Source organism: Salvelinus sp. IW2-2015, linkage group LG7, assembly GCF_002910315.2.
Source record: "Salvelinus sp. IW2-2015 linkage group LG7, ASM291031v2, whole genome shotgun sequence".
Taxonomy (NCBI): domain Eukaryota; kingdom Metazoa; phylum Chordata; class Actinopteri; order Salmoniformes; family Salmonidae; genus Salvelinus; species Salvelinus sp. IW2-2015.
In genome coordinates, this window is record NC_036847.1 from 18,507,737 (window position 1) to 18,651,915 (window position 144,179).

At 41.5% G+C, this 144,179-nt stretch overlaps 3 protein-coding genes and 1 long non-coding RNA gene across 8 annotated transcripts in view; 2 read left to right on the forward strand and 2 right to left on the reverse strand.

Moving 5' to 3' along the window:
- The window catches only part of LOC111966549 (uncharacterized), a 13,295-nt gene extending 2,028 nt beyond the window's left edge, over positions 1-11,267 (forward strand). The window contains exons 3-9 of one of the 2 annotated variants that reach the window (XM_023991287.2): positions 62-233; positions 473-621; positions 875-1,051; positions 3,130-3,246; positions 3,475-3,561; positions 3,668-3,815; positions 11,180-11,267. In XM_023991287.2, the coding sequence (XP_023847055.1) occupies positions 62-233; positions 473-621; positions 875-1,051; positions 3,130-3,246; positions 3,475-3,561; positions 3,668-3,815; positions 11,180-11,184 (855 nt within the window). In that variant the 3' untranslated portion in view covers positions 11,185-11,267. Of the gene's footprint in view, positions 1-61; positions 234-472; positions 622-874; positions 1,052-3,129; positions 3,247-3,474; positions 3,562-3,667; positions 3,816-6,023; positions 6,356-11,179 lie in introns of those variants that run through there. The other variant, XM_023991286.2, reaches the window with a different exon arrangement.
- On the reverse strand, positions 10,564-22,441 carry LOC111966548 (NAD kinase-like). 2 transcript variants are annotated; one of them, XM_023991285.2, is made up of 10 exons: positions 21,991-22,441; positions 17,243-17,372; positions 15,003-15,108; positions 14,361-14,446; positions 14,106-14,208; positions 13,786-13,922; positions 13,129-13,228; positions 12,133-12,290; positions 11,734-11,816; positions 10,564-11,272 (listed from the first exon to the last, which is right to left on the reverse strand). In XM_023991285.2, exons 1-10 carry the CDS (start codon positions 22,065-22,067, stop codon positions 11,125-11,127), a joined length of 1,128 nt encoding a protein of 375 aa, XP_023847053.1. In that variant the 5' UTR covers positions 22,068-22,441; the 3' UTR covers positions 10,564-11,124. The 2 variants fall into 2 exon arrangements, 1 of the variants encoding a protein (XP_023847053.1); XR_002877658.2 differs by having other exon boundaries at positions 11,009-11,272; positions 11,607-11,816.
- A 25,706-nt stretch (positions 22,442-48,147) lies between these two features.
- On the reverse strand, positions 48,148-96,925 carry LOC111966550 (guanine nucleotide-binding protein G(I)/G(S)/G(T) subunit beta-1). 3 transcript variants are annotated; one of them, XM_023991289.2, is made up of 11 exons: positions 96,555-96,925; positions 61,585-61,691; positions 60,874-60,912; positions 60,307-60,413; positions 56,581-56,644; positions 56,181-56,343; positions 55,678-55,744; positions 55,227-55,428; positions 53,730-53,946; positions 52,374-52,489; positions 48,148-48,566 (listed from the first exon to the last, which is right to left on the reverse strand). In XM_023991289.2, exons 2-10 carry the CDS (start codon positions 61,639-61,641, stop codon positions 52,383-52,385), a joined length of 1,023 nt encoding a protein of 340 aa, XP_023847057.1. In that variant the 5' UTR covers positions 61,642-61,691; positions 96,555-96,925; the 3' UTR covers positions 48,148-48,566; positions 52,374-52,382. The 3 variants fall into 3 exon arrangements, with proteins under 3 accessions (XP_023847057.1, XP_023847058.1, XP_023847059.1); XM_023991290.3 differs by lacking the exon at positions 96,555-96,925 and adding an exon at positions 63,465-63,533; XM_023991291.2 differs by lacking the exon at positions 96,555-96,925 and adding an exon at positions 62,569-62,753.
- Positions 96,926-113,875: 16,950 nt separating this feature from the next.
- On the forward strand, positions 113,876-122,795 carry LOC139028007 (uncharacterized). The gene is made up of 3 exons (XR_011480141.1): positions 113,876-114,024; positions 120,955-121,102; positions 121,284-122,795. It is a non-coding gene; the product is annotated as an uncharacterized lncRNA (long non-coding RNA).
- The last annotated feature ends 21,384 nt before the right edge of the window (positions 122,796-144,179 follow it).

The window sequence follows — 144,179 nt, forward strand, 5'->3', positions numbered from 1 at the left end:
GAATAGGGCCCTAGGTGTCTGTGTAAAGAAAGGTTATATGCTTGGTTTCTCCTCCCCACAGATAAAGCCTTGGTCAGAGCTGTCATGCTTGGTGAAGCTTTACTTCTGCTTCACCATCGCCTCTCTACTGGCACTATTGGCCCTCACACTGACAAACATCTACAGGCAAAGCATGGCAACGTACAGCTATGAGGACGACTTCACTGTATCTCTCATCCAACTGGTTGGAATTTGTAAGTGGCATGTCTTACATTAGTGGCAATAGCAACAGATTGTTAACTAATGATGTAATCAACAGAGAGCCAACTCCTTACTGTGTCCAGACATGAACACATTATGAAAAGTTCAGAGAAAAGAAATGTAATCCCCAATTCTGATCACCCCATGTCAGCATTGTGTTCTATGGTTAAATCCTGATTATGCCGCCTACACCAATACTGTATCACACACAGTCTTCTTTATGTTTCTCCAGTGTTCTGCATATACTACATCACCAGGGGCATCCTGCAGGAGAACAGGCAGGAGTTGATAGTGTTTGTCCTCAGTGTGTTGGTGGTCATGATGCGCTCTGTGGTCAACTTCATGGTGCTCCCTGTCCAGGATAGAAAGGACTTGCTTCTGGTACGCTGCATGTGGACCGACAAAATTAAACCAACTCCTATGTCTAATCCAGGGTCATGTTCAGTACGGTATACCATAGCAAAGTGTTTTGCAACAGAAAACAACAATCTGTGTTCTCATTGGACATGTTCAGGTACTACCTCCCCGTTTAAAAACATATTCTCCCTACGGAACATGATTGTGCATGTGCTTATGTCACAGGTGCTGTTTGAGTAGCTGCAGTAGTGAATCAGTGTGTGTGCTTGTGTGGTAGGTGCGGTTTGTGTGCATCCTGTGTGTGGGCGTGGTCCATGTCCTGTGCGCCACTCTGCTCATCCAAAGGCCCAACATGATGGCCTTCCGGGTGGGCGGAGCTCTGGAGAGCTTCCAGGAGCAGTACTTCCTGATCAACCTGTGCTTCTCCATGGTCACCTTTGACCTACAGGCCCAGGTACCGCCACATTCCACATGTGTCATAATACATGACTGACACACGACAACCATTTTCTTCCGACAGATGGCGTCATTCTAACACGTTGTGTTGCCTTGACATTGAGCATCTTTGGTGCAGATATGTATGATTGCCTTCAGGGTATTTTTTTTGTATTTATAAGGATCTTTATTAGCTGCTGCCAAGGCAGCAGCTCCTATTCCTGGGGTCCAAACAAATTAAGGCTAAAATATAACAGTACATATAACATAATTACACCAGTACATATCTACAATACATTTCTAATATCACCATACAAGCGTGTGTGTAGAGTGAGTTCGTGTTTTAAACCTGAAACCTTGCATGTTACTTGATGTGGAATAGAGTTCCATTTAGTCATGGCTCTGTGTAGTACTGTGCGTTTTCCAGAGTCTGTTCTGGACTTGGGGACTGTGAGGAGACCTCTRGTGGCATGTCTTGTGGGGTATGCATGGGTGTCTGAGCTGTGTGCTAGTAGTTTAAACAGACAGCTTGCTGCTTTCAACATGTACATACCTCTCACAAAGACAAGTAGTGATGCAGTCACTCTCCTCTACTTCGAGCCAGGAGAGATTGACATGCATGTCATTGATGTTAGCTCTCTGTGTACATTTAAGGGCCGGCCATGCTGCTTTGTGCTGGGCCAACTGTAATTTGCCTTTGTCCCTCTTTGTGGCGCTTGACGATATGGCTGGGCAGTAGTCCAGGTTCAACCACTCGAGCCTGTAAGACTTGTTTTGTAGATAGGGAGAAAGCACTGCTCTGCTTTCTTGACATTGCTATCTTAGCTACCATTACATCAGTATGTTTTGACCATGAAAGTTTACAATCCAGGGTTACACCAAGCAGTTTACTCTGCTCAACTTGCTCAATTTCCACATTCTTCATTACACAATTTAGTTTAGGTTTTAGTGAATGATTTGTCCCGAATATATTGCTTTTAATTTTAGAAATATTTAGGACTAGCTTATTACTTGTCACCCATTCTAAAACCGACTGCAGGTCTTTGTTAAGTGTTGCAGTGATTTTACTTGCTGTGGTAGCTGACGTGCATAACGTTGAGTCATCAGCATACATAGACACACAGGCTTTACTCAGTGCCAGGTCAGTAGGAAAGACTGAAAAAAGTCAAGCGCCTAAACAGCTACCCTGGGGAATGCCCGACTCTACATTGATTGTTGGAGGCTTCCATTAAAAATCACCCTCTGTTTTCTGTTAGACAGAACTCTCGATCACAATATAGCAGGGGATGTAAAGTCATAACAAAAAGGTTTTCAACAGCAGATTATGATCGACAATGTCAAAAGCTGCACTGAAGTCTAACAAAACAGCTCCAACAATCTTATTATCAATTTCTTTCAGCCAATCATCAGTCATTTGTGTAGATCCTGTACATGTTGAGTGCCGTTCCCTATAAGCATACTAAAAATCAGTTGTTAATTTGTTTACTATGATATAGCATTGTATCTGGTCAAACAATTTTTCCCGAAAGTTTACTAAGGGTTCGCAACCGGTTGATTGGTCAGCTGTTTGAGCCAGTAAAGGGTGCCTTGCTGTTCTTGGGTAGCGGAATTACTTTTGCTTCCGTCCAGGTCTGAGGGCTTAGATTGAAGAGGTGGCAATATAGTCCGCTATCATCCTCCATCATTTTCCATCCAAGTTGTCAGACCCAATAGCTTGTCATTGTTGATAGACCATTTTTTTCTCCTCGCCCTCACTAACTTTACAGAATTCAAAATTATAATGCTTCTTTCATAATTTGGTCAGTTATGCATTGATGTGTTGGTTCAGAATTTGTTGTTTGCATGTCATGCCTAAGTTTGCTAATCTTACAAATTAAAAAAATAATTAAAGTAGTTGACAATATCAGTGGGTTTTGTTATGAATGAGCCATTTGATTCAATGAATGATGCAGCAGAGTTTGCCTGAAATTGAATTTAAGGTGCTCTAAAGGTGGTCCTTTATATCAGGGCCATTCATACATCAGGGTCTTTGAGATGGAGCTGTACTAGATTTATAGTTGGTATAATCTGTGGCTGGTTTTTCTGTTTCTCTGTCAGCTGTGCCTTTGCATACTGATTATGACGTCAGGTACAACCATGTCCTTCACAAACAGCATCATCCTGGGCTTTGGAGTGGTCTGGGCCTGCCTTACCGCAGCCATGGGGGCTATCGCAGTGAGTAACAAGTATCAAGAGAATAAAATATGTAATTTAATAATTAGTGTGCACTGCACATGTGCATAAACAGTATGTAAAGAATAGAACATAAATCACAATGAAATACTACACGCATAAAGTATGTGAACTTAATTGAATGAAGGATGGTGGAAATAATTTTTAGCCTGTAAGCACCTATGAAGCGCATACATCATGTAAAACAGGTTTATCTGTCCTTTGTTCCAGGTTTTAAAAGAAGCCAAGCTGCTGGTTTGGGTCTTTGTCCTTCTGAATGTGCCGGAGGTGGCCTACTTCGTGTACCTGATGTACAGGGTGAGCTGTGAAAGCTAGTGGTTGAACTGATCTCAAATCAGATCTTTAGGGAAAGTATGGTGAATGGTTGCTCTGAGATGGACTTCATGTGGTCTTCTGATTTCAGATCAGTGTACACTGGGGGCAGGACAAGACGTATACACTGGAGGCTGCTGCTGTGACTGGAGCGGGGATCTCAGTGCTGATCAAAGGCGTGCTTTTCTGGTCTCTCTTCCGATTGGCGCGCAGCTTCGGCCAGGGCCTGAGAGAGAGGAGTGAGTAGATTACTACCTGTATTTTTCCTTCACCTGTTCCACCGTATGTTTACCAGGAGTCAATATACTCAGGCTAGACTAGAACAAGGCTCATAGACGACACAAACATTCAAAAAAATGTTTTGACACATTGAAGGAGCATTTGTATTAACACATTTTTGTTATGGGCACAGTAAAACAGTCATTCCAAGAATTTCTGACTGAAATCATGAAACAGACCTTCAACTACAGTTGAAGTCGGAAGTTTACATACACCTTTGCCAAATACATTTAAACTCAGTTTTTCCACTATTCCTGACATTTAATCCTAGTAAAAAATTCCCTGTCTTAGGTCAGTTAGGATCACCACTTTATTTTAAGAATGTGAAATGTCAGAATAATAGTAGAGAATGATTTCATTCATCTTTTATTTCTTTCATCACATTCCCACCCCGCCACACTGGCAACACTTTAAGGGGCATTGCACTAATAATTGGGCTGACTAGGGAAACGCTCCCGCTGTTCTGTTGCTAGTGCCCGTCTGCACGTTCAAACTAAAACATTGTAACTAATAATGGCATCTTTATGCTTTCAATTATAAAAATACTCTTTCAAAATGCCGACGTTTATTTAGTTATGGATCCATAACGAATTACTATGGGAATAAATATCAGAAATGTCCTCTATATGTAATTATTGGCGGAGAGTCACGTCATACTGTAGGCCTACCGTATGCGACATGAGTCTCCACTAGTGTTGAGTAATGTGCTGTTAAAAGTTGTGTAGGTCTTATTTAAAGAGCGTATTGAAGTTAGAAGCAATAGGATTTGAAGCAATAGCCTACAACTATTTTAGCACAGTTTTGCACTGCTCTGAGACAAGCATGGGGACTGGTCTTAATAAATCAATGAGACTTTTATTTTCACTGAATCTCCGTTTGGGTATTGGTTAGACTATAATTAGAAAATTAGGGTGTAGAAATGTTATGCTCTTAGTGTAACCTTTATTTTAACTAGGCAAGTCAGTTAAGAACAAATTCTTATTTACAAGGACAGCCTACTCCTTCCTCCCCATCGGGGAATTGAACCCCGGGCCCCCGCGTGCCCTGCCCGCACGACACGGGGATTCTTTAGCTAAATAGCCCAGGACTGTACTCCTGACTGTCACATTGTACAGCGCCATATTTTCCGTTCCATCCTAACAGAAACCCAGAGGGTTTTTTGTTTTTCTTGGAATAGAAACACCATAATATTAAGCAAGTACCAGTCAAAAGTTTGGACACACCTACTCATTCAAGGGTTTTTCTGTATTTTTACTATTTTCTACATTGTAGAGTAATAGTGAAGGCATCACAACTATGAAATAACACATATGGAATCAGTTAAGAACAAACTCTTATTTACAAGGAGAGCCTACTCCTTCCTCCCCGTCGGGGAATTGAACCCCGATCTCCCTCGTGCCCGCATTCCCTAGGACAGCCATTATTGAAGTCTATCAAATGCTTCTCAAAGATAGCACTAACTAGCATTAATGGTAACAGTGGTTCACACTTAAATAATGTGCCATAGAATACTGCAACTTTTAAAGGAGGAACCACTGTAAAGCTAATTTATGCTTGCTCTAGTGATGCGATCCGGAGGCTCTGTACAGAGGGCGTGATGCAACTGCAGAGCCCCCGTAGCCTTGCAGAGGCCAAATCGAGCTCATACCGGATTACGGTGCGCTTCCCAAATGTTTTAACAATGCGGAGGACTCCGTATAGCTCCGGCATTGACATGATTGGTTGACTGTAGGTGGGGCGGGAGGTCCTGAATAAAACAAACTTCCTTAACAACAGCTCTGCGAAGCATGAATGCCCTGACTTCTGCAGAGGCTGTATCACCGTAAATGCTGCACAGCCAATGCAGATGTCGGCTTGACCATGCAGTGTTAATGAACAAAATAACTATAGAGTTTATGTGCATGGCACAGCCATGTAGCCTATAGGCTATCCAGACCAGTAACATAATTAAACTCTAAATATGCCATTCTATTATTTGTAAAATACATTTTATTAGTCTTATGTTTCTTAGTCCCATTTATTTATTTTAGGCATGTCCTATGTGAATTAGGTTCTAAAAAACATTGCCTGATACATTTTTTAGAAGGCAACATACCGTAAATCTGTCTGTAAAGGGTATGAGACTAGCTAACCAGGGTACTTTAATGTCTCTCTCTCTCGCTCTCCAGTGTTTTCATCGGACAAGCAGTAAAGTGCCGTCATGAGAAGGAAGTGGCTACGGTTACACAGGATGGATAAGCAACAATTTCAAAATGTTGTAACAACTCTCTGGTTCTGACCAATGTTTGAAGTTAGGAAATAGAGGGAAATGCACTCAAATGGGCATTGGACCGGTCTGTTTTTATGAAGATGATTTCACTGCAAGTGACAGACATACAGTGCCTTCGGAAAGTATTCAGACCCCTTTACTTTTTCCACATTTTGTTATGTTACAGCCTTATTCTAAAATGGGTTAAATAAAAAAATAAAAATCCTCAGCAATCTACACACAATACCCCATAATGACAAAGCGTAACAGGTTTTTAGAAATGTTTGCTAATTTATAAAAAAATAAACACCTTATTTACATAATTATTCAGACCCTTTGCTATAAGACTCGAAATTGAGCAACCTTGATGTTTCTACAACTAGATTGGAGTCCACATGTGGTAAATTTGGATTTGGAAAGGCACACGCCTGTCTAGATAAGGTCCCACAGTTGACAGTGCATGTCAGAGCAAAAACCAAGCCATGAGGTCGAAGGAATTGTCTGTACAGCTCCGAGACAGGATTGTGTCGAGACACAGATCTGGGGAAGGGTACCAAAAAATGTCTGCAGCCTTGAAGGTCCCCAAGAACACACTGGCCATCATTCTTAAATGGAAGAAGTTGGCTGACCGGCCAAAATGAGCAATCGGGGAGAAGGGCCTTGGTCAGGGAGGTGACCAAGAACACGATGCTCACTCTGACAGAGCTCTAGAGTTCCTCTGTGGAAATGGGAGAACCTTCCAGAAGGACAACCAGCTCTGCAGCACTCTACCAATCAGGCCTTTATGGTAGAGGGGCCAGACGGAAGCCATTCCTCAGAAAAAGGCACATGACAGCCTGCTTGGAATTTGCCAAAAGGCACATAAAAACTCTCAGATCATGAAAAACAAGATTATCTGGTCTGATGAAACGAAGATTGAACTCTTTGGCCTGAATGCCAAGCATCACTTCTGGAAGAAACCTGACACCATGTTGTTTTTCAGTGGCAGGGAGTGGGAGACTAGTCAGGATGAAGGCAAAGATGAACGGAGCAAAGTACAGAGAGATCCTTGATGAAAACCTGCTCCAGAGTGCTCAGTACCTCAGACTGGGGTGAAGGTTCACCTTCCAACAGGACAACGACCCTAAGCACACAGCCAGGACAACGCAGGAGTGGCTTCAGGACAACTCTGAATGTCCTTGAGTGGCCCAGCCAGAGCCCGGACTTGAACCCGATCTAACATCTCTGCCGGAACCTGAAAATAGCTGTGCAGCGTCGCTCCCCATCCAACCTGACAGAGCTTGAGAGGATCTGCAGAGAGGAATGGGAGAAACTCCCCAAATACAAGTGTGCCAAGAAGACTCGAGGCTGTAATTGCTGCCAAAGGTGGTTCAACAAAATACTGAGTAAAGAGTCTGAATATTTATGTAAATGTTACATTTCAATTAAAAAAATWAAATWAAATTTTACCTGTTTTTCCCTTATCATTATAGGGTATTGTGTGTAGATTGAGGAGGGGGGAGACATTTAATCAAGTTTAGAACAAGGCTGTAACATAACAAAATGTGGAAAAAGTCAAGGGGTCTGAATACTTTCCGAAGGCACTATAAGTTGCAAAACACTGTAAACTAATTATTTTATAATAGCTGATGAGCACCACTGATTAATTTATGTGAGTCTGTTACGTTTATCACATTTTGCCTACTTCTAGAGGATTCATCTCAGTAAGTTGGATAATGCTTACCCTTTAATGTGCCTACAACACGTACAGTGAGATGTTAAGTTCTTTGGAGTCTGGAGAACCAGTTTACAAGGCCAAATGCACAATCTAACTTCTGAAACAGCTACTGTATGTAAATCAATGCAGATATTCTGTACAACAATTATCTTTTTAGGGTCACTTTGCTTTTACCATAATCATTAATGGATTATAACTTTTACCTTATTATTTAAAGTTTAAAAAAAAGTAGAAAAAGTAGTAAAATAAATTGAAGACAATATTCAGTGGTATTCTAATACATCCATTGGAAATTGTGCCCTGTCTATGAAATGGTTTATTTGAGAGGTTTTATACTGCTAACTTTAGATTTCTGTTTTGGTGAACAATATTTATAATTTCATATACAGTAGTATATTCCTATGTATTAACTACTATTGATATGTCCATTGTCTATGCACTACACAAAATATCTTAGTTTGAAATCATTTTTAATCTATCATTAATCGTTGTTGAAAGACAGTGAACATTATCTTTATAGGTTTTCGCTGCACTTTTGATTTGTTGACAACCCATTATCGTGTTTTTGTAAACTGCAGGTTCTCAATAAAATATCGAAATAAGTGTTGCAGTAAACTCCTTAATTATAATTTAGGAAGAGAAGTGAACTGCTGGGAAAGACCATACTTCCTCAAATATTCAATAAGTAATAAAGAGGGGTCAAATTAATCTGGCCTCGACATGCATGAAAAACAATAACGCAGCATTTTAATATTTCAACAAGGTATCACCAAACAAAAAAATGAACACAACAATTAATTGGCTCATTGATATATTACTATGTATTAACTACTCGACATTTCCATTTTAAATGTACTGTTAGAAATGTAATAGTCTTTATATTGATTAAAAGTTGCTGAAAGCCAGTTAACACATGATTATCTATTTGGTAATTGCAGTAAACTCCTTTGTTGCTTAAAAAAAAAAAAAAAAATGCAGGAAGAGAAGTGCACTGCTGTGAAAGATATTACTTCCTCAAATTGTGGGTTCCATTTTTCTTTGTTCCTGGACACACATAAAAGGGGTAAAATTCATTGGATGACCAAAATACAGCATATTAATGTTTCAACAAGGATCACTAAATAATACCAAATCAATTGAAAATGAACACGTACTGACAATAGATTGTCTCTCTTTGTTTATTAAAGTGCTCTGGAAAAATATAATTTCAGAAACAATATTTAAAAAGTGATAGGCTCTCAGTTATAGAATTCTACAAAGTAAAGTTAAGTGAGAAGCACTTAGAGAATAACTGACATAGAAAGAACAATAGGAATAAGGTCCTTCATCCAAAAGGTCCCACAAAGATATCACATTGGGGGAAGTTTATATGATTTGCATGATTTCAGTGTAACTGGTTTGTAAGGCAAAGTTCACAACTGCCTTTACTTCAGGAGAGAATACACTGTACTCTCTGAAAAATAAAGTATAGTAGCATACAAAGACAAATGGATTTCTTCCAGATGTTTCCAAACTATATCTCCCTAACAACTGAAGGGACTGCCATTAACTTGAAAAGACTCCACTCCAAATTCCATTGAAAGAGGACATTTGTTTTTCTACTTTGAGAAAATAGATAATATAGTGAAACTGACTTACTGTACTAATCATATACATATCAATATACAAAAATGTACCAGAGATTTATATTTCAGCAATGATAGTGTAAACTGGTTAATAAATATATCAAGCATCATTAGAAAATAAGGAATGATTAATTGACTAGAGTTACCTGGTCCTCTTGCAGAGTGTGGTGCGCTGGTATCCACAGTGCTCAGACCAGTTTTTCCATCAGGGGAAATTTCACTTGCCCATCCAACACACAATGTACGTAGTAAACTCATACACTATAATTTGTCTGTAAGATAGAAGAAAAACCCTCAAACCATATTTTATCAAGTCGGTATTTCAGAGCTTGTCAATAAGCGGGGTGAGTGTTGCAGTCTCATTTGGTAAGGCAGGCAACTACCTCGTAGAATCTGAATGCCTTCAATCTCTCAGCATACTGCAATAAGTCAGACACCATAGGTCAGGGGTTGACAACCCTGGTCCTGGAGTGGCACGGCAGGGTTTAGGTCCATCCAGACACTACACAAGAATCTACTCATTACCTCACCAACTGAGCTAATTATTCAATATCATTGATGGGCTAAATTCCACCTACCTGGCCTCCCATGTCTAAAGCAAAAAAAATATATAAAAAAAATAACTCAAAAACCTGGGGTGTTAAAAACCCTGTAGACTCACAATCACTTTGATTGTAAACAATGGAATCACCTTAAGCATCCCACTTGACTCTGAAACGAATGACATAGTAGAGCTATGGCTTTATAGTGAAAGGCTATGAAGACATCAGGTTGTGGTCTCATCTCACCTGGAATGGACTTCAGTTCTTAATGTTTGTGCCATACTCTTGACATTACACACGGTCAGACACCACAGCGTTGTTGTTGTAGACAGAGTAGTTAAGATACGCAACATTAATGTAAGATTAACATTTGTACAAGCCATTTGAGAAGCTTGAATATGAGGAATACTGAAGATATGGTTATGTTACACCTGCACTAAGATGTAAATCCGATTTAAGAAAATGAAAGTTATGTAAACCTTAATTGATTATGATAATATAATATTTACCAGTTTAAGGCACAATCTATACATTTAGTTCATTATTGCAGAGTAGAAGCAATTATTCTGCTATTCCTGAAGTAGTAATAATACATTTTATTTTAGGGATTGTATCAAAACGTCAATCATTACTATAAAATACAATTTCAACTCCATATCCCCAAGAACATTGGTTCTTGATAAACGTCCCCACTGACAACAGTCATTATATCTGTGTTATATGTTGAGGAGCTTGGGGTTGATCCGTAGCTCAGTATTACTTTGTCTCACAGGTTAACTTTAACCTGGATTGTTTTCAGTCAGACATGAGACAATCTGGTTGTTGGCATAAAAAGACCATTTCAACAATCTTTTTAAAAGGGTGTGAAATTCTTAACAGTAAGGGATGATCTAGAACCAAAACAAATTCATCTCTGGAGGATGTTGGTTGCAAATTGGCCTGATGGAATCCAACTGAAGTCAAAGGGTGCTTTCCAGATATAGGATCGCTATATCAGTTTGCCGTGGTATGTTAAACACTTGTCCAGGTATTGTAAAGATCAGATTTGATTTTTGAAGAACTGCGCAGAATCTGTGCATCTGGAACGCACCCAAAATGGTGTACTATGAGAATGGTGTCACGGTGAGGTTGTTGGCGTCAGAACACGTCCTCCTTGGAGCTAAGGTAGTTCTGCTTTTTTCTCACATTCCAGTGTAAACATTGTGCCAGGCTCTCGAACCAGTCGTTCACGGGATCCCGGAAACAGATGGAGGGAACGGGGAAGCAGGAAGTAGTGATGGTAATGCTTGAGATAAAAAGAGAGAGAAAGACAAAAGAGCAAACGTCACAGTCAATCAGGTATGAGTGGGAGGCATGCAAGGTATTCGCAATCCCCCCCAAACAATGATGAAAGAGACACTTGAAACTGGCTGACTAACTTCCTAAAAGGAGTCCTCTGTTACTGGTATATCAATGGGCTGCCAGCATTTCAGCGACAAGGAAGATAATTATCTCTGGCTGCATAAAGGAAACATCATGTGATCATCTACAGAACATCATGTGATGTGACATTTTTGTCTCGAGTACATGAAACTGGTCAATATAATTATATAACTGGTACTGTCTGTGTATTCAGGCACCTTGCGGGAGTTAGATGAGCTTTGGGTTGAGTTCATCAGGCTATCTTCCATGTTTATCAGCTTTTGTTTGGTGGTATTTTGACTAGGGGGGAGGTTGCGATGACTGAGTGGTCAAAAGGTCACGCACTTGTCTCCATGGCAGATCTCTTGTCTCTTCCTCCCATCGAATGACACCCAGGCCGTATTCCTGGAGTCACGTGACAGCATGATCTGAGCGTGACAGACGGAGCAGAAGATAGGAATCCAGATGAACGACCAGTCAAAGACAACAAAAGTCTAGCAGTAAATGTGAGTGTGTGTATTATAAGCAATGTCCTCATTGCCATGCATCACCAGTGACTGAAAGAGTATGCATTGTGCTAGCTGTGTGTCAGACTGGTCATTGGTTACCTTTGTGTACTGTTCAATACAAATTTTCTGGAGAGGAGAAGTAAATGCTAATGTCTTGTGGAGAGGAGCAGTAAATGGATAATGACAGTATGGTGAACGCATGTGTGTGTATGAATGTGCATTTGTGTGTGTTTACCTTGAGTTCCACCCCAGCAGGCACCACTATGGGTCTGAAGGACAGTGAGTGGGGGCATATAGGGGTGATCATGATGGCCGACACGTTGGGGTGGATCATGGAGGCTCCGGCTGCTACCGCGTATGCAGTGCTGCCGGTGGGAGTCGAGACGATCACACCTGACACAACACAAACACACAGTCTGAGACAGACACTACTTTGACCGCTACACCACCAACACCCAAGCCTAAAAACACCAACAACAAGCTAAAAGAAGTTCCAAAACACAGTAAACCATCCCCATGACAATGGAAATACTTCTGACATTTTGAGAGGTTTCCAGAAAGGGAGTTATAGGAAGTAGTGAAGGACAGATAGCAAAGACTAAACTTTGCCATCTCAGCCAAATCTACCAACAAGGCGAGCTGCAACAGTATGCACCACTAATAGAACATCAGTACCATGTTTGTATTTGAACAGATTTATCCCTCGTGTCTTGTACACAAGCAGTAAGCAGTCGTATAAACATCACAGTATAACGAYCAGTTACAGCATCTAAACTAGAGGTCGACCGATTATGATTTTTCAACACCGATACTTGGAGGACCAAAAAAAGCCGATACCGATTAATCGGACGATTTTTATATATATTTGTAATAAATGACAATTACAACAATACTGAATGAACAATGAACACTTATTTTAACTTAATATAACACATACATAAAATCAATTTAGTCTCAAATAAATAATGAAACATGTTCAATTTGGTTTAAATAATGCAAAAACAGTGTTGGAGAAGAAAGTAGAAGTGCGGGTGGGAACAGGTGGGAACCCTAAGTCTAAATATTACCTGACATGAATTCTCCTCGTGGATTACAATATAATCGGCGTCCAAAAAGGCCGATTACCGATTGTTATAAAATGTTGAAGTCAGCCCTAATTAATCGGCCATACCGATGGGGTAAAACATGTCCTTTAACCCAGTAGCAGCAGGTTGAGGGGTTTACTACTCACCGTCTCCCTGTACCGTGGTGATGAGGTGTCCGTCTAAGAAGAGGTCCACGTTGGAAAGGTAGGAGGACGGGCCTCTGTCCACCACCACCTCATTCAGCACCTGTTGGACCAGGAAACCCAGAGTCATGTTAACCAGAGATACTCCACTAGCCATGTTGGTAGTTACTTTGGGAATACTTTTTGAACCCAGCCCTATGTTATGACTTGTTAATGCCCACTCAGTAGGAAGCAGGGACTGTGTGTATGATGACAATGCAGAAGGAACTACGATCAAAACTCAAACACCCCACATAGCCCACATACATCAACCCTATGATAGATGATAGCACCAGGCCAAAATAGAAGCACATAGGGTGCATTGCTAGAACTACAGAAAAGCAGTGAAACAAATCCATGTAAGGAGGAAGTGAAACTAGACCTGAAGGATTGCTGCCACCCTACAATCCCCAAAACAGGTTGTACATTTAGACCTTTCTGGTATTTTATCATGCCGCTGGGATCTGAGGTCAGGCCTGTGACAGTGGGAACATTACCAGAATAAAGACAATGAGTCCTTTGACTGAGATGTTCCACGTCATCATGATGCTAGGAGCCTATTGTGGTACTAACCATAATACTGGGGTAACATACCAGTCCGGTGTACTGTGTAGCGCTCACCTGGTACTGCATGGCTTTGCGGCTGCCCTCGCTGTCTCCGTTTGTCATGATGATGCCCTTCTCGTCCACCCGGGCCTTCTTCTCTCGGCTCTCCTTCACCACTCGCAGGCGACTGCGCAGGATGATGGTGGCGTTACCTGCTCAGCAGACACACAAACTTTTGTTTAACTAAGAGTAGCATGTAAAATGTAAATGTGAACCTAGCAGCTAGAAATGCTAACTGTAGCACAACGTGTGCCGTGTAAACAGCCACCAGCATACAGATAAGAGAGTAAGGCTTCTGTTGTTGAAATTGGGTAAGGCCAAGCCTAAAGACGTACCCTCAATGATTTGGGTGATCTGAGACTGGTATGTGTCAAAGTTGAAAGGCGTGAGGAAGCCCAGAGAACCCAGGTGGAAGGCCATAACAGGTGGAACACTCTTCTGAAAAAACACATCAGCACATACACACACAAGCAAGCTATGGAAACAAGCACAATCAATATTTATTTTACTACAATTCACAGTATATTCAAAAACTGACAAATGAGTATGTTTACTTTACTTGGAGAAGTGAATGAATAGTAAATGTATACCTGGAAGAGTGATGATGCGTAAAGTAAGGTCCCATCTCCACCAAGACAGATGATGAAGTCTACTCGATTGGAAATGTCATCGAGATCTGCGGTGTGCATACAAACACATTAGGTTCAAGTCCATAAGAGAAAGCTATACTACTTCAAGTGAGAGTTTCATAGACATTCATAGACAATCCTGACATTGACACAACAGTCACTTTTGTTGCTGAGAATTTTCCTGCAAAGCAGAAAATGCAAACTTGTAATGCATTTGAGTTTTAAAAAGGCTTCTAAAATCTCTCATTTCCAATTTCAGACTTGATTTTCCCTAACAAAAATGTATTAACCCCTACAAAATAATAAATTAATTATAATCCACATAATAATTCACAGTTCCTGTTGCTGCAGGATTATTTTCCCGCTGTAGCATACTGGCTCAAATTAAGATCCTACATCACTAGCTACATAGATTCAATCAGATCAATCTATCATCCTTCAGGATTGTATTCACTAGGCACCAAATGGAAGAAAACGGACAAAAAAAATGTAGGGACTACCTAAACTTCTCCCATAAGATAATGCATTTTAGTTTTTTTGTTGAAAAAAAGGGCTACTTTGTGCACTAATGAATACGACCCAGTCCTCTAATGGTCTCCTCACCTTCTCTGAAGGTGCAGAACTTCTGGATGACGGCCGCAAAGCTCTCATCGGCCTGGATGGCTAGGTCCGCCAGAACCTTCCTCTCCACGTAAACAATCATGTTTTTCTGGTAGGACAACGCACAAGTATAAACATATGCATTAGCAACATGCACATGTAATGCAGGGTTTGTACAGATTGTAATGCAAGTCAAATTTTGGGGCTCCCGAGTGGCGCAGCGGTCTAAGGCACTGCATCGCAGTGCTAGAGGCATCACTAAAGACCCTGGTTTTATCCCGGGCTGTATCACAACTGGCCGTGATCGGGAGTCCCATGGGGCGGTGCACAATTGGCCCAGCGTCGTCCAGGTCAGGGGAGGGTTTGGCCGGGGTAGGTCGTAATTGTAAATAAGAATTTGTTCTTAACTGACTTGCCTAGTTAAATAAAAGGTAAAACAATAAATGTTTAAAAATTTAAGGACCTTCAAGTGCTTTTTCAAGCACAAATATTTATTTTCAAGGACAATCAATTTATAATAGTTCCTATTATGCAATTGTTTCTAGTTGCCACCAGATGGCAGTATATCACCACAACCTCATGAAAAAAACACTAACTTACTATTCATCAATACCTTACAAGTTCTACTCAAATAATATGTGTTTCACTACTTATTTACATGAGGACTGATGGTGTTGACTGATTTCCTTATATGAACTGTAACTAAGTAAAATCGTTGAAATTGTTGCATTTTGTGTTCATATTTTTGTTCAGTATACATAATATTAAATTGTCTTTATATTTAAATTGTCTTTAAATTTCACAAAATGTTAGGTCCCACAGGCCAGCCCATAATGAAAGTGAATTCTGACAGTGTAAAAGGCCCTTAGTTGACTCTAAAATTGTGTATTCTATACCCATTTGAAGATAAACAAGTTCTTAATGAGTTTGATAAGATTAATGACTCTCTCAGGGGACCCTATTTAAACATGGGTCCCGGACCYAAAGTTTGGGAACCACTGTACTACTAACGTCATCTTTATAGCTAGCTACAGTACCTGGCTAATAGCCAGAGCCCTTGAGCAACCTAGCTAGCTAGACTTCTGACTGAAATATCAGTGACTATTTACCAGTTGTACACTCATTCTCCGAGAGTCAGGGTGGGTTTGTGTGGGGTTTGTCTGTTGACACGGCAGGAGTCGAGGGATGTTAAAAGAATTCCCACTGTCAGCGGCATCTCTCTGCTATTTGCCGCTGTAGATCTGGGCTGAGGTAGTTTGTTTCACCTCTCGGCCTATGTCGTGGGCGGAGTTTCCCATTGGAAAGAGTGGTGAATGAATGAATGCGCTGCTAACATGGACAATTCGGGGGAGCAGGAGAACATAACGAGCATACATGAATCATTCATGATTCCACTCGTTCGCAGAGTAATGCGTGATTTGAACTCAGATCAAGAAGCCTTCTGAGCGTTCATCAATGCTGGGAATGCAATAATAAGTGGGTAAACGATAATTAACCAAATAAAAAGGTTGAGTAAACGCAAATTCACAAATAAAACCGTGCATAAACAGCATTTACCCTCCACTACATCCCTTGTTGGGTTTGGTAAACCCATTTTTAAAAATTCTACATTTGCCCAGCATTCTAGCTATTGATGTGACGTTTGGCGGCGCCTAATCAGTCAGTTCTGTACCTGCCTGGCTGAGTGGCAGTGTGGATGAAATTAGCGAGCTCGCCAGGCAACCAGAACGCAAAACACGTGAGGAAATTAAACTTGGTAGTCTGCCTGGAAATTAATTTGCAAGACCAATAACATATTTCATAATTTTCTGTTCTCCTCATTTTAATTCAAGTACTTTTCAAGTACCAACATGAGAAAATGTCTGATTTTCAAGTTATTCCAGTATTTGAATATCAGAGTGCCAAATTCAAGTACTTTAACCACCTCAAGCACCTTGTACGAACCCTGGTAATGCTAATACTTTCATATTACCCTTTAGAAGACTAATAGGTCGAAAGAATATTCAGACTGTACAGTTTACAAGCAGCTTTACTTTCTTGTAAGGTGTAAGTATACAATTATTCATTTTTTAAAATATATTCTCAGTCACTAATATTTCTGTTTTTAGGGACTTAATGGCAGACTTTCTAATGAAACTGAACTACACACACCCATCAAGGCCGCTAAGGTGCATGTAGCTATAATTTGAGACTAGAGAGCCTCTGCACACTGTGGGTCACTGCAAAAAGTACAAATGTCCTACCTCTGTGAGAAACACACAGAGCTCTTTGAAAGGCTGCAGTAGACTGGCATCCTGGATCTTCTTAATGACAAGGACACTTTTGGGAGGCTTGTTCCACGTCAGTCTCTGGCTGGCTGGGTCCTGAATGTGCCTGAGTGGTGAGAAAGAAAGACCACAKGTAATCAATACCTTTTTTAAGAGTAATAATGAATTGTACATTTTAATCACTCATCATTTGATCAAAGGGATTGCAGCAACAAAGAGCTGTTTTTCCGTAATAAAAAAATAATTCAATTTTGATGGAGCACCATTTGTAAACCTACAGCGAAGAACTGTAGTTTTACACGAGTCATAGTCCTTCTTGACATTTTGAGGTGAATAAACATAGTTGTAATTCTCCCATGGTTTCTCACTACTGTAGCCTGTAAACTTTGCGGCTATTGAACATTTCTGGTTTGGGCATGGTGAGCTCTCAGTAGCCATGTTTTGAGCTCTTGTGGTTGTTGGCTCAGTGTTCCTTCATACTGTTTGTTTTTACCAGTTTGATAAGATGCAAAGCTGCTTAATACCTATCCTATTATTGACTGGGGCTTAGTCTAGTAACACTGGCAGCCTCAGAATTCAGCAGGGTCAAGAAGGGACCATACATTTATATAAACACATCACAGTGACCTCACATTCCAACCAAGGTGCAGGAATAACACCCTGATGAAGGCGACACGTTGAAACGCTCTGGTGTCATAAGTATTTTTCTTGTCAACTTCCACTGTTGTACTTGTTTCAAATTTCCATTAGGGCTGTGACGATACCAGTATCACAATATTTTTTCCATGGCAAAAATTAAAACATGAAGCAGACCGAACTCTTTAGTCCTTTAAAAAAACGGCTCTATATAAAATATTGTGTGCTAAAGCTTGGAAAATAAATTAATGTGACACTGGATGTCAACATAATTATGTTTGTTCCCAACATTCTGGCTGTTTTCCCAAAGAAGTTAACTCCGCTCGTGTATTGTTTCCTTGCCACGATTCTAACGAGTATCGCGCTACAAGTATCGTCCAGACGTAATCTCCAGTGTCATGTACATTTTCGAGGGGTTTGTGGAATAGTGTTAGTTGACAGAGCATACAGATACAGTGGTAGAATGTAAATTTTGTCATCATTCATTAAAAGTAAGGCTACTTGTAATTTTTTACATAATGCATGCGATTAGCTCTAGCAGTCCTTGTCGACTTTGTGAGCTGGTTACACGTGACCTTAACTTGAAACTCAAATGGTCGTTTAAAACAAAAACTAATCTGTAGGCCTTCATACAAAGTAGCCTAATTGAGGGAAAACCAGAGTTGGGCTGTAGTTTGTAGTCCTTGTACAATATCAAATTGTTATTTTGAGATACTGTTAAGGATGAGATACTCTGTCTGTTGAAACAGAGGTTTGTTTTACATACAAAATGTGTTAAAACAGTAATACAACAGTACAAATACAAGAGATGGACCACACATGATAACACCAGTTTACTAGATTACACACTACACTGCTTAATCTATTATTGTTTGGCTTCTGGTACCATAAGACTGACACTGTAAAAGAGACATAGTTCCCGTGTGGCTCAGTTGGTAGAGCTTGCCGCTTGCAACGCCAGGGTTGTGGATTTGATTCCCACAGGGACGAAAAAGTAAAACAATTTGTGACTCGTTTCAGGAAACTAGGCATATGTCGTGCGTCACTACTTCACAGGAGAGCCATTTGAACGTAAACTTTTAAAAAAAAAATCTAAATGCGTTTTTTGGCAGGAATGCCTTCTGGAACATGTGAACTTTTATGTGCCTTAATAACAAACTTGTATGCCATCTGTAAATATGAATACAATTGTAAAATTACGAGCCTAGTTAGTTTAGCCACAGAAAAGACAGCAACCTTCCAGCTAGCCATGATTGGCTGAGAAAACGAGTGGGCTGGACATGCCGAGATGAGTTCGGATTGGTCTGACATGTAGCACGAGTCGGTCTATTTGAGCTGGTCAGTATGTGTAGGTAATCCTGTCTGACGCGGCTTTTTTTTAAAGATATATCGCATAGTAGAACTGCATAAGTGTTGCTCTCCACTTGGAGGACCGAGTTTTGAAACAGTGGAGTTAGAGTATGATAGCTAAGGAGATGGAGAAAACCCCTGTCTCTGGATTACATCTTCAAACTAAGGGCAACCATGGCATCCGTGAGAGAGGGAGAAGCGTACATCCATGTATACATTTTCAGATATTACACGTTTGTCAGAAAGTCATTTTCATTTCAAGATAAAGTGTACTGTTAGCTAGCTAGCTAACGTTAGCTGTCTGGTTTGCTAGCTAATGTTACGTGTATAATCTGTGTAGTAATATTATTCGTATCGCAGAGCCATTTGCTTTGCAAGTTATAGCCTAATGTTAGCAAGCTAACATTGAACCTGTTTGGTTAGTTAGCTGCAGATTCATGTAGGGCAGTAATGTCATGAGTTGCGATTATGGTTCATTGTTTAGCTAGCTAGCTACATGTAGTAACAAAATACTCCACTATGCAAGTAACCATTTCAATAGACTGTTAATGATGTCACTGCGACAACAGTTGATAGACATAGCTGGTAAATTCACTCTCGCTATCTACTCGGATTTCAGAGCACTTTCGTCTGAGTATGCCAGTGCGCAGAATAACTGATGAATTTACGAACACTCAACACCCGTTGAATATGGCCGGTGTCAGTAAACGTTGGCAAAAAAGCGTAAATTGTTGCCAGCAGCACAGTTGCAGTCATCAACGCTCTGGATAACATAAAAACAGCCTAACCAGCTCTGCTAGGGCGAGTAAAATGGTCAGAGTGAGCTGTTCTCTCATTTGTGTCTGGAAGTAGCTAGCAAGCTAGCAAACATTAGCCAGTTAGCTTGGGTGCTTGACTGCTGCTGTTAGGACAGAATGCTCGGATCAACCCTTAAAGAGATGGGTGGGGCTAAAGCTTAAGAGGGTGTGAATGATGCTGAATGGGTATAGACAAAGAAGAGGTCTGCAGTAGGTGTACCAAAACATACAAAGGCCATTTTCTCAAAAGTGAGGTTACAAGTTTACAACTTTCAAAACATAATTACTTTCCCATTGTTCCTCAACTTTAGTGTATGATATACCATTTTCTAGCTAACTTTCTACTTTGTAAAAAGTAAAATGTAAAAAACACAATTTCAAAAGTTGCTACATAAGACCGAATCGAGCCGGTCGGTCACATTTATGCACTCACTACTTACTGTAAGTCACTCTGGATAAGAGCGTCTGCTAAATGACAAATGTAAATAACCTAAACTTGGATTTCCATATTCTTGAAATAAGTCTACTGTATGTAAAACACTGACATGTCAACTTGGGTTGCCAGATAAGTGCAAGATTGACATTACATCAACTTGGGTTGCCAGATCTATAAATTCTTCGGAGAGAAACAACATTTTCATATTCCCCATCATCTCTTTTGGGGTATGGTAGTACGCAAATGTACAATCTGGCAATATTTTGAGGATGTTGGGGCGGCAGGTAGCCTAGTGGTTAGAGCGTTGGACTAGTAACCGAAAGGTTGCAAAACCGAATCCCCGAGCTGACAAGGTAAAAATCTGTGGTTCTGCCCCTGAACAAGGCAGCTAACCCACTGTTCCTAGGCTGTCATTGAAAATAAGAATTTGTTCTTAACTGACTTGCCTAGTTAAATAAAGGTAAAATAAATTATTAATCTCTTGTGGATTTGAGTAGTTTACGTGAGATTCTTTGTTGCTGAGATTAGTGGTAGTGTGTACTTGGAGGATCATCTTTCATTATAAATCAAGGTTTCAATATGTTGTATCTGACTTTCTAAATGTGTATCTGTTTATTGTCAACAACTGAGTCCTCTGTGTTAGCCAGAGAGGGTGTGTGCAGTGCACCACAGTCATTACTGCTCATGGGGTGAGGTGGGGGCTTGTGTCAAACCATTACAGACCGAAGACACAACCCAACTCATGACACAACCCAACTCTGAATGTACCTCTATTCACGAAAGGCCACAAATTACAATTCCATACAGGAATAGGCTACAATTGGAACAAAATAAAAAAAGATGCTAAAGTTTGGATACATGAGAAAACATCTTTACAAAACGTAACATTGGGCTTTACGAAAGGTACTTTGTAAAAACATGTAATTTGTTTGTGTGACATATGTGAGCAGTGAGCACACAATTAGCCTATGTTATAAGCCAATATCAGAACAGGCAAACCCTCACCCACACCCCTGCCCCCATTGGAGAAAGTCTGGCTAAACAGGTAGGCAAAACCCTCGTCCCTGTTTCATTACAAAGACCAAATATGGACAATGTCACAATGTGCCTGTGTTTTGTCAGCGGTATGGTTCTTTTAGTTACAAATAGCAGTCACTCATAATAACCTCAACCTACAGCCAGCCATCTAGGAATAGTACTTCTCATTTTAAATTCCACTGTTTACAAATGAGAGTAAAATCATGCCCATATGACCATATATACTCTACAGATGGATACTATCTGTACATACCATAGATACTAGTACACAGGTATAAGTCTTTCAGGTCCTAATGTCACCTAATGACAAACCAAAAGCAAAAGGAAAAAAACACATTCACTATGCTAACAATACAGGACGATGCAGGTTAGTACTTCACTCATCAAACATTACTGGTAAAGCCATGTTCCTATTGAGAAAGCCTGTCAGCCGAAGAGAAAGAAAGACAGAGCGAGAATATTCTCACCATTTCCACACTTTGTTGTCGCTGTTCTCCGGAGCTTGCGGTTGCACACACTGGTTGAATTTCATGGCTGTCTGCATGTGATGCTTCTTCAAGCAGAGATGGGTGGAGAGAGCACTGACTGACTGTGCTTGGTTATGCCTAGCTACCTGCTCTTCAGTCTATCTAAAGCAATCMTATCTTCATATCTAAAGCAAAACAACTCATTTTGCTCTGTACGGTCTCTGTGTGCCTAAAGCATTCTTTAAAAAATCCAGTGGTTAATTCAAGTTCTATTTAACCACCTAATGCAGATCTCACCACTGAAGTTCAATTCTGTTGATAGTCTTCCCATAAGCTGCCTTCAATATCTATCCTTCATCAAACCACCAGAAAAGCCACAGTTGTCACTACTTCTTCCTGGATTGCCTTGTGTAAATATTAACTCTAAATCTCTACTCTGCATTCTGACGATGACCCAAACCTCTCACTCATCTTAAAACAGACCTGATAGAATGACATCATCGCCAGCCCCGCCTACAACAATTACAGACCTTCCCCTTTAAGGGAAGACAACTCTCTCATTGGCTGGCTGTGTTAAGATGTTATAGAACAATGTTCAAGTGGACTTTCCCGGGTTAGTCCTACCTAAAAGTAGTTAATCTGAGAACATTACATACATAGGACCATTACAGATGGATTACACTTCCTTGATATGAGGAATAAGTACTATGAATTGTTTGTTATATATTATTCAATGAGTATTATAACATTTTTGCTAGGGCATATACAGTAAAAAAAAATGTAACTACCTCATACTGCTTTGTCGAATAAAAAAACGTCCATGAATGTATTAAAAGAGACACATTTTAGAAGAGTTTTACAATGAAACAAATTGGAAACAAATCTTTTGCTACATAACAGAAAAGGACATCCTAAAATGAGTGCCTGTCAAATCAAATCAAATTTTATTTGTCACATACACATGGTTAGCAGATGTTAATGCGAATGTAGCGAAATGCTTGTGCTTCTAGTTCCGACAATGCAGTAATAACCAACGAGTAATCTAACCTAACAATTTCACAACAGCTACCTTATACACAGTGTAAAGGGATGAAGAATATGTACATAAAGATATATGAATGAGTGATGGTACAGAACGGCATAGGCAAGATGCAGTAGATGGTATCGAGTACAGTATATACATATGAGATTAGTAATGTAGGGTATGTAAACATTATATTAAGTGGCATTGTTTAAAGTGGCTAGTGATACATTTTTCACATGTATGGCAGCAGCCACTCAATGTTAGTGGTGGCTGTTTAACAGTCTGATGGCCTTGAGATAGAAGCTGTTTTTCAGTCTCTCGGTCCCTGCTTTGATGCACCTGTAAAGACTGCTCTTCATTAGGATGACAGATACACTACACTGAGTGTCCAAAACATTAAGGACACCTGCTCTTTCCATGACATAGACTGACCAGGTGAATCCAGGTGAAAGCTATGATTCCTCATTGATGTCACTTGTTAAATCCACTTCAAATCAGTGTAGATAAAGGGGAGGAGACAGGTTAAAGAAGGATTGTTAAACCTTGAGACATGGATTATATATGTATGCGATTCAGAGGGTGAATGGGAAAGACAAAATACTTAAGTATCTTTGAACAGGTTATGGTAGTAGGTGCCAGACGCACTGGTTTTTGTCAAGAACTGCAACAAGAACAGCCAACTTGACATAACTATGGGAAGCATTGGAGTCAAAATGGGACACCATGCCCAACAAATTGAGGGGGGGTGAATTCTTCACCAATGACTGGAGATGAGTTGGACAGAAGGTGGAATTTATTTTTTAGAGATGAATCACACGACACAAGTGTGTGTATGTGTGTAAGAAAGGGGGGAGGGGTTGTCTGTGTGTGTGATTGTCAGTGTGGACGTTGGCCACACTTTCAAGGCTAAAACATGTCACTGCCTGCAGATCAAGCAACTTTCTCTTGCCCACATCAGTCAAATCAGCACAGCAGACATCTCCACATTATATAACGGGAAACAAATATCCACTAATGCAGGGTTCTTTCTGCATAGGAAATGCTTGGGCTGGCCGAAAATGTATATGGGATGGGAAAACATATTCAGATAGAAAATGAAGTAGAATATACACTGCTCAAAAAAATAAAGGGAACACTAAAATAACACATCCTAGATCTGAATGAATGAAATATTCTTATTAAATACTTTTCTCTTTACATAGTTGAATGTGCTGACAACAAAATCACACAAAAATTATCAATGGAAATCAAATTTATCAACCCATGGAGGTCTGGATTTGGAGTCACACTCAAAATTAAAGTGGAAAACCACACTACAGGCTGATCCAACTTTGATGTAATGTCCTTAAAACAAGTCAAAATGAGGCTCAGTAGTGTGTGTGGCCTCCACGTGCCTGTATGACCTCCCTACAACGCCTGGGCATGCTCCTGATGAGTGGCGGATGGTCTCCTGAGGGATCTCCCAGACCTGGACTAAAGCATCCGCCAACTCCTGGACAGTCTGTGGTGCAACGTGGCGTTGGTGGATGGAGCGAGACATGATGTCCCAGATGTGCTCAATTGGATTCAGGTCTGGGGACGGGCGGGCCAGTCCATAGCATCAATGCCTTCCTCTTGCAGGAACTGCTGACACACTCCAGCCACATGAGGTCTAGCATTGTCTCTGCATTAGGAGGAACCCAGGGCCAACCGCACCAGCATATGGTCTCACAAGGGGTCTGAGGATCTCATCTCGGTACCTAATGGCAGTCAGGCTACCTCTGGCGAGCACATGGAGGGCTGTGTGGCCACCCAAAGAAATGCCACCCCACACCATGACTGACCCACCGCCAAACCGGTCATGCTGGAGGATGTTGCAGGCAGCAGAACATTCTCCACGGCGTCTCCAGACTCTGTCACGTCTGTCACATGTGCTCAGTGTGAACCTGCTTTCATCTGTGAAGAGCACAGTGGCGAATTTGCCAATCTTGGTGTCTCTGGCAAAATGCCAAACGTCCTGCACGGTGTTGGCTGTAAGCACAACCCCCACCTGTGGACGTCGGGCCCTCATACCACCTCATGGAGTCTGTTTCTGACCGTTTGAGCAGACACATGCACATTTGTAGCCTGCTGGAGTCATTTTGCAGGGCTCTGGCAGTGCTCCACCTGCCTCCTTGCACAAAGGCGGAGGTAGCGGTCCTGCTGCTGGGTGTTGCTCTCCTACGGCCTCCTCCACGTCTCCTGATGTACTGACTGGCCTGTCTCCTGGTAGCGCCTCCATGCTCTGGACACTACGCTGACCACACAGCAAACCTTCTTGCCACAGCTCGCATTGATGTGCCATCCTGGATGAGCTGCACTACCTGAGCCACTTGTGTGGGTTGTAGACTCTGTCTCATGCTACCACTAGAGTGAAAGCACCACCAGCATTCAAAGTGACCAAACATCAGCCAGGAAGCATAGGAACTGAGAAGTGGTCTGTGGTCACCACCTGCAGAACCACTCCTTTATTGGGGGTGTCTTGCTAATTGCCTATAATTTCCACCTTTTGTCTATTCCATTTGCACAACAGCATGTGAAATTTATTGTCAATCAGTGTTGCTTCCTAAGTGGACAGTTTGATTTCACAGAAGTGTGATTGACTTGGAGTTACATTGTGTTGTTTAAGTGTTCCCTTTATTTTTTTGAGCAGTGTATTTAGCAGGGAGTACCGGTAGGCAGGCTGTATCATAGTCTATAAAACTATCTTTGCTACTTATGGACAGCCGAGAGGCTTTGCACCTGACTGAGGATGCTAATCCATCTATTATTTCTGCTTAAAGCAGACAAGTTACATGACGGCCCGAGTCAAGTGCCAAGGAAGGCTCTGGCCAATCTCTAAGAAAAGAGACAGTCAAATTGCTTTGGTAAGAGTCTTTCATAACTGTACGCCGACTGTCCCACAATGTGTGACATGCAGTGTTGGGGAGTAGTGATCTACAGTACATGTAGTTCAAATAGTAATTAAACTACATTTTGCAGTAGCTTGGTGGTAGTTGGACTAAATTCAAATATTGTTTTCAGTAGTTAATCACTTTTCTTAATGTAGTGGTGTAGCTAACTACTGGAACTATACACAGAAAATCCAAAATATGGGTGAAGTAGGCAAGAATTTCCTTTCTTTTTCGGCATCAAACCTGCCAAACTCTGACTTTCAGTTTGATCCCATCAGTCCAAAGACCCCAGCAAAAATCGGCTTTTCATTAATCTGACCTTCATTTACAGTGCCTTGAGAAAGTATTCATACCCCTTGGCTTATTCTACATTTTGTAGTGTTACAGCCTGAATTCAAAATTGACTAAATATTATTATTTTTTATCTCACCCATCTACACACAATACCCCATAACGACAAAGTGAAAATATGTTTTTATAAATTTTCACACATTTATTRAAAATTAAATACAGAAAAATCTAATTTACATAAGTGTTCACACCCGAGTCAATAGATGTTAGAATCACCTTGGCAGCGATTACAGTCTTTCTGGGCAAATCTCTAAGAGCTGTGCACTCCTGGATTGTACAAAAAAATTTTTTTTATCTTCAACCTCTGTCAAGTTGGTTGTTGATCGTTGCTAGAGAGCCATTTTCAAGTCTTGCCACAGATTTTCAAGCCGATTTAAGTCAAAACTGTAACTAGGCCACTAAAGAACACTCAATGTTCTCCATTTTTATATTTATTTTTTAGGGGGTGGATCAGCTTTAATATTGCAGATAGATTGTTGCTTCAATCAATGTAATTGTCTGCATAATTTCCAATCCCCCAAATATGTTTTGGGGTAAATATATCTATACACACACACACACACACACACACACACACATACACACACTACCGTTCAAAAGTTTGGGGTCACTTATAAATGTCCTTGTTTTTGAAAGAAAAGCACATTTTTTGTCCATTAAAATAAAATAAAATTGATCAGAAATACAACGTAGACATTGTTAATGTTGTAAATGACTATTGTAACTGGAAACTGCAGATTTTTTTATGGAATATCTACTTAGGCGTAAAGAGGCCCATTATCAGGAACCATCACTCTGTGTTCCAATGGTATGTTGTGTTAGCTAATCCAAGTTTATAATTTTAAAAGGCTAATTGATCATTAGAAAACCCTTTTGCAATTATGTTTTGGATTTCTATTTGCCATATATTTTTCAACTGTGCTGTGATGCTTCACAAAAATACTGAACCTTTCTATTCTCATAGTTTCTACAGATTATCTTTAATTTACAAACATTTTTGCTAAAATAATTATTATGTTATTGATCGATTGACTATGACTTTTCAAATCACCCAGTATTGCTATCTGCAGCGTTAGCTCTAGGTACATGTTGCAATTCTTCAGCCATTCCTGGACCTGTGACCAAAAACGAGCTACATATGGACAGTACCAAAATAAATGATCTTGTGACACTGCCTCCTTGCAGCAAAATCTGCAGAGCTGGGAAGATTGTATCCCCCATATATATAACATTCTATTGGTTGCAAGAATTTTGTATAATAATTGGAATTGAAAAAATTCTAAGTATTGAATCTGGTGTCGTTTTGCATGTCAATTCATAAACCACGTGCCATGGAATCGGTACATCGAAAAATCTCTTCCCAACTATTTTGCAATTTATATGGCACAGGTCCTTCAATTAAATGTTGTCTTGGTAAACAACTCCAGTGTATATTTTGTCTTGTGTTTTAGGTTACTGTCCTGCTGAAAGGTGAATTTGTCTCCCAGGGTCTGTTGGAAAGCAGACTGAACCAGGTTTTCATCTATGATTTTGCCTGTGCTTAGCTCTATTCCACTTCTTTTTATCTTAAAAAACTCCCTAGTCCTTGCCGATGACAAGCATACACATAACATGATGCAGCCACCACCATGCTTGAAAATATGAAGAGTGGTACTCAGTGATGTGTTGTGTTGGATTTGCCCCAACATAACGCTTTGTATTCAAATATAAGATTATTTCTTCGTTACATTTTTTCCAGTTTTACTTTAGTGATTATTGCAGTACTTATTGCAAAAAGGATGCATGTTTTGGAATATTTTTATTCTGTACAGGCGTCCTTGTTTTCACTCTGTCAATTAGGTTAGTATTGTGGAGTAACTAGAATGTTGTTGATCGATCCTCAGTTTTCTATCACAGCCATTAAACCCTGTAACTGTTTTAAAGTCACCATTGGCCTCATGGTGAAATTCCCTGAGCGGTTTGCTTCCTCTCTGGCAACTGAGTTAGGAAGGACGTATATTTGTACTGACTGGGTGTATTGATACACCATCCAAAGTGTAATTAATAACTTCACTCAAAGGGATATTCAATGTCTGCTCTTTTTTATTTTTTACCCATCTACCAATAGGTGCTCTTCTTTGCAAGGCTTTGGAAAACCTTCCTGGTCTTTGTGGTTGAATCTGTGTTAGAAAGTCACTGCTCAACTGAGGGACCTTACAGATAATTGTATGTGTGGGGTACAGAGATGAGGTAGTCATTCAAAAATCATGTTAAACACAATTATTGCACACAGAGTGAGTCCATGCAACTTATTGTGTGACATTTTTACTCCTGAACTTATTTAGGCTTGCCATAACAAAAGGGTTGGATACTTATTGACTCACAATTTTTTTTTACTTTTGTGAACTAACACTCGCACTTGACCCCCCTTTACTAGCCCTGACTTTACTGATAGCTACTTTATTTAGGAATAATTAACTTACTATGACTGTGATATATAGTTGTCCCACCGAGCTCTCTTAAGATGACTGCACTAACTGTAAGTCACTCCGGTTAAGAGCGTTTGCTAAATGACAAATAAATAAAAAATAAATCACAAAAAAAAAGCCCAATGCAGTTGTTTTTATATCAATTTGAAATAATTTCTTGGTAATAATTAAGTACCTTAATGCAATAGATGTTCAAAACAAATGCGCAAAAATGGCTTTTAACACTATCATTCCACTATTAGCGCCAGGTATATTATGGACATTTTCTAAAATGACAATGCAGAAATTCAAAAAAATCTTGTGTAGCACCTTTAAGTTAACTTTTTTTCTTCTTAAAAGGGGCAATCTGCAGTTGCTAAATCCATTTTTGTACTTATAACCAAATTATATGTACCCACTGATTCTTGAACAATATAACTTAGAAATGCCTCATGACCTTAGTTAAAATGTTGTACTCCATCAGAACCCAAAATATAAACATTACAAATCTTTTCCGAGATGGGAGATAATTAACTTGCCATCTGTAGTATCGTATAGCTTAGGATTTGTGACATTACGTACTTTTGAGGATAATAGGCACGTTTCTCGACATATACACTGACTTTGAGAAGGGATTGCGTGACGATTAGTTTAGCATGACAACATGAATGCGTCTGGTCGACAGTCTGCTGGGTGGGGTGTTATACATTCCTTCCTTCATTGGATTCCTATCTCCTTTCTATAATATTCTGGCAACGGCATCATGCAATGCACCCTGCACATCATGCTATTACACATTTCGAGGTAGGAACATCGCAAAAATATATGATTAATAGCGCATTCGAGAGAAGACATCCTTCCAAGTTATGACAACGGCAAGTATTGAAATAGTGATCTAAAAGTCGTATTCCTATTAACTTCCAGTGTAGTGAGAGCGACTTTATCCCAGTGCCACGTCAATAGAACGCCAATAACTCAGATACACATGAAAACATGAAATGACCCAGGGAATCAATAGAACATCACTCAGAGATGCACAAAAACAATATAACATTCAAAATGGGTGAACCTTTCCTTTAAGAGTTACCAGCAGTTGTCTTAGAAAAGGGCAGTAAGTCAGCAGTTCCCACGCCATAGACAGTTCCCGCACCAATTTGGAGGTGTTGAAAGAATGTTTTGATATTTCTGTAGGATCCATCCATAAATAATATAAGCTTACATGCAACATTATCGGGGTCATTCTGCAAAATGAGTCCCTTTTGAGTCCCTTTGGTATTTTATATAGAAATTGTGCACCAATGTTGAATTTAAAAAAATGAAGTGCCCTTTAATATAGACCACATGGAAAATTCTATACATTTTTTGTATAAATAAAAAATTGCTAAATTGCAAAAAAAATTGCATTTTGACATGTCCCCCTGTCAGAGGTGGCAGCAATTTTTTTWAAATCCTAATGGTAACCAGGTAAAACTCCGGAACCTAGTTGTAGCAGGGACCTTAAGGGTTGCCGTAATGCCTGGGGCAAGTGAGCTGAGCAGTCGGGCAAGTTGAGCCTGCTCTAAAGTTGGCCCAGGTGATTTTTTTTCTTCTGAAAACAACAAAACAGTAAGGAATTCCAGTAGGTGTAGCCTAAAACTGATCTTCTGGTTCATCCCCATTGTTAAAGTGAAAGACAGACAATTTATGGCATTTATAGCAGCTGGGAAAGTTGAGTCTGCTCTGTGGTTGTCCCATTAGGCAGGGGATTTTTAAAAACTGAATACAACCAAACGGCAAAGAATTCCAGTATGGGCGTCACAAAATATATATTTTTACCTGCTACAGTGGATATTTAATTTTTGGTGCGAAAAGTGCAAATCAATCCCAGAACAACAGAAAAAGACCTTGTGAAGATGCTGGAGGAAACAGGTACAAAAGTATCTATATCCACAGTAAAATGAGTCCTATACTGATATAACCTGAAAGGCCGCTCAGCAAGGAAGAAGCCACTGCTCCAAAACCGCCATAAAAAAGCCAGACTACGGTTTGCAACTGCACATGGGGACAAAGATCGTACTTTTTAGGAAAATGTCCTCTGGTCTGATGAAACAAAAATAGAACTGTTTGGCCATAATGACCATYGTTATGTTTGGAGGAAAAAGGAGGAGGCTTGCAAGCCGAAGAACCTCATCCCAACCGTCAAGGACGGGGGGAGGCAGCATCATGTTGTGGGGGTACTTTTCTCCAGGAGGGACTGGTGCACTTCACACAATAGATGGCATCATGAGGGAGGAAAATGATGTGGATATATTGAAGCAACATCTCAAAACATCAGTCAGGAAGTTAAAGCTTGGTCGCAAAAGGGTCTTCCAAATGGACAATGACCCCAATCATACTTCCAAAGTTGTGGCAAAATGGCTTAAAGATATACTTCTCCTTAATAATGCAACCGCTGTGTCAGATTTCAAAAAAGCTTTACAGTGAAAGCACACTATGGAATAATCTGAGTACAGTGCTCAGCCACCAAAACAAGCCATACAGATACCCGCCATGTTGTGGAGTCAACAGAAGTCAGAAATAGCATTATAAATATTCACTTACCTTTGATGATCTTCATCGGAATGCACTCCCAGGAATCCCAGTTCCACAATAAATGTTTGTTTTGTTCGATAAAGTCCATCATTTATGTCCAAATACCTCCTTTTTGTTCGCGCGTTTAGTTCACAAATCCAAATTCACAAGGCAAAGGCACTTAGTCCAGACGAAAAGTCAAAACAGTTCCATTACAGTTCGTAGAAACATGTCAAACGATGTATAGAATCAATCTTTAGGATGTTTTTATCATAAATCTTCAATAATATTACAACTGGACAATTCCTTTGTCTTTAGAAATGAAAGGGAACGCAGCTCGCACTCACGGCCGCGCGTGTGACTTAGCTCATGGCATTCTGCCAGAGACCTTAGTCAAACAGCTCTTATTCGCTCCCCCTTCACAGTAGAAGCCTGAAACATGGTTCTAAAGACTGTTGACATCTAGTGGAAGCCGTAGGAAGTGCAAGTTTACACTGTATCTTGGGTAGGCATATACCTGAAAATCTACATACCTCAGATTTCCCACTTCCTGGTTGGATTTCTCAGGTTTTTGTAGTGTTTTCTATCCAAATATACTAATAATATACATATCTTCGCTTCTGGGCCTGAGTAGCAGGCAGTTTACTCTGGGCACGCTTTTCATCCGAATGTGAAAATAGCGCCCCCAGCCATAAGAAGTTAAGGACAACAAAGTCAAGGTATTGGAGTGGCCATCACAAAGCCCTGACCTCAATCCTATAGAAAATCTGTGGGCAGAACTGAAAAAGCGTGTGCGAGCAAGAAGGCCTACAAACCTGACTCAGTTACACCAGCTCTGTCAGGAGGAATGGGCCAAAATTCACCCAACTTATTGTGGGAAGCTTGTGGAAGGCTACCCGAAACGTTTGACCCAAGTTAAACAATTTTAAAGGCAATGCTACAGAATACCAATTGAGTGTATGTAAACTTCTGACCCACTGGGAATGTGATGAAAGAAATAAAAGCTGAAATAAATAATTCTCTCTACTATTATTCTAACATTTCACATTCTTAAAATAAAGGGGTGATCCTAACTGACCTAAAACAGGGAATATTTACTAAGATTAAATGTCAGGAATTGTGAAAAACTGAGTTTAAATGTATTTGGCTAAGGTGTATGTAAACTTCCGACTTCAACTGAACCTGAGGAATGTGGAGTGTGCGCTCTGCTTTCTATCGACGTGTGCCATGCCCGACCCGCGCAACCAGTGATTTCCGTGAATCTGATTGGTCAAGACTAGGGCTGTGCCGGTGATTGTCAAGCAAATAACTGCGCGTCTCACGGTAATTGACCGTTAATTAACATAAACACATTTAGCATCTCCTGGCTTCCACGCATAGCCTACAAGCCACTGATGCAGACCTTTCGAACATCTACATTTTAAAAAGTCTAATAAATTCATGTAATATAGCCTACACCATTAAAGTAAATCCATAATTTATTTTAGACAGGTCTAAAGAAGCAAGATATGAAGAAAAATGTGGTGTATTTCAGAAGAACAGAATAGCATACTCTGAGTTGTCATTATGTTAGGCCCTGATCTGGCTATGCCATATGGCTGTAGTCTACACTAGTTAATTTAGCAGACAAGATTTGCTTAGAATTCAGTGGCATTATTTTATAGTATGAAGAACACAATCGAACATAGCTGAATAAAATAGAAAGGATATTTTCTCTAAACGATTTGAGGGAGTGCGCACATGCGGCTATCCTGTGTTGAGAGGTTAAAGAAACAGTTCCTCCTATATGCTTAATTTAGAGTTATTTATGCAATTTTAGTTGTGATACAAACGTTGGGCTATATGTTTGGATTTTTAATACATCCTAAGGCTGCATGAAGTGACTAATGATGATTTAAAAAGTAGCATAAAAAGGCATGAGCTCTGCTTTGTTATTTGCGCAGGCTGCACACACTTCATCAGTCTCTTATTCACAATTTGACAAACACTTGATAATGTCTTGAATTTCCCGGGGCATCCCCTTTGTGTGGCTTTTATACACCCTAAAGAATCCATGCCTTTTGCGGCCAGTGGCTGTTGTGCCCTTGGCTGAATATAATAATTATAATTCCTTTCTCCCGGCTGGATGCTCTGATGTACCTCTCACTCACATTGCTCTCTCAGATATCTCAATTCTTATTAGCCAATGCCAGTCACGTGATTGGCTCATTCTCACAGGCTACAAGTGAAGAAAAACACATCGGGGACGCAACTGTGCGCGTCCTTAACCAGTTTTGAGGTGCATATTGAAGATATTGGATGAACTGTCCACATTTATTTTTCGGCAGTAGGCCAAACAAAGAGCAAAAGCACTAGCCTATCAAGTTTTGTACTATGGGGGATAGTAGACTGACATATTGGGCTGCCTAAATCAATCTACTATCCCCCATAGTACAAAGGTCGACCTATTCTGTGCGAGAAATAAATATTCCAAACATAGTCTGGGACAGTGGGATGCGATAGATCCCAAATTGATACAACCACTAGCATCACAAAAACTTTTTAAGCAATGAGACTGACGCAACAGATCAGAACGTTTAGCTTAAAATGTTGATAAACTATTAGGCTATTTCTTCACATTATAAGTGCAGCAATGCACACGGCAGTAGCCTATAAACGTGAATGTTCCAAAATGCAATCAATTAGCGGGAAAACACAATTGTCAAAAGTGAACGCAAACGCAATTATGCATGTAATGCTTTTATTATAAAGGTGGATTTTTATGGTGAAAATTCTCCCCCAAACTTGAAACTCACGCATTGCGTATGTATGCCAGTAAGGCTCTACACCCATTGTAAAGCGGATTAATGTGCTTAATTTCAAGAAGTTATTTGGCCACTTTAGTTGTGATACAAACCTTATCAAAACACATAGGCCTATGGGCTAGCCTACATGAGGTGTGCGACTATGATTTGAAAAAGTCGTAAAAAAGGCATGCATTGTATCTTGCCTTACTGCTCACAAACTGGGCACCATTCACAAGTGATAATATATAATTCACAAGTGATATGCTAATATTGTCACTCATCAGACTGTTCTTGATGTAATCTTATCTTTACATATACTAAATAATATATGTGTGGAATATATTTTGAATTAGAATGGACCATTATCATGCACCTGTCTCGAAACAGGGGCAGGGGAAAAAATACATGTCATCTGTACACTTAAATAGCGAATGGAGGACGTTCTTCCTGTGGTTTATTTTCATGCCAGCCAGGTAGGCTATACTCCTGTTGTAAAGAGAAGCAATGTGCTTAATATTAGGAAAGTTGAGAAATAAAAATAGTAGGCCTAGCCTATAGAAAGCTGATGGGATCCTCCACTTTTCACTGGAGGCCATCACTCTGTTTTCATACGCAATTGCATAGCCTATAGAAATGTTGCACAACATGAGCTCATGGGCTCTCATGAAGTGTTTGATTTTCGATCACATTTGCATTGATGTCAGAGTGATTAGAGGGACAATAGAGTGCCGAGTACCAGGCAGTTAGCAAGTTTGRTAGGCTACTAATGACCATCAGCAGCATCAGAGCTTGGAGAAGCCCAATTACCGTGACTAAACACGTGGAATTTGACTGCCGTCATGAYTCGTGACCGCTGGTGTGGCGGTAATACGGTCACCGTGGGCCTCCCGGGTGGCSCAGTGGTCTAGAGCACTGCATCGCAGTGCTATGCTGCGCCACCAGAGTCTGGGTTCGCGCCCAGGCTCTGTCGCAGCCGGCCGCGACCGGGAGGTCCGTGGGGCGACGCACAATTGGCTTAGCGTCGTCCGGGTTAGGGAGGGTTTGGCCGGTAGGGATATCCTTGTCTCATCGTGCTCCAGCGACTCCTGTGGCGGGCCGGGCGCAGTGCGCGCTAACCGAGGGGGGCGGGTGCACGGTGTTTCCTCCGACACATTGGTGCGGCTGCCGGGTTGGAGGCGCGCTGTGTTAAGAAGCAGTGTGGCTTGTCTGGGTTGTGCTTCGGAGGACGCATGACTTTCGACCTTCGTCTCTCCCGAGCCCGTACGGGAGTTGTAGCGATGAGACAAGATAGTAATTACTAGCGATTGGATACCACGAAAATTGGGGAGAAAAGGGGATAAAAWAAATAAATAATAATAATAATAATTAAAATAAAATATAAAATAAAAAATAAAAAAATACGGTCACCGTAACAGCCCTAGTCAAGACACACACACACAACCTGCAGCACTCTGTTGAGGACATAGTGCGCGAGTTGACAAATTATGAGGCAAGTCAGTCTAAAAAAAAAACAGTAGGCCTACTTTGTCTATGTTTTCAATGCTTTTGCGTACATTTTTTATTTAACCAAATCAGAAGTGGTGGGGCGCTGCAGTTTAAATAATGTTCAGTTTTATCACTCAACACAATGTCACAGGTGTTTAAAGTTGAGGGAGCGTGCAATTGGCATGCTGACTGCAGGAATGTCCACCAGAGCTGTTGCTAGAGAATTGAATGTAAATTTCCCTATCATAAGCCGCAACGTTGTTTTCGAGAATTTGGCAGTATGTCCAACCGGCCTCACAACCGCAGACCACATGTAACCACACCAGCCCAGGACCTTCACATCCGGCTTCTTCACCTGCGAGATCGTCTGAGACCAGCCACCCGGACAGCTGATGAAACTGTTGGTTTGCACAACTGAAGAATTTATGTCTCAGGGAAGCTCACCTGCGTGCTCGTCGTCCTCACCAAGGTCTTGACCTGACTGCAGTTTGGCGTCGTGACCGACTTTAGTGGGCAAATGCCTACCTTCGATGTCCACTGACACGCTGGAGAAGTGTGCTCTTCACGGATGAATCCCGGTTTCAACTGTACCAGACAGTGGCAGACAGTGTGTATGGCGTCCTGTCAGGGAATGGTTTGTTGATGTCAACATTGTGAACAGAGTGCCTCATGGAGGCGGTGGGGTTATAGTATGGGCAGGCATAAGCTACGGACAACGAACACAATTGCATTTTATTGATGGCAATTTGAATGCACAGAGATACTGTGACAAAATCCTGAGGCCCATTGTCGTGCCATTCATCCACCACCATTACCTCATGTGTCAGTATGATAATGCACGGCCCCATGTCGCAAGGATCTATACACAATTCCTGGAAGCTGAAAATGTCCCAGTTTTTCCATGACCTGCATTCTCACCAGACATGTCACCCATTTAGCATGTTTGGGATGCTCTGGATCGACATGTACAACAGCGTGTTCCAGTTCTCGACAATATCCAGCAACTTCGCACAGCCATTTAAGAGGAGTGGGACCAAATTCCACAGGCCACAATCAACAGCCTGATTAACTATATGCAAAGGAGATATCTTGCTGCATGAGGCAAATGGTGGTCACACCAGATACTGACTGGAATTCTGATCCATGCCCCTAACTGTTTTTTTAAGGTATCTGTGACCAACAGATGCATATCTGTATTGCCAGTCGTGAAATCCATAGATTAGGGCCAAATAAACATATTTCAATTGACTGATTTCCTTATATAACCTGTAACTCAGTATAATCTTTGAAATTGTTGCATGTTAATGTGTTTATATTTTTGTTCAGTGTAGTAGAAATCAATGCACACTACTGAGGAAGATAACAGTCTTTCCAGACCCACGTGTTTGACAACAGCCTGATAATCAGATAAGGTGATGCGCTGTACCAAAATGATACTGCCAATTAGAGAAGAAAAAAATTATCACATACACCGGCGCCCCTGGAGCAAATTAGATGACACATTCTCAGTATGGATGAGCCTAGTATGTTGACATTTGTTGGTAATGGAGCTTTATCTGTAGTACAACTTGTACACAGTATGTCATTTTAGAAAGTACTGTAATAGTCAAGACAGATTTCGGGACACAGCCCGAGACTTTTCCCCACAGTTGGTAAGAATCACATGCACTAAGTGTCACTTAAAAACATCAGTTGATAGTAACTTACATGACTGCGTGTGGATTCTGCAGCATACATGCTTTTGGTCCAAAAGTGGTCACAGGACTTGTTCCATGTAGAGACTGATTTTTCCTGAAACATTTGAATGACAGAGAGAAAAAGGACATTGTTTACAGGTTCAAAACGCTCTCACAAAAGTCAGAAAATAATACTGGTAGATGTGTCGAGACACCCCAGGATATCCTTTCAAAATAATTTACTAAATCTCTTTAACCATAAGAATGCATACTCAGCCCTGGGTCCTTTTTCAAAACAAGTTTGTTAAGCAACTGTAAAGCACCCATCCTACATGGGCTGGGCCTACATTTTCACCATCCTCTCACGGAAGTCGTATAATGTGAAGTTGCAAAAATAATTGCCACGAAGAATGATCTTTTAACTCTACTGTCATTTTGTGTTGGTAGAAGGGGACAATTTTCGGGAGATGTTAAACTTTTAGCATGTTTCAGATACAGGTATGCTTCATATCTGGAGCCGGTAATACAAATTAGTTTGGATGGAAATCAATCAAGTTAAATCTGATATTTATGAAAACACCCATCTATTAAATCTCAAATCTAAACCAATTGAGAAAGACTATACTGAACAAAAATATAAATGCAACATGCAACAACTTCAACGATTTTACTGAGTTACAGTTCATATAAGGAAATCAGTCAATTGAAATAGATGAATTATGCCCTAATCTATGGATTGCATAGGCCCACCCACAACCAATCAGAAAGTGTTTTTCACCGCAAAAGGGCTTTATTACAGACATAAATACTCCTCAGTTTCATCAGCTGTCTGGGTGGCTGGTCTCAGACGATCCCGCAGGTGAAGAAGCCAGATGTAGAGGTCCTGGGCTGGCGTGGTTACATGCGGTCTGCGGTTGTGAGGCCGCTTGGACATACTGCCAAAATCTCTAAAACGACATTTGAGACAGCTTATGGTAAAGAAATTAACATTCAATTTCTCTGGCAACAGCTCTGGTGGGCATTCCTGCAGTCAGTATGCCAATTGCACACTCCCTCAAAACTTGAGACATCTGTGGCATTGTGTTGTGTGACAAAACTGCACATTTTAGAGTGGCCTTTTATTATTCCCAGCACAAGATGCACCTGTGTAATGATCATGCTGTTTAATCAGCTTCTTGATATTCCACACCTGTCAGGTGGATGCATTGTCTTAGCAAAGGAGAAACACTCACTAACAGGGATGTAAACAAATTCGTGCACATTTGAGAAAAATACGCTTTTTGTGCACATGGAACATTTTTGGGATCTTTAATTTCAGTTCATGAAACATGGGGCCAACACTTTACATGTTGCATTTATATTTTTGTTCAGTATATATGAATCTCAAACACTGATCAAATACTTTAATCAATTTCCAACCTCAGTTTTGCAAATACTGCACCAGCAAATTAGGAAATAATATAAATTAGGCTACAAGCAAAGAAACATTCACACACAGACGACACAGTGACATTTTATTTTCTAATTTCTCAAATACAGATGTCTCAAAAGCAGCGTGATTCAAGAGTACAGCAGTTGAAAAGTCCTGAATTAATTATATTTTCTAAACTTCGTTAAAATAGCAGTAACTGTATGAGAGCTTTGACTGTTTTAAGGGTGAAAGGCCACTTCCATTTGATCTGAATGGGTCCACCTGCTCTGACGGAGCTCGACAAGATGGCCACCTCTCCTCCCCTCTCAGGGGGCCCTCTGGACAGTCAAGTCACGTGGCAGGTTAGCAAATCCTATTAGTTGTCTGGTTCTAAAAGTTCACCATCTGCTACTACACTACAGGCTGCAGACAAGATCACTGTGTGTGTGTGTGTGTGATGCCAAAGCAGATGATCATTTACTGCTCCATGTAGATGGGTTCAGCTGGTGGTTTCCTTCACACACACTCCCTCCAACACACTTGCACCATCCACCGTGGGCAAACGCACTTACAGACAAACGGACGTGCCGTTCCCTCTAAAACTCTGCTCTAGTGGCTTGAGGGACTGTACAGTCTTTCACATTTTTGGGATGGTGCAATTGCAAACCACGGACATGTCGTAACGGTCTGCCTCAAATGTACTCTCTCACAAGTCACAACCTTAAACCATACTGCAAATGAGAAGCTAGCACATTTACCAAGACAGAATAAATGAAAGTGTAAGAGTGGGTCCTGGTGTCATCTGAAAAACATTGCTCACCAACATTGCTCACCAGGAAATCTCTCTCAAATAAAAAGCATCTTAGGTTGATTCAACTGTCATAGTCATACTATATGACAGATGCCCCATTTTCAGTAGCTAACAGAGCAGCAACGCACAGTAACTTTTTGTCAGCACAGATCTTTAGTCATGGGGGTAGCATGGTGTTGATTCACACCCAAAAAGCAATTTGCATACACATTGAAAATAAAAAAAGGCAATAATGACAAAAAATAGGGTAGTAAGAAAACCAAGTCACTTGACATTTTTCTTAGCACTTGTATTTAAAAAAAATACATTCCATCATTTAGTATTGCACAAGGTGAAATGAAAACGGGGTGATAATACAGTACCTGTAGTCGCAAGTAGTGGCAGACGAGGTGCTCAGGCTGCGGGTCTTTCTGGTGCGGCAGGCCAGTTCACGGGCGGGGGTCTCCCCACCATCGCAGGCAGAACAGCAGTAGGGGACAGCCTCCACTCCAACCTGCTCTCCAGTTTCCATCTCAGCTCAGTCTGATAGGAAACACACAGGCCAAGAGGGGCCAAAATGGAAGCTTGGGGTCTTCAGTCAACAAGGCAGGGTTACTTCAAATGCTTATGAGTCTATAAAGTTTAGCTTTGGGTTAGTGTTGACAGAAACTCCAAATGATACTGTGGCTAGCTTAGAATGCATGGTCAGAGTAGTACTCATGTAAGATACACTTGTGCACTTGCTCTTCTTTGTACAGTATGTGCAACATTTACAAAGCATCTAGTCAGTAGCATGTGACAAACATTTGAAAATACATTGGGCTTGCATCTGCATGTATGGAGGCTCAAGTTATTGCACAGAAACACTGTGCAGATTACATTACCCATGAATGTAGTCTTACTAACTGGGCATTATCATGATGTCATTCCTTTAGCACTAAGTTATCTAGCTACAGCCAGAGCCATGTATTTCTAAGTGGTTTTTGTTAGCGAGTCAAATATTATATTAGCTATGATAAGTAACGTTAACTATTTCATAATAACCAAGACAGCTTGCTAGTTAGTTAGGGAAAGGTGATACCTAGTCAGTTGCACAACTGAATGCATTCAATCGAAATATGGCTTCCGCATTTAACCCAACCCCTCTGAATCAGAGGGGGGGCTGCCTTAATCGACGTCCATGTCATGTGCGCCCGGGAAGCAGTTGTTGTTGAGAGTTTTCCGCGTACCGCTAAACTACCTGTCGCCTCTAGTTATCCCGCAGGTTAGCTGACGTCTGTTTTTCTAAAAGAGACTGACCACTGGTCTGACATTTGGCTGGTACCAGCGGTAGTGCATCTCATAACGTAAGCTAGCTAGCTAACGTTAGTTGTCGAGCTTTAACCAACTATATGTAACGGATGTGAAATGGCTAGCTAGTTAGCGGGTACGCGCTAATAGCGTTTCAATCAGTTACGTCACTTGCTCTGAAACCTAGAAGTAGTGGTTCCCCTTGCTCTGCAAGGGCCGCGGCCTTTGTGGAGCGATGGGTAACGATGCTTCGTGGGTGACTGTTGTTGATGTGTGCAGAGGGTCCCTGGTTCGAGCCCGGGTATGGGCGAGGGGACGGACTAAAGTTATACTGTTACATTGATGCTGTTGACCCGGATCACTGGTTGCTGCGGAAAGGGGGGTGAGTGTAACGGATGTGAAATGGCTAGCTAGTTAGCGGGTACGCGCTAATAGCGTTTCAATCAGTTACGTCACTTGCTCTGAAACCTAGAAGTAGTGGTTCCCCTTGCTCTGCAAGGGCCGCGGCTTTTGTGGAGCGATGGGTAACGACGCTTCGTGGGTGACTGTTGTTGATGTGTGCAGAGGTTCGCGCCGGGGTCGGGGCGAGGGGACGCCATAAAGTTAAACTGTTACATATACATACATCACAATTGGATATTCTGATGCCGCTCTGGCAATTTATTGATTGGGGACCTTCTTATTGAGGAATGTAATTTTTCTTCTTGAGTATATGTGTGTTGTGCTGTTTTATATTGTATTTGATTTTGTCTTATGAAATTGTATATGCAGGGCTCCCTTGTGAAAGAGACTGGTCTCAATAGTGACTCCCTGCTTAAATAAATAGCTAAAATAAGATAGCTTGTTGTGTGTTGCTGTTAAACTACTAGCTATCTAGCAATTATAACCACTGAGCTATAATAAGATGACAACAAAGATGAAAGGCTAACGCTATCCAGGCGAACTCTGTAATTACTGATGTCATCTTGCGTTTCTTGAGCCACAGTCCACCTTCTTCTGTTTGGTTGGGTTATATATAACCTTTCTAATTTACTTTTAAGTAAAAAAAATTGTAAATTTGTTTTTATTGCGTTGGAATTGTAAATATTGTGAATTTGTATGATTGTGTGCAGTGCTCCCTTGTAAAAAGAGGCCTTGCTCTCAATGGGACTTCCCTGTTTAAATAAAAACAATAATTATATGTTTGTAATCTCCAACCAAGCGACCATAGCTCAACCGGCCGCAAAATTGCGATATTTATTTTATGTCATTCATCTTAAAAGTAATAATACTGCCATCTTGCTGCTAGTTGAGCTATGGTCGTTTGGTTGGAGATGACAAACATATAATTATAGTAATTGAGCCTTACATTTTTCATCAGGCTCCTCCATCTCGACATCCCCTGAATGCCCATCTGCTAGCCGCGGCCCACTAGCTGTCTAGAGCATATCGGACTGTTAGCTGAAGAGGTCCATCAGCCAATTTCTTGGGCTACTATACCTATTTGCCAATTGGCCTGGACCCTTTTACTACACGGAGCCCTGTTGATCCATCACGACTGGCCTGCCGACGTAACCGCACGAGGGGGCTACAACAGACTTCTTCCGTCGCGACGTCCCTCTGAGGCCCTTCTGCTAGCCTCGGCCCGCTAGCTGTCTGAATCGCCGTGTCTCCAGCCCGCCTAGCTACTCACTGGACCCTATAATCACTCAGCTACGCATGCCTCTCCCTAATGTCAATATGTCTTGTTCATTGCTGTTTTTGTTAGTGATTATTGTCTTATTTCACTGTAGAGCCTCCAGCCCTGCTCAATATGCCTTAGCTAACCCTTTTGTTCCACCTCCCACACGTGCAGTGACCTCACCTGGTTTAAATGGTGTCTCTAGAGTCAATACCTCTCTCATCGTCACTCAATGCCTAGGTTTACCTCCACTGTATTCACATCCTACCATACCTTTGTACATAATGCCTTGAATCTATTCTACCGTGCCCAGAAATCTGCTCCATTTACTCTCTGTTTCGAACGTACTAGACGACCAGTTCTTATAGCCTTTAGCCGTACCCTTATCCTACTCCTACTCTGTTCCTTTGGTGATGTAGAGGTTACTCCAAGCCCTGCAGTGCCTAGCTCCACTCCCATTCCCCAGGCGCTCTCATTTGTTGACTTCTGTAACCGTAAAAGCCTTGGTTTCATCCATGTTAACATTAGACGCCTCCTCCCTAAGTTTGTTTTATTCACTGCTTTAGCACACTCTGCCAAACCAGATGTCCTAGCCGTGTCTGAATCCTGGCTTAGGAAGGCCACCAAAAACACTGAAATTTCCATCCATAACTAACATTTTCTGACTAGATAGAACTGCCAAAGGGTGCAGCGTTTCAATCTACTGCAGAGATAGCCAACAGAGTTCTGTCTTACTATCCTATCCAGGTCTGTGCCCAAACAATTTGAGCTTCTACTTTTAAAAATAAGAAACAAGTCTCTCACCGTTGCCGCTTGCTATAGACAACCTTCTGCTCCCAGCTGTGCCCTGGACACCATATGTGAATTGATTGCCCCCCATAATTGATTGCCACCCCATCTATCTTCAGCGCTCGTGCTGTTAGGTGACCTAAGCTGGAACATGCTTAACACGCCGACAATCCTACAATCTAAATTTGATGCCCTCAATCTCACACAAATTATCAATGAACCTACCAGGTACAACCCCAAATCCGTAAACACGGGCATCCTTATAAATATCATCCTAACCAACCTGCCCTCCAAATACACCTCTGCTGTCTTCAACCAGGATCTCAGCGGTCACTGCCTCATAATGGGTCTGCGGTCAAACGACCACCCCTCATCACTGTCAAACGCTCCCTAAAACACTTTAGCGAGCAGGCCTTTCTAATCGACCTGGCCCGGGTATCCTGGAAGGATATTGACCTCATTCCGTCAGTAGAGGATGCCTGGTTATTCTTTAAAAGTGCTTTCCTCACCATCTTAAATAAGCATGCCCCGTTCAAAAAATGTAGAACAAGGAACAGATATAGCCCTTGGTTCACTCCAGACTTGACTGTCCTTGACCAGCACAAAAACATCCTGTGGCGTACTGCATTAGCATCGAATAGCCCCTGTGATATGCAACTTTTCAGGGAAGTTAGGAACCAATATACACAGGCAGTTAGAACGCAAAGGCTCGCTTTCTCAAACAGAAATTTGCATCCTGTAGCACAAAGTCCCAAAAGTTCTGGGACACTGTAAAGTCTATGGAGAATAAGAGCACCTCCTCCCAGCTGCCCACTGCACTGAGGCTAGGAAACACTGTCACCACCGATAAATCCACGATAATTGAGAATTTCAATAAGCATTTTTCTACGCTGGCCATGCTTTTCACCTGGCTACCCCTACCCCAGTCAACATCCCTGCGCTCCCCACAGCAACTTGCCCAAGCCTCCCCCATTTCTCCTTTACCCAAATCCAGATAGCTGATGTTCTGAAAGAGCTGCAAAATCTGGACCCCTACAAATCAGCCGGGCTAGACAATATGGACCATCTCAATTTGTAAGTCGCTCTGGATAAGAGCGTCTGCTAAATGACTTAAATGTAAAATGTAAATGTAAATCTCTTTCTAAAATTATCCACCGAAATTGTTGCAACCCCTATTACTAGCCTGTTCAACCTCTCTTTCGTATCGTCTGAGATCCCCAAAGATGGGAAAGCTGCCGCGGTCATCCCCCTCTTCAAAGGGGGAGACACTCTAGACCCAAACTGCTACAGACCTATATCTATCCTACCCGGCCTTTCTAAGGTCTTCGAAAGCCAAGTTAACAAACAGATCACCAACCATTTCGAATCCCACTGTACCTTCTCCGCTATGCAATCTGGTTTCTGAGCTGGTCGTGGGTGCACCTCAGCCACGCTCAAGGTCCTAAACGATATCATAACCGCCATCGATAAGAGACAATACTGTGCAGCTGTATTCATCGACCTGGCTAAGGCTTTCGACTCTGTCAATCACCACATTCTTATCAACAGCCTTGGTTTCGCAAATGACTGCCTCGCCTGGTTCACCAACTACTTCTCAGACAGAGTTCAGTGTGTCAAATCGGAGGGCCTGTTGTCCGGACCTCTGGCAGTCTCAATGGGAGTGCCACAGGGTTCAATTCTCGGGCCGACTCTCTTCTCTGTATACATCAATGATGTCGCTCTTGCTGCTGGTGATTCTCTGATCCACCTCTACGCAGACGATACCATTCTGTATACTTCTGGCCCTTCTTTGGACACTGTGTTAACTAACCTCCAGACGAGCTTCAATGCCATACAACTCTCATTCTGTGGCCTTCAACTGCTCTTAAATGCAAGTAAAACTAAATGCATACTCTTCAACCGATCGCTACCCGCACCTGCACGCCCGTCCAGCATCACTACTCTGGACGGTTCTGACTTAGAAAATGTGGACAACTACAAATACCTAGGTGTCTGGTTAGACTGTAAACTCTCCTTCCATACTCACATTAAGCATCTCCAATCCAAAATTACATCTAGAATCTGCTTCCTATTTCGCAACAAAGCATCCTTCACTCATGCTGCCAAACATAACCTCGTAAAACTGGCTATCCTGCCGATCCTTGACTTGGGCGATGTCATTTACAAAATAGCCTCCTACACTCTACTCAGCAAATTGGATGCAGTCTATCACAGTGCCATCCGTTTTGTCATCAAAGCCCCATATACTACCCACCACTGCAACCTGTATGCTCTCGTTGTCTGGCCCTCGCTTCATATTCGTCGCCAAACCCACTGGCTCCAGGTCATCTATAAGTCTTTGCTTGGTAAAGCCCCACCTTATCTCAGTTCACTGGTCACCATAGCAGCACCCACCCATAGCACGCGCTCCAGCAGGTATATTTCACTGGTCACCCCCAAAGCCAATTTCACCTTTGGCCGCCTTTCCTTCCAGTTCTCTGCTGCCATGACTGGAACGAATTGCAAAAATCACTGAAGCTGGAGACTCATATCTCCCTCACTAACTTTAAGCACCAGCTGTCAGAGCAGCTCACAGATCACTACATCTGTAAATAGACCATCCAACTACCTGATCCCCATACTGTTATTTATTTTATTTTGCTCGTTTGCACCCCAGTATCTCTACTTGCACATTCATCTTCTGCACATCTATCACTCCAGTGTTTTATTGATAAATTGTAATTATTTCACCGCTATGGCCTATTTATTGCCTTACCTCCCTTGCACACACTGTATATAGACTTTTTCTATTGTGTTATTGACTGTGTTAGTTTATTCCATGTGTAATTCAGTGCTGTTGTTTGTGTCGCACTGCTTTTCTTTATCTTGGCCAGGTCGCAGTTGTAAATGAGAACTTGTTCTCAACCATCCTAGCTGGTTAAATAAAGGTGAAATAAATAAGTGATAACTAAGCTCAGGTAGAAGGTGTAGAAATCAGTTTTTCCAAACTAGACAAGCTATGGAACTCCAATAATTATTCCTCTTTATATATATATATTTGAAATGCATGCCATCCCCACTACTCTCTTTCCTGAGTTGTCACGCAGTCCCTCGTTGATAGGAAAATTAAGACAAGTGACGTTTTGGTAACACTTTCTATGAGCCACTGGCTTATAGGGTCTTATAAGGAACCATGAGCTTTTTTTAATAGTGTGTGATTATTACAAATGCATCTACTGTGTAGTGTGTATGTATTTATAAAGGGTGTTAATAGGAGCTTTGAGATGTGATGAAGCAACTTTAGGGTGATTGGTGGCATTCAATGAATTTCATTCCTGCATTAAACAATATTTCACTGGAGACATCGTTCAGCATAAGTGTTTGCTATAGTACATAACTAATGCAAATATTGTAAACGTAAAAAGCAACAATTATTTAAGTGTAAAATAAATCACTTTATTTGTAGTTAATAACCAATATTGCTAAACATTCGAACTAGCATATTTTCTCAAATAATTATACTCGCAACACATCTCAAATGGCATTTTATTATATCTTAAATAAAAATACATTTTAATATAGAGTCTATCTTGCATCCAGCTTTCAGTTGTACACAGTCTAAAATGAAATACAAAAAAGGTGAGAAGGGAACAGTGGGGGTGTAGAGATCTACAGTTATTTCATAGAGAGAAAAAGGAAAGGGAAATTCATTTGTAATATTTTTTTATTTTTATTGCCGACTCCACGCCTAACGCACATTTACAGAACATTTTTGTACAGAATGTCGCAGAGAAAACAGAATGGAAAAAATGCCACTACTGCTAAAGAAAGAGTCTCTGTTTACAAGGAGAGGGGTACAGAACATTCTGCCATTCAGATGCTGCAAGTTCCTTCTTTTTTATTATTAAAGGACAGAAAAAAACCTGTTTGTTACAAAATGTTTATTTTTTTTGTCACTGGAATTTGTTTGCTACAGAAGAAATTAACATTTCTTTGTTCCATTTGTGTGTCTGTGCGTGCATATGTGTTTTAAATGTTTACATTACTTTTAAATCAAGCAATCCTTCCCAAGTATGGATATAAGACCAGGTAACTGTTTATGTTATGGTGTTTGCTGCTCTCAAGTGCATAGCTTTGACATTTTAATTGAATTATTTATGCACAGATTAGCCAAAAACAATATAAATACCATTGTAATTATGATATATTTAACAGGTTATTTTCTTAAAAAGAAAAACATCAAAAGGACTTAGTTCCATATGCACCTCTTTTTAAGCAATTCTACAGCATGCGATCCTAAGAGTTAACCCACCCATGGCAGACAACTTTTTTTATATTTTTTTTACTTAAAAAGTTTCAATATCATTATTTTCGAACATTGATTTATACAACATGTCATTCAGAGTAATAACTGCATTTCCAAGCACAGAATGGGTTCCTCTCGAAACTCCGGAAAGAAACCGGGGTATAAGTGGAGGCCTCCCTACCCAACCAAATCACGTCACCGGTCCCAACCACAGTCAACAGAAAAGGGAAATAAAATAAAGTGAACCGATGGGATTCTTCATTTCATTATTCTACATTGTCACCAAACAAAAGGTGAAGAGAATAAAAATAAAAATAAAGTTTTGATTTGTTTAAAATTAGCATTCATTATCACAAACAGCATGTGCTTGGTTAGTTAACTTTTCTTTAAACATTCTGCATATGCAAAGTAAAATTGTGCACAAACAAATTCTTGACTAGACAGAAACCCCCAAAAAACTGAGTAAAGCATCTTGGGACTAAATATTCAGAATGGCCAGACCCTGTCGGTGGCTCATGGCCCTGTTGAAGCTCAATTCCCTTGCCTTTTTTTCTGATGTGATAAAGCTGGATTAAAATGAGATGATCATTTGTAATTTTTATTTCCAACCTACAAAACTTGATTCTAAAATATATCAAGACTAACAGAAAAAAACWAAGCTTTTGATCCTCAATTTACCAACAGGAGGCCACTGATCTAGTTCTGGGGGAAAAAAGAAAAAAAAGGAAAGTAACATGACCGAAAAATTAAATAAACATGGCTGGCCAAAAATATATCAAGAGTTCGATCATCGTTGTGTAAATGACCTTCACTCAAACCTGTGTATTGAAGATGGATGATATTTGCGTGGTGGTGAATGTATTTTCATTCAACACAATATCAGAAAATGGTCCCAGGAGGAATGCACAATTTCTTCCCCATTCCATTTCATACCACTGCAAATCCTCATCTTTTTTTAGCTGAGTGATAAACAATTGTGCTCTTTTAGAGGAGAGAATTTTTGCCCTTTTGGGGTGTTGGGAGTCAGTATAGTGATGTTTTGAGAAAATTGGATATGCAAAAAATTGAACATTTTTATGTTGGAATGGTCTTCCACTCAACTTTGGAGTCCGGACGCCATCTAAAAAAAAAGAAAGCAGGACAAAGAGAAACACAATTATTGTTATTTGCAACAAAGGGACTTCCTAAAAGTGTACAGTCATTGTAGACAATTAACCTCTTAAAATTGAACCAAACAAAACTGGTCAACGGTGAGCTACAAACTGGATGGCCGCAAACCAACAAGCAAAGTTAAGACTGAGCTTGACTTGATTTTAGTGATCTCCCCATGTTCACCCCCAGATGGCAGCAGACATTCAAACTAGAGAATATGATATCCAGTGCTACACTAAATTACCAAAACTATCTGGACACCTGCTTGTCGAACACCTTATTCCAAAATCATGGGCATTAATATTGAGTTGGTCCCCCCTTTGCTGCTATAACAACCTCCACTCTTCTTGGAAGGCTTTTCACTAGATGTTGGAACATTGCTGCGGGGACTTGCTTTCATTCAGCCACAAGAGCATTAGTGAGGTCAGGCAACAGGCCTGGCTCGCAGTCAATGTTCTGTATGGACCTTGCTTTGTGCACGGGGGCATTGTCATGTTGCAACAAAGTTGGAAGCACAGAATAGTCTAAAATGTTATTGTATGTTGTAGCGTTAAGATTTCCCTTCACTGGAACTAAGGGGCCTAGCCCAGACCATGAAAAAAAAGCCCCAGACCATTATTCCTCTTCTACCAAACCATTCAGGTAGGTAGCGTTCACCTGGCATCCGCCAAACCCAGATTCATCCGTCGGACTGCCAGATGGTACGTTTCCACTGCTCCTGAGTCCAATGGCGGCAAGCTTTACACCACTCCAGCCGACGCGTGTGGCTGCTTGGCCATGGAAACCCATTCCAGATGAACAGTTCTTGTGCTGACAGTGCTTCCAGAGGCCGTTTGTAATGATCTTTTTATTAGAGTGTTATTTTCTTTTAACAGGGGTTACATAGACAACCAAACTAAGCGTACCACAGACTAAGTACAATCAAAAGGAATAAGGATACAGCAAAACATTATACCAAAAGCAGTAATAAAATGGAGAACAAAATGTTACTTCACAATGATAACATGGGGCATTTATGGGAGGTTTTCTACAGGACAACAATGGTGACTAGATTTTCCAAAATGTAACAGACTTCTGGTGTAAATCAAAGGTAAGTTTCTCTAGGGGTAGAATAGCAGAAGCTTGAGAAAGCCACATTCTCACAGATGGTACTTCAGGTGTGGACCATAATAACAATATACATTTTTTTGCTAAGTAAACAAGTGTATTGAACAGATGTTTAGGGTCAGGGTCAAACACAACGTTACAATAAATTCAGCGAAAAAGCAAATTGTCTATCCAAGATGTTCTGGATGTGTAAATGAATATCATTCCAATAAGACAGGATTCTGCTACACTACCAAAAAATGTGCATGAAGGTGCCAGTATCCTGTTTACATTTGAAACATAAATGCGATGCATTGGAAAACATTCTTTTAAGGCGGACAGGTGTAAAGTAGGTTCAATGAAAACATTTGAAATGTAGTTCTTGTGTGCTTATGGATGTGCATTTGGGGGAGACCCTTTCACAGATAGAAGCCCATTCTTCCTCACCGAATGCATGTCCAATGTCTTTCTCCCAAACATGTCTCAAAGTGTCATAGGATGAGGCACTTCTGTTCAATAAAATAGAATACAAGTCAGAGATTAAACCTCTCCGAACTTCAATCATTTGAAAATGTAGTTTAAAAATCGACTTTCTTCTGACCCTTCTAGAAGTGTGGGGGGGGGGGGGGTCAGACTCGGTTTTTATCTGTTGGAATGATTTAAGAGTGTCCTGAGTAAATAAAGGCGTAAAGTCAGCAATACCCTTTGTCTTCCAGTCCAGAAGTTCAATACTCCTTATTGTGTGTAGGGGGGGGGGGGGGTCTGGATTAAGGGCAATCAGTGACCAGAGTGATATATGGTCTGGAATCTGCAAGTACCTCTCCTTACATCTTTCCAAGCTAAGAGTGTATCATGTACTGTAAAATTGTCAAATAATGCCTGGATCTTTCCAAAACTATTAATAAAATGCTAAGGAAGCTATTGCTCTTGGATGACATGCTATTGATTCCATTCTAAAGTGAGTGGCGTCTGTCTAGGTACCAACTAATCATGTGCTTGATCTGAACAGACCAGTAATATAGTTGCAGATTTGGCAAAGAGACCCCTCTCTAAATCCTTAAGCTTAATTTACTTGGTAAATTAGGTTCTAGGTTTCTTATTGTTCCAGATATATTTAGAGATATTTGCATTCCTTTTCTTTAAAAAAAAGGACTGAGATAGATGCCAAGGGATATTTTGGAATAGATAATTTAGCTGAGGAAGGATGTTCATCCTGACGACATTAATCATGCCAAAAAGAGTTTGGTAGAGGAGATCAGTTAACCAGGTCCTATTTAATATTTGTGAGCAAAGGCATATCATTTGAAGTGAACAGGTCTTTAAGATTTGGAGTAACATATATGCCCAAGTACTCCAAGCCTGTTTCAGACAGCTGGAATGGCAATATCATATCTCAGTTGATTGTAGAGGGGATATTCAAAGGTATAGACATGGATTTATCCACGTTCATTTTGTACCCTGACAGGTTACCATATTCAGATATGATGTCCATTACTGCAGTGACATAGGTCTTTGGTTTAGACATGTATAAAAGCACATCAGCAAATAATGACATTCTGTGCTCTTCGTCACCCACAGAGATGCCCCTTCCAGGGTCAGTTTGAAACTCAGTAGTGAGTGTTGCAACCGAGGACTGACGATTTTTACACGCTACGCGCTTCAGCACTCGGTGGTCACGTTCTGTGAGCTTGTGTAGCTGAACCGTTGTTTCTCCTAGTCACTCTAGGAGCTGAGCTCTTCAGTAAGGCCATTCTACTGCCAATGTTTGTCTATGGAAATTGCATGGCTGTGTGCTCGATTTTATACACCTGTCAGCAACTGGGGTGAGGCTGAAATAGCCAAATCTACTTGTTTGAAGGGCTGTACACATAATTTTGCATATATAGTCTATTACACAACCTCAACACTCTATCCACTCAAATACAATTAGGCAAGGATGATGAGATCAATCTTTAGCCAAGTTACACGGGTACATGGTCCCCTCATGAGAAACCAATTTTATCCATCAACTGATACAGAATGCATTCTCATGGCAGCTCAACCCAAATAGGACAACCCACTTTACGAAGTGGCACAGATACCATGCAACTACATGGCACCTTTACTTGGTGTTATTTCATAACAATACACAGTAACTCAATTGAAACCATAGGCTATTTCCACTCAGTATAATTATAGTTTCATATAGCGCATCTGCACAGTGTTCAGCTGAGTAAACACATTCTGGTTACCAATGTAGCTGTAGAGGAACTATAGGGCATAATGAAACAATGAGGAAAAATACATTTCTTCACCCAGGACATAGAGCAAGTACAACTACATTTCTATTCAAGTCAATCACGCATTCATGTCTTAATTTACAGGGTCTATGTTACTGTAAGGCATATTGAGATGTTTACATGAACATAAGTTATAGTCCACCTCCAGATATTTTGGAACTTTTCCAGTTGAAAAATTATATTCAGAGTAGAACCATAGTAATATACACATATTACACTTTAAGCTTCAATAGAGAAATTTGGAGCAAAACAGGGCTTTTGACTCAAAACTGACATTCTACAACTTCAGAAAAGTTTAAGGTGAAGTGAATTAAATTGGGGTTACATTTTCTTTATGGGGAGAGATGAGGAGAGTGCCATAGCATGTCAGGCATACTTGTGGTGGGAGGGCGGCTGTGAAGTGTAGTTACCTTCAGAATCTAGTTCCAGATCTTGAGGAAGCTGTCCCAGGACCCTGTTGCCACGGCCATGCCGTCGTCGGTCACACCCAAGCAGCTGACACGGTTGTCATGTCCAGCCAGGACACCTAGGGACAGAGCAGGGTCAGACCATGAGATCATATCACAACACTCTCAGCCAACACCACACCATCTCCTCAGCTCACTTAGTTTGACCCTTAAAAGATAATTCCATGAACAACCTGGCTAGTCTATAATTCTGTGTATGAGATCTATTGCATTGTATAAATGGAAGAATCAGTTATTAGCAAATGTTACTAGTACAAGTGCATGTCAGATCCAGCCCATCGCTTTCTCCTTGGATCCAGACCACAGTCAAATTCACTAAACTATTCATGCCTCTGTGGGAGCTCGTCCGCTGCTGGAGCAGGTGAAACAGCAGGGGCTGCATCCACAAACACCGTCACTGTACAAACTAGCCTTCACTTGCTCACTCCCTGTCATAGATTTAACAATGGTGAAAACTCCATCCAGCCAATGCTTACACCAGTCTTATGCTTTTGAATCCACGAAGGGAAGTCTAAGTGCACAATTCTGGAAAAATCTGGAATAATCTGGAATTCCCTAGTTCAATATGCTCTATACCCAGAATTGCTGTATGTCTGCAGTATCCCTGCTGTACTTGAGGAACAAGTCTGGCTACAACACCGACCTGTGTGGCCCCAGACGGTACCTCCGATGTGCTCAACTAAAGTAACCCTGCTGTCATCTGATACCTACAGGACCCCAGTCATTCCTGTAATACGGAGATGCTCCAAATCAATATCTCTCAGGGACTCCACACATTTTGTCACATGCGCCAAATACAACAGGTGTAGACCTTACTGTGGAATGCTTACTAACAAGCCCTTAACCAACAATGCAGTTAAGAAAATATTTACTAAATAAACATTTTTTTTAAGTAACAAAACTGAGGCTATATGCAGGGGGTAGCAGTACCAAGTCAAAATATCCCTGCTACAGTAGAACCACACCTAGTAGATCTAGTCCATTCCAACACCACACCCCTTTTCACCAGCACTGGCTGCACTAGCTACATTCCACCCTGTTCCACTACCTGGAGATGCTGATGACATCAAATATAGGTGTACAACCGTCAGAATGTAGCTTGACCACTGCTCTGCCACTGTACCCCCGACCTTTGTCATCATGGCCGCCTCAAAGTAGGATGAAGTTGGCTCTAGATCTAGAGTCAGTTTAGTGTTTTCCCCCCTAACCATTAACGATGAGATTGGGGAGTACGGTGACCTGATTCTAGACCTCTGGTTAGGTTGYTTTTTAACCCAGTCACACTTGCCCGGCATTCACCTGCACGGTCGGCCTTGAGGCTGTCCCACACGTTGCAGTTGAAGTCATCGTAGCCGGCGAGCAACAGGCGGCCACTCTTGGAGAAAGCCACCGAGGTGATGCCGCAGATGATGTTGTCGTGGGAATAGACCATCAGCTCCTGGTCAGCGCGCAAGTCAAAAAGCCTGCAGGTGGCGTCGTCCGATCCCGTGGCAAAGGCGTTGCCGTTGGGGAAGAACTGGAGGGAGGGAAAGAGGGGGGGAGAGAGTGAGGGTTGGTCTGATAAATTCCTCAACGCTCTACATGCGGTGTGTTTGTATGAGCTAGTACATAATGGCTGCTACAGCATCACCAAGGTGGGTGCTATACATTGGTAATGAGGATACCTTTCATAATGTAAAGCACTTGGTATTGACCAAGTGACCACACATACTAAAGTTGCCAATGGACAATAGATATGTCCACAATCACATATAACATAAATATAGACCACCCTTTAACAAGCTAACGTAAACTCACCCCAATCCGTACAAATGTGCGCAACCGCAACATTCAAACGAGGCTGCAAAGAAAACTAATTTGACTGTAGCGACTATGTTGACTTCAAAATTGGGGGTGTGAACTAGGTTTCTATTCAAGCGTTGATCGACATGGTAATGGCTCTATAGTATTGGAGAAAAGTTGAAAAAAACGGACCCTCCGTTACATCTAGACGTGTCATGTCGTAACGTACAGCACTCATAAAGCAACTATTTTTGTCTTACAATCTCTCTCCACCAGGTGTAGCACTTCTCTCATCCTTTAAAAACAAGAAATGGACAGTGACGGGGTAAGGGGGGATACCTAGTAATTTTTTACATCTTCATTGAATGCGATCATCATTCTCAAAGCCACTGTTACCTTCTAAGGTCACTTTAGCACCGCCCTAAAAACCCGATTCAAATTCAACACAAACCTTCAAATAGGTATGTGATGACACATTATATAAACTCTTTATAGTGTTTTATTTCAATTTTAGAGGCGATAAGGTGATAAGTTGGACAGATTGAGTGAAAAAAAGCAATTTTCCCACACAATATCTCTCCTTCACACTCACGCATTAGTTTCGCTTCCCCACCCGCCATTTTTAAAGAGGCTCATTGCCCGCTTGAATTATGCAGAAACGGGCAGTGTTTAGGTCATGTAATTTATTCTGTTGGAAAGGGGAGAAATTGTGCTTTACAATGGTATTGACATTACAGTTGATCTGGAAGTATTACGTTTTGGGGCGCTAAAATAAGGGCAATTGTACGGAACAAGGCGATGTACGAGTTTGTGAGTTTACGTTAGTGTATATACAATGTCTGTTTTGAAGTCTCTGTACGTCTGAATGAAAAAGACAACCACAGGTGTGGGCAGCGCGCAGCGGAAACACTGGTGACAAAAGACACTGGCATCACAGGTGAGTTTGCGGCTCCGTTTTGAATGGAGGTGTAGCTAAGTAGGTTGAACGGCGGTCGGGTCGTGTGATTGACTTACGCAGATGGCATTAATGTCCGACTCGTGTCCGGTGAAGGTCTGTCGGCACATTCCTTCTCTGACGTCCCAGAGCTTTGCGGAGGCGTCACATGCCCCGGACACAAACAGCCGGGTGTCGGGCGCCAGCGACAGGCTCATGACGTCACCGGTGTGGCCGGCGAACGTGGTCGTCTGCTGGCCCGTCTCAATGTCCCAGAGAGCACTGGGGGACGGAGAGTGGGAGGGAGGAGAAAAGAGAAAACATCTGAGGGGAGTTTGGAGTGAGTGCCTTCTGTCATACTCCTGGTTTGCATTCAGATATCTGCCTTTTCATGTATTCTCAAAATGTTATCAACACAACAGTGCAGAACTGGCATATCCACTCAGTGAACATGGGATGGGTATCCATCCACCCATTCTTCCTCAGGGTTGGGTTGCCTGTCACCCAGGCAGGCACAGTTCCCTCACTCACCAGGTGGTGTCTCCAGAGCTGGTGACAATCTGGCTGTCATCCACGAAGCGACAGCAGGACAGGTAACCTGGATGCCACAGCAGAACAGACAGTAAGTCAGTCAGCCAGCATTGAGAAGCAGTCACAACACACAGGGGAAATGGTCTCAAGACAGAAGGAGAAACTAATTGAACTACATTACAGTTTGTACATTATAGGCCTGACCCTGAAGGGTACAAATAGTTTATAAGAAGTGAATGTGTACAACAGAACCAGCTCAATAACACGACTGTGCCTTTTCACAGCAACTAGACAGACACAGCTCCTGTCATGAGACTGAAATAAATGCCATTGAACATATCCAATGCTTCCAAGGTACTGGTAAAAAAAATAAAAAATAAAAAAATCTAGTGCATAAACATGACCTCTCCTGCAAACTGAACGTTGACCATAGTCTATCCTGTGTTACAGGTGAGCTGTCCGTGTGTGTACACTGTGGTACTTATTAGGGGTGACTACCGTACCTGTGTGTCCGGCCAGCTCACGGCTGACACGCACGTTGCCCTCGCGGGTCTTGAGGTTGTAGATGGAGCAGATGTTGTCTAGGCCTCCGCAGGCCACGTAGTTCCCAGAGGGGGCGTAGGCGCACGTCATCACCCAGGAGGAGCGCAGTGGGATGGCGTGGACCTGAGAGAGACAGGAGGGAACACTTGGTTTGATTCCAGCATGGACCACATATACTGGGAAGCCTATATCACATATACTGGACATCCTATGTCATTGTCATGAAACAAAAAATGGTGGAGAATCTTTTTGTTTAGTTGCCCTCATGTCTTTAGGTAAAATAATAAAATGTGAACAAAAATGCATTCAAGTGTGAGAGCTTCCTTTTGATTCTTAAAGATGTGGACAGGTCAACCTTACCTTGTTTGTGGTGTAGCTGTCCCAAATAATGAGTTTACCATCCTGGGAGGCACTGACTAAAAGCCTACGGGGCAAAAGGAGAGCAATGACTAAACCAGTGATATTAAAGGAAATCTTAAAGAGCACTAGTATTATTAGAGCACATGATTGACTGATATGCACACACCACGAATCCAAACATGTTAAGTTTGGAACTGTTAATAATAACAAAAGACATCAAGCGGAACACAGGCACGCAGACAGATAACTGCTTCCCTATGAACATAGGGTGAAACCATGTTTTGCATTTTAGGGGTGGTGTGGTTTCCAGGGGTCTTTATGGCTGGGGAGCATCTCACCACTATCTGGGCAAATCAAAACAGAGTCGCCACGGAAACCAGGCCCTTATGGCCAGAGATGGCTGGCTGGGGCACATTGGCTCCCTTCGGACCCACTCAGTGTATGCAAATCACACATGATAACACACGCACGCTAACACGCACACTTCTTTACTCTTCAACATCCCCATCACGCATAATAGGAAGGACAAGGTAGGTAAACCTATATTATGGGTGTGGTGGGTGTAAAACTGTAAGAGTGGGTTAGAAGCGGTAGCTTCAGCACTGGCAGTGATTCAATTCTTCCTGTCTCTGTGGTTTGAAATCATCTGCTGTTGGTTGAGGCTGATGAAACACTGCTAGGTGTTTGCCTCRGGTACACTAGCCTTCCAACTCCTGCACGCTAAACTGTTGCATGCTTAAAAGAGGGTCAAAGTAGCACATTTGGAGGAAAAAAAWAGGACATTTTTCAAATAATGAATAAACCAGGCTTGTATGGATTTAATTTCGCTTTGGGTGAGTTTTGAAAAAAATAAGCTCTAGTGGAAAGTTTACTTTGAACCACGGTCGGTGTGTCACTGTCCAAGCAGTTTCTCCAGAGTGAGTAAGATGCTTAGCAGAGATTGCAGCGCATTATCTGACTTTCCAAACACGCCTGCAATAAAGCAGGACTGGATTGAACTAGCGCTCGTCTACTAGCTTAGCGCTGCTCTATTCACTTACATTTACTGATTACACATTTGCATTTCAATTACCTCTGCTTTTCCATTAGACTACTGGCACCTCAATGTGAACAGAGGCATTCCAAGTGACTTGAGGACTTGCTCTCCTACTCGGAGACACTTCATGAGTCAATTAAAGGAAACCCACCAGGAAGGGAGCTATAATTATTATTACTATACAGTTGAAGTCGGAAGTTTACAAACACTTAGATTGGAGCCATTAAAACTTGATTTCAACCACTCCACACATTTCTTGTTAACAAACTATAGTTTTCGCAAGTCGGTTAGGACATCTACCCTGTGCATGACACCAGTTTTTTCAACAATTGCTTAGACTAGAGGTCGACCGATTAAATCGGGGCCGATTTCAAGTTTTCATAACAATCCGAAATCGGTATTTTTGGGCGCCGTTTTATTTATTATTCTTTTTAAATTTTATACACCTTTATTTAATCTTTATTTAACTAGGCAAGTCAGTTAAGAACACATTCTTATTTTCAATGACGGCCTAGGCAGAACGACAGATTTTTAACCTTGTCAGCTCGGAGGATCCAATCTTGCATTGATTACATTGCACTCCACGAGGAGCCTGCCTTGACTTTGTTGTCCTTAAGCCATTTTGCCACAACTTCGGAAATACGCTTGGGGTCATTGTCCATTTGGAAGACCCATTTGCGACCAAGCTTTAACTTCCTGACTGAGGTCTTGAGATGTTGCTTCAATATATCCAAATAAGTTTCCTTCCTCATGATGCCAACTATTTTGTGAAGTGTACCAGTCCCTCCTGCAGTAAAGCACCCCCACAAAATGATGCTGCCACCCCCATGCTTCACGGTTGGGATGGTGTTCTTCGGCTTGCATGCCTCCCCCTTTTTCCTCCAAACACAACGATGGTAATTACGGCCAAACAATTCTATTTTTGTTTCATCAGACCAGAGGACATTACTCCAAAAAGTTGAATATTTGTCCCCATGTGCAGTTGCAAACCGTAGTCTGGCATTTTTATGGCAGTTTTGGAGCAGTGGCTTCTTCCTTGCTGAGCGGCCTTTCAGGTTATGTCGGTATAGGACTCGTTTTACTGTGGATATAGATACTTTTGTACCTGTTTCTTCCAGCATCTTCACAAGGTCTTTTGCTGTTGTTTCGGGATTGATTTGCAATTTTCGCACCAAAGTACGTTCATCTCTAGGAGACAGAACGCGYCTCCTTCCTGAGCGGTATGACGGCTGCGTGGTCCCATGGTGTTTATACTATTGTTTGTACAGATGAACATGGTACCTTCAGGCGTTTGGAAATTGCTCCCAAGGATGAACCAGACTTGGAGGTCTACAATTGTTTTTCTGAGGTCTTGGCTGATTTCTTTTGATTTTCCCATGATGTCAAGCAAAGAGGCAATGAGTTTGAAGGAAGACCTTGAAATACATCCACAGGAACACCTCCAATTGAATCAAATGATGTCAATTAGCTTATCAGAAGCTTCTAAAGCCATGAAGTCATTTCCTGGAATTCTCCAAGCTGTTTAAAAGGCACAGTCAACTTTGTGTATGTAAACTTCTGACCCACTGGAATTGTGATACAGTGAATTATAAGTGAAATAATCTGTCTGTAAACAATTGTAGGAAAATGTACTTGTGTCATGCACAAAGTAGATGTCCTAACCGACTTGCCAAAACTATAGTTTGTTAACAAGAAAAGTGTGCCGTGGTTGAAAAACGAGTTAATGACTCCAACCTAAGTGTATGTAAGTAAACCTCCGACTTCAACTGTATGTATGTATGTATTTTTTTAACCTTTATTTTACTAGGCAAGTCAGTTAAGAACAAATGCTTATTTACAATGGTGGCCTACCCCGGCCAAACCCAGACGACGCTGGGCAAATTGTGCGCCGACTCCCAATCATGGCCGGATGTGATACAGCCTGGATAAAAACCAGAGCGAGAGACAGAGTCCCTATGCCGAAATAGCACCCGACTCTGGGTCAATACTTACATCTCTCTGGTCGACTGCACTTCACTACTATTTAGATTCTTCAACCCGCCAAAACAAAGACAATAATACACAGTAATATGACTTTACGGATAAAGGTGGGAGAATAATAATTGTAATAATTTTCTGTTGCATCATTGTGAGCTCACCCATAAAGAATGGTCTCTTCTTTTAATTGGGGTGGGTTGATAAAAATGAATTGGAGCAACAAAGCGAGATGACAAAGCAATTTGGTTTGGGGTGAGTGTGGTGCGTGTGTGTGGTGTCTCTATGGAGCGGAGTGTTATTAGTTGGCTGGTTGCTGAGATGAGAGCTGCTGGGCTAGGGGCTCCTGGGAAGGCCCGCAAAGCTCAGGAACACAGGAGTCACCAGCACTGACTGACACTCAGGGAAGAGCAGCCAGCCATACCACTAAACAATGGACTACTCAATTTTGAATATTTTATCTACCCGCATACCCCACCAAACCACACATGCAACAAACGACACAAAAACACTTGTCCACAAACACATAGCATAAAAGTTAAACTCGTTAATGTTTTTTTTTAGGTTTTAAATTGCGAGGGAGTCATCTTGGAATCTCTATACAGGGAACCTACACATCGGGGGGGAAATTAGCATATTTTATGGCAACTTCCTGGATTTAGGGAGAGGGGTTGAATTATTTAGTTAATGGACAGAATGTGGCTAAATAAGATTACCTCGAGTCAGTGCCCCAGTGCATGGCATAGATTTTAGCCAGATGCCCCCTCAGTGTCCTTCTAGTGCGCATCTGAATTCGGCCAATTGGGTCGATGTTTGCTGTGATCTGAAGGGAAGGGGGGGGGAACAATCAATGACCATGACAAAATAGGCTGTGTATCTGCATGGGATGCTCTTTACTAGGTTCTCTTCTGTGAAACAATTGCCTTTCCTTCATCAGCCCCCATGTTGCATTTATAAAAGTACAGAGAGTGGGTGCTGCTGCTTCTAGCATTTGTTGGCTGGGTGACAAAGAGCCTAGCAAGAGCAGGCTCTATTCTAGTGAGCTATCTCTGCTGCTATCTAAGGACAGCCTTTGAGCCGTGGAATCATTGGACCCCAGTGCATCTCGCTTACCTATCCCAGTTTAAACTTTACTAGGCTTTGACAACAGGTTTAACATGGCCCTTCACCTGTATCCTGAATAATGAGGAAGGCTTTATAGTGGTTCCCCATCCCCTCCAATCTCGTTTCTGAACTGCACTCTACGGGATCTATTTGTGGGGTAAGGTGGGAAGGTCTCTTACCTGAGACAAGGTAGCATCCGCACACGCTTTCCTGGCATCCTGGAAGTAACAAAAAAAAGTTACATTTCATTATCACTGATCTAAATGGACAAGTCCTTATTCTATCCCACATAAGTTTTTGATAACGTGACAATTTCTCAAAGAATTCCACCTCAATGAATCAAAGTGTTGAGCCAATCATTTCAGCCATCACGGTAATAAAATTACCATTCCCACTGACTTGATAAACAACACCATCACTTGCCTCTCTAAACCCACTTATTTTGGCTCAGTGTTGACTCATGGCTACACTATTAAAATGAGATGCGTTTAAACCTCCCAAAACAATTCAATTTCAATCTAGACCACAAGCCCAATTGTGTTATTTTTGGTGTTTAAACRTATCACAACTGAAAAATGTTTCCTCACTTTTGCTATCCAGCTAGCATCTTGCAGAGATTTCACTAACAATAGCTAGCTCGTTACAAGAGAATTGTCTGAGACTAAAACAGATGCTTGAGTATGTTATATTTTGATAAAAGAGAAGATAACGCTGATTGTAGCATTCTTAAGTGCTAAAATGCAAATGTTCAACTGAGAACAAAGTTAGTGTTAGGCTTTAGGTACATCTGCGAGAATTGTAGTGCCCTCTAGTGGCTCTATGTAAAATCCCTGCACAGACAATGCATTTATGAGAAGAAATCAGGGAGAGGACGATTGTAGAGGACTTACTCTGATCTGGTTCTTGAGCTGCTCGGCCTCCTGGCGTAGCTGGTCTAGTTCGCTCATTTTCCTCTGCTAATGGGGTGCTTCGCTCCGCCGCCGGGACTCGTGCTGATCTGAGGGGCGAGAAAGAGGAGAGACAAGCTCAACACCCTGTTCACACAGTTTTCCCTATTAGCAATTAGTGTTACTTACCAGACCATGGTTCAAACAGTATTTACAACCTGATAAAATCCTAAAAGTACAAACCCAGCCCATCTGGCACTCCAGGCAGGCTCAAGCAAACGCCCTCTGAAACCAGGTCTGGTACACACAGGCAGCTAAATAAACAGCTGTTACGGGGTCCCTAACAAGTGGGCGTCCAAATCCCTGAGACGGGCTCAATACGCAATTCCCGAAATAGCAAGGACAAGCTCAGGGCACTAGGGTTAAATGTTCCAGACATAGAGACCATGTTATGATCAGATGCTATTTCTAAATAGTAGACTAGATTTAAGCTAATACCTTTGTGTTGTGAAAGAAGAAAATGAAGCAGTTTCCTATCACATTTTCACGTAAAATCCAAGAACGTAACTGTTGAGAAGAAAATTCGGCATTTGGACTCAGCATACACTAGCATCTGTAAAATTCACAGTAAAGACAATTCCTGCTCAGAATCACACATCACCCCCCCCCGAAAGATTCATAAAGCCACACAAACTCACTGGGAATCACAGAATCCCAACCCAGAATCCCAACCCTAGAGAAACCAAAATGTGTCCTTGCCAGCAAAAACGGTTACCTAGCAACAGGATTCTGCAGCTAGTTTGTGCTAAAGATCACCATTTCCAAAAATGATGCAGAATTTCTCTATCCCCCATCCCATCCCCTCTCGATAGACTAGCCAACTCGAGACAAACATATGGTGGCCGGTAGCCATTCCTGGACAACTGAGGCGAAATTGAAATCCATTGGCGGAAATCCATTGAGTCTGCAAAAACATTGAGAACATACCCCTCCTTTGGCTTGCCAAACGGAGAGGGCTGGAGCGCGAAAAGAGAGAAGCCTGGTGGGTTCTGTGAGCTACTTCTAGCATAAAGGTGCTCAGGTGACAAAGACAAGCACTAGTTCAGCTCTCAGACACTCTGGCCCTGGTCAGTGGACTCAGAATTCTCCTCCCAATGTCATTCCTGTAATCCTGGGACACAGTTGATTCAGCTCCTCCAACCAAATCGGGTTAAGACAAAACCTGCTGATGATCCTAAAAGCAGTGGCTATCCCGCTGACCCCAATCCTCTGTTGGACGGGATTAGCCTTGACACTTTCACTGTCTGGAGACGAGACACAAACACAAAAGTATAGGCTACTTAGTGTAGTGATAAATGCTACAGTACAAGTTGGAAGTTCTGCATATTGACAGTCTGGGTTGAAGATCATTATTGGCTAAGGCTACGTTTGATCGAGACTGCTAAGCACCGATGCTACCTTCGATCACTATGCAACAATGCTCATCTTACATTTCTACCAACTGGTTCCACAATCAAAAAATAACCCATGGTCATCGTCAACCAGTTGCCATTGGTTTTTACAAGAAAAATGTATTTTGTGTTAGTACATTAACAGGCTTCCAGCTTTACGATTTGTAGGTTTGACCAGGACAGGGATAAAGGAATTCAGCAAATTAGGAAATTGATCTTAACATCTTCAATGTACATAGGTAATGCATTTAAACTAAGCATTTCTTTAAACTGTTTTGTGCAAACATTGGGGGGAAATCATTACATCCACCTTTGTCATTGACAACACAATTAAAGAAACACAAATATCCACATTCCTTAGTCCAAGTATGTAGACTATAACAGTTTCCGAGTTTTGCAAAACATTTCAACCATCCCGTCTATTTTCCTTACCTCCCTCTCTCTCGGTCTTTTCTGTATGGGTCGTGTGTTCTAAGAGCTTGGAGACCTTCTGAATGAAGTACCTTATCCTTCAAACACCTGAGCCATCTCAGCAGCTACCTGCCACCTGATTGGCTCACGGGCTAACTGGGTCTACTTCTAAGCAATGAGACTTAACCCCCTAATCGTGTTGATAAAAATGTGTCATGATAATATTACTAACTCTCCTTGGTCTTCTCCCTGACGAGAGCCAGTTAGAATGACCTGTGTGTGGCCCTTTCCCAGAACCAAAGCCATACAGGCAGATCTGTACGTTATTTCAACTAAATACAATTACATTACAAAGTGTAAGTGAGTAGTAAGGTCTACTGTGAGTATTCTAAACTACAGGGTAGGGCTGGGCGATATGGACAAAATATTATATCACGGTATAAAAAATAATAAAAAATGTTGACGTCATTTTATGTTTTTTAATAATAAAAGTTCTAAATTTGCTTTATGAGTAGTGTGACCCTAGGGTGGCAACACATACATTAAGTGATTTCAAATGGGTCTTTCTCCATTATGATTTATACTGTTCAATTCAATGTTTTATACTGTTCAATTCAACTTCAACCCCCCAGAAATAATTGATCAATTTCTGCATTTGAGATCATTTCCACACTGCCACGTAGGGCTGCACGATATGGGCAAGTAATATGGGCCTTCTTTTTAACCAAATGTTGCAATACGACTTGCGATTTAGAGCAAAATACTTGGGTTAATTATTGGAATCATGGGAATAGAATGTCTATTCTAATTATATAGTTAGAATATAATAGTGGGCACTTTCAATACAGTGTTTGACATGACAACGAATGAAAATGCCAGGGAGGAGTTATTGTGACAGGGTAGAAACTGTGTTGATAGGTGTTTCCAATGTAGCCAATAATCTTTGGCTACATTGAATGTTCTCTCTAAACTACTTCATGTAGTTAACATATGCTTGCTTTGCGTTTACCTCTAAATTTAGAAGACACTGTTGCACAAACAACATGCTGATTTAGGTCTACACAATCACTGGTATTATCAGGCTGTATAGCTAATTACGCTTGCGCTTATTCAGTACATGTATTAGCTAGCTAGCGATTAGCATTAACGGCTAACAAGATTTAGGAACAACTTGCTAAGAAAAGACAAATGAGCTGTTTGCTGATGTAAGAAACACAGGCTAATAGTGTCATTAGAATGCTAGTAGATTTATATTAAGAAGCAGTGACAAATGTATCGTTGTCATCAACAGTGTTGCATATGCATTGACCATGCAGACTGAACTCAAGTGTCTCGTGGTTGAAAAACTTCAAATGAGCTCCTTGAGTGACAGGAAGCGTGGCTAGGTCTGTGGAAAGCGGCATAGAGTGGAGAGAAAACTCAAGTAGCGAAGTAAACTATAAAATGGACGTTACACACTGCGTATCACATTTAGCAAACCTAACATTCAAATACTGGTATAGAAGGTCATGTAAAAACCCAAATCGGTCYGTGCATCAATACCGGTTTATCGCAATAAACGGTATACAGCCCAGCCCTACTACAGGGTGCCTTGAATAAGCTTAGGGATGTCTAAGATTTATTTATTGTGCTATATTGGATGTTGGTGGTGACAAAATAAGATTATAAATCCCATTACAATAGTCAGTTACATGAAGAAAAAAAAGGGGGCATTAATATGCTGAGATGGAATATATACAAASCAAATTGGTCAAACAGATGGCATTGAAACCAACCATGGTGGCAGAAATATGAGTGGAGGGGGGGGGTCTGTAAATGGTGGCAGAAGTGGGATTTAGGGGCAGCCTGGGGAGACTACATTGGTGATGTAAGTGTGATATTTATTTGTGGGGGAGCTCTGTGATGGCGGCAGAGGTGTGATTCAGAGGGCCTTTTTCTGTTCTGGTGGTGGGAGTGTGTTGAAACCGCTGGCAGGCCCACTGATAGTGTGTCTCTATGCTAGTGCCTTCTCTCTTAGCCGGCTATTTTTAGAGAGGTGGTGGAGGAGGGAAGCAGACTTCACATTTTCCAGCCAGTTCTATTGGCTCCATCAAGCACAATGCAGTGACATAGGGAGAGGGAAGTGAAATTAGGGGGGACCAGCGCTTTAAAGGCATTACTTCTTCCTATGAAGCAAATCAGCATTTACTACCTTATCAAGCCCTGATCCCACATTGTACTGCTATTTGGCATAGGAAAGCCTAATAAACGAATCATAGAAACTGTTGAGGAATTCCTTCATTTTCAAAAGCATCCAGTGGCAATTACTTCACATGCAATAACAGCTATAGATTTGATCAGAATAAAAGTGGATAAGATAGTCATTACTAAGCCACCTTTCCAATCACATTATAGGTTCTGAGACAAAGCAGTCAAATCACTTCTCAGAACCCAATTTCTCCTACCCCCAGTATGAACGCAAACGTTATTCACATAAAAAATACCATTAAAACAGACCGGTTTGATTCAAAATGGAAATATACTGAACAAAAATATAAACAACTATTTCAATGATTTTACTGAGTTACAGTTCATATAAGGAAATCAGTCAATTTAAATAAAGTCATTAGGCCCTAATTTATGGATTTCACATGACTGGGTAGGGGTGCAGCCATGGGTGGGGACTGGGAGGCCATAGGCCCAACCAATGGGGAGCCAGGCCCACCCAATCAAAATGTGTTTTTCCCAACAAAAGGGCTTTATTACAGACAGAAATATTCCTCAGTTTCATCAGCTGTCCGGGTGGCTGGTCTTAGACAATCCCGCAGGTAAAGAAGCCGGATGTGGATGTACTGGGCTGGTGTGGTTACACGTGGCCTGCGGTTGTGAGGCCGGTTGGCCGTATTACCAAATTCTCTAAAACGACGTTGGAGGCTGATGGTAGAATAATGTACATTCAATTCCCTGGTGGACATTCCTGCTGTCAGAAAGCCAATTGTACACAAGTTTTGGCATTGTGTTGTGTGACAAAACTGCACAAGGTGCACCTGTATAAATGATCATACTGTTTAATCAGCTTCTTGATATGCCATCCCTGTCAGGTGGATGCATTCTTAGCAAAGGAGAAATGCTCTCTAACAGGGATGTAAGCAAATTTGTACAAACATTTGAGAGAAATAAGCTTTGTGCATATGGAGCACTTCTGGGATCTTTTACTGAAGCTCATGAAACACGGGCCCAACACGTTAAGTTTATATTTTTGTCTAGTATAGATAACTGCCGAATCATAATTGGGTTGTTGTGGTGTAAAGAAGAGGGAAGCGCCTCCCCATGGCATGAAGAAGGGGACTGAGGAAGGCTGGGTGGGTATTTAGGGAGATGTTCTGCTGCACAGGAGGATAGAGGAGAGGGAGGAGAGGCGGAGGGAGGACAGAGCCAGATTAGCCTAATGAGATTTAACAAGCAGAGGACGATTGGGAGGAAACCTGCTAATTAACCCCTTGGTGAAGGGGAACAGGGTGTGGTAACCTTCACAACATTAAGAACCCAGCGGAGCAGGCGCACAGACCCAGTCACCTTGTTGCTACTGCTGGGAGCCTCTTAAGGTTGCAGCCTGAGAGATCGGTGCTACTACACACTTACAGTTGAAGGTCGGCAGATTACATACACTTAGGTTGGAGTTATTAAAACTTGTTTTTCAACCACTCCACAAATTTCTTGTTAACTTCTTTGGGGTAGGGGGCAGTATTTTCACGTCCGGATGAAAAGCAGGCCCAGAGTAAACGGCCTGCTACAAAGCCATAAAAGCTAGAATATCTGAGAAAAAAATCCAACCAGGAAGTGGGAAATCTGAGGTTTGTAGTTTTTCAACTCAGCTCCTATTGAAGATAGTGGGATATTGGTAATGTTGCACTTCCTAAGGCTTCCACTAGATGTCAACAGTCTTTAGAACCTTGTCTGATGCTTCTACTGTGACGTGGGGGCGAATGAGAGGGGATTGAGTAAGGTCTATCATGAGCTGAACATACGCGTTCATGTGAGAGCGAGCTCTGTTCCATCGCAATTCTGAAGACAAAGGAATTCTCCGGTTGGAACATTATTGAAGAATTATGTTAAAAACATCCTAAAGATTGATTCAATACTTCGTTGTCATGTTTTTACGGAGTGTAATATAATTTTTAAACTTTTCGTCCGTACTTTCCGCTGGACTTGCCCGCGCGTCGTGAGTTTGAAAAGTGTAATGAACGCTAGAACAACGGAGGAATTTGGACATAAATGATGGACATTATCAAACAAAACAAACATTTGTGGAACTGGTATTCCTGGGAGTGCATTCTGAAGAAGATCAAAGGTAAGTGAATGTTTATAATGTTATTTCTGACTTATGTTGAGTGCACAATAATGGCGGATATATTTGTGTCTTGATTGAGCGCCTACTTAGATTATTGCATGGTTTGCTTTTTCCCTAAAGCTTTTTTGAAAATCTGACACAGCGGTTGCATTAAGGAGAAGTGCATCAAATTCCATGCATAACAGTTGTATCTTTTAGCAATGTTTATTATGAGTATTCCTGTRAATTGATCTTTGCTCTCTGCAAAATCAAAGGATGTTTTGGAACTTCTGAACGTAAGGCGCCAATGTAAACTCAGATTTTTGGATATAAAAATGAACTTCACCGAACAAAACATACATGTATTGTGTAACATGAAGTCCTATGAGTGTCATCTGATGAAGATCAAAGGTTAGTGATTCATTTTATCTATATTTCTGCTTTTTGTGAATCCTCTCTTTGGCTGGAAAAATGGCTGTGTTWTTCTGTGAATAGGCACTCACCTAACATAATCGTTTGGTTTGCTTTCGTCGTAAAGCCTTTTTCAAATCGGACACTGTGGATGGATTTACAACAAGTGTATCTTTAAAATGGTGTAAAATACATGTAGGTTTGAGGAATTATAATTATGGGACTTCTGTTGTTTTGAATTTGGCGCCCTGCAGTTTCACTGGCTGTTGAAGAGGTGGGACGCTACAGGGCGTCTCACGTACCCTAGAGAGGTTAACAAACTATAGGTTTTGGCAAGTTATTTAGGACATCTACCCTGTGCATGACAAGTCATTTTTCAGACAGATTATTTCACTTAACTCACTGTATCACAACTTCAGTGGGTCAGAAGTCTACATACACTAAGTTGACTGTGCCTTTAAACAGCTTGAAAAATTCCAGGAAATGATGTCATGGATTTGGAAGTTTCTGATRGGCTAATTTACATCATTTGAGTCAATTGGAGGTGTACCTGTGGATGTATTTCAAGGCCTACATTCAAACTCAGTGACTCTTTGCTTGACATCATGGGAAAATCAAAAGAAATCAGCCAAGACCTCAGAAAATAARTTTTAGACCTCCACAAGTCTGGTTCATCCTTGGGAGCAATTTCCAAAACGCCTGAAGGTACCACGTTCATCTGTACAAACAATAGTACGTAAGTATAAACACCATGGGACCACGCAGCCATCATACCGCTCAGGAAGGAGACGCGTTCTGTCTCCTAGAGATGAACGTACTATGGTGCGAAAAGTGCAAATCAATCCCAGAACAGCAAAGGACCTTGTGAAGATGCTGGATGAAACAGGTACAAAAGTATCTACTGTATATCTACAGTAAAACAAGTCCTATATTGACATAACCTGAAAGGCTGCTCAGCAAGGAAGAAGCCACTGCTCCAAAACCGCCATGAAAAAGCCAGACTACGGTTTGCAACTGCACATGGGGACAAAGATCGTACTTTTTGGAGAAATGTCCTCTGGTCTGATGAAACAAAAATAGAACTGTTTGGCCATAATGACCATCGTTATGTTTGGAGGAAAAAGGGGGATGCTTGCAACCCGAAGAACACCATCCCAACCGTGAAGCACGGGGGTGGCAGCATCATGTTGTGCGGGGTACTTTGCTGCAGGAGGGACGGGTGCACTTCACAAAATTGATGGCTCATGAGGGAGAAATTATGTGGATATATTGAAGCAACATCTCAAGACATCAGTCAGGAAGTTAAAGCTTGGTCGCAAATGGGTCTTCCAAATGGACAATGACCCCAAGCATACTTCCAAAGTTGTGGCAAAATGGCTTAAGGACACAAAGTCAAGATATTGGAGTTGCCATCACAAAGCCCTGACCTCAATCCTATAGAACATTTGTGGTCAGAACTGAAAAAGCGTGTGCGAGCAAGGAGGCCTACAACCTGACTCAGATTACCACCAGCTCTGTCAGGAGGAATGGGCCAAAATTCACCCAACTTATTGTGGGAAGCTTGTGGAAGGCTACCTGAAACATTTGACCCAAGTTAGGCAATACTACCAAATACTAATTGAGTGTATGTAAACTTCTGACCCACTGGCAATGTGATGAAAGAAATAAAAGCTGAAATAAATCATTCTCTCTACTATTATTCTGACATTTCACATTCTTAAAATAAAGTAGTGATCCTAACTGACCTAAGACAGGGAATTTATACTAGGATTAAATGTCAGGAATTGTGAAAATCTGAGTTTAAATGTTTTTGGCTAAGGTGTATGTAAACTTCCAACTTCAACTGTTTGTCAAATTACCTAGGTTAAACGTTCCAGGTGTATTTCCAAATACTTMATTCGAATGCATGTGAAAGTAATTGAGATATCTTAAATAGTTATTTTAACCCAGGTCTGATGGCCACACACACAGTGGCCATTTATTTAACCCAAAACCAACACTGACAAACTCCGTTTGCCTTGTGGTTATTGACTCTTAAGTTTATCATCTTGACATCTTTACATTTATTACAGACTAAACTGAGAGTCCAAGTGGTCATAAAAAGTTGAGTGGACTTGGCCAAGGATTTCTACGGGCTTATCACTATCATCCCCGATTGTTTCTAATTTCAGGTTTTGAAACGTATAGGTCTGTCAAACAAATAAAATCGAGTTAATTGCATGGTTCTCTAATGAATTATGATTAATGGCAACTTTATAAATCATTCAAATTTGACCCTAATTAAACATGTTAATTTAAAACACATTACATGGGTTGTAGGTATAATCTATTTTGATTATAGGGGAAGAAACCGTATTCTACGAAAATAAAAATCAGCCAGGTCTGATATAAAACTTMATGTAAAATATAATAGCTACAGCTATTAGATTTAGCCTAGGCTACTTCTTATCCATGTTCTTCCACATGAACTAGTCACTAGTGCTGGGACAATAACTGTATAATCATGTAACCGTCAATTATGGACGATAAACATATCGTCATAATACATTCCTTTTAGGAGGAGGGCGGGGGTTCAACTTTATTTTCAAGTAGATAGTAGGAATGTGCATCTCTCCTTTCATGAACGATTCTATATGCATCTAGATACATGGGTCCGACACGATACAGGAACAATACATTTGTTCGGTGCGATTCGGTTTGATTAGTTCGTTCCCCTAATGTGATTCGGCTGGATACGATACACCAATGTTTTGTTGTTGCGTGAACACATTCCTTTCTCTATTTAAACTAATCTGCTGCTGATGGGAGCTCAGAAACTGGGCCTCTCTGAGATGGCTCTGTCGGAGATGACTTTGCTAACCAGAGTGGCCCTCAGTGTGTGTGTGTGTGTGTGTGTAGGCACCTGAGCTGAGCCATATGGCAGACTGAGCATCTACCACGGGTGGGGGCAATGTATGCTTTTTGTCCACCCACTTTTAATCTGAAATCACCATCCCCCACTGATTAACTTATCTTCAATCTGCAAAAATGACTTGAGCTAGTATGCTACTATGTCAATATTCATCGTTAGAAATTAGAAGACATTTAGCCAATTAATGCAATACATTTTGGGATTTTACCCAGTCTCAAAATAAGACCATTTTGAATTTTACAGAGAGCTTCTCCCACTGACCTATGAATACGACCATGTGCAGCTTGCAAAAATTATTGCGGTCCTTTATGAAATTATCATGTTCATTTAAAAGTGACCAAATACACTGACTTTTTAAAGCAAAACTACCAAAACTACTTCTTATGGTAAACCGGAATAATCGAAATATTACCGCRACACTGGCGGTCACGAGTCATGAAGGCAGTCAAATTCCATGTAACCGTTTAGTCATAGTCACGGTAATTAGGCTTCTCCAAGCTCTGATGTTGCTGCTGGTCAATAGTTGCCTACCAAACTTGCTAAATGCCTGGTACTCAGCACTCTATTGTCCCTTTAATCATTCAGACATCAATGCAAATGTATTAGAAAATTTATATCAAAACACTTCGAGAAGATCCTCCCTAGTGGCGCAGCGGTCTAAGGCACTGCATCGCAGTGCTACTAGAGATCCTCGTTCGAGTCCAGGCTCTGTCGCAGCCAGCCGCGACCGGGAGACACATGGTGCAGCGCACAATTGGCCCAGCGTCATCCGGGTTAGGGGAGGGTTTGGCCAGCCGGGATGTCCTTGTCCCAACGCGCACTAGTGACTCCTGTGGCGGGCCAGGCGCATGCACGTTGACACGATCGCCAGGTGTACGGCGTTTCCTCCGACACATTGGCGCGGCTGGCTTCCGGGTTAAGCGGGCATTGTGTCAAGAAGCAGTGCAGCTTGGCTGGGTCGTGTTTCGNCAAGAAGCAGTGCAGCTTGGCTGGGTCGTGTTTCGGAGAACGCGCGGCTCTCGACCTTCGCCTAATAGTTTTATTTGGGATCTAGTTTAATTTGGGATCTATTGCACCCCACAGCTGTCCAAGACTATGTTTGGAAAATGTATTTCTTGCACAGAGTAAGTCGACTTTTGTACTATGGGGGATAGTAAATTGACATATGCTAGAGCTTTTGCTGTTTGCTTGGCCTACTCATCTTGTTGGCTGATAAACTAAATGTGGAGAGATTTTGAATAAGCACCTCGGAATTGAATAAGGACACGCGCAGTTGCGTCCCCGATGTGTCTGTCTTCCATTGTAGCCTGTGAGAAAGACCCGATCATGTGATGGAGAGGCCAACGTTTGTAGAACAACTAAAGTTATATTAAGAACTCTAAATTAAGCATATAGTAGTATTCTTCATACTAAAATAACTAGTGTAGCCCACAGCCATTTGGCATAGCCACATCAGGACAACTCAGAGTATGCTATTATTTTCTTCTGAAATAGACTACATTCTCTTCATATCATGTTTCTTTAGACCTGTATAAAATAATGGATTTCTTGTGAAGGTGTAGGCTATATTACATGAATGTATCCTACTTTTTTGCATGGAAGCCAGGAGATGCTAAATGTGTTTGTTAATTAACAGTCAACTACCGTGAGAATGACAGTTATCTTCTTATGGCTTGGGTGAATAAGGTGCCCAGAGTAAACTGCCTGCTACTCAGGCCCAGAAGCTAAGATATGCATATTATTAGTAGATTTGGATAGAAAACTCTGAAGTTTCTAAAACTGTTTGAATGATGTCTGTGAGTATAACAGAACTCATATGGCAGGCCAAAACCTGAGAAAAAATCCAACCAGGAAGTGGGAAATCTGAGGTTTGTAGTTTTTCAACTCTTTGCCTATCCAAGATAGTGTACATTTGGTCCGATTGCACTTCCTACGGCTTCCACTAGATGTCAACAGTCTTTAGAACCTTGTTTCAGGCTTCTACTGTGAGGTGGGAGAGAATGAGAGCTGAATGAGTAAGAGGTCTGCCAGAGTGCCATGAGCTCATTCAGGTGCGCTCCCGTGAGAGGTAGCTGCGTTCCATTGCATTTCTAAAGACGAAGGAAATCTCCGGTTGAAACATTATTGAAGATTTATGTTAAAAACATCCTAAAGATTGATTCTATACATTGTTTGACATGTTTCTACGAACTGTAATGGAATTCTTTGACTTTGTCTGGCCTGCACGTCGTGAATTTGGATTTGTGAACTAAAGGCGCGAACAAAAGGAGGCATTTGGACATAAATGATGGACTTTATCGAACAAAACAAACATTTATTGTGGAACTGGGATTCCTGGGAGTGCATTCTGATGAAGATCATCAAAGGTAAGTGAATATTTATAATGTTATTTCTGACTTCTGTTGACTCCACAACATGGCGGATATCTGTATGGCTTGTTATTGTGTCTGAGCGTCGTACTCAGATTATTACATGGTGTGCTTTTTCGGTAAAGTTTTTTTGAAATCTGACACAGCGGTTGCATTAAGGAGAAGTTTATCTAAAGTTCCATGCATAACACTTGTGTTTATCTACATTTATGATGAGTATTTCTGTAAATTGATGTGGCTCTGCAAAATCACCGGATGTTTTGGAAGCAAAACATTACTGAACGTAACACGCCAATGTATACTGACATTTTTGGATATAAATATGAACTTTATCGAACAAAACAYACATGTATTGTGTAACATGAAGTCCTATGAGTGTCATTTGATGAAGATCATCAAAGGTTAGTGATTCATTTTATCTCTATTTCTGCTTTTTGTGACTCCTCTCTTCGGCTGGAAAAATGGCTGTGTTTTTCTGTGACTAGGTAACTTACTGACCTAACAATCGTTTGGTGTGCTTTCGTCGTAAAGCCTTTTTGAAAATCGGACACTTGTGGGATTAACAACAAGTTTATCTTTAAAATGGTGTAAAATACTTGTATGTTTGAGGAATTTTAATTATGAGATTTCTGTTTGAATTTGGCACCCTGCACTTTCACTGGCCGTTGTCATATCTATCCATATCTAACAATCACCGGCTGACAATTTCGTGACCGCCACAGCCCTAGTTGTGTCCATTCCGGTTAACACAGTAAAAAAAAATAAAAAAAATCTACAGCACGCTTGGTAACAATGACCCAGCGAGTTACGTTGGTTGTAACAACTAATAAAGCCTGTGACTTGACATTGCGGAAGTCATTTTACAAGCATCTGAACGCTGAAGGTGCCACGCAGATGTACGAATAGTCTACCGGAAACAGGGATCGGCCTACCTCTCGTTGGCGCGAGTAGCTATGTCTCCCGCACTGTGCACACAGTTATGACAATCCTACGCAGTTACATGCATAAAAGTTCGATAGGCTACTGAACTGAAGGAGAGGACGCATCAACTCAGTCACAACAGATAAGTTATTTTCTGAATAAAACAATAAGACGAAAAAAACATTACGTTTGCATGACAAAAGTTATCCAAAATTCCCTAATCGTCACAGCCCTACTAGTCACAAGCTGCTACTGTACTAGAATTGGGATCCTTTGCTTTAATCTTTTGACCTGAGAACTACAACAGAAACAGTAGCTAAATGGAATGGAAGTTATGTTCTGATTAAAATCATTGTGGGAAATGAGTTGCTCAATCTAGGCATTCAGCCATGGCATTCATAGTTAAAGAAAAGGTTAAATAATATGTTTTAATTCTAAACAGTCTTGTTTTAGGTTAGCTAGCTAACTTCAGCATAACTACAAATTAAGTTTTAGCTGTCATCTAAAGAAACAGGATGCGTGGTGCTTAAAAGAGATCGTGTGGAAGCACATTTTTGTGTGAAGAAAAATGAAGATTAAAAAAACAAACACTTAAAAGGTAACTGTAATTAACACATTAACCCATGACAGCCCKTATTGTTGTTATAAAGATCAGAAAACTCATGCTCCCTAAATCTAGGAAATGTCTCTGAAAAAAATCGACGGTGGCCTGTGGATGTTTCACCACTGGTATGCTTGATACCATGGACACTTCACACGAGGCTCTGACAAAACCACCATATATTTTATGACATAATGATGACTTCCCTGACTCTCAATCTACCCACCTAATCTAATGGTACCGTCAGCCACATTGGTGTGAAATTGGGGCAGCATTTGAAAACAGAAAAAGTGTGGTGTAGGAAATCTTAATGTTGAACTGGCTGAGATTTGGTCAGTGTGTGGGAGTTAAATCCTGCCTCTCACCAAACTGTGCCATGTATTAAGTATTAACCATGAGGCCCTGTTGAAGCAGCATGGGGGTGAGGAGGAGGGGGTTGGTCTTAATAATTAAAGACCCCTTCCCAGCTGCCCCACTCCTCCCCTGCATGATGTGGCGTTACTCCTTCCTGCCTGGCTGATCTTAGACTTCACACCGTCGCATTACTATTCCTTGGGCGCTATTTACCTCATGACCAGATTTGCTCATTTCTAAAAGCGAGAGGAGTAGGTGATGGATCTTCCTTCCATGATGTTACACAGTGAGACTGTCTGCATGTCAGTACTTCAGCCATTTATTTGGTGTATGTCAGCACACTCCCTCTACACCAGGAAGTGCAGCGTGGAGCCTCTGAACGGGCGTTTCCTCTCAAAGGGTGTTTCCTTTGCTGCTTGTCTCTCTCCCTCTGTCGAAACACCCAGCGGAAGTGGCGACAGCGCATCCTCCCAAAACAATCTCTTTCAATCGCCCTCTCCCTTCGGGTAATACACCAGACAGGTGACAAATAYCATCTGACCGGTCTGCAAGCAAAACTCCAGTGTTTGACCATGGTCGGATGCTCGGTCCCTGTTCTATTGTGTGCCACAGCACCAAGCCACAGAGGCTACTGCTTGCCTGAGCAGCAAGAGGTGCTGTGGATGGTGAGCTCAGCTGAGGCTGCTGCAGCACACGTAGATTGACACACTAGTCCTCAGTCAAATTATTCCACATTTAGCCTATTCCACACTCAAAAAAATCATTCAACACTAGCTCAGTGTGACCTGAAATGATCACCACAGTAAGTACGCTAGAAAATATTTAATATGGGCCCTCAGATCCACAAAAAGTTCTGCAGCTGCACAATTGAGAGCATCTTGACTGGCTGAGTCACCTCTTGGTATGGTAACTACTTGGCATCCAAACGCAAAGCGCTACAGAAGGTAGTGCATAAGGCCAAGTAAATCACTGTGGCTGAGCTACCTGCCATCCAGGACCTCTATACCAGGAAGGCCTTAACAATTGTCAAAGACTCCAGCCACCCAAGTCACAGACTTCTCTCTGCTACTGCACGGCAAGTGGTGGACCATKTCTGGAACCAACAGGACCCTGAACAGGTTCTACCCCCAAGCCATAAGACTGACAAATAGTTAACCAAATAGCTACATAGACCATCCGCATTGACCCCCTTTTGCACCAACACTTTTGACTCATCACATACGCTGCTGATACTGCTTATTATGTATCCTGTTGTCTAGTCACTCTACCCCTACCTACAGTGCCTTCGGGAAGTATTCAGACCCCTTGACTTACCACATCTTGTTACATTACGGTCTTATTCTAAAAGCGATAATGACAGAGTGAATACAGGTTTTAGATTTTTGTTACAAATACCTTATACCTTACAAAAATACCTTATTTACATAAATATTCAGATCTTTTGCCATGAGACTCAAAATTGAGCTCAAGTGCATCCTATTTTCATTGATCATCTTTCAGATGTTTATACCAATTCATTGCAGTCCACCTGTGGTAAATTCAATTGATTGAACATGATTTAGAAAAGGCACACACCTGTCTATATAATGCATGTCAGAGCAAAAACCAAGCCATGAGGTCGAAGGAATTGTCCGTAGAGCTCCAAGACATGATTGTGTCGAGGCATCGATCTGGGGAAGGATACMCAAAAATGTCTGCAGCATTGAAGGTCCCCAAGAACACAGTGTCCTCCATCATTCATAAATGGAAGAAGTTTAGAAACACCAAGAATCTTCCTAGAGCTGGCCGCCCGGCCAAACTGAGCAATCGGGGGGGAGAAGGGCATTGTTCAGGGAGGTGACCAAGGACCCAATGGTCACTGACAGAGCTATAGAGTTCCTCTGTGGAAATGGGAGAACGTTCCAGAAAGACAACCTCCTCTGCAGCACTCCAATTAGGCCTTTATGGTAGAGTGGCACATGACGGAAGCCACTCCTAAGTAAAAAGCATAGGACAGCCCGCTTGGAGCTTGCCAAAAGGCACCTAAAGACTCTCAGCGCATGAGAAACTAGATTCTCTGGTCTGATGAAACCAAGATTGAACTTGACCTGAATGCCAAGCTTCATGTCTGGAGGAAACCTGGCATTATCCCTACGGTGAAGTATGGTGGCGGCAGCATCATGCTGTGGGCAGGTTTATCAGTGGCAGGGACTGGGAGAATAGTCAGGATCGAGGGAAAGATGAACAGAGCAAAGTACAGAGAGATCCTTGATGAAAACCTGCTACAGAGAGCTCAGAACCACAGACTGGGGAAAAGGTTAACCTTCCAACAGGACAACGACCCTAAGCACACAGCCAAGACAATGCAGGGGTGGCTTCACTGAATGTCCTTGAGTGGCCCAGCCAGAGGCCGGACTTGAATCCGATCGAACATCTCTGGAGAGACCTGAAATCAGCTGTGCAGCGACGCTCCCCATCCAACCTGACATAGATTGAGAGGATATGCAGAGAAGAAATGGGAGAAACTCCCCAAATACAGGTGTGCTAAGCTTTTAGTCATACCCAAGAAGACTCAAGGCTGTAATCGCTGTCAAAGGTACTTCAAAGTACTCTGTAAAGGGTCTGAATACTTATGTAATTGTGATATTTCCGGGGTTTTTGTATACATTTGCAAAAATAAAATCTAAAAACCTGTTTCTGCTTTGTCATTATGTGGTAGTGTGTAAATGGATAAAGGGGAAAACATTTTTATCAATTTTAGAATAAGGCTGTAATGTAACAAAATGAAGGGAAAATGAAGGGGCCTGAATACTTTCTGAATGCACTGTGTTTATGTGCATATCTACCTCAATTACCTTGTACCCCTGCCCCGACTAGGTACCCTGTGTATACAGCCAAGTTACCGTTACAAATTGTGTATTTATTCCTTGTGTTATTATTTCTCTGCATTGTTGCATGTGTAGGCCCCTTCAGTAAGCCTACACATGTTATTGATAAAGTATGTGACAAATAAAATGTGATTTTAAGTTCTTTTTCTATTGAACTACAAGACTGAAGGAGTACCAGATATGTACCAATATATTATTACCATACAAACCACAAATTCAAAGCCATTCAAATCAAATAGGCTAGTTTATGAATAGCGGGGGAGAGAAAATCTGAGTAATTTGGAGAAACACCCTTGAGCAAATCTCAATAAGAATAGCTGTCTCATGAAAACAACACCTACCAAACCTGTTTGTCCAACATATGTACTGTAATCTAGGTTAAGAACTAACATTTTGAAACAAATCTGTGGTTAACTGGTCTCCCTAAACTAGCTACATGAGACAAACCACATTCTTCCTTCATTCCACTAGCCTACTTCCATAAACCCCTGGCTACTTGGACAGTAACAAGCACAAAAAGTGAAGAATCAAAAGGAAACCAAACACATTCCGGGTGGACATCAGTCTTTCGTGAGGACAGGGAACTGAAAATATGGAGGAACAGCCAAACAAAAGCTATCGCTCTTCTCCATACTGTAGCACAAACCTGAACTGGGCTTCCATACTCACCCTTTTTCCCCACTGGTTTGCTTCTCAAATAGAGTTCCAGGTTACTGTGATGTGAATACCCCCCATCAGTTCTCCCCATCTCCTCCAGCATCGAGACAATCCTACCCCTTCTACTGATCCACCTTAAGGAGCAGGGATGAACTCAGGCACTCCCTTCTACCAGCCCCCCTCCTTATGGGGGTACATAGGGTGGCTTTCCAAAATCCTGCACCGTCACTGGGATGAAGGCCTACTGGGTGCAGAGTGGACGGGAGGCTGGACAGTGTGCGGCCAGTGTCTGAACAGGGGGCTAAGTGCTGTGAGGAAGTCATGCATGTGAAGGGAGCTGAAACACAAGGTCACAAAAAGGTCCAGGACAAGGGGGCTGATGGGGAAAGGCAGGAATCACTCCCAGCCATTTCTTAAAAGCCTYGGCCACACTCACTCAAGCACACACTCCGGCTCGCAGGCCCTCTCTTTGTCAAATGGAGTCCAGCAGTAGCATTAAGGAAAAAGAGAGCGAGCGAGCACGAGAGACAGAAAGTGTTTCCACAAGCTCATGGAATAGCCAACCAAATCACAACCCACAGTAAGTAACACTGAKAATTTTTTACACTTTTACAGTGTTAGTTTCATCTGCTGTTGTACAATATGATGTAAAACAAAAATTTACTGCAATGGGCCTTTAAAGAATCATGGAAGAGTCCACATGTGTCAAGCTTCCTATAAAGAAGTATGACTGAAGAATGAAGCAGGTGTTAAACATGGGCTTTGCGACACAGAAAGCAGCAGTTGACTACTCCATAGTCAACGCTTTGATTAAAATCAGTAGACCTAGATCCATATATAGCATCAAAGCTTGGACCGAGATACTGAAAAATAGCTTCTCTCTCAAGACCAGACTGTTAAAACAGCCATCACTAACACAAAAGGCGAAGACTTTTGGAGGATGGCCTGGTGTCAAGAAGGGCAGAAAACAAGCCACTTCTCTCCAGGAAAAACATCTGGGACAGACTGATATTCTGCAAAAGATACAGGGATTGGACTGCTGAGGACTGCGGTAAAGTCATTTTCTCTGATGAATCCCCTTTCCGATTGTTTGGGGAATCCGGAAAAAAGCTTGTCCGGAGAAGACAAGTTGAGCGCTACCATCAGTCCTGTGTCATGCCAACAGTAAAGCATCCTGAGACCACTCATGTGTGGCGTTGCTTCTCAGCCAAGGGAGTGGGCTCACTCACAATTTTCCCTAAGAACACAGCCATGAATAAAGAATGGTACCAACACATCCTCCGAGAGCAACTTCTCCCAACCATCCAGGAACAGTTTGGTGACGAACAATGCCKTTTCCAGCATGATGGAGCACCTTGCCATAAGGCAAAAGTGATAACTAAGTGGCTCGGGGAACAAAACATGGATATTTTGGGTCCATGGGCAGGAATCTCCCCAGACCTTAATCCCATTGAGAACTTGTGGTCAATCCTCAAGAGGCGGGTGGACAAACAAAAACCCACAAATTCTGACAAACTCCAAGCATTGATTATGCAAGAATGGGCTGCCAGTCGTCAGGATGTGGCCCAGAAGTGAATTGACAGCATGCCAGGGCGGATTGCAGAGGTCTTGAAAAAGAAGGGTCAACACTGCAAATATTGACTCTTTGCATCAACTTCATGTAATTGTCAATAAAAGCCTGTGACACTTATGAAATGCGTGTAATTATACTTCAGTATTCCATAGTAACATCTGACAAAATATCTAAAGACACTGAAGCAGCAAACTTTGTGAAAATTAATATTTGTCATTCTCAAAACTTTTGGCCACGACTGTAGACTTGAAATCATTGGCCACTAACAAATGGATCACTAGTCACTTCATTAATGTCACTTTAATAATGATGTTTACATATCTTGCAYCACTCATCCCAGATGTATATACTGTATTCTATGCCATCTATTGCATCTCGTCTATGCTGGTCGGTCATGGCCCATCCACATATTTATATGTACATTTTCTTATTCCATCACTTTACTTAGATTTGTATGTATTATGTAGTTGTTGTGGAATTGTTAGACTACTTGTTAGATATTGCTGCACTGTTGGAACTAGAAGCACAAGCATTTCGCTACAATCGCAATAACATCTGCTAACCATGTGTATGTGACCAATAAAATGTGATTTGATATCTGTGACCTATATCAATACCATATAATTATCATCAGCTTTAAAAAAAACACTTCAATCTGTTTTATTTGGACCAGAGTGTTGGCTCTCTCCACTAACCTACCCATTGTTCCTGCAGTGATGAGGATTCACCATCTTCATCGAATGATGTCATAATTTATATGCTGACAATGGACAAAAAGCCTACCAGTACATACATTTGGGTGCCAAATGAACAGCTCTCTTACTGATACAATTAGGTAGGCTACGGAAAAGTCACTCACTTTAACATCACTGTCTGGCAACTCCTGATTGACAATACAAACGAGATTTTTAGTTTACTGGTCCCGATGCGATATCATGGACATAACTAGGCAAGGATATGAGATCGACTTTATTCAGTCAATTCCACACCTTTTGTAAAACTAGTCACGCTTGCTGTTCGTCAATCAAAGCACAGTAAGAAGTCTCTGCACAACCACTCCGAGGCTGCATATGAAATACGCAAGGGACCAATATTAACTTGTTTTCTCACTGGCCGAAAATCTTCTGGCCCGAACAGAATTTTTTTACTGGCCTGGAGATGGTGTAGTTCTTAAAATGTTTACGGTCATGCAGGGCCTATATAGGTTGGCATGCTTTCTCTCTATACTCAGCTATTAATACATTTACATTTACATTTAAGTCATTTAGCAGACGCTCTTATCCAGAGCGACTTACAAATTGGATAGGCTACATTTGGTTCTTATATGTATTAAAAAGCTGTGTAATATAATTTAGCAATGCAAGTATTACTATATTCTTTGGAATTTCATTGTATAAATTGCATTCATTTTTATTTCTAAAGTATGTATTTGAAAAGATTTGAAAATGGGACGCTGCCCCTTTAAGGAATATTCCAAAAGAGACATGTAGGCTAGCCAAGAAAAATGCTAGGTATATTTTTGAAGGTTTCTTTTTGCAGACGATCAACAGTAGCCAGCATATTGCTGGCATGTTCACTATAGAAGGTTAACTTTTGTAAATCACTTTCCCTAAAATAAATACAAACAGCATAACATTTATGCGTAGTTTCCAACCGTAGACTGCGACAGAGCAGGTAAATGTTGAACTGGAATGCCAAAATGCGCTGAAAAGTTACAAGATCCACTGGCCACAGGTTTAGTTGGCCCACTGGTCCAGGGCACCGTTAATGTCAGACCCTGCACGCTAAAGAAAATAAATGACTGTGCCAGAGAACAAATAGACAAGGTGGATTGACTCATCATTACCACATTATATGGGACATGCCAATTCATGCCCTGTCCCTCTGTGTAAAGAAATTAGACTGCAACCACAGCGTACACACCAAGGTACCGAGAGGCGGGACAGAGACTGTCAAACCAGCAGCGTCTCCCTGTCATCCCTTACTTCGTAACTGTGTAAGTCTATCCTATCAATAGATCGCTAGAAGATGCATATCGTTCATTCTAGCAGGAGGGGGCTCAGCTGACTTTTCTGACCAGATAAGTAGCCTAGTTAAATTAAGTGGAAAAAGTACACAGCTGAAAATTAGTATAATCTGCTGTATAGCCGACTGCCGGTGCTAGCGGAAAACACTGGAGAGAGAGAGATAGAAAGAACGCGAGAGAAAAAGCAAAAGAGACCAAACGGTTATTGTAGAACATACAAATTCAAATCAGACAGCCAGACACTGCCATGACTGGGAGGGGGCCACTGCCCGCCATTCACCATGATCCCAAACAGAGCCGCAAACAACCCAGAATATGGCACGCACGCACACACCACAGCATAGACCTAAACCACAGCATAGACCTACACCACCGTATAGACATTGGCATGTTTTCACATGAGGCAGCCTCTTATAACCATGACAATTTTACACTGTGGGACTGGGGAATAGAGACCACCTGACTACAACTGGCCCATGTCAGGAATGGGTGAATTCCAAAACCTATAGGAAAGTATCAATGAACTGAAATGAGTACCCACTAGCCTACTTTCCCACCACTGAAAATAGAGCAAAGCACACTTGGATCCAAAATCCTGGGGCTAGAATACATAACGTGAAACGCTTTTGATTGGGATAGGGTTCCTCTGATCTGGTAATTCCTTGTATAAATCCATATATTCAGACTTGCAGCAGTGTTTTTATTGTTACAGTCTTGCTGTGTGCCTCTGCAATATCTACTAGGCATATGTAACAGTATCAGTACTCTTACCAATGACGGTAGCCTCACTAACGGCGAACACATTTCTTTTGTGACTGCTTGTACCAAATACAATTGTTTTTGCTTATTCACTTAATTGACCTAGAGAGACTCTTTATGCTGTTCTGTCAGAGCTGACTAGACATACAATTGAGAAAATGACAAAGATGGTCACACACAATACTTGAGCTCGTGTACACATTGACAAAAAGGCCCAACACAGAAGTATCCTTTCAATGTATTATTATGATGCGAGTCCCATTGAAGTCAGGACCTCAGGGCTGATGGGGATAGACGGGATGGGTTGGCCATCATAAAAGGCCCCACTCGGAGGACACTAGCATCAGGACTCTATATACTGTATATTCTGTCTACACAAAAGCAGTTCCTGCTCAGCAGCTACACGCCCAGGGGCTACATGCATATGGCAACTAGCGAAGTCCCTTGCATTTCCTCTACAACTGGGACGACGACCCCCACTACGGTTAGAAACGTGGCTTCGGTAAACAAGAACCMTCTGCTGTCGAACCATGGGACTGACTTCAGAATGGATGTGGGGAAGAAACACGCTTGCGCAATTCAATTAAAGGATTAATTAAAAAAGGAGCACTACACTTAAATCCATGGCCACGCAGGCCCAACATACGACAGCACACATACAGTACATTTATATATACTTTTCTTACACGAGGCACATGCATAGAAAAGCTGGCCATCCTCAGAGTCAGTTAGCAAGAAGGTTTGTCTTATTTCCATTAACTTCAAGGATAGGGGGGAGCATTTTCACATTTGGATGAAAAGCGTGCCCAGAGTAAACTGCCTCCTACTCAGTCCCAGATGCTAATATATGCGTATTATTGTTAGTATTGGATAGAAAACACTGAAGTTTTTAAAACGGTTTGCATCATGTCTGTGACTATAACAGAACTTATTTGGCAGGCAAAACCCTGAGGACAAACCATTGAGTTTTTTTGGGGGGGTCACTCTTTTCAATGGGTTTTCATTGGGAATCCGGATTTCTAAGTGACCTTCCTGCAGTTCCTATCGCTTTCGCTGGATGTCAACAATCTTTAGAAATTGGTTGAGGTTTTTCCTTTGAAAAATGAAGAAGTAGCCATGTTCAGAATGAGGCTCCAGTGAAGTGTACTGTTTGTTAGAGGCGCGTGACCAGAAAGCATGCTACACATTGTTTTCCTCCAGTATTGAACACAGATCATCCAGTCTTCAATTTTATCGATTATTTACATTWAAAAAAAACTRAAGTTGTATTACAAAAGTAGTTTGAAATGTTTGGACAACGCTTTTGAGATATTTTGTAGTCACGTTGTGCAAGTTGGAACCAGTGTCTTTCTGGATCAAACACGCCAAATAAATTGACATTTTGGATATATAATCAACGGAATTAATCGAATAAAAAGGACYATTTGTGATGTGTATGGGACATATTGGAGTGCCAACAGAAGAAGCTCGTCAAAGGTAAGGCATGAATTATATCTTTATTTCTGGGTTTTGTGTCGCGCCTGGAAGGTTGAAATATGATGGTCTGTGATTGTTAGCTGGGGTGCTATCCTCAGATAATAGCATTGTTTGCTTTCGCCGTAAAGCATTTTTTTTATTTTTTTTATCTGACACGTTGGCTGGATTCACAAGTGTAGCTTTAATTTGGTTTATTGAATGTGTGATTTCATGAAAGTTAAATTTTTATAGTAATTTATTTGAATTTGGCGYTCTGCTTTTTCACTGGATGTTGGCCAGGTGGGACGCTACCGTCCCACATATCCCAGAGAGGTTAAGCCTAACTTTTAATATACTAAGGCTTTTGAAATTGTATAGCCTATATAACCTAAATTGCAAAGGCAATGGGGTACGATGTTCAATTATGAATGCTAACCTGTGCTCCGCTCTATAAAAATAATTGCATTCCACTTTCCTCTCGCTTCCTTTCAATGTAAAGAAACACTACACAGAAGAATATGGAATTTGGGTGAATTGTCCTTTAAAATGGTCCCATTTCTGTAAAGACGGGTGCTCGTGGGTGATTAGTGCTTTCTGTAGAGATCGGCTGATGATAAACACCACATTGATGGGAAGTTTAACTTCTTATGGCTGGGGGGCAGTATTGAGTAGCTTGGATGAATAAGTTGCCCAAAGTAAACGGCCTGCTCCTCAGTCTCAGTTGCTAATATATGCATATTATTATTAGTATTGGATAGAAAACACTCTAAAGTTTCTAAAACTGTTTGAATGATGTCTGAGTATAACAGAACTCATATGGCAAGCAAAATCCTGAGGAGAAATCAAAACAGGAAGTGAGAAATCTGAGCTTTGTATGTATTCAGAGTCCCCAATGAAATCCCCTTGAGATATTAATGATGTTGCACTGCCTAGGGCTTCCACTAGATGTCAACCATCAATAGAAATTATAATGAGATTTCTATGGTGTTGTGGGAGTGAATGATAGCAGAATCTTTCAGGTGTCTGGCAGTCAGCCATTTTCTGATCACGGTTATTCCTCATGGTACCCACTTGCGTTCCATTTCTCATGAAGACAAGAAGGAATACTCCGGTTGGAACTWTATTGAAGCTATATGTTAAAAACATCCTAATGATTGATTCTGTACTTAGTTTGAAATGTTTCTTCGACCTGTAATATAACTTTTTKAAGTTTTTGTCCGATGTAACGCTGACCAGAATGAGCATTTGGATATATATACCAAACGCGCTAACAAAAGAAGGTATTTGGACATAAATAACGTACATTATCGAACAAAAACATTTATTGTGGACCTGGGATTCCTGGAGTGCTTTCTGATGTAGATCATCAAAGGGAATATTTATCATGTAATTTCTTGTTTATGTTGACGTCAACATGGCGGCTAATTGTGACWAATTTTTCTGAGTGCCGTCTCAGATTATTGCATGGCTGGCTTATTCCGTAAAGTTTTTTTGAAATCAGACACAGCGGTTGCATTAAGGAGAGGTATATCTATAATTCCATGTGTATAACTTGTATTATCATCTACATTTATGATGAGTATTTCTGTTGAATGATGTGGCTATGCAAAATCACTGGATGTTTTTGGAACTAGTGAATGTAACACGCCAATGTAAACTCACATTTTGATAAATATGAACTTTATCAAACAAAACATACATGTATTGTGTAACATGAAGTCCTATTAGTGTCATCTGATGAAGATCATCAAAGGTTAGTGATTAATTTTATCTCTATTTGTGCTTTTTGAAACTCCTCTCTTTCACTGGGGGAAAAAAATGGCTGTGTTTTTCTGTGGCTATATGTGGTGACCTAACATAATCGTTTGTGRTGCTTTTGCTGTAAAGCATATTTGAAATCGGACACTGTGGTGGGATTAACAACAAGAATAGCTTTAAAATGGTATGAGATACATGTATGTTTGAGGAATTTTTAATTATGAGATTTTTGATGTTTTGAAAATGGCACCCTGCACATTCACTGGCTGCTGTCATAACGATCCCGGTAGCGGGATGCAGCCATAAGAAGTTAATTGATTGATTCATGAAACATTTCATGGAATGAAATAGGAAGACAGGCGGCTGGGCTGGGTGGAAATGGCAGGTGTGTTCTGTGCTGTACAGGTGTCCAGACTACCAGCCACAATAAACAGTGAAAACAATACCAAACTCCCACAAGCATGGCATAAGCGCAGAGGGGYATCTTTATTTTTTCTAATTTCTCTCAGGTGGTCATACTTGTATACAACCACAATACTGAGATTAACACAATGATAACTATGTCCAAATCACTATCAGGCATTCTGGTCATAGTAAAGTGGAGCTTTCTGAACTTTACCACTCCAAACAGAACAGAGTCATTAAGAGAAACAGAGCTGTTGGGGGTGTCCGTAACCCTTCACCTGTCCTCTAGCACCTAAATTCCCAGGCACCCATCCGCACAGGATAGTGCCCATGCTGGCAGACTTACTCCAAATGCCACGCCATTTTTTTTYCATTTGTGCTTGTGACATTTACATTTCATTGCAGAAAAGTTAAGGCACAGAAAAAACAAGTCAAGTTGCCCAAAGCCAAAAGCATGACTGTTTAAAAAACAAAATACACTCCTTTAATATATTTACCCCTCCCCCTGCTCCCTCTCCCAAATACCAAAAAGAGAAGAACACGTGTAAAGTGTCACATGACAGTCAGCCAGTCCTTTTTACTCCAGCGACTCACGGTCTCTTTTTCTGACGTATAAAAACTCACTGCCTTCCTGTCAGAGTTCTGGTTGGTCACATTTTCCAGCAGGCAGTCAAATCTATGGGGCTGAATGTAAATAGAAAGCAATAGGCTTTTCTTCACAGAAGCAGCACCCTGAGGTTCCCCATGCAAAGTGCTGTTTTAGGTTGACGGGACTCCAGAGCAGTGGAACGACCGATGACACAGGAGTAAAGGGCTCACTAACTGCCCTGTCGCCACTCACTTTGACTATTCAAAACATAGTGGGGCCCTCAGCCGTGCAGTCATCCCTGAAAAAGCCAGGGCCACACAGTGCGAACCTTCATTCAAACTAGCTGGTGAGCTGAACGGTTACCACAACACAGCTCTCCTGGTATACAGCTAACTGAAACTGTGTGGCTTGTATTTACTTGGCTTTCTCCCACAAATTGGGACAACTAACAATGGAACAGAGGAGATGTACTGACAAAGGACATGTTTGTCCTCAGGTAAAACACGAAAGAAATGCAGATTATGAAGCCGATAGCTAACACAAACCACACACACACCTGGGATGCCCAGAATAACCAGGGTGTCCATCCCTTGGCACACCCCCCACCACTGACCTGGTCATACAGCTGAGAGCGAAGAGAAAGGGGTGTGTGGGGGGAGACAGRAGAGAGRRGGGGGGGGGGGGGAGTGGAACAGCAGAGAAGAAGAGTGGCCAGTCACATGCAGCCAATACTTAAAATAACCCAGTGGTGGTGAAGATGTGCTTGTTTGTGTTCAAATATACTTCGACCTCAGGGGGTCAGGCCCAGGCTAGGCTTCAACATCCCACCCTTCACTCAGCCCAGAGAGCAGAGCAGGCTGGGTTGGCCAGCGCTCTAGTGCCCAGTCACTATTCAACTGGCACCTGGGTTTTAAAACATTTCAAAAGTAGGGCTGCATCGGAAATAGCCGAGCCCCATGGAAGAGCACTGCTGCTGTGGCTGCCATGTCAGCCATGCCGTGACCCATTGGGGGAATAGCAGGAGGGAGTGAGTGTAGCAGAGTGGATGGTGCTTGAGAGAGAGAGAGAATGGAAAGCATAGAATCTCAGAATCTTAAGCACGGGTGGAAACGGGTCAGATTTGGTAAAACAGGGATGACAGCGCATCTATGAACCCTAAAGTAAAGACGAGCTGTCAGCCTGCACTACAGTTGAGGTTGAGGAAGGGGTAAGGACGGGACAAGCAAGGAAAAGGAACTTGTCTGGGAAATCTATTGGAATGACTTGGTTCCGACTGTACAGCCGTTGAAGGGAGGTTAATATTAGCAGTCAAACGCCTGCTGCCTGCCCTGGGTGATCTGACCCAACTGTGTGCTAAAATGATGGAGTAAGGAACATGGAGGACAGACAGACAACAGGAGAGAATATTCTGACAGGAAACTTTTGCTCATGACCGGTGTTCCTCTTACTGAGGGATGTTAATGCCTGTCAGTGTTTCTCAGCCCCAAGTACTGGGCTGCCAAGTTAAATATTGCCCCAGTACGAAAATTCTTAATGTGAACATATCATAGCAAGTTTTGTATGGTTTTCCTTTTAACTTAATCAGTGTCATCATTATTAGAGTCAGAAAAAATTTCGCAATGTGGAAATTTGTACAAAGGCGCAAAATAGTTATGTGAAGCAGAATATCCAAAATAAACACGTCTACAGTAAAACAAAGGGTGTAAGTCGGTAGAAAAATAGGGATGAAATTGCCAGGGACCTCACGATACGATATCACGACACTTGTGCCAATACGATGTGAATTGCGATTTTATATTCATCACGATTCAATAGGAATTGTGATTTGATACTGCGATTCAATGTTCCAAACATATTGATCACCATATAGGTCTGCGCAGAGGGACAAGAGAAAAAACTATTTTTGATCAGTCATGGAAATAAGTGCTGAAAACATATTGGATGGAGAACAAGCTATTTAAGGAAAAATTCTGGCATTTTGGCACAGCCGACATAKCCCAACATGTAATTGTATCGATTTTCTCCCCCATCACTAGTCAGAAACTAACCAACAATTCACTTATAGATAATCCCATCTAGTCTGGCTGTGGCAGTCCCAGTCATGGTAACAGGGCGGTACTGCTATTGTGACAGTAAGAAATTCCATATGGCTAAAAGCAGGATCATAGGAAAATCAGCACTATCATTGACGAAACCTTGTAATCCTAAAAGCTGAAATCCACAGACGGTAAGATTTTAATCCCTTTTATTCCCTACGCTCACAAAAATCCAGTAGGATGAAAATATGTTTAAAACAAAACAAATACTCCCCTCTGGTTACCCAAAGGGCAGATAACTCAGCTCATCCCCTGGTAGTGATCATGCTCATCATGTCATCTCTCAGTCTAAGATGAACAAGTCAAGCCAGTGAAAAAAATGTCAGACAAATTCGGAGTCTGCTTTCGCGTCCTGATTGTCAAGGCAAACGTTAGTATGACAGTCATCAAACTAACGTGTCAACTCCACTAGTCTGATAGACACCGACTGAAGTCTCCATGTAAGGAACTATATATGTATACAGTTGAAGTCAGAAGTTTACATACACCTTAGCCAAATACATTTAAACTCAGTTTCACAATTCCTGACATTTAATCCTAATAAAAATTCCCTGTCTTAGGTCAGTTAGGATCACCACTTTATTTTAAGAATGTGAAATGTCAGAATAATAGCTGAGAGAATGATTTATTTCAGCTTTTATTTCTTTCATCACATTCCCAGTGGGTCAGAAGTTTACATACACTCAATTAGTATTTTGGTAGCAAATGGCCTTTAAAATTGTTTTAACTTGGGTCAAACTTTTTCGGGTTATCCTTCCACAAGCTTCCCACAATAAGTTGGGTGAATTTTGGCCCATTCCTCCTGACAGAGCTGGTGTAACTGAGTCAGGTTTGTAGGCCTCCTTGCTAGCACATGCTTTTTCAGTTCTGCCCACAAATTTTCTATAGGATTGAGGTCAGGGCTTTGTGATGGCCACTCCAATACCTTGACTTTGTTGTCCTTAAGCCATTTTGCCACAACTTCGGAAGTATGCTTGGGGTCATTGTCCATTTAGAAGACCCATTGCAACCAAGCTTAAGTGAAAAAATCTGTCTGTAAACAATTGTTGGGAAAATGACTTGTGTCATGCACAACGTAGATGTCCTAACCGACTTGCCAAAACTATAGTTTGTTAACAAGAAATGTGTGGAGTGGTTGAAAAATTAGTTTTAATGGCTCCAACCTAAGTGCATGTAAACTTACGACTTCAACTGTTGATGTGCTCCCTGTTCACCCTCCTGGTTCCTGCCAGAAGTCAACATGAGGCAGTGGATCATGTAAGGTTACAGCGGTGTCGCAGKCGCACAAAATATGCACATGAAAGTCTTTTAGACAACAGCTTATATGAAATGACACAGAAGGGAGACGTAGATTTGTGCAAAGCATCTCCCCATGTTCTACTGGAGGTGTGTGGTGTTCTGACCTGTAAGCAACTATGAGATGAGAGCTATGAGATCATAGAGCCAGGAGGCCTGAATACTGTAGTCACTGATTAGACTCAATCACACTTCCAGGGTGAGAGAAACCACAGTGGCGCTCAGAATTCTGTGAGTAAGACTGAGAAATTAGGTGACGACTATTTCGGGAGTAAGTGAAAGTCACATTTTAGTTATTTAAGCAGACGCTCTTATCCAGAGCAATTTATAGTTAAGGTGTTCATTTTAAGGAAGCTAGATGGGACAACCACATATAACAGGCATAGAAAGTACAATTTTCCTCAATAACATAGATATCAGTAGAGTCAGCTGGGGGGGGGCAAGTGCTGGTTAAGTCACTCACTCTCCTGGCACAGACATAGAAGTGAATACATATTAAAGGACCCAAAGGCTTCAGTCTTCTTGATGGCCAGTACCCTGTAGGTATAGGCAAGTGGGGAGAATTCACTAATTGTTGTTCAAGTGCATCAAAACAAAAAGTTAATTTACTGAATGTGGTTTTGATTAAGTTAAGTAATGGCAGAAGTGGGCCAAGCAATATGATATTTCACAGTGTCCACAAATCCTTACAATGCCCCTCATCCACAGTACTTGCTTTGCTCCAAGTCAAATTAACTTATTTAAGTCTAGAAAAGACATGTAGGACTAGACTATAATCAAAATGTGACAATAGTAAAGGAGCAGACCCAGTACACTGATATTTCAAGTTCACAGATACAGCAAGCCTTCACTTTTCATTTGGATAGCATTTTATCAAAACATATGATACATATAAAAGGTCACTGAACAACAAAGTTGGCAAATATGTACAAAAATCTATGAATTATTTTATGTTAAATCATTACCGAGACACATATCCTCAAATGGAGTGGTGAGGAAGAGGGCTCTACCRTGTCCAGAAACTAACTCGCCATTCATTTTCTGTATTCAGGGATTTGCTGGTGACACTGTCTGTGATTTATTTAGAATTCAAGGCACACTTAACCAGCATGGCTACCACAGCATTCTGCAGCAATAAGCCATCCCCTATGGTTTGTGCTTAGTGGGTCTATAATTTGTTTTTCAAAAGGACAATGGCCCAACACACCTCCAGGCTGTGTAAGGGCTATTTGACCAGGAAGAGTTTTGAAGAGTGCCGAGTGCTGCATCAGATGACCTGGCCTCCACAATCATCCAACCTCAACCCAATTGGGAAGGTTTGGGATGCGTTGGACTGAAGTGAAGGAAAAGAAGCCAATAAGTGCTCASCATATGTGGGAACTCCTACAAGACTGTTGGAAAAGCATTCCAGGTGAAGCTGGTTGAGAGAATGCCAAGAGCGTGTAAAGCCGTCATCAAGGCAAAGGGTGGCTACTTTGAAGAACCTCAAATCTAAAACATATTTTGATTTGTTTAACACTTTTTTGGTTACTACATGATTCCATATGTGTAAATTCATAGGTGATGCCTTTACTACTTTTCTGCAATGTAGAAAATAGTAAAAGTAAAGAAAAACCCTTGAATGAGTAGGTGAGTATAAACTTGACTGGTACACACACACAAACTCAGCAAAAAAAAAAACATCCATTTTTCAGAACCCTGTCTTTCAAAGATAATTCATAAAAATCCCAAATAACTTCACAGATCTTCATTGTAAAGGGTTTAAACACTGTTTCCCATGCTTGTTCAATGAACCATAAACAATTAATKAACATGCACCTGTGGAACGGTCRTTAAGACACYAACAGCTTACAGACGGTAGGCAATTAAGGTCACACTTATGAAAACTTAGGACACTAAAGAGGCCTTTCTACTGACTAAAAAACACCAAAAGAAAGATGCCCAGGGTCCCCGCTCATCTGCGTGAACATGCCTTAGGCATGCTACAAGGAGGTATGAGGATTGCAGATGTGGCCAGGGCAATTAACTGCAATGTCCGTACTGTGAGACGCCTAAGAAAGCGCTACAGGGAGACAGGACGGATAGCTGATCATCCTCACAGTGGCAGACCACATGTAATAACACCTGCACAGGATTGGTACATCCGAACATCACACCTGTGGGACAGGATGGCAACAACAACTGCCCGAGTTACACCAGGAATGCACAATCCCTCCATCAGTGCTCAGACTGTCCGCAATAGGCTGAGAGACACTTKACTGAGGGCCTGTTGTAAGGCAGGTCCTCACCAGACATCGTCGGTAACAACGTCACCTATGGGCACAAACCCACCGTCGCTGGACCAGACAGGACTGGCAAAAAGTGCTTTTCACTGATGAGTCGCAGTTTTGTCTCAAGAGTGGTGATGGTCGGACTCGCGTTTATCGTCAAAGGAATGAGCGTTACACCATTACACTGAGGCCTGTACTCTGGAGCGGGATCGATTTGGTGGAGGGTCCGTCATGGTCTGGGGCGGTGTGTCACAGCATCATCGGACTGCGCTTGTTGTCATTGCAGGCAATCTCAACGCTGTGTGTTACAGGGAAGACATCCTCCTCTCTCACGTGGTACCCTTCCTGCAGGCTCATCCTGACATGACCCAACAGCATGACAATGCCACCAGCCATACTGCTCATTCTGTGCGTGATTTCCTGCAAGAGAGGAATGTCAGTGTTCTGCCATGGCCAGCGAAGAGCCCGGATCTCAATCCCATTGAGCAAGTCTGGGACCTGTTGGATCGGAGGGTGAGGGCTAGGGCCATTCCCCCCCAGAAATGTGCGGGAACTTGCAGGTGCCTTGGTGGAAGAGTGGGGTAACATCTCACAGCAAGAACTGGCAAATCTGGTGCAGTCCATGAGGATGAGATGCACTGCAATACTTAATGCAGCTGGTGGCCACACCAGATACAGACTGTTACTTTTGATTTTGACCCCCACTTTGTTCAAATGGACAATGACCACAAGCATACTTCCAGAGTTGTGGCAAAATGGCTTAAGGACAACAAAGTCAAGGTATTGGAGTGGCCATCACAAAGCCCTGACCTCAATCCTGAAGAAAATGTCTGGGCAGAACTGAAAAAGCGTGTGTGAGCAAGGAGGCCTACAAACCTGACTCAGTTACACCAGCTCTGTCAGGGGGAATGGGCCAAAATTCACCCATTATTTTTGGAAGCTTGTGGAAGGCTACCTGAAACGTTTGACCTAAGTTAAACAATTTAAAGGTAATGCTACCAAATACTAATTGAGTGTATGTAAACTTCTGACCCACTGGGAATGTGATGAAAGAAATAAAAGCTGAAAGAAATAATTCTCTCTACTATTATTCTGACATTTCACATTCTTAAAATAAAGTGGTGATCCTAACTGACCTAAGACAGGGACATTTTTACTAGGAATAAAGGAATTGTGAAAAACTGAGTTTAAATGTATTTGGCTAAGGTGTATGTAAACTTCCGACTTCAACTGTATGTATACACACACACACACGTATATACATATACACGCGTATATACATATACACGCGTATACATGTATATATATACACACATACACACTACCTTAATACCGTACATCAAAATGAAACATAGTGGTATTGGAAGAATACTGACTCAAATGCATAGTGTTAAAACAAATAAATCTCATTCAAATGAAGAACAGTTAAGTCGATAGTGCTATTACATATTTGTACATGTAGACAGAATATTTCTGAATGTAGAAGCTCACTGGCTAATATTGAAGATGTCCCACACCCCACACTATCAACACCGGTTTCACTTTAATATCATTTGAATCATTTATTCATACACTATAAAGTCGTATATTTACTAACAACTCTGTATATTAAGAAACATTCCCAATATCTATTATGGTAAACCTGAATACATCCGATGCTGGGCTGCTGTCTTTCAGTCTGGGTAAAAAAGCGGTGTGGGAAAAGGCTTTGAACGCCATCTTGTTCGTTGCAGCTGCCTGGGCCCTGAATACAGGAACCCATTCATTCAGGGAGGGGGGTGGCGGACTAGCAAAATGAATTCATCTTTGTGAAGCAAGAATTACAAATAGCCCTTTTGAAAGACGGAAAATGTTTAACGCTAGCAAATAACTACAGGGGAAAACCAAAACTACAGCCGTCCTATATTGTTTTTCAAAATGTAAAAAATCTGTGATTTTTCTTTTACCCAGAGTTCGATAATGGCAACATTGTTACTACTCGTTCTCAACATTGTGCGACAATGTCTGGTTCAATCGAACTGAAAGTCCCGCGCGTTAAAATGTTTGCATAAGATGTCTCCTCCCTACAGTTTTATTTATATAGTTAGAAACTAACAAGATTAGGTGCTTCCTCATTTTAAGTGAACGTTACTCATTTCCTCTAGTTTACTCCATTAAATATTCACACTGGGAGCGGCATTACTATTTAGGTGTAACCACTTGTACACTAGCTAATAGACACATGGCAAGGGTGAACAGATTGTCTAAATCCAATTAACGTTAGTTTACTACATCTCTAGATCATTAAACGTAGAGGCTCAAATTAAGAAAAATTAAATGCACCGTACACGAATAAAGTAGCAAGCTGGCTAACCAGACTACTGCCTACCAGCAACACTTTCTACACAACTAACGTTAGCTAGGTAGACGACAGTGTTAGGCTGGACACAAAACGAATGTCCCAGCAGCAACTAGCTAACGTTACATCTTGGTTGGCTCCTCTTGGCAGGCAAACACCCACTGTCTTGCTAATCAGCAAACGTAGGCTGTAACGTTATGGCTTTCTATAGTGTCTATGTCAGGTATGGACTACGAAAAAGTGGGGATCGTAGAAGCTAGCTGTCGGCTCCAGCGTTGGTGTACCAGACATTTGTAGTCTCACTGACTTGTATTAAATTAAAACAAATCCTCTACGGGATAACCGTATCAATTAATCCTTGTAAAAATACAAAGTCAGATATCAGAACGTTATGCATCAGCATCTCTGTCACTTGGTACAGTAGTATTTAACTAGCATTTAAGAACTAGCATTGCTAATTTACTAGTTAGCTACTGTAAATAGCTAGCTATCTATGGAATGTCGGTCAACCAACATATTCATCTTTTCAAAATCAAATTTACAGTAGACTGAATCCACTCACACCATTTCATTAGTTGGCTACAGTACGTTTGCTATTTAGCTAACGTTAGTTAGATGAGTGACAGGCAGTGCAACTCAGAAATGCAGATCTAGACAGTAGCTACCTATCGTTAACTAGCTATCAATCGATCTTAGCAACTAGTACTAGCTACCACTAATTTTGAAGTTTAAATGTAGCTGCTAGTATGGTAGCTAACGTTTGTTAGCTAGCTAGCCCACTCAATGTACAGTATTGCAAAACATCTAAAGTTAAACCCCAGCCACGGTAAATAACTAACCCGCACTATAAACATTTGCATAAAGTTACTGTTGTATACTGTGAGTAGCTACGACCACAACTCAAAGTAGTTCAACATCGAATCATTTAAAGTGAGTGTATTGTCGATCAACTATTTAGTTAGGTACCTACCCCCACCCCCGTCGCAGTAAAGTCAGATTCAACCAGCGAGTCACTCAACCCAATTTAGCTAACCCCTTTCGCTTGGCTTCCTAGTTAGTTAGCCACAGTAAACCAATGTTAGCAGGCTAACTTACATTAAAAAATATATATAAGTTGTCAATCCTCCGTCCCAAATCATAACTTACCCGTTTTCAGTCGAGGGTATCCGTTGTTTATATCGCATTGACTGGAAACAGCGAAGATCGACTCCTCTCCGCCTACTAGCACACAGACTAGAGCTAGCAAGCTATCGAGGAGCGGCACTCCCCGAACCCAGCTTTCGATCCGCCAAGGGGAGACACACCAGCACAATGATGAGGCAATGTTAACCCTACCAACTCCTTTGTGGAACAGCAATGAGTTTGAGTCTAGGGACGGTCTTCTAACTCACAACAACCTCTTTCCAATCTTCTGTCCTTGTCTTTCCCACCGTTCCCCTATTCACTACTTATTCACACAAGTAATATCTCAAACTCTTCCTACTGCCCTCAAACAGCAGCGATGGGCGCGGTAACCCTGCTCTCAGCTCTAGGAAACCCCACGTTACCGGTGCGTCATAACGCACGGCAAAGGTTCGTCGCTTAAAAAATCTGGGCCTTGGTCATTTTGCTGGTAGCTAGCGTAATAGAAAACCAAAGTATTGGCTTTTCATGTGATTTTAGTTTGTACTCCCATGAATGGGTGTTAACATTAAAGGGATAGTTCACCCATATTACAAATTGACATATTGGTTTCCTTACCCTGTAAGCAGTCTGTGGACAATGTATGACAACAATCCATGCTTGGGTTTCTCTGGCACTGTGACCACATGCTAACGTCTTAGCATTTGTTGCACAAATCACATTCAAGTCATGGGACCGATTTTAGCATTTTTTCCACGCATCATGTTCAAAACATCTATAAGTGACTTTGTTGRGCTTCACAATAACTTGTAGATATTTTCGGATGATTTGGACATGATGGGCCAAAAATGCTAATACCGGTTGCTAGTTGCTACAACTATGTTTGGACTTATAAATTATTGATAAATACCCATTGATTCTTGAAAAAAATAACTTACAAATGCCTCATGTGCTTAGTTTAACTGTCATACCCCATCAGAACCCAAAGTATAAGCTTGTTTTACTCCAATGTTAGTAAACATTGTAAATGTAAACACACCGTATATAGCCCCAAAACATGGTTAAAACTATCATTTTGATTTCATGGATGGTCAGTCCTTGCATCCATAGCTCTGTCTAGGAATTTGAGAGTGGTTACATTTCTCCAGGCCCATCCCTCAGCTTTTTACCAAAACAAAGGTGGGGTGCCCACTTTGTTATTGTTTAAATTAAGGTATAGCTTTAATAGAGAAAACAGAAGTACCAGTGAAAGCTAAAATTGTCAGGGGACTATACCATCTCTGTCTACTCTAGAAGAACATATCAGTCCACACAGAGACAACAGATCATTATCACCAGCAGCTAGTGTGTGTAATAGCGCTCAGAGGAAGGGCTGATGATGCTCAGTGGGTTAAGATGTTACTTAGAGACCTGGAACACAATATCCCCTCGTCCATTACCCAGGGGAGACAGCAGCATCAACAAACCCCTCTCCTGGAGCTTAAGTTCATTAAAGGCCCAGTGCAGTCAAAATGATGTTTTCCTGTGTTTCTTAACATATTGTACAACAGCTGATGCAACTAACACTGTAAAAGTGTGAAAAAATGTGGTCAATGTTAGGTCCTGATAGTTGGTTGTTGAAAATACAATTTACACAGGACCTTCTAATCAGCAGGTTTTGCAAGGGGGGGAGTATTGGCTTCACCAGGCGGTATAGGTTAATATACCAATAACAAAGAGAGTTTCAAACCTCTCTGCCAATAACARCTAGTTTTCAGGTAACATAACCCTTCCATTAGGCTCCTCCAATTAGGTCCCTCACTCCCACTCCCATACCGTCCTAGCAAAATTGTTGCTTGAGACTTATTTTTTCTAAAAAGCTATATTTGTGGCTTTTTGACAATTTTAAGGGAAAACTATTACAGTAATGTACTTGATTGTCACCCAGAAATGATTTTATATTGAAATAAAAACATCTACTTTGGGCCTTTAGGATCAATGATACTTCTGTATAACCAGACATCCTCTACTACCCTACCCAGTCTCTGGGGCTTATCTGCTGTGAAGTATAGACAGGATAATTTGTGCAAATGCTTCATTCTAGTAAATCATAAAATGACATGTTGCTATTAGCTCGAGACAGAGCCATGATAATCATGTAAAACTACACTAACTCTGTTCTGAGAATATAAAATGCATCCTGCCCATGCATCAGAATTATTTTCATTTTTGTCAGGGTGTAGGTATGTAGGTGTGTCACAGGACAACAGAGTGTGTGTGTGTGTGTGTGTGTAGCTGAGTGCCAATGATGTCCGTGTGTGTGTGTGTGTGTGTGTGTGTGTGTGTGTGTGTAGTTGTGATGATAGTCGTGTGTAGCGTGTGAATGGGTGTGTGATTGAAAGTGTGTGTGCTATATTGGCAGGCACACACCTTCTACCAGGTCACCTGAGTCTACATATCTCTGCAATTTCCTGTGTTGCTCAGGTCACTTTTGAGGCCTGAAAGCACTGAGTGACAACACACAGCTCTAGTCCAGAGGAAATTATGGCACTGTTCAGCATACTGTACATTGTGCTCACAGAGATGACACCTGCACAATGACCTCTCTGATATCATATGGGCCACTAGYGGTAACATGATGCACACCCCAGTCAGCCTGGACCATTTGTATGTCATTATATCTGAGCAGTGTTATGAGGGTTATTGGGTCAGTGAAGTGTTTATTCTACTGAAATGCAACCCTGTTTAAGTATTTTGAAACTTATATTTTGGTATTTGTTTAATTAGTCCAATGTTGATACAGCCCCAAAATGTTTTACATGTCAACAATCAAGTTTTCAATATATAGAACTTTCAAAATACAGAAAGTGTCACAGATTTACACCAAACTCTCTGTGTGTGTGTGTGTGTGTACTGCATACATTTGAGCGGATTCCTCTGTAAAACATACACCCTGTGGAGTGTAGAGACTGCTATCTCTTCAGCCAACACCTCTGAATTAAGTTGGTGGCTGGTTCCAGAGGGACTCATCTGCACAGCCCAGCCCATCTCAGCTAGACCTGAGTGCTGGTGAGATTTAGTTGCCCTGGCTACACTGTCTGCATGCATGTGTTGTGAAGCTAATGCCATATGCCCCAGGGAACCTTTTCAAAGATTGTCTGACTTGCATTTGCCTTTGACTTATAGGCGGTAAGAGAAAGCCTCACTGTAATATCCATTGTTTACGAAACAGGTTTATAGAAAGATGTATCAAAGATAGMTTTTTAATCAAAATAAAGTAAAGTAATGTGTCATGCAGTGTCAGTTTTGCTATTTTAATCTGGGAAATTCCCATTATTTTACACTTTATTAAGTCACTCATTTGTGACGTTTAAAGCATAATAGGTCTACTGTAAAATGTTAGTGGACTCTAAACCTGGGAAATGTTTCCACCCAGTGGCTTAAGACAGTAACTGCTTCTAGTCATTGGCAGTCTTGTTATACTGGCCCCTCACATCTTCAATGTACGTTTCAGAAAAATGCATGGAAATTCTCTCTCTCTCTCTCTCTCTCTCTCTCTCTCATCTCTCTTCTCTTCTCTCTCTCTCTCTCTCTCTCTCTCTCGCCACACACACACACACACACACACACCACACACACACACACACAACACACACACACACACACACACACACACACACACACACACACACACACACACACACACACACACACACACACACACCACTGATCATAGAAAGCAAGTAGCAGTATTAATGGACTTAATGGAAAATAAATCAGATTACAAAAAGCCGAAATGGCAACACAAATATGATCTCAAACAATTCATAAAACGGGTGACATTACATTAAGCTCATAATGACCTTGCTTTTTATAGCCTGGATGGGCTGCACTAATCTGATTTAGTGTAATCTGCTTCAATCTCTGATAAATGCTTACTAATATATCTTACAGAATGGATGGATGCTATTGGCCCACCACAGCATTACTGACATATGCTGTTCCTATATAGAGCTTCGGCATATGTTTAAACTAAGAACCTCATTCTCATATTCCATATATTCTCTTTTGTAGCAGTGCTGTCTAGCATGTAATGACAGAAATCCATTTTAAATTAATGAATAGGAACATAATACACTACATGGCCAAAAGTAGGTGGACACCTGCTCATTGAACATTTCATTCCAAAAATAATGGGCATTAATATGGAGTTAGTCCCCCTTTTGCTGCTATAACAGTCTCCACTCTTCTGGGAAGGCTTTCCACTAGTTGTTGGAACATTGCTGTGGGGAATTGCTTCCATTCAGCCACAAGATCATTAGTGAGGTCGGACACTGATGTTGGGCAATTAAGCCTGACTCGCAGTCTGCGTTCCAATTCATCCCAAAAGTGTTCGATGGGGTTGAGGTCAGGGCTTTGTGCAGGCCAGTCAAGTTCTTCCACACCGATCTCGACAAACCATTTCTGTATGGACTGTGCTTTGTGCACGGGGCAATTGTCATGCTGAAACAGGAAAGGGCCTAGCCTGAACTGTTGCCACAAAGTTGAAAGCACAGAATTGTCTAGAATGTTATTGAATGCTGTAGCATTAAGATTTCCCTTCACTGGAACTAAGAGGCCTAGCTCAAACCATGAAAAACAGCCCCAGACTATTATTCCTGCCACAAAGTTGGAAGCACAGAATCGTCTAGAATGTCATTGTACGCTGTAGCGTTAATATTTCCCTTCACTGGAACTAAGGGGCCTAGCCCAAACCATGAAAAACAGCCCCAGACTGTTGTTGCTCTTAGACATTTCCACTTCACAATAACAGCACTTACAGTTGACCAGGGAAACTCTAGCAGGGCAGACATTTGACTAACTGACTTGTTGGAAAGGTGTTCCCAAGTTGAAAGTCACTGAGCTCTTCAGTACAGGCCATTCTACTGCCAATGTCCCTATGGAGATTGCATGGCTGTGTGCTCGATTTTATACAGCTGTCAACAACGGGTGTGGCTGAAATAGTCAAATCCACAAATTTGAAGGGGTGTGCACATACTTTTGGTCATGTAGTGTATATCCTGCTCATTTCGTCGTCAAAGCCTTGTTGTTTTACAAGTGACATGGATTTATTATTACAGAGAGCTACTGTATGTATTGGTTTTAACATGTTGCTAGTAAAGTTCTCTTCACTGGGCAGCAGGTAGCCTAGTGGTTAAAGCGTTGGGCCAGTAATCGAATCCCTGAGCCGACAAGGTGAAAMATTTGTTGATGTGCCGTTGAGCAAGGCACTTAACCCTAATTGCTCCAGGGTCACTGTTGATAATGGCAGACAGTGGCTGTGGAGGGTGTCTCAGGGAGAGTGGGTTATGCAAAAAAACACATTTCTAATTCATGTGTGTATTAATTATTACTATTATACTTTTACATTTTATATCAAGAATTATCTGCACTTGTAATAGTGAATAACTTTATTTTTTCGATGTGTAGTTAGGTCATTTGTATTACAGTAGTAGTAATTGAACAATTAAATTAGAGAAGGTATGAGCAGGGCTACACACCAATTACAATGTACCAGAGGAGGCTGGTGGGCAGATGTATAGGAGGATGACTCATTGTAATATTTAACCAATTCAATTGTCCTGTTGTCTGTAGCCAAACAATTAAAGAATAGTTTTGTTCTCTGTACCTTCAATCAAATGGTACAGTCCTGTTGTATGGACAATTAACCAATTAAATTATCCTGTTGTCTRTAGTCAAACAAGTAAAAAAAATAGTTTTGTTCTCTATACCATCAAACAATCCCAAAAGTAAAAAATATGGTCTTGTCTGGACTAATAAACAAAGAATACAGTCCTGTTCACTGTACAGTTAATTAACTATTTAAAACCTTTAACAACAGGAGTATTGAACTGAAGGACATCAGTCTCCCTGTACTGACCCATCTATATCATGTTAACCCCTGATTCAGACAGAGGCAGCAACACTCAGACACAGACCTTCACAGGTTACACAACTTCACAGGGCAGAGCCCACGGACAGAGATTTTCACAGCTAACACCTTCAGCAAATCAAAAGAGTAATTAGTAAAGTAGGGAAAGACCCTCTGAGAACTTGTGTGTGTGAATTTGAAATGAAACAATGACTATGAGGTTAAAGTGCAGACTGACAGGGTATTTTCATCCATATTGGGTGAACCGTTTAGAAATTACAGCACTTTTTGTACATAGTCCCCCCATTTCAGGGGACCAAAAGTATTGGGAAAAATTAACTTGTGTATTAAAGCAGTCAAAAATTGAGTAATTAGTAATCACTTTTACAGTAGCATATCACACAATGACTGTAACGTAAATGAATGAATGAGTGAAAGTTTGCTTACTTCTTTTAGTAGGCTACACACAGTATTGGTCCTAATACTATGACTACAATATTTAGAAAAAAACTGTCAATTTGACCCCGCCCTGGGTGGGATCCAATGAGCTTCCTAAACAAGGTCATGAACGTGGGGGGGGGGCATGCAACAGCAGAATGTTCTGCTTTCTCTTTTCAAAACTAATTGAATGGCATTTTTAACCCTGTAGGTAGGAACCTGCAACTTCCCACAATTGAGATAAATTGCACAGTAAACGAGAATCGCCTGCCTCCAACCAAATAAATTTGAATTCTGAATAATTTACTCCAGGCCCCCCAGATTGGGCACCTAGCCATCCAATGTCACGCCTTCATTAACATTGTAAGTTTTTTATTTTCTTGGTTCTGTGTAATTGTAAATCAAACAAATACAGCACCAAAAATGCATATTTGTATGCATGTTATTTTTGTGAATTWTGTTGTTGAATTTAATAATTTTTTGGGGGTGGGAATAATGCAAGGAAATGTACATTGGATCCCTAGAGGATGGCACTTCAACGCATTAATTAAAACACTTGTTTCCAAAGTGGTCCTCGATGGTAAAGTATCCATCCACACTACTACTGTGCCCCTCAACTTCTCTTCATTATGCTGTTAAATTTCAGGAAGAAGTCAAGACTGCACAGGAGCTCTTAAAGCAGAAGTTGAGGTTCTCGGATGCAGTAAGAAAGGCCTTTGATAAAGCAGCAGAGCGTACTGTAAGAATAGTGTCTTAATAAAAGCATTGCCAACCTCGATTGTACAATATTTTCCCATTCTTTAAAACATTCTTCAAGCTTTGTCAAGTTGGTTTTTCATCATTGCTAGATAGCCATGTTCAAGTCTTGCCATAGATTTTCAAGCCGATTTATGTAAACTATAACTAGGCCACTCAGGAACATTTAATGTCGTCTTGGTAAGTAACTCCAGTGTATATTTGGCCTTGAGTTTTAGGTTATTGTTCTGCTGAAAGGTGGATTTGTCTCCCATTGTCTGTTGGAAAGCAGACTGAACCAGGTTTTCTTCTAGGACTTTGCCTTTGCTTAGCTATATTCCTTTTTATTTTTATCACAAAAAAATCCCTAGTCCTTGTCAATAACAAGCATCCCTATAACATGATGCAACCACCACCATGCTTGAAAATGCTTGAGTGGCACTCAGGGATGTGTTGTGTTGGATTTGCCCCAAACATAATGCTTTGTATTCAGAAAGTTGATTTATTTACCACATTTTTTGCAATATTACTTTAGTGCCTTCTTGCAAACAGGATGGATGTTTTGGAATATTTTTATTCTGTACAGGCTTCCTTCTTTTCACTCGGTCCTTTTAGGTTAGTATTGTGGCTTAACTACAACGTTGTTGATCCATCCTCAGGTTAAACCTATCACAGCCATTTAACTCTGTAACTGGTTTAAAATCACCATTGGCCTCATGGTAAAATCCCTGAGCGATTTCCTTCCTCTCCAGCAACTGAGTTAGGAAGGACTCCTGTATCTTTGTACTGACTGGGTGTATTGATACACCATCCAAAGTGTAATTAATATCTTCACCATGCTCAAAGGGATTTTCACTGTCTGCTATTAACATTTTTTTTACCCATATACCAATAGGTGCCTTTCTTTGTGAAGCATTGGAAAACCTCCCTGGTCTTTGTGGTTGAATCTGTGCATGAAATTAATTGCTCGACTGAAGGACCTTACAGATAATTGTATGTGTTGGGTACAGAGACTGTGTAGTCATTAAAAAAGTATTGTTAAACACCGTTTTTGCACACAAAGTTAGTCCATGAAACTTATTATCTGACTTGTTATGCACATTTTTACTCCTGAAGTTATTTAGGCTTGCCATAAACAAAGGGTTGAATACTTATTGACTCAAGACATTTCAGCTTTTCATTTTTAATTAATTTGTAAAAATGTCTAAACACATAATTCCACTTTGACATTATAGTGTATTGTGTGTAGATCAGTGATACACAACCTAAAAATGTAATCCATTTAAAATTCAGGCTGTAACACAACAAAATGTGGAAAAGGTCAAGGGGCGTGGATACTTTCTGAAGGCACTGTGTGTATTTATTTTGATTGATCTTTCATTATACTGCTGTTTAAAAATGTTTTCCTTTCTCCTGCAGAAGTACCAGGCCACACTGGAAAGGTAAGTGATCTGCCTCCTGGGTGATTCCACACCAGCGTGGACAGAAAATATTTTTGGTATCTCAGATTGGCAATTCTCACAAATTTAATTGAGACGAAGCATGTTTGACATGCTTTTTACATTTGTATCACAAGCCATTTTTTTAAAAACTCATGATTAAAGTGTCCATTTCAGATCTTTTTAGAGCTTACATGCCTCCTGTAAGACCCTATGATCCATGAACTGTACTGTAACGGATTTCCTCTTCGTCTGAGGAGGAGTAGCAAGGATCGGACCAATGTGCAGCGTGGTAAGTGTCCATAATAGATTTTTAATAAATCAAAATGAACAAAAAAACAACCGAAACAGTCCCGTATGGTGCAAACACTGAAACAGGAAACAACCACCCACAAAATACACTAGAAAACAGGCTACTTGAATATGGCTCCCAATCAGAGACAACGACTGACACCTGCCTCTGATTGAGAACCATACTAGGCCAAACACATAGAAATATAACAACAGAACAAAACATAGAAAAACAACATAGAATGCCCACCCCAACTCACACCCTGACCAACTAAAATAAAGACATAAAAAAGGAACTAAGGTCAGAACGTGACATGTACATGATACAGACAACATCTTGGTGTCATTATACTCCTTATAGTGTTCTCTAAAATATGGAGTATGTCTAAATTCTGAAATATAATGATTCACATGAATTTATTCAACATTAAAAATATTAGTATTCTAGGGATGGGCATTTGAAATGATTGCAGTATTTGAATAATATCACAATATTTTTTTCAGATATCCGGATAGTCAAAATACATGTGCTAATACATGTTTGATTTACAATTGCACTGTGTTCTACTTGTTTCAGCAGAAGGGTGGGCGAGGAGTGTGAAAAGAGCAATGGCCGGTGTGTGTGACAGTCTGTGTGTTGCACAGAGGGAGAGAGAGAAAGTAGCCAAACCGTCTTGCACTAGTTCAACAAACTTGTTGTGCCCATAGAAGCTAGCTAGCAACAGTAGCCAGCTATAGCTAGCTAAAGTAACAAGGCTAATTGAAGCTATTTTGCTGCGCTTCCCGTCCAATGTCTACTCATCATTTGGCCAACTTGTAGGCTACCGGTGCGTCCTTTTTTAATGGAGCGCACTCCTAAAAACTGTCATAAAACAGTATACATTTTTTAAATGTAATGGTCTATCCTTGTAAGCTATGTAGCAATGTCACACAGATCATTTTATTTTATTTTAGACAGCCTTTCCCCCTCCCAAAAAAGCAGGCCTATATTTTTCCAAAAAATAAATACTAGTAATAATAAGGCCAACATAAGTAGATGTGGTGGTTTGAGATTCAGCCCATGCAACAACAAAAAAACTCTAACATAAAATGGCGGATTTTGATGGGGATAGCCTCTGAATGATTAATGTCAATTTCTATATTAATGTTTATTGTTGAATACATTTGTGAAATATTATATTTCAGAATGTAGACATACTCCATATTTTAGAGAACAATATAAGGAGTATAATGACACCAAGATGTTGTCTGTATCGTACGGTTCACAGATCATAGTGTCACACCCTGATCAGTTTCACCTGTCCCCGTTATTGTCTCCACCCCTTCCAGGTGTTGCTTATTTTCCCCAGTATATTTATCCCTGTGTTTCCTGTCTCTCTGTGCCAGTTCGTCTTGTATGTTAGTCAAGTCAACCAGTGTGGTTTCCCCCAAATACTCCTTTTGCTATTCTCTTTTTGATAGTCCTCCTGGTTTTGACCCCTGCCTGACTCTGGACTTCTTTCCCACCTGCCTGATCATCCTGCCTGGCCTGACCTTGATTTGGCCTGCCCTTTGGTACCTTTTGAACTCTGAACTGGTTTTGACCCTTTTGCCTGTCCACAACCATTCTCTTGCCTTCCCTGAATGGATTAATAAATATTGTAAGACTCCAACCATCTGCATCTGGGTCTCGCCTTGTGTCATGATACATAGGGTCTTACAGGAGGCATGTATAGCTTCAAAAAGGGCCTAAAATTGCCACCTTCATGATTGTCACGTTCTGACGTTCACTGTTTATCGTTTTATTAAACATGTTGAGCACTGGCTACGCTGCGTGTTGGTCCAATCCCTGTTACACCCTCTCTTCTCGTGAAGAGAGGGAAGGCTGCCGTTACAATGATTTTGATTTTGATGATTTTGTAATACAAATAAAAAGCATGTGAACATCCTTCTTCCAATTACATTTATATTTTGGAATAGGCAGAACAATACCAACATTATTTTTGGACCACGCTGGTGTGGAATCGCCCTTCTCTGTGGTTCTGAAMCCAGTTTTTCCTATAATCTGGACGAGTTAAGTAGCATCCCTCTGAAGCTGCTACCAGCACATGTCACTGTAGTCGTGGGGTAATCAGATTCAGATAATCCACAACAGATTACATAATTTTGCTTATACAACCTAACAGAGCTAATTTTAGTTCAGATTTTTATTTGGACATTTCTGCATGTATCTATAAAAATATCAGCTAGTCAGACCATTATTACCGTTCYAGCTGGCTGATAGACTTTACTGATGTTAACATTTACATTTAAGTCATTTAGCAGACGCTCTTATCCAGAGCGACTTACAAATTGGTGCATTCACCTTATGATATCCAKTGGAACAACCACTTTACAATAGCGCATCTAACTCTTTTAAGGGGTGGTTAGAAGGATTACTTTATCCTATCCTAGGTATTCCTTAAAGAGGTGGGGTTTCAGGTGTCTCCGGAAGGTGGTGATTGACTCCGCTGACCTGGCGTCGTGAGGGAGTTTGTTCCACCATTGGGGGGCCAGAGCAGCGAACAGTTTTGACTGGGCTGAGCGGGAACTGTACTTCCTCAGAGGTAGGGAGGCGAGCAGGCCAGAGGTGGATGAACGCAGTGCCCTTGTTTGGGTGTAGGGCCTGATCAGAGCCTGAAGGTACGGAGGTGCCGTTCCCCTCACAGCTCCGTAGGCAAGCACCATGGTCTTGTAGCGGATGCGAGCTTCAACTGGAAGCCAGCGGAGAGAGCGGAGGAGCGGGGTGACGTGAGAGAACTTGGGAAGGTTGAACACCAGACGGGCTGCGGCGTTCTGGATGAGTTGTAGGGGTTTAATGGCACAGGCAGGGAGCCCAGCCAACAGCGAGTACAGTAATCCAGACGGGAGATGACAAGTGCCTGGATTAGGACCTGCGCCTCTTCCTGTGTGAGGCAGGGTCGTACTCTGCGAATGTTGTAGAGCATGAACCTACAGGAACGGGTCACCGCCTTGATGTTAGTGTAGCACAGAACATTTTCGACCAACCTTTACTTGGCGATACTTTCTAAAGTCCTGACTTGGAAGGCAACATGTTTTCTAAACTTCCATGTCTAGTTGCAGGGGGTTCGTTTTAATTTAGAAAATTCTGCGTTATTAAATGTTTTGCTCCATGAGGTAATCCAACAATGTGTATGCCACCATCTTGTCTATTTAAAATCTTCTCATTGATTGTTAAAGGTGTGTCATCATGACATGCGGCATTTGCGGCACACCCACCTGTCTCAATCAATTAGAGAAGATTTGAAATTGACAAGATGTCGGCGTACACATTGTTGGATTACTTCGTGGAGCAAAACCATTATTTTATTTAATAACGGAGCATTTTGTAAATTCAAACGAACCCCCAGCAACTAGTACTTTAAAATGGAAGTTAAAAAATGTGATTCCACATGGAGAGAAAGTCAACTGTGTGGGGCCTGGGCAAATACCTTGACAGCTTGCTGTGTCTGGTAACTAGGGGGGGCAGGTAGCCTAGTGGTTAGAGCGTTGGACTAGTAACCGAAAGGTTGTAAGATCGATTCCCCGAGCTGACAAGGTAAAAATCAGTTGTTATGCCCCTAAACAAGGCAGTTAACCCTGGGCCATCATTGAAAATAAGAATTTGTTCTTAACTGACTTGCCTAGTAATAAATAAATAAATAAATAAAATATCCTGGGTGATAATTCATCTGAATGGGTGGCCAATGCTGCACAACAGAGCAGTGTTTTTCAATCTATTCCTGCGTGACTACTAGGGTGTGCACATTTTTGTTATAATCCAGAGCTAATGTAGCACATTGGGATGTGTGAAACGTAATCCTCAGCCTTAAGTCTCCCTACTTGCACCAGCGACACTTCAGGAGGGCGGTCACGTTTGCTAGCAAGGCATGAGCCGAATCAGGAGGAAGTGGTACTCGCTAAGCAAGCAGCGTGAGGTCCTTTACACTACCACACCTGATTCAACTAATCAAGGGCTTGGTGATGAGTTCATATGTTGAAACTGGTGTGGTAGTGGGGCTGGGCTAGAACAAAAATATGCCCACCTTGAGAAACACTTAAAGTACAGGACCATTCTAGATCTGTCCATTCAGGAGATTAATGGTAATTCAACTCATGAATTGATTAACTTTCAACMACATTTTCCTCTTGGGATAATTTTTTATTTTTATGACTCGAACTGAATTGACCCCAAAGCCCAACCCCATAAATACGGTGCATTCATGATAAGGCTTTTAGACGGCAGTCGCTTCTTAAGGCCACTAGGGGAGTCCAGATCACGGAGATTGTGCAGGTGCGTCCGTGGCCGGCGTCCATCGTGCCCCTGGGTCGGCTCCAAGCTGAACTCCACATTCTTCACATGGATGGCAGAGGGCAAAGGTCACAACATAGGTTAGGTGAACACAGAAGTAGAGAAGAGAGGGAGGGGAAGACATGTGGTCCGAAGTGTGCAGTTACTCACCCTATCTCATGGAATACAAAGCATGGCAGTTTTGTAAGAAATATGGTAGAAACTAACTCCCTAGTCCATGCTCACAAGAATCCACTGTTTTTGAATCGATGACAGAGAGGGAATAAGGGGGAGTGGTGCACACTTTGGCTGCGGTCCTATTCTTTCCCTATCTTCCCAATGTTAGGATCTCCATATGAATCTGTACTCATCCTATTGATGTTATTATAACCAGATTTCAAGCTGTTTGTATTGATGTTATTATAACCAGATTTGAACCTGTTTGTAATGATGTTATTTCAACCTGCTTGTAAGGCTGCTGTAACCAGTGAGCTAGCAGTGAACCTGGCCATGTCTCAACTCAATGTACTGAAGATGTTGTCTCCAGAAGAAGTCAACTACCTTGTCTTTACATTTTGATTCAGCATTAGTATAAGTATTATTGTGACCATTTGCGTTAGCCTACCTTTACCACCAAGGGATGTGGAGCGGATGCCGCCCACATCCAGCTCTCTGACCGCTGGGGTCACGGCCCCCTCTCTGTAGACCCCTCTGAGGGTGAGGAGCAGCACAGGCAGGGGGGGCTTCTCCCAGTTTACTACACAGGGAGAACAGAACAGGCTAAACAGATTCACAGTGACGAGAGAGAGAGAGAGACTTACTTATTTGTGGGCTCAAAATCCCAGGAGGTTGGAGGGCATCAGTGGGCACTGCCAGCAGGTCTCCTCCACACAGGTAAATAGTGTGAGAGCGAGCAGCACCCTTCAGCACCATAACACACACTGTTCTCTGAGAGAAGGAGCGGCAGGGTGTTAGAGCAGCCCATGCTCTGTTTATACAATCCATAGTGACAGAAAAGGGGTCAATTTATCTTTACAGTCTGAGATAGTGATTACATCTGAAACATCCTGCGTCAGTAAATCATTTTATAGTTATACTGAACTCCTGCATTAGACACCTTCCCATTTATTGCCAACCAAATATAAAAGCCTTTATCAGGAAACTGGTTCATCCTGAAAACATGCTCTATATTCAGCTATGTGTGTGCGTACGTGAGCACTGCGGCTTAGCACTGCTGCTGTCCTAAAGGGAGGAGATGAGTGGCCTAGTAAAGTTAGATTGCCTGTAATTCTTAGGCCTTGCTCTCACTGACTGCATCATCTCTTAGGACTGCCACTGGGTTGGTGATGGGGGGTTTAAATAAAGTTTCATTTGAACACCGCACTATAAACATWAAAAAAAATAAGCAGAGGTGTTGGTTGTGTCCAAATTGGCACCATATTCCCTATATAGGGCATTTATTTAGATCATGGCCCTATGGTGAAAAGTAGTGCACTATATATGGAATTAGTAGGGAGCCATTTCAGACACAGTGTGTCTTAATGAGAGTTAGATGATTTGATTCTGTGGCACCTTGTTCATGAGCTCCACCACCAGTCTGACCAGGTAGTGGAGGCTCTCGTGGTCTGACAGGAAGGTCACAGTGATGTCCTGGCTCTTTCCTGGGGTGATGGCGCCCTCTGTGGGCATCACACTGAACACACTCAGACCGCTGTAGTTCTGGGTCCCTGGCCATTAGGAGATGGGAGAGAAAGAATCCAGGACTAATAACCTTTTACACTCGTACCTGTATACTGGTTCAAAATTACTGTATGGGTTTTGACTGACAGCTGTTCTGAACTTGAGCACCGCACGCTACAAAAAGTTGCCCCCATCCCTCCCGCTAATTGAGCAACTTTTGAAACTTGAAAAATGTTGTCTGAGTGAGGGAAATGCTGTAAACTAAGAGGACTCAATGTATTTTGAAAGATGAGAAGTTGAGGATGATAATAAATACCTCTTTGATGTCATACAAGCAGGCCAAACACCTGTGAGTCCAAATGTGCACATCACATTTCCATATCATAACACTCATGTCATATACAGTGCCAACGTTTATGATCAGTATGTTTGATGTACAGTTACAATATGACATGGCGTCATACCCTGGGTTGTTCTGAACAGAATGAGCCTGTTTGTCTATTGTGAAGAACATTTGTCGCGGAACAGGCACCTGAATGCACTCATGACTCCTTTCTATGCACACCACAATTACAATCTGTTTCTATGAATTGTCTTGTGGAAGCCTAACACTGTGAGATCAATAGAACAAACTGGCAATAGAACAATCCCTGAAAATAAACACATAATTGACATATGTAGAGATGTATTCACAGGCAAGGGTGAATAGGGGGAAAAAACTGCCAGTGTGAGAATCATACCCGGGTCCAAATACAATTTTTTCAAATAGTTTATTACCTGTCCTTGATGGATCTTTCCTGGTTCAAAATATTAATAAACCAATAGAATAGCCCCAAAAACACAAACCCTGTCCATCTGTCACTCCATGCAGGCTCAGGCAAACACTCAAAGTATGTGAAAGATAATAGTATTTGAACCAACCTCTGGTCAGAATAATACATTTGAATRGACTAACCCACAGCCACCTGGTTGTAGTTGATTGACCACTAGGGGGGCCTGATGACTGGGAAATGCAGCTCCAGGTACAGCGTGTTGAGGGGGCCGTTGGAACAGAAGAAAGCCCTGTCAGCAATACAACAACTAGGGTGACCACATTAAAAAAATACCCAAATGTGGGACAACAGTAAAGTTGATATTGACTAGGAGCTCAATGGAGTTGTAGTGTGTACAGTAAAGTTGATATTGAATAGCTTCACAAAGGAGTTTTAGTTTGTACAGTACATTTTATATTGTATAGTATCTCCATGGATCTCCAGGATCTACATGTTGCTATAGTGTGTACAGTATCCTACCTGCAGGATGTGGCCTGGCGGACACGAAGCAAGGGATGACGTAGCGACAGTTTAGCGCAGGGAAGGAGTGCAGAAGGTAGGCCCTGCCTGCAGCGTACTCCTCTGACCTGGGAACAAACAACACAAACCTTCCTAACTATGGGCCCAATCCTAACCCTAAACATAAATCATTTTAGCTGACATGATTTGTGCAAAGATTCCGGCCAGTGCCTCTGTCATTATTTCAGAGAAGACAAAATGCATTACTTACTAAACGGAAAAAACTAAACGCACTAAACGCAGTGCAAGGTGTGCAGCAGATGGGTAAATGTAATGATGTCATATATATTTCCTTAGATTATGTTACTTGCAATCAACCTCGGCCTAAGTGTTTTACTTTTTAACATAGATATGCTTTGAGGAGGACATTTGCCTCATGATTAAGTAAACATTTGTGGTACGTTTTCACTGAAATGTCAATGAATGTATGCATGGTATCTTMTATAAGTGATAGTTGTGGTAGTGTAGATGAGCCGTACCCTGGCTGTATATCGGCTAGTTGGGGTCTCTGAAGGGCTGTCTGTTTTGGGGCTCATGGACACCTTGGTGGACCTTCACAGGAACCGCACGACACGACAGGGTGAAGTCTATAGCAACCATGGGGAAAAACACAAATAAATAATAGTAATGTGGTGAAATGTACTTGATAGCGCTGAATTCAGCGACAGGACAAGGTGTAGGAAGGAACGAAACCTTGATTACCTGTTAATTCCAGATTTGCAGTTTAGCTGAAAGCTGTACCCTCATGCCTTATTGGAGCTAAAGATCATATCCACCCCCAAGGTTTCTAATGGGAGGAGAGTGCCAAAGTTGTTGTTGTGCTGTAATGGGAGGAGAGTGCCAAAGTCATTTTTGGGTTGGACCTCTGTAAACTAGGAGGAGAAAAAAACTGCTCAACTGATTAGTGCTCAGGCCATCCAAATCCTATGTCATGACTTGCCAGTCCTGAGATGGAGATCGGGGGTGCCAGCTAGACCCCCCCCCCCCTCTCCTGGGGCTGTTGGACAGTTTTATGATGGTCGTAAATACTTTCCCTTTGCCAAGCAGTATGGAGGGAGAGACCTTAGTAGAACAAAGGACCTTCTCCCACCAAACTCCTACCTCCCCAAAATTGGAGAATTAAACAATATTTATTTTCTTGCAAATCGTAATGGAACGTCCTTTTTCTCCAAGTGTTTAAAAGGATGYKCTGAAGAATTAACATATTAGACCAGAGAGCATGGAGCTGTAGCGACATGTTGAAATGGTTGAGAAATCTATCACTCTATAGACCAAGCAGACTAAGGCGTGAGCCGGATGTTGCAAAATGGTTATAAACTCAGAGTCGTACACCCAACATCTCCGTGACCAAAGGATTTGGACGATCCAGCACAGCTCAATCGTAAATACATAAATTTCATTCTTTATTTCCAAATGAGCGGTTATTAGAGTGCTTAAGATTTTGTATTTTTGTGAGCGTAGCTTCCCAATATCCGATAGAGTAACTCCTTTGTCTCACTTGCTCCCCCCTCCTCTCTTTGAATTCGCCACYGTGTTATAACCAAATTGTCCTGTTTTGTTAGTCTTCTAGAGACTATTTACTGTATAATGTTAGTGTGTATTTGTGTATTCTGTAACTGTTTAATTAGTTGGTAAATACATCAATTGAGACAATTTGTGTATCGCTGATTCATCAATAAAGTAGGGTTCATGCAGACTACAAGAAATTACGACGTTCAGAATGACCGATGAGGTAATAATACATTAATAAGTGACTGTAATCGATAAGATATGAAAATATCTGAAGAGAGTTAAATTGGGGAAATATTAACTCTTTAAACAACATTTTCCCGGGGTTCTCTAACTTCTTAGTCAATTAATGTTGCATGATTAGTTTAGACACATAATAATAATTACACATAAATAATATATTTGATATAACAGTCTAATGAAAAGTCACATCACGGCACATATGATCCAAACGCTTTAGTCCTGAGTCCTGACTGACTGAAAGCAGAGAACCTACATAGGGGCGGATTAGCTACTCCTGTCTCTTATACACATCTAGATGTGTATAAGAGACAGATACTGTGGAAGGATATAAGCATTGAGTAGGAAATGAGGTCAAAGGTCAATCCATAGGGCTGCTGTAAGTCAGGGAGATGGAGGACCGTACCTGAGGTACAGTATGCCCAGAAAGCCAAATTCCTGGGGCAGGAGGACAAGGCTCGTGAGACGCATGTTGGTCTTCACTTATTCGTAGATGGAGCAGTGGCCAAAGTCTACCTCTGTCCGGTCAAAGCACAGGTTATGACTGCATGGACCGTGACGGGAACAGGCCACACCTGAAAGCCCAGTGAAAGGAAGTAATTGTTTGAGAGTATTTATGCTTTTTTCTGTTTATGAAATAATATCCTATGCTGTCAATTTCTTTTCTATGSAAAATAACCCTTTCCATGTCCAAAAAGACTATGCATACTCACAACACCTCAAACACATAAACCTGTATCTGGAGGCATTTTATGAAGTTTGTTCATTTTAGTCCAAACAATTAGTAGTAATGGGTCCAAAAATAGAAGTCTATGGTCCAATATGTATGTGTTTCAATCCCAATAGGTGCACTTGATTACRCCTGGCACAATAGAAAMAATGAAATTGTCCCAAAAGTGCAAACCCTGCACACATAGTCCACCAGGCAAGCTAAATCAAGTGCACATCCTAAAGTAATAGAATCAAAGCAAATCCATTTTTGATCCAGGTGGAACAATTAGTCAATTTGTTTATTCCAAACCAAATCCCTGTGCCATATGTTGTGCACAACTCCACTCAAAACTAACACAATCTGTTGTCCTGAGAGCAGCRTTCCTGTCCATGTAATAATAATTCCCTGTACCGTATCTGGGCGCGGCAGATTACCTTGTTTTCCAGTCACGTGCTCAGCACCGGCGCTCTCCTGGCCAGCGAGGGCCAGAGAGGGAAGCCTGGAGAGGAGGCAGGGCTCAAGGCTGGGGGCACAGCTTTTAGTCTCTGCAGGAGCATCCTGGTGGTCTGCTTGTGGCTCTGTGAGAATTTAATGCCTCCAAATCCTCTCCTCCCCAGTATAGGGGTGTGGGTTTGGGAGGCGGGCGGAGGGGCATGTGGGACAGGGTGGGTAAGGTAATGATTTGGCTGAACGACTGCCCCGTCTCATTGAAGCCACRAAGTTTAAGGCCGACCGCGATACTACAGGCATTGTTTTCAGAAAATGATAATCTTCGTGGACAATCTTYGTGTAAATAAATAAGAAAACCGAAGACAGTCATGGTACCAGTCATTAATTCTATTACACCAGATATATGTCCTTGAGCGGATTATTTTAAAATCGMRCACAGAAGAAGTTAGAAAGATAATTCAGATGCTACTGGCAGCCTGCAGTACACCGGTCGACCTTCAACTTGAGATACTCAATGAGAGGGCGCAGCCCTGAGCTAGCCTTCAACATCACTTCCTCAAGTAGCTCAAACAGTGCATGTTATGTCTACATAAATCTCCCCGCTAAAACCGACTTCCTTGGCTTCAAATGCGCTATTGAGTCTTCACATAGGAATTAATGGTGTCACGTGATCAATGGCTTTGTCTATTCAAATACAGTCATTGGTGTGAAAGGAATTCAACAATCCCTGATAAATTTATAAAATGTTTGGTTTTACTGTTATCATACATCAATAGGTGGGTTGGTCTTTATTTGGGATATCCAGAATAATCCCTGCAGCATCACAAATAAGTGCCTGAAAATTATCCCCTTATGATTTCCAGTTGTAATATCTGATCAGCAGTATACATGCGAAACACCCAGAATGTAAAGCTAAAATAGAGGGGAAACATGAAAAAAACGTGTCAGGATTTGACCAGGATTGTTCAGGTTATGGTCACTAGATGCCCCCATTGCGCCTTTTTGAACCTTTTGTTTTTTCCCTTGTTCTAGTTATTATTTGCACCTGTGCCTCGTTTCCTTGTAGGTATTTAAACCCTTAGTGTTCCTTAGTTCTTTGCTCTGTGTTTGTATGTTAGCACCCAGCCCCAGCCATGCTGTGAACATATATTTCTCTAGTTGGATTTTCCTGAGGTACTCTGGTTTTGTTCTTGTTTATTTTTGATTATTCTTTTGAGGYTTGTTTTTCCCTGCTGTTCTTACCACTTTGTGGATTTTCATTGTATCTTGGAGGATATTCATTTTTTCTCTTGGCATTACTTTTGACGTTGTGGATTTATATTTTTTGCCTGAAGATCTTTTACCTTGATTAAACCACCGTCTCTAGTACTGCTGTGTCTGCCTCATCTTCTGGGTTCTGCCGACTATTAGTGACTGTTTCTCACACCGGGTCCTGACAAAACGAAGATTCCCAGATTATATTATCTAGACCTTTTCATTAAAACAATGTGGAATAACCTTTATGCTTGGCTCATTAGCACTCATGGAACAGCACAGGCCTTGGGGTGGTGGATCATTCTTGCTTGCCATCMTTCAGCGCCTTTGTCCTTCATGGGGACCTGCAGGAGGCTTGCTACTTATGAATAAGTACTCAATGCTGCCTTTTAGATTGAGATGGGCTGTTGTCTGTATGACACTTCACACTGTAGACTGTGGCCAGAATACAATCATTGCATATTGCAATTTTCCACAATGCAATCTCTAGAAGGCTGTCTTTGCAGTATTTGAGGCCAACTCCATCTCCCAAATTGCTTCCCTCTGTATCCCTGGCCTTTTGGGGACATTTTCAACAGATATTATCAGTGGTAGTTGAATGATACAGATTGTTTAATTTTTGTGCCACAATTGAATTCTGGCCTGTAAATTTAGAGCGTATTAGTGCAACAAACCTGATCAACCACTTGCACCGTCAAGGGGACTTCCAGCACTCCTTTTTCACTGTCAAAAAATGCCTTTGTATCCTCGGACATGGAACATCTAGGGGGGAAGAACAAAGTAGTGGGTATAAGAACACAGGAAATAATTATACATTAAAGGTAGACTCTGCAAAATGACACAATCATACACAGTGGGGCAACGTCCTGCTTATAAACAACAACAATCTGTCAAGGTTGCCACTATTGGAAAGAGCCAATGGTAGCAGTCTTGTTAGATTGGAATTTTGTTTTTGATTTCGTTAARTCGCCCCACTATGTATGATGTCATAATACAAAGTTTGCATCCACACATACAGTGGGGCCTGAAATGATTGACACCCTTGATAAAGATGAGCAAAATGAGTAAGAAAGTTTGTGTGAATCGTGAATAATGATGAGGGAGAAAGTTACAGAGGGTCAAAGATCATACTCCAAAGACATGCTAACCTCTCACCATCACCAATAACAGGGGAGCTAAGCATGTCTGGGGGGTATCTTTGACCCTCTGTAACTTTCTCACTCCACGTTATTCATGATGAATTCAAGATTATCCATAATCATGGTAGCATTCACATTAATGTAGAAGTATTTAGAAACATATTGTATTCTTATTTACAATAAAAGTGACTCCAAAATAACACAATAAATGATTTACCATAAATTTCTATTGGGCACAAAATAATATGAAACACAACCAAAACGAACTGCAAATGTATCCAACAAGTTTGTAGTGTCACAATTCRAAGAATATGGAACCAAATACTACACTTTTGACCACTTCATTTATAAGGATCTTTAGGGGCTACCCTTTTGAGAACACAAAAAAAACGTATTAAACAAAATGTCTTTCTCTGAGCAATTGTATTAGTATAAAATAACATATAAAATACAGTGCATTCGGAAAGTATTTAGAGGCCTTGACTTTTTCCACATTTTGTTATGTTATAGCCTTATTTTAAAACTGATGAAATAGTTTCCCCCCTCATCAATATAAACACAATACCCCATAAAGACAAAGCAAAAACAGATTAGATTTTTTGAGCAAATTTATGGATAATAAAAAACTGAAATATTACATTTCCTTAAGTATTCAGACCCTTTACTCAGTACTTTGTTGAAGCACCTTTGGCAGCGATTACAGCCTCGACTCTTCTTGGGTATGACGCTACAATCTTGGCACACCTGTATTTGGATGAGTTTCTCCCATTCTTATCTGCAGATCTTCAGGTTGGATGGGGAGCGTCGCTGCACAGCTATTTTCAGGTCTCTCCAGAGATGTTAGATCGGATTCAAGTCTGGGCTCTGGCTGGGCCACTCAAGGACATTCAGAGACTTGTCCCGAAGCCACTCCTGCGTTGTCTTGGCTGTGTGCTAAGGGTCGTTGTCCTGTTGGAAGGTGAACCTTCACCCCAGTCTGAGGTTCTGAGCGCTCTGAAGCAGGTTTTCATCTCTCTGTACTTTGCTCCATTCATCTTTCCCTCGATCCTGACTAGTCTCCCAGTCCCTGCCACTGAAAAACATCCCCACAGCATGATGCTGCCACCACCATGCTTCACCGTAGGGATGGTGCCAGGTTTCCTCCAGATGTGACGCTTGGCATTCAGGCCAATCTTGGTTTCATCAGATCAGAGAAACTTGTTTCTCATGGTCTAAGAGYCTTTTGGTGCCTTTTGGCAAACTCCAAGTGGGCTGTCATGTGCCTTTTACTTAGGAGTGGCTTCCGTCATGTGCCTTTTACTTAGGAGTGGCTTCCGCCACTTAACCAAAAAGGCCTGATTGGTGAAGTGCTGCAGAGGGGGTTGTCCTTCTGGAAGTTCTCCCATCTCCACAGAGGAACTCTGGAGCTCTGTCAGATTGACCATTGGGTTCTTGGTCACCTCCCTGACGAAGGCCCTTTTCCCGCGATTGCTCAGTTTGGCCGGGTGACCAGCTCAAGGAAGAGTCTTGGTGGTTCCAAACTTCTTCTATTTAATAATGATGGAGGCCATAGTGTTCTTGCGGACCTTCAATGCTGCAGAAATGTTTTCGTACTCTTCCCCAGATCTGTGCCTCGACACAATCCTGTCTCGGTGCTCTACGGACAATTCCTTCAGCCTCATGGTTTTTGTTCTGACATGCACTGTCTATTGTGGGACCTTATATAGACAGGTGTGTGCAATTTCCAAATCATATCCAATCAATTGAATTTACTACAGGTGGACTCCAATATCAATTTAATTTACAACAGATGTACTTCAATCAAGTTGTAGAAACATCTCAAGGATGATCAATGGAAACAGGATGCACCTGAGCTCAATTTCGAGTCTTATAGCAATGTTTTATATGTTTATATGTTTTTTTCTTTATACATTTGCAAAAACTCCCCAAATACAGGTGTGCCAAGATTGTAGCGCCATACCCAAGAAGACTTGAGACTGTAATCGCTGCCAAAGGTGCTTTAACAAAGTACTGAGTAAAGGGTCTGAATACTTATGAAAATGAAATATTTCAGTCTTTAATTAATACATTTGCTCAAAAATCGAAAAATCTGTTTTTGCTTTGTCATTATGGGGCATTGTGTGTAGATTGATGAGGATTTTAATGTATTTAATCCATTTTAGAATAAGGCTGTAACAACAAAATGCACTGTAGCTCAGTATTTTAATTCTTTATTTTATACAGTCATTATTGCTCATCTTTATCAAGAGCGTCAATCATTTTAGACCCCACTGTATGTCCCAGCCCTCAACAAATAAGATAATGCTCAGTGCGAGGGATAGAGAGACCATGGTGGAAAACGTTCAGCGTTTCACTTTAAAACCTGGACGACTATCCCCGTTTAGATCTGTAGAACCACTAGGGAATGCAAGAGAGCGTCATTGTTCTATCTGTGCTACTATTGGCTGTAGCCATGGTGATGTTGGGCGTAAGTACCCCTCAAAGAGGGCTCGCAGTTATACAGAGAGCTTATGTAAAGCACAATCTCCATCAATACCCCAGGTGGATAACTGCTCCCATGAGAGCACCATCTCTCTACTACTACGCAGCTAAGATTCTATTATCATGAAAACAATGGTCAGATGTCAATCCACAGTGAGGAGCACAATCCCAGCCCACTTCTGACTCCACGCTCTCTCTGTTTGGAAATGTTGACATACTGTATAGCTAGCTAGCTAAGTGAATTAAATATCACCAGCAACCTAACTTCATATTTGCTAGCTATCTTGATGTATTTATCATTGTAAAAAATTAACTCCAAATGCATTTGTAGGTAGCTAGCTAACAGCCATGGAGGAGGGTGAAAGGATAGCAGCCCCAACTGTCAAAGTGAGAGAATAGGCTATTCTGGATAGGGCAGGTGCTTTTGTGTAGTTCCAGTCCCTAGAAGTAAGGATGGAGATAATGCTAACATAATATTCAGTGCAGTCTAATGAAGTATTATTCTTGTGATGTTTTCTGTCCTCAGATACAGAGAGCTGTGAAAGTGTGTGTGTAGATGAAAAGGTACCAGTGAAGAGCAGTGGTTCTCAGTGCTAGTCCTGGCGACTCAAAGGGGTGCACATTAGCACTACACAGCTGATTCAAATGATCAACTCATCATCAAGCTTCAAGTGGTATTTCTGTATTAATTATTTATGCTATCCTTGATATGATCCTGCTGGTGTCACATGCTACACATGTGGGTGCACATGCATCTATCTATCCAATGTTAGAGATATTATGCTTTAGTAATCCACAATGACCTGGTGATGTAAAAGTCTAATAATGAAATTATCTTCCTATATATTCCTACAGATACCTTGTAACTGGAGATTCCTTCAAAACGATTGCCTAGAGTTACCGTGTAGGGCACTGCACAGTTGGGTGACCAGGGCCATCTGGGACTGCCTCCTGGGGGAATTCAGGCGTGTGAAGGCTACGTGTGTCCTGCATAACTTCATGAGGATAGAAGACCAGGAGGGGATCTGCAGCTCACCGCCATGTGCCAGAGGAGAGGTCTGCTGCTCTGCAGGATGTTTCAAGGATGGGGACCAAGGCAGCATGGGAGGCAAACCGTGTGCGGGAGATCTTCACCTCCTACTTCTTCAAAGAGGGTGCTGTTCACTGGAAACACCATAGACTACACTATGCCCAACCAAAGGCTCTTTAAAGACCCATCCACATTGCAATTAGAGTATTCTTCCATTTACTTAGCTATGTCTACTGCAGTTATTAAATTCCCAGTTTCTCTCCCTTTGATTTCTACTTCTCAGGTGAGGATGCTGTTTAGGTAAGGGTGATGTCTGTATAAGAGTCACCCATATTGAACACATTTAGAGCAATTAGACACACTATAACCCACAACTACACACTTGTGTATCAATTTGATTAATGGATTGTGTTGTGCAGTAAGCAGGCTCAGGTATATAACTGTGTCTTCTTCCAACCATGGAGAATAGTAAGACACTTAATTCTTTATATTTATAGAACTACATTATATTGTTTGTCCTCGTGTGTCTGTGCATGTTTTTCTGCAGCCACTTAGTGTGGACACCAGGTGAGGCCACACACACAGATTACTCTTGAACACTGTCTCTTCAACTACCTTCTTTTCTCAATAACAGTCTCTTTCCTTCACTTCATCACTTCTCCCTAAATCCTTTAGGTTATATCAGCTGTGTCGGTGAACCCCTCCCACATCTGAACTGGCTACATAGAGGTCACAGCATGATCAGAGGTGAAAGGTCTCTTGGTCAGGTCAACAGGAAGTATTATTAAAACCTCAAGAGGATCCACCCCTTTTTTTCCAGTTTTCCTCGAAAATGACATACCCAAATCTAACTGCCTGTAGCTTAGGACCTGAAGAAAGGATAGGCATATTATCGTGCACAGTTTTAGACTGATCCAATGAACCATTGCATTTCGATTCAAAATGCTGTATCTAGACTGCCCAAATGTGCCTAATTGGTTTATTAATAACTTTAAGTTCATAACTGTGCACTCTCCTCAAACAATAGCATGGTATTCTTTAACTGTAATAGCTACTGTAAATTGGACAGTGCAGTTAGATTAACAAGCATTTAAGCTTTCTGCCAATATCAGATATGTCTATGTCCTGGGAAATGTTCTTGTTACTTACAACCTCATGCTAATCGCATTAGCGCACATTAGCTCAAACGTATCGTGGGTGGGACATCAATCTGTAGAGATCATTAAGAGGTTAAAGAGATGCTTTACATTGAAATATAGATAAAGATGTAGTAGTCCCAGAGTAAATTATCCAAGGTCAGTTTTGAATTTCACCTCCTGATGATTATGATGACTGATAGTGTTAGAAACCCCCCCCCCCCACCACAAGGATTAATCATGCTATCTCTCTCTCCATCTGTTTCTCGTCTGCAGGTATGTTTTGATGTGAGAGAGGATGCCAAACCCCAGTCCAGTCATTGCCACCTCACCCGCTCTTAAGATAACTTTCGGTCCAACTGGGGGCCCTAGACTGGTTAGAAAACACCGYTAGAGACACTATTATGTAATTGTGATGAACTGAGAGAATATTAAGTTCAGTAGCACTGTAATTCATTAATTTGTTACTCTTCCTTGCTCCTCTGTTCTTACCTCTTTCCCTTTCTGTCTTTTACACTCTCTTACCTCTCTCTCCCCACCTCCTCTTTCTTCCTCTGTTTTTATAATGCACACCAGATGTGCATTGAAGTACAGATTTTACTTTTATTTATAATATAATATTACAATTATAATATTTATAATGCATGTATTATGTATTTATAACACTTGGATAATGAACTTCTTTCAAAAAAGTGTTTCACATTCTCTACTGATTGAAATTAAGTCTCTCATTTGATGAAATACTACACCTATCCTGTGTCCTCGGATCACTGCAGATGAAAGAAATTAGATATTGAGATGAATCGGTTTAGAGTATTTACCTGATGCATAGGAAGTGTAGTGTACTGTTTTTTAAATTATGTTTCTGTATATATGAATTATAAATCAGCCTTTAACTAGTTAAATCATGTTTCTAGTCTATTGCATAGTTACAATGTGTAACCCTATATTTCCCAGGACCAGGATTGGTAAACACTGTTGAAGTGTATACAGTAATTGTAATACAGTTGAAGTCAGAAGTTTACATACACTTAGGTTGGAGTCATTAAAACTCATTTTCAACCACTCCACAAATTTCTTGTCATCAAACTATAGTTTTRGAAAGTTGGTTAGGACATCTACTTTCATGACACAAGTAATTTTTCCAACAATTGTTTACAGACAGATTATTTMACTTATAATTCACTGTATCACAATTCCAGTGGGTCAGAAGTTTACATACACTAGGTTGACTGTGAATTTAAATAGCTTGGACAATTCCAGGAAATGATGTCATGGCTTTAGAAGCTTCTGATAGGCTAATTGACATAATTTGAGTCAATTGGAGGTGTACCTGTGGATGTATTTTAAGGCCTACCTTCAAACTCAGTGCCTCTTTGCTTGACATCATGGGAAAATCAAAAGAAATCAGCTAAGACCCCAGGAAAARAAATTGTAGACCTCCACAAGTCTGGTTCATCCTTAGGAGCAATTTTCAAACGCCTGAAGGTACCATGTACATCTGTACAAACAATATTACGCAAGTATTAACACCATGGGACCAYGCATCCGTCATACCGCTCAGGAAGGAGACACGTTCTGTCTCCTAGAGATGAACGTATTTTGGTGCAAAAAGTGCAAATCAATCCCAGAACAACAGCAACAGTAAACAGATGCTGGAGGAAACCAGTGGCGTGCCGTGGGCCTGGGGCCTAGGCCTTCAGTGAGGTACTACACAGTCCCACCCGAATTAATCCACCTCTTATTACCATCATTATGCCATGGCYYTAGACACTATACATTTAGACAGAAACGCAGTATAACCAGGCGTTGCGTCACCTTAAAATTTACAAATTGACATTTTTGGGTAAACAGTGTTTAACAGACAACTCAAGTTTGCAAAGCCAGTGTGGCTCCAAACACCAAATCGATCACTTGCAAATAATAGGCATTCCCAGCAGTACAGTTTGCAGTGCTTCTCGGAGCCTGTGAGCAATTGACAGCGCTCGTAGTTGAAACTTTGAAAGTGGCGAGCGAACGAACCCCTTTCCCGCCTGTGACAGGCTTTGTGGCRTCGGGCGACCTCTCCTTACAATGTCTAACTTTTCTTGAAAAGTTCGTCTTGAGAATGGCGTTATAATTATATCCTCGACCAAATCGATATCTTCTACTCCTTCCGCCATTGTGGGTTGAAAAAAACAGCTTAGTAGAACGCGAATTAATTCGTTTATCAAATTCAGTTTCCTAGATCTGCATAGACCCTGTCTCTTATACACATCTAGATGTGTATAAGAGACAGGTGTAACACTGGAGCCAGCCAGCAGGCGTACAATAGCCAACTCTAACGCTGATTGGTTGACACAAAATTTTAATTTCCATTCAATTTAAGCTACAAGCGCCCGCACTGTTGATTCTGAAGGCCTGAGGGCAGATTTYAGAACCCTGGCAACACATGATGGCTGAATATGATTGGATAAAAGATCTAACATAAAGACCAGCCCTCCAAATCTCAACCTGGGGCTGGAAGCAGTGCAACCAAGAGGAAAGCTATGAAATGAAGAGTATAACTCTTACTCTGGGGAATAATTTAATACATATTTGTGGGAAAATATATTTAAAAAATATATATATTCTGATGATGTTTAGGCCAGCAGAGAAGGCCTTGCAGGCCCTGAYGGCCCACCACTGGAGGAAACAGGTACAAAAGTATCTACTGTATACCTACAGTAAAAAAAGTCCTATATTGACATAACCTGAAAGCCTGCTCAGCAAGGAAGAAGCCACTGCTCCAAAACTGCCATAAAATGCCAGACTACAGTTTGCAACTGCACATGGGGACAAAGATCGTACTTTTTGGAGAAATATCCTCTGGTCTGATGAAACAAAAATATAACTGTTTGGTCATAATGACCATTGTTATGTTTGGAGGAAAATGGGTGAGGAACTGGTGCACTTCACAAAATACATGGCGACATGAGGAAGGAAAATGATGTGGATATATTAAAGCAACATCTCAAGACCTCAGTCAGGAAGTTAAAGCTTGGTCACAAATGGGACTTCCAAATGGACAATGACCCCAAGTATACTTCCAAAGTTGTGGCAAAAGGGCTTAAGGACAACAAAGTCAAGGTATTGGCATGGCCATCACAAATCCCTGACCTCAATCCCATAGAAAATGTGTGGGCAGAACTGAAAAAGCATGTGCGAGCAAGGAGGCCTACAAACCAGACTCAGTTACACCCGCTCTGTCAGGAGGAATGGGCCAAAATTCACCCAACTTATTGTGGGAAGCTTGTGGAAGGATACCCGAAACGTTTTACCCAAGTTAAACAATTTAAAGGCAATGCTACCAAATACTAATTGAGTGTATGTAAACTTCTGACCCACTGGGAATGTGATAATTCTCTCTAATATTATTCTGACATTTCACATTCTTAAAATAAAGTGGTGATCCTAACTGACCTAAGACAGGGAATTTTTACTTGGAAATAAATGTCAGGAATTGTGAAAAACTGAGTTTAAATGTATTTGGCTATGGTGTATGTAAACTTCCGACTTCAACTGTAGGTTGTAATATGGCAATTTTTTCCTGGCTTGGCTTCCCCGGTGATTTCACCCATGCACTGCTACTGCAGGGAGGGGCAATTGAATGCAAGCTTGAATCCCCGAGCTGACTAGGTGAACAAATCTGTCTATGTGCCCTGAGGCAAGGCACTTTTTTTACATATTTTTCTCTTGAATCACTAGGATCTGTACTATTTCATAATTATTATTATGTTTTTACGAAGATATTATGTATTTGCCAACATTTTCACAAAATTCTCCTTACGTCCAAAAAAGTAATAAWWWWWWTKTTTTTACATTGCTCATAATATAAAGGCCTGAGTTAAACATAACCATGAAAATATATGTTTTCAAATGTAATTATACTATTATTTGCTACAGACATTTTAAAACTGGTTTCACGAGAATCACCCAATTGCTCCAGGGTYACCATCAATAATGGCTGATCCCTGGCCATGACCCACTCTCCGAGGGTGTCTCAGGGATAGTGGGATATGCAAAAAAACAAATTTTCAATTCACATGCGTAAAATACACACTTGTACATGTATGAAATAGGACAAATGTAAGCACCCACCTAATTTTTATTATGTGAAATAGGGTTATGCTCAACCCACTCAGTTTTCCACCACAAATTACCAGAAAATGGCTGAAAAGAGTACAACCAGTGACATGCTTTTACACTATGATTTTACTATTCAATGTTTCTTAAAAGGAATAGTTTCACCATATTTAAACRAAAGTTCAGTTCACGGTTGACCTTAAAATGAGGTACAGCTATTTTTTTTTTACTTTAAAATGAATCACATGAAATAAATAGTAAATCTTCAGAAATTCCTATTTAAAGCAACAAAATAACTAGGGCTTTACAATGATGGTGAAGTTGGAGAAATGTTGGGTTTAAGTGGGTTAAAATCTTGTTAGAAGTCACAAAGAGTGCACAGAGGGAGATGTCAAAATGCTGAATTTCAGCATTTTAGCAAGTCTTTATTCATATAAAAAAATCTATTTTATAGAGTTTTCCATGTGGACTATGTTAAAGGAAACTTCATTTAACATGTCAGCTTTTAAAATGCAATATTGGTGCACAAGTTCTATTTAAAATATCAAAAGAGACGCAAAAGGGTTGTTTGCCGTTGCAAAGCCTTGACCAATCAGCACAGACAACTTATTTAAGGAAGCCCTTGTGTTCTCTGCTAATAGAATCTCTGGAAAGTCACTCTTGAATTAGCTTGGCAGAGTGGAAAAGCCTGACARGATGTCGCCAGACCCATATGCTGCTGAGGGGAAATGTTCGGATGGATGAGGTTTCAAGTTTTTGGCATTCCGCAATTTTACCTCATGCCACTCGGTAACCAGTTTATCCATTATAGCCTATATCTCCTCCAAATCTTACCCAAATAACACTATGCACGTGTACAGTCTTCAACAAGGTAATTCTAAGGGTACCGGTGTGGTGTGTAGAAAGCACTTATTGTGTGTAAAGTAAAAACACTATTCATTATATTATCCTCACATCAGCAGTCAAATATTAGGGTGACATTTCAATGAACATTTTATCGCCATCTGCCTGAGCCACAACACAAGTGGCAAAAAGATCCTTTTGGAGTAATTTCGTGTCACCGCTTAAAAAAGTCTAAAACGCAATAATCTGTACAGCTATAAGATCTTAATTTGATCAACCTGTTGCAGGAGAACTTTCCCGCAGGACATTTTTAACTTGTAGTGTATTTGAGGTACTTCTGAAGTTTGTAATTTCCATTTCGAAATTTCAGACTTGTTTTTTTGCTTACGAAAAATGTATCAACGCCTACAAAAGGCAGTTTGCTGGAGCAAACTGGCTCAAATTAAGATCATACATCTGTAGACCACCTATAATCCTAACAGTGGAAGGCTCAGCAGACTGACAGAGTTAGAGAGTGAGAGTGAGAGAGAGAGAGCGAGACATCCATCAGTCTCTGTGACAGCGTAAAAACAAACCACTGTCTAATTTTTGGGCAACGTTCGTTCTATACAGTGATTTAAACTTTAGGCTACCTGATAAAAGGCAGCACGGTATATTTGGACAAATACATACCTAGTCAATATGGGCTCCTGCTCAACATCAAAACAGTAATTATGAACAAGGATTACAAAACAGATTAAAGAAGATTAGCAGCATCCCATTTTGGAAAAGGAGGAAAAACACCCTTGACAACTCACATCCCCCCCCAAATCATATTCTTGACAAGACATATTTTTCCTTCCCTGTAACTCGCATACAGTAACATTTACAGATGTTAGTGTTGTAGACCAGTGAATGATGCACTGCATGCTCTGCAGAAGTTCTGTTAAATGTTATCTGGGTGATCACCCTTTTACCAGCCTGAGCTGGGCCACATCTCCCACTTTCTACAGATTAGACATAAACCATTTATGATCCAGAACAGGTCCCTGACCGCTGACCAGGGCCTGTATTCATAATGCTCCTCAGAGTAATAGTGCTGATCATGGATCAGGTCCCCCTTGTTCATATGAAGCAAAACTGGTCCAAGTATATAGAGTATGTCAAAAAAAGTGGATGAAGCAAACAATATCTGCCCGAAACAAAAAGCTAGGCTATTTACACCCACAGTATAAGAGATGATCTACTACTACATATATTCTGGCCTAGATATGTACTGTACAGAGAGAGAGAGCTGATAGAGAGAGAGAGAGAGAGACAGAGGGTGAGTGATGGAGAGAGGGAGAGAGAGAAAAGATAGACAATTGAGGCGTTTTTTTTATTTTATTTTAACCTTTACCTAGGCAAGTCAGTTAAGAACAAATTCTTATTAACAATGACGGCCTACCCCACAGTCTACCCCCGCGATAAAGACAAAGCAAGACAGAGCGAGTGAGAGAGAGAGAGAGAGAAACGATAGACAGAGAGAGAGCAAGAAAGACAGAACGAGAGCAAGTGAAAGTTCTAGGTCTGTGGAGTATTCTGCAGCCTGAGGTCAATCCGTCCTTGGTTCAGGAATGTACACTACATTTACACCCCAGGAGGTTGGTGGCTCCTTAGTTGGGGAAAACGGGCTCGTGGTAATGGTTGGAGAGGAATGGGTGGAATGGTATCAAATACATCAAACACATTGTTTTCATGTGTTTGATGACATTCCATTTGCTCCGTTCCTGCTATTATTATGAGCCGTCCTACCCTCACCAGCCTCCACTGACTACACTCACAGTGAGAATATATGGAGGAGAGGCAGAGGCAAATAAACGGCCGTCTGAAGAATATATAACAAATGACTCATCTAACAGTGAGATGAAACGGTCCTGCCTGCGCGGGTGGTGAGGATTTGGCCAACCTACGGCATCTTCTCACACAAATCTTACTGCCACGGATCTAGCAGTACCAAAGCTGCCAGTTTGGATGTCACATTCGGTTTAAAGTAACTGCACGTGTTCCTAGATTTCTATGAAATATGACCTATAATTGCTTATAAAATTAGTGAAATAGTTTTACTTTAAGACAAAAGAAACGCACACACACATGGTGCATGGTACAACCACCACCCACCAGCTGCAGCGCTAGTCGTGGTAGCCAAGCTAGTGTATGTGCTTAGGGCTGGACGGTATACCGTATGTTACGATATACCGGTATTGATCCAGGTGCAGTTTGGGTTTTTATGTTACCTTCTATAACGGTATTTGAATGTTTGGTTTGTTAAATGTGATACGCCATGTGCAACGTCCATTTTCATAGTTGACAAAAGTTGCAAAGTTCTCTCTCTCTCATGCCGCTTTCCACACAGACCTAGCCCTGCCCCCTGTTACTCAAGGAGCGCATTTGTTGTTCCTCGACCACGACCTTCTTGCATTCAGTTTGCATGGTCAATACAGTACATGCAACAATGTTGATGACAACGATGCTGCTTTCCCTTTTCTTCTTAATATACATCCACTAGCGTTCTATAATTACACTATTGGTTTGTTTCTTACATCTGAAAATGGCTAGTTTGTCTTTTCTTAGCAAGTTGGTAATACTAACTGCTAATTTGCTGGCTAGCTAGCTAATAAATGTACTGAGTTTGAACAAACGTAACTAGCTATACAGCCTGATAATACCAGTGATGGTGTAGACCTAAATCAGTATGTTGTTTGTTCAACAGTATCTTCTACATCAAAGAGGAATACGCAAATCATGAATATGTTAGCTACATGAAGTAGTTAAGAGAAAACATTCAATGTAGCCAAAGACTATAGGGTCCCCTAGGAAACACGTATTAAAATTTGTTCTGACCATGTCACAATAACTTGTTATGATATTGTGTTTAGAGGTAGGTGAAGGACTCAAGCGCAGGAGAACAGAGATGTCCGAGTAGCGTTTTTTAATAGGCAAGTCYACGAACATATAGGTCAGGTACAATACCAAAGTAAACACCCTCGACAAAAGAGAAACCAGTTACTCACGGAAGGAGGAAAACAACGCTCCTAAACTTATACACACTCGGTATAATACGTGAAAATAAATAAAGCACAATCTCAACGAGCAACATGACACGAATAATCCTGCACAAACCTAAGCAGGCAACAGGGGTACACACAGAAATTAAAGCAAATGAAACCAGGTGTGAAAGAACCAAAGACAAAACAAACGGAAAAGGAAAAAGGGATCGGTGATGACTAGTAGGCCGGTGACGCCGACCGCCGAGCACCGCCCGAACAGGGAGAGGAACCACCTTCGATGGAAGTCGTAACATAACTCCTCCTGACATTTTCAATCATTGTCATGTCAAACAACACTGTATTCAAAGTGCCCACTATTATATTCTAACTATAGAATTTGAATAATCATTCTATTTCCATGATCCCAACAGTTCACCCAAGTGTTTTGCTCTAAATCCCAAGTCAAATCGCAATTGCAACATTTAGTTAAAAATAAGGCCTAGATTGTTTGTCAATATCGTGCAGCCCTACGCGGCAGTGTGGAAATGACCTCAAATGAGTGCACGAAATGCAGAAATGTATGAAAATKGAAATAATTTATTGTTGAAGTTTAACTGAACAGTTTAACAATCAGAATGGCAAAAGACCATCGAAATCACTTAGAATGTAAACTCAGCAAAAAAAGAAATGTCTCTTTTTCAGGACCCTGTCTATCAAAGATCATTTGTAAAAATCCAAATAACTTCACAGATCTTCATTGTAAAGGGTTTAAACACTGTTTMCCATGCTTGTTCAATGAACCATAAACAATGAATGAACATGCACCTGTGAAACGGCCGTTAAGACACTAACAGCTTACAGACGGTAGGCAATTACAGTTATGAAAACTTAGGACACTAAAGAGGCCTTTCTACTGACTCTGAAAAACACCAAAAGAAAGATGCCCAGGGTCCCTGCTCATCTGCGTGAACGTGCCTTAGGTATGCTGCAAGAAGGCATGAGGACTGCAGATGTGGCCAGGGCAATAAATTGCAATGTCCGTACTGTGAGACGCCTAAGACAGTGCTACAGGGAGACAGGACGGACAGCTGATCGTCCTAGCAGGGGCAGACCACGTGTAAAAACACCTGCACAGGATCGGTACATCTGAACATCACACCTGCAGGACAGGTACAGGATGGCAACAACAACTGCCCGAGTTACACCAAGAATGCACAATCCCTCCATCAGTGGTCAGACTGTCCGCAATAGGCTGAGAGAGGCTGGACTGAGGGCTTGTAGGCCTGTTGTAAGGCAGGTCCTCACCAGACATACCGGAAACAACGTCGCCTATGGGCACAAACCCACCGTCGCTGGACCAGTCAGGACTGGCAACAAGTGTTCTTCACTAACAAGTCGCAGTTTTGTCTCACATGGGGTGATGGTCTGATTCGCGTTTATCATCGAAGGAATGAGCGTTAAACCGAGGCCTGTACTCGGGAGCGGGATCGATTTGGAGGTGGAGGGTCCGTCATGGTCTGGGGCGGTGTGTCACAACATCATCGAACTGAGATTGTTGTCATTGCAGGCAATCTCAACGCTGTGCATTACAGGGAAGACATCCTCCTCYTTCATGTGGTACCCTTCCTGCAGGCTCTTCCTGACATGACCCTCCAGCATGACAATGCCACCAGCCATACTGCTCRTTCTGTGTGTGATTTCCTGCAAGACAGGAATGTCAGTGTTCTGCCATGGCCAGCGAAGAGCCTGGATCTCAATCCCATTGAGCACGTCTGGGACCTGTTGGATCGGAGGGTTAGGGCTAGGGCCATTCCCCCCAGAAATGTGCGGGAACTTGCAGGTGCCTTGGTGGAAGAGTGGGGTAATATCTAACAGCAGAAACTGGCAAATCTGGTGCAGTCCATGAGGAGGAGATGCACTGCAGTACTTAATGCACCTGGTGGCCACACCAGATACGGACTGTTACTTTTGATTTTGACCCTCCCCTTTGTTCAGGGACACATTATTCAATTTCTGTTAGTCACATGTCTGTGGAACTTGTTCAGTTTATGTCTCAGTTGTTTAATCTTGTTATGTTCATACAAATATTTACACATGTTAAGTTTGATGAAAATAAACGCAGTTGACTGTCAGAGGACGTTTCTTTTTATGTGTTGCCACCCTAGGGTCATGCACTACTCTTTACACAGATTTAGAACTTTTGTTATTCAAAAAGATAAAATTCCGTCAAATACCATCATACCATATTTAAAAAAAATTAAATACCATTTTATTATATTTTGGCCATTGCGCCCAGCTCTTTATGCTTGACAGAAGTTATGTTTTTGTAAACACTAGAGATCATGGGATACACCAAAGTATGTGGACACCTGCTCGTCAAACATCTTATTCCAAAAACATTGGCATTCATATGGAGTTGGTCCCCCTTTGCTGCTATAACAACCTCCCCTCTTCTGGGAAGGCTTTCAACTCGATGTTGGAACATTGCTGAGGGGAATTGCTTCCATTCAGCCACAAGAGCATTAGTGAGGTCAGGCACTGATGTTTGCTAATTAGGCCTGGCTCACAGTCGGTATTCCAATTCGTCCCAAAGGTGTTCGATAGGGTTGAGGTCAGGGCTCTGTGCAGGTGAGTCAAGTTCTTCCACACCACACACTTGACAAACCATTTATGTATGGACCTCGCTTTGTGCATGGGTGCATTGTCATGCTGAAACAGGAAAGGGTTTCCCCAAACTGTTGCCACAAAGTTGTAAGCACAGAATCGTCTAGAATGTCATTGTATGCTGTAGCGTCATTATATGCTGTAAGATTTCCCTTCACTGGAACTAAAGGGCCTAGCCCGAACCATGTAAAATAGCCCCAGACCATTATTCCTCCTCCACCAAACTTTACAGTTGGCACTATGCTTTCGGGCAGGTAGCATTCTGCTGGCATCTGCCAAACCCAGATTTGTYCGTCGGACTGCCAGATGGTGAAGCGCGAGAACGCATTTCCACTGCTCCAGAGTCCAATGGCAGCTCTTACTTGTTGGAAAGGTGGCATCCTATGACGGTGCCACGTTGAAAGTCACTGAGCTCTTCAGTACGGGCTGTTCTACTGCCAATGTTTGYCTATGGGGATTGCATGGTTGTGTGGTCGATGTTATACACCTGTCAGCAACGGGTGTGGCTGAAATTGCCGAATCCACTAATTTGAAGGGTTGTCCACATACTTTTGGTCATGTAGTGTATTTGTTTCACTTATAGTTTCCGGCTGGATTTCCTTTCTGCTGAGGCTAGGACGTCTAGGAGCTTAGAGCATGTTAAGGATAGATGTACTCTCCAAGAGAGCTCAGAATGGGCCTGTGTGCGTCGGCCCAGACCTTTATGTAACTAAGCACTGTGCTGGATACATAAGCAGGTCTTCTACTGCTTAATGGRGGGATGAGGGCAGAGAGAGAAAAAAGAGATATAGAAGCAAAGAGAGGAGGGGGGAGTGAGAGAGAAATAGCAGAGAGCGAGAGAGAGAGGGAAAAGGGGCATGCCTCCCACCGCGGCATGGCAGCAGTTATATTCTCTCCCCTTAATCCTGGTTTTAAACCTCTCTCTGATTTACTAAAGCAGATTATTGTTGTTTTCCACTTCTCGTCCAGCACTCCGGGTCTGACCATCCGATGTGCCATTACCCTTTGTAATGTAAAACCAMCCTCATCTTCCACTGCCATCAGCAGACTGAAAATCTTCTTATCTATCAATATGTCAAACTCTGGAGGAGAAAAAACTAAGAGAGGCGTGAACRAGAACTCTCGCCCCCTCTCCTCAGCGTGCTGTACGCCTCTCATCCATGCCCTGAAGGTCCTCTTCTCCGTTCCCCTGGTGCTACAACTGCAGCTCAACTCAGCCTCACCGTCCCAAAAATAGCCCACCCATCCTCCCAGAAATTACCATGTCCTTCAAAGTCATTAAAAACCATTATCTGAAGCCTTCATGGCATTCCATTTCTGTGTTGGGAGTGATTCGCTGTGCGCTGGTTAAATGGTGAAGATGATGGAGGACATGTTTCATAATTGTAATTCCTGGCAGTGGCGGGATTTTTTGTTGTTGCCATTAGTTTTTCCATTGAACTGAAGTTCAATTCCATTACCTAAGAATACCAGTCTGCCACTCAAATTCACAGGCAAACTCCTTTCTCAGGGATATGCCTCCAGTTTCAGAATAAGAAATTAACGGGCAGTAAAACAAAGATGCTCTAGAGGGCTTAATTGAATATGGTCTGAAATATGCACACCATCATTTTAGAGTAAAGCATTATGGACATATCCTTGATGGCCAAAAAGCCAAATTTTTGTCTAATCTGACCAGAGTACCTTTATAGGGTTTATAGATGTATAACCAGCTTTCAGCACGTAGAACGACAATCAACTATCCATTATCATTGTATTCACTAGGCTCCAAACGGAAGAAAACTGTTTCCCTAAAACAGGGATGGACTACGTGAAGTTGTTCAATAAGAAATGCTTGTTTTAGTTTTCCGTTGCAAAATGTTTTGCTACATTTTTCTAGGGTATGTACTAATGAATATGACCCTGGTATCTGTGTGGTTACCTGGCAGGAATATAAGCTGAAACTGGACCTGGCCTGGATGTAGCCGGTCTTATGGCAGGATCCCGATGTGGTTCCTCATCTCTGGACACACCTCGAGATCTGTGGTTGCTCTGCAATACAACAGACAACAGTGCTGTTTGGTTAGGCCCTGTACTAGTTAGTAGTTAGTTAGGGCTGCTAACTCAACGGAGAGCCCATTCAGTAAGTTAGAGCGGTATTATGTCTATGACAACACATTTCACTGTTGACATTGATCACCAAGCTACTGCTAAAAACGGCATTCATCAGTTTATGAATTTGTTGTATACATTTTAGATGGCTGGGATACTAAATCAACTATAAGAGGGCAGTCACAAAGCAAATTTCAAGGTGAGTGTACAGTACAGTGCACAACGGACTCCTGGGGATGTCCCTTTGTTACAGTGTAGGTATTTAATGCGGAAGTCAGAGAGGGGACTGTGTGAGTGTATGGGTGACATGAACACAAATTGCCTGGTAGGTACTGCTGTAATGTAACAACGTCTTCGTTTTCTCCCAACCAATCACATACAGTGGCTTGCGAAAGTATTCACCCCCATTGGCATTTTTCCTATTTTGTTGCCTTACAACCTGGAATTAAAATATATTTKGGGGGTTTCTATCATTTTATTTAAACAACATGCCTACCACTTTGAAGATGCAAAATATTTTTTATTGTGAAACAAACAAGAAATAACACGAAAACACTGAAAACTTGAGCGTGCATAACTATTCACCCCACCAAAGTCAATACTTTGTAGAGCCACCTTTCGCAAAAATTACAGCTGCAAGTCTCTTGGGGTATGTCTCTATAAGCTTGGCACATCTAACCACTGGGATTTTTGCCCATTCTTCAAGGAAAACTGCTCCAGCTCCTTGGTTGTGTTCCGCTGGTGTACAGCAATCTTTAAGTCATACCACAGATTCTCAATTGGATTGAGGTCTGGGCTTTGACTAGGCCATTCCAAGACATTTAAATGTTTCCCCTTAAACCACTCAAGTGTTGCTTTAGCAGTATAATTAGGGTCATTGTCCTGCTGGAAGGTGAATCTCCATCCCAGTCTCAAATCTCCTTAAGACTGAAACAGTTTTCCCTCAAGAATTTCCCTGTATTTAGCGCCATCCATCATTCCTTCAATTCTGACCAGATTCCCAGTCCCTGCTGATGAAAAGCATCCCCACAGCATGATGCTGCCACCACCATGCTTCACTKTGGGGATGGTKTTCTCGGGGTGATGAGAGGTGTTAGGTTTGCGCCAGAYATAGCATTTTTATTGATGGCCAAAAAGAAGCAACATTTTAGTCTAATCTGACCAGAGTACCTTCTTCCATATGTTTGGGGAGTCTCCCAACATGCCTTTTGGCGAACACCAAATGTGTTTGCTTATTTTTTTCATTGAGCAATGGCTTTTTTCTAGCCCAGCTCTGTGGAGTGTGCGGTATAAAGTGGTCCTATGGACAGATACTCCAATCGCCACTGTGGAGCTATGCAGCTCCTTCAGGGTTATCTTTGGTATCTTTGTTGCCTCTCTGATTAATTCTCTCCTTGCCTGGTCCATGAGTTTTGGTGGGCGGCCCTCTCTTGGCAGGTTTGTTGTGTTGCCATATTCTTTCAATTTTTTAATAATAGATTTAATGGTGCTCCGTGGAATGTTCAAAGTTTCGGATATTTTTTTATAACCAACCCTGATCTGTACTTCTCCACAACTTTGTCCCTGACCTGTTTGGAGAGCTCCTTGGTCTTCATGGTGCCGCTTGCTTGGTGGTGCCCTTTGCTTAGTGGTGTTGCAGATTCTGGGACCTTTCGGAACAGGTGTATATATACTGAGATCATGTGACACTTAGATTGCAAACAGGTGGACTTTAATTAACTACTTATGTGACTTCTGAAGGCAATTGGTTGCACCAGATCTTATTTAGGGGCTTCATAGCAAAGGGGGTGAATACATATGCACCTACCACTTTTCYGTTTTTAAAAAGTATTATTATTATWWTTTTTTTCATTTCACTTCACCAATTTGGACTATTTTGTGTATGTCCATTACATGAAATCCAAATAAAAATKTATTTTAAATTACAGAGTGTAATGCAGCAAAATAGGAAAAACACCAAGGGGGATTAATACTTTTGCAAGGCACTGTAGCTGACCCAATTTCAGGGGGATCCAACAGATGGTAGTGCTGGTGGCGAAGAGTTTCCTGACGTAGCTGTGGTGATATAAATGAATGCCAACCCAGGGAATTCTCCACGCAGCCTAACGACACACACACACAAGCTCCCTTCTCAACAGCTCCACTCAAGTGACTCAGTTTTTTCCATCATGTCCATTTTCTTCAGGGATACTGAGGTGAGACGTCTTGAACCCGCAGCGAAATTATTTTGTCAGGCGCCACCGAACGGGCGCACTCCTTAGTTTTTCCTTTTTCCAACTATGTGACCCACTTTGAATAGGGGGTCAAACAGATGGCTCTTCTCCCAGAGACAAGGACACTCAGGGGTGTCGAAGCAGCCATCTTTACCCGAGCCAAATGACAACCTTCAAACTGCTCTCCCAGGAATTCAAAGACCCATAATCAATTATAGCCATTTCAGATTTAAATTGGATAGAGCAGTCTAATGAACTCATCATTTTGTGGGTGAAAGCAGAGACATATGACGAGATCTCAATATATACAGTACCAGTCAAAAGTTTGGACACACTTACTCATTCAAGGTTTTTTCTTACATTTGACTATTTTATACACTGTAGAATAATAGTGAAGACATCAAAACTATGAAATAACACATGGAATCATGTAGTAACCAAAAAAGTGTTAAACAAATGAAAATATATTTTAGATTTTAAATTCTTCAAAGAGCCAACCTTTGCCTTGATGACAGCTTTGCACACTCTTGGCATTCTGTCACCAGCTTCATGAGAAATGCTTTTCCAACAGTCTAGAAGGAGTTCCCACATATGCTAAGCATTTGTTGGCTGCTTTTCCTTCACTCTGCGGTCCAACTCATCCCAAACCATCTCAATTGGGTTGAGGTTGGGTGATTGTGCTGGCCAGGTCATCTGATGCAGCACTCCCTCACTCTCCTTGGTCAAATAGCCCTTACACAGCCTGGAGGTGKGTGTTGGGTCATTGTCTTGTTGAAAAACAAATKATAGTCCCACTAAGCGCAAACCAGATGGGATGGCGTATCGTTGCAGAATGCTGTGGTAGCCATGCTGGTTAAGTGTGCCTTGAATTCTAAATAAATCACTGACARTGTCAACAGTAAAGCACATTCACACCGTCACACCTCCCACTCCATGCTTCACGGTGGGAACCACACATGCGGACATAATCCGTTCACCTACTGGCGTAATATCCATTGCTTGTGTTTCTTGGCCCAAGCAAGTCTCTTCTTCTTATTGTTGTCCTTTAGTAGTGGTTTCTTTGCAGCAATTCGACCATAAAGGCCTGATTCACGCAGTGTCCTCTGAGCAGTTAATGTTGAGATGTGTCTTACTTGAACTCTGTGAAGCATTTATTTGGGCTGCAATCTGAGATGCAGTTAACTCTAATGAACTTATCCTCTGCAGCAGAGGTAACTCTGGGTCTTCCTTTCCCGTGGCGCTCCTCATGAGAGCCAGTTTCATCATAGGGCTTGATGGTTTTGCGACTGCACTTGAAGAAACGTTCAAAGTTCTTGAAATGTTCTGCATTGACTGACCTTGTCACGACTTCTACCGAAGTCGGCTCCTCTCCTTGTTCGGGYGGCGTTCGGCGATCGACGTCACCGGCTTTCTAGCCATCACCGCTCCATTTTTCATATATCCATTTGTCTTGTCTTGTTTCCATACACACCTGGTTTTCATTTCCCCAATCAATCTACTTGTATTTAACCCTCTGTTTCCCATCATGTTTTGTGTGTAATTGTTTCATGTTATTGTGGTGTTTTATTTTGCGCTTTACTCTTGTTATGTTCTGTGTTTTGAGCGCATTTGATTTATCTAGTGCTCTCGTTTTGGAACAAAAATAAAGTGCGCCTGTTTACATCACTCTACTCTCCTGCACCTGACTTCGCCTCTTATACACTCGATGACAGACCTTCAWGTCTTAAAGTAATGATGGACTGTCATGTCTCATTGCTTACTTGAGCTGTTCTTGCCATAATATGGACTTGGTCTTTTACCAAATAGGGCTATCTTCTGCTTTAAGAAAGAAAATCCACAAATTAACTTTTAACAAGGCACACCTGTTAATTGAAATGCATTCCAGGTGACTACCTCATGAAGCTATTTGAGAGAATGCCAAGAGTGTGCAAAACTGTAATTAAGGTAAAGGCGGGCTACCGAAGTATCTCAATAACAAAATATATTTTGATTTGTTGAAAGAAAAGCTCTTGAACGAGTAGGTGTGTCCACACTTTTGATTGGTACTGTATATACCGTATATATACTATGGCTCTAGGTAAAAGGATGACCGATTACTGTATGTTCTCTAATTACGAGGCATGACTCTCCATAAAACTAACTCTCTAACTCTCTAACTACTCAACACATTTTACTGCACCTATCCGGTGTATGTGACAATAAAGCATATCGGAAAGTTTTCAGACCYCTTGACTTTTTCCACATTTTGTTAAATTACAGCCTTACTCTAAAATCTACACACAGTACCCCATAATGGCAAAGCAAAAACAGGTTTTTAAAAATGTTAGCAAATGTATAATAAAAATAAATAAATAAATACCTTATTTACATAAGTATTCAGACMCTTTGCTATGAGACTCGAAATTGAGCTCAGGTGCATCCTGTTTCCATTGATCATCCTTGAGATGTTTCTACAAATTGATGTCCATCTGAGTCCACCTTTGGTAAATTCAATTGATTGGACATGATTTGGAAAGGCACACACCTGTCTATATAAGGTCCCACGTTGACAGTGCATATCAGAGCAAAAACCAAGCCATGAGGTCGAAGGAATTGTCCGTAGAGCTCCGAGACAGGATTGTGTCGAGGCACAGATCTGCGGAAGGGTAACAACACATTTCTGAAGCATTGAAGGTCCCCAAGAACACAGTGGCCTCCATCATTCTTAAATGGAAGAAGTTTGGAACCACCAAGACTCTTCCTAGAGCTGGCCGCCCGGCCAAATGCCCGGCCAAGCAATCGGGGGAGAAAGGCCTTGGTCAGGGAGGTGACCAAGAACCCGATGGTCACTCTGACAGAGCTCCAGAGTTCCTCTGTGGAGATGGGAGAGCCTTCCAGAAGGACAACCATCTCTGCAGCACTCCACCAATCAGGCCTTTATGGCCAGACGGAAACCCCTCCTCAGTAAAAGGCACATAACAGCACGCTTGGAGTTTGCCAAAAGGCACCAAAAGGACTTGAGAAACAAGATTCTCTGGTCTGATGAAAACAAGATTGAACTTTTTGGCCTGAATGCAAAGCGTTACGCTGAAGGAAACCTTGTACCATCCCTACGGTGAAGCATGGTGGTGGCAGCATCATGCTGTGGGGATGTTTTTCAGCGGCAGGGACTAGGAAACTAGTCAGGATCGAGGGAAAGATGAACGGAGCAAAGTACAGAGAGATCCTTGATGAAAACCTGCTTCAGAGCGCTCAGGACCTCAGACTGGGGCGAAGGATCACCTTCCAACAGGACAACAACCCTAAGCACACAGCCAAGAAAATGCAAGAGTGGCTTCAGGACAAGTCTCTGAATGTCTCAAACATCTCTGGAGAGACCTGAAAGTAGCTGTGCAGTGATGCTCCCCATCCTATATATGAACTGACACCCATCGTTCATGACTGGATAAGTTCATGTTTATCAAAAGGGTATTAGACAAGTATTATATTCTAATACGCTCGACCAGTTGGGGTTTAGTGATAATGCCCATGACTGGTGGATGTTTAATGCGTATACAGTTATACTAGTTAAAGTGCTAAGGCACATACATTTTATGGTGGAATGATATTATAATTTTTGATGAGGCTTGTTTCGGCTGATAGACTTCCTTACAATGTCGTCTGGTTAAGGTAAAGCTGACTGACTAGAGTGCTCGCACCCATTTTATGATAGAACCCATGACTGGTGAAGGTTTAGTGCTGAAGGTGACGATGGATAGACTGGGTATCAGTCTRTTTGTGCCATCCTGCCACTCCTTGTCATTCAAAACAGATCTGGGACCAGGATTTCCCATAATAATAATAATTGTTAACATTCATGACTTGTTAAGGTTTAGGCCTCTACTAACATCCGTCACTAGTCAAGGTGACAATGGCTATACTGTAGCGGTGCCACTTTCCATCCCTTGCACGTACAGATGGCACACTTGGTGAAACCCCATGTGGCCCAAGGCCTGATGGTATACCCTAAACCCCAGAAATAGTCTGGGTAATTACCACCACCACTACCACAGCCATGTCTCCTTTCTCCTGGCAATGTCAAAAGATAAACCCTAAATCAACCAACTCAAGAGAGGGCAATTGCAGAATGTAGAAATGTCTWGGCACCTGTATTCTCTATTTTTAGGAATCTGCCGGCTTCGATTCAAAAGTGAGGCGGTGGAGAGAACAACTATTAATTCTGGAGGAAGAGGAGCGGCGTCAGAAACAAAAGACATTAATCAACACAGCCTCTCTCCTCTAGGTGAGAGGAGGACGGTTGTGCATACAGGAGGTATTGTTATACATAAATGGGGGAAGAAAGAGGGAAGGAGGTRGTTTTAGGAAAAGCACATTGTCTGCTTTGTCGTCTTTGACTCCCCAGCAGGTGTTAGTGGGAAATGGTTTTCAATGTTTGGCTTTGATTTGGTGTTTGAGATGAAACATGCTGTCCCCTGAAATATGTCAAAAGTGGTTTATTGTGTAACTCTGKTTGGTGTTACTCTCGCATTTCTCAGAAATTTGTCAACGACTGTTATTCTAGGCTATATTTGAATGGTTGGCTCAAAAGTTAAGTCATATTGCGTTATTCTGGTTGGTGTTGCTCTTGCTGTTCCCCAAAAATATTTCAAGTGCTGTACACAGTATATTACTACTTTAAACCATTGACTAAAAAGCAAAAGTAACATATTGTATGATGCTAGTTGGTGTCTGTTTTTGGGGACATGGGGGGGTAAAAGCTGTCATTTTCGGAGTCGCTGTCATCAAATCATCACGTGCACTTTGTGCGCTCCAGCTTCCAGATGGCAGCTGCCACAAATCCACCCTCGCTCTATGACGTGTGACACAGACACGCAGGTGGAGAGACATGCCTGTAAATGTTATTGCTGGCAGAGCTTTCTTAACCCTCTGCATAATGTCTCACATTCATAATAAGAAATGATTTGCTGTTGTTCAATCCCATATCTAAAGCAGAGGGGATTGAGATCTCAAACAGCAAGAGCAGAACCAGCTTATCCAGCGTTCTTTGACCCCATCCAATTCAGTAGTCCCAGGGTTTTGGGGGTTTAAGTGAAGCCTAATACATTTCCATGCCATTTGTTATGTTATTGAATATTATGTACTGTATATTCTGGGTTGTCCCCATCTTTGCCGAGTTACATGTGAGGAAAGCTTGAGTAAGTGCTGCCGTGTGATTGCATGGGATTTCCGTKAGCTGTTTTTCTGTAAAAACAGAATTTTACACATGCTAAATAGGACAGTGTCAGAGTAGTACTCAGAATATGCAACAGCAGCTACAATCAAATTCTATAAATGTGTCAAATATGAACGGCATGAAAAGTGTTATTACACTGCATTCGTTTTTAAGGAGACAGCTATGGAGGGACAGAGAGGAAAGGCAGAGGCAGGATTTGTAACACAGTTGTCAGCACTACTACTAGACCTGACTCCGGCACAGGCCTTGTCTTTTTTTTCTAATACAAAACTATTTAATAAGCAAACTGCAAAGGTCTACTGTATATAACGTGAACGAATGACCCTTTCTGACCAATTGACGGACCCATCTGCTTTGGACTTGGCTAAGCCACCCACATAGGCACGCACACAGCCGTCCCTCGGACTCCAATGGATATCTGTGAATGAACGAGGCCCCCGCCAATCAAAACTAGTGCCTGGACATTTCCAAGGTTAAGCCAGAGTGACGTTCTTCTCATTAGTCTTCACACATTATATTGTAAATATTGAGTAAATATTATTTTACTGATTACATCACTCCAAATTCTCAAAGCACGAGAGGTAAGTTGTTTTGTCATAAATGTTGGCTTTGGTTGAATATGCTTTTGGTCTTACTGTGAGTTTAACTGTAACTAGCAGAGTGTAGGCCTAGTGTTAGTTCATGAGGGAAATCTTACCGATTCACAGGTTGGGTTGGAGAACTTGATGTGGAAGTCCATCTTAGCMTCCCCTGGAATGGTGGGTGTGAACAAAATCTCTAGTTTGACACTTTCAAATGGGCCCACCTCCCCTCTCTGACCTAGGCTTAAGAGGAAATCTTAAGGGTACAGGTCACAACAACAGTCACATCATCAAGTGCAGCATCAGAGGTGTATTTATTAGTGCACGCCGTAGCAAAACATTTTGCAAGGGAAACAATATCTTCTTATTGGACAAATTCAGATGGGTCCCTCCCTGTTTCGGCCTGTTTGCTTCTGTTTGGTTCCTAGTAAATACACCCCCCGATTAAATATTTGTAGAGCTATTTTTAATGCAGTACCCTACATCGCACGCGCACACGCGCGCGCACACACACACACACACACACGGCAGAGGGAGCAGCAATGCACCATTACCCCCAAGAGAGGAGTAATGAGCCCTAAACAAGCCCACAACTACACAGGGCCGCAGGGCACACATGACATTAGTGCATAAACACACCATGAGATGAGAGAGAGATGAGAGAGAGATGACAAAGGCAGACTTCTATCACTACAGAACTAGTGAGGATGTGTGTTTGTGTTAGCATGAAGACGGCTGCTACGTTGCTTTAATGTTTTATACATTTGTTCATATCTGATAATTCACCATTTTACCCAWTCACACAAAAAGACAAAGGCAGACTTATATCAAAACAGAACTGAACAGAGAAGAGGGGAAGAAAAATGGAA

Excerpts from the sequence above, each read along its gene's own strand:
- LOC111966548 (XM_023991285.2), bottom strand. The coding sequence starts at position 22,067 with ATGCAGACAGCCATGAAATTCAACCAGTGTGTGCAACCGCAAGCTCCG. Across the intron at positions 14,209-14,360 it reads ACGCATCATCACTCTTCCAG|AAGAGTGTTCCACCTGTTAT; the intron begins GTATACATTTAC and ends GTGTTTTTTCAG. Across the intron at positions 11,817-12,132 it reads CTGCTGGGGTGGAACTCAAG|ATCATGCTGTCACGTGACTC; the intron begins GTAAACACACAC and ends TGTCACGCTCAG.
- LOC111966550 (XM_023991289.2), bottom strand. The coding sequence starts at position 61,641 with ATGAGCGAACTAGACCAGCTACGCCAGGAGGCCGAGCAGCTCAAGAAC. Across the intron at positions 60,414-60,873 it reads CGGATGCTACCTTGTCTCAG|ATCACAGCAAACATCGACCC; the intron begins GTAAGAGACCTT and ends CCTTCCCTTCAG. Across the intron at positions 55,745-56,180 it reads TGAGCTGGCCGGACACACAG|GTTACCTGTCCTGCTGTCGC; the intron begins GTACGGTAGTCA and ends TGTGGCATCCAG.